Source organism: Bubalus bubalis, chromosome 11 (genome assembly GCF_019923935.1).
Source record: "Bubalus bubalis isolate 160015118507 breed Murrah chromosome 11, NDDB_SH_1, whole genome shotgun sequence".
NCBI lineage: Eukaryota > Metazoa > Chordata > Mammalia > Artiodactyla > Bovidae > Bubalus > Bubalus bubalis.
The window spans coordinates 89,185,217-89,328,482 of NC_059167.1; the positions used below are offsets into that span (position 1 = coordinate 89,185,217).

The window sequence follows — 143,266 nt, forward strand, 5'->3', positions numbered from 1 at the left end:
AAAAAAGAGGAAGGAAGGAAGAAAAAGAGAAAGGAAGAAGCAGGGGAGGGAGGGAGGGAAGGAGGAAAAAAACAAATAAAAAGTCCCCCAATTCATGAGAGTACAGATTAGAAAACAGGGGATCAGGAAATCTTGATACTGCACGGTTCAGATCGCATCTCAGGAACACAGAATGATGTGGGTTTCCTGCTCCACCACAGAATCTTTAAGAAAATGAAGTCCTCCAGGCACACAGCCCAGCCTAAAGGTAATTCTCTAAACCTTTGGTTATATATTTTAAAAATTTCCCCCATTATGCTTCTGAAACAAAATTAAAAATATTGGGAAAACTGGAAGTCAATGGCCCATATTCATACTATCCTAAGGCAATTAAACACACACACATATACTCAATCACACACACTCAATGCTCCCATACACAATCATACATGGGTAATTCTATGTATACCTTTTTTCACTTTGCTGAAAACTCACATTTAAATCCCGGCTCTGAACACATCACTTAAGCCCTCTGTGCTTCAGTTTCCTTATCTGTAAAAGAAGACTGGCAGTCCCACAAAGAGCATAGGAGACAATGTGTATGGAACATCTGGCGACGCATTGCCGATCACTGTTCATATTGCTGATGTCTGCAGGCCCCCTCAGGAGCTCTGGGATACCCAGAGAGCTCCCACACCCTTATTTATCCCACAGCCACTTAGAGGGTATGTGTGTTAGGCCGGGCCCTGTGACAAGGGCCCAGAAACAGACACGGCCAGGGCTTGCCCTCAGTCCAGAGCTCAGTCCAGGAAAATGGGCAGATACATAAACTGATGCAGGAAAACTTGGGTGGTGAGAGCGGTGCTCATCATCACCACACAGGCCGGAGCTGTGGGACTCTGCACAGAGGGTGCTAGAGCCGCCGGTTCAGGAGAGAAGAGGGAGTGTGTAAAACTGGCACGTGGGAGGGCACCACAGCAGAGGAAACAGAAAATACAAAGACCCCAAGGTCCCAGAGAGCACGGCCCATCCTGGGATTAGCCAGCCTTCAACTCCGGCTAGAGGAGCAGATGCTGACAAGAAACAGGATGCCAGGAGGCTGAGTCTTGAATGACATTTGAGGAGATCTGGGGTTCATCCTTCCACCAACAAGAATGCTTTCAGCTATAAGGAACAGAAAACAGTGATGCAACTGGCTTAGCAAATAGGAGATGTGAGCTCCCCTGTGTCAAGAAAATGGGAGGAAGCCCATCTTGGGTTAGTAAATTCAGCAGCTCATCCACATCTTCAGGGTCTCCATTAATTCCTGCCTTTGCTCTGCCATCTTCTGTGTCAGAATTGTCTCCTCATGGACCTAAAGTGCTTGCCATCATTCCAACATCACATGCAGACACCACAATGTTCAGAAGTGGAAGAGGGGCCACGGTATATTCCATGGGTCTCTCTCTCTCTTCTGTCTTTCTCTCCCTCCTTCTCTCCTTTTTACAATCAAGGAACTCCTTGCAGAATTCCCCAAACTTCCCTCCACCTCTAACAGGCCAGAAGACATCTTATGTGTAACCCTGAAACAATCTCTTGCAGGAGGGGCGGGCCATCATGGGTGGCTCCCCTGGAGCTGGCCTCTCCTGAAGCTGCAGTGGTGGAACAGGTGGACAGAGGAACAGGGCAGCTGCTGAGAGAGCAAGGGAGAAATGCCAGGGTGGATGTGGACGAGGCAGCGGGAGGTATCTGCTGAAGTCCTGAAAGCACTGAGGACTCATTAATGACCACTCTGTGCCTCAGTTTCCTCAACTCTAAAATGGAGATAATAGTTTCTAACTCACAGGTTTACTTGCGAAGATAAAATTGCATATCCCCTGTTAAGCCCGCACAGCAGTGCCTGACGCACATTCATCAATCAGTAAGAATCTGTCCCTTATCGTCGCTACATTATCCTTCTTTCTAATCAAAACTCTCATTCTCCAAGTTCAGTGAGGTCCCAGGATGGAAGTAAATCTAGCAGTGTGACAACTGGGAAGTTTCCTGGGCCTCAGTTTCCTCATCTCTATGTCAAGATGACTGGGCTAAGTAACCTCTGCTCCCTGACCATCTCTGGGGTCCATGATCCATTCCAGCCTGCTCACCATGCCTCAAGCACACTGCTTTAGCCACCCTCCAAGCCTCGCTCAGGCTGTGTTCTCAGCTTGGAACGGACCCCCATCTTTGGGACATCTCCAAACGCTCCATCTGGGGAAATCTTCCCACCCTGTGTTCCAGATTTCAGCTGAGCTGAATCAGCCTCACACTGTACCCCCACCAGCCAGAAGCCCACGCACCTGCTCCCTGAGGGGGTGTGGAATGAATTAGGAGATTGGGACTGACAAAAACACATAACTATGTATAAAAAGACAGCTAAGAAGAACCTATTGCATAGCACAGGGAACTCTACTCAATGCTCTCAGTTCCGTCAGTTCAGTCGCTCAGTCGTGTCCGACTCTTTGAGACCCCATGCGCTGCAGCACACCAGGCTTCCATGTCCACAAAAACTCCCAGAGCTTGCTCAAACTCATGTCCATCGAGTTGGTGATGCCATCCAACCATCTAATCCTCTGTCATCCCCTTCTCCTCCTGACTTCAATCTTGCCCAGCATCAGGGTCTCTTCCAGTGAGTCAGTCCTTCACATCAGGTGGCCAAAATATTGGAGCTTCAGCATCAGTCCTTCCAATGAATATTCAGGACTGATTTCCTTTAGGATTGACTGGTTTGATCTCCTTGCAGTCCAAGGGACTCTCAAGAGTCTTCTCCAACACCACAGCTCAAAAGCATCAATTCTTCGGTGCTCAGTTTTCTTTATGGTCCAACTCTCACATCCATACATGACCACTGGAAAAACCATAGCTTTAACTAGACTCACCTTTGTCAGCAAAGTAATGTCTCCGATTTTAATATGCTGTCTAGGTTGGTCACAGTGTTTCTTCCAAGAAGTAAGCATCTTTTAATTTCAAAGCTAGAGTCACCATCTGCAGTGATTTTGGAGCCCCCAAAAATAAAGTCTGTCACTGTTTCCATTGTTTCCCCATCTATTTGCCATGAAGTGATGCGATCAGATGCCATGATCTTAGTTTTTTGAATGTTGAGTTTTAAGCCAGGTTTTTCACTCTCTTTCACTTTCATCAAGAGGCTCTTTAGTTCTTCTTCACTTTCTGCCATAAGGGTGGTATCATCTGCATATCTGAGGCCATTGATATTTCTCCCAGCAATCTTGATTCCAGCTTGTACTTCTTCCAGCCCAGCGTTTCTCATGATGTACTCTGCATATAAGTTAAATAAGCAGTGTGACAATATACAGCCTTGACGCACTCCTTTTCTTATTTGGAACCAGTCTGTCATTCCATGTCCAGTTCTAACTGTTGCTTCTTGACATGCATACAGATTTCTCAGGGGCAGGTAAGGTGGTCTGGTATTCCCATCTCTTGAAGAATTTTCCACAGTTTGTTGTGATCCACACAGTCTCCTGAAAGATGAACTCCCCAGGTTGGTAGGTGCCCAATATGCTACTGGAGATCAGTGGAGAAATAACCCCAGAAAAAATGAAGAGACGGAGCCAAAACAAAAACAACCCCAGTTGTGGATGTGACTGGTGATGGAAGCAAAGTCCGATGCTGTAAAGAACAATATTGCATAGGAACCTGGAATGTTAGGTCCATGAATCAAGGTAAATTGGAAGTGGTCAAACAGGAGATGGCAAGAGTGAACATCAACATTTTAGGAATTAGTGAACTAAAATGGACTGGAATGGGAGAATTTAATTCAGATGACCATTATATCTACTACTGTGGGCAAGAATTCCTTAGAAGAAATGGAGTAGCCCTCCTAGTTAAGAGTCCAAAATGCAGTACTTGGGTGCAATTTCAAAAACAACAGAATGATCTCTGTTTCCAAGGCAAGAGCACAGTAATCCAAGCCTATGCCCCAACCAGTAATGCTGAGGAAGCTGAAGTTGAACGATTCTATGAAGATCTACAAGACCTTCTAGAACTAACACCCAAAAAAGATGTCCTTTTCATCATAGGGGACTGGAATGCAAAAGTAGGAAGTCAAGAGATACCTGGAGTAACAGGTAAATTTGGCCTTGGAGTACAGAATGAAGCAGGGCAAAGGCTAACAGAGTTTTGCCAAGAGAATGCACTGGTCAGAGAAAACACCCTCTTCCAACCACACAAGAAAAGACTCTACACATGGATATCACCAGATGGTCAATACCGAAATCAGATTGATTACATTCTTTGCAGCCAAAGATGGAGAAGCTCCATATAGTCAGCAAAAACAAGACCGGGAGTTGACTATGGCTCAGATCATGAACTCCTTATTGAAAATTCAGACTTATATTGAGGAAAGTAGGGAAAACCACTAGACCATTCAGGTATGACTTAAATCAAATCCCTTATGATATACAGTGGGAGTAACAAATATATTCAAGGGATTAGATCTGATAGACAGAGTGCCTGAAGAACTATGGACAGAGGTTCGTGACATTGTACAGGAGGCAGCGATCAAGACCATCCCCAAGAAAAAGAAGTGCAAAAAGGCAAAATGGTTGTCTGGGGAGGCCTTACAAATAGCTGAGAAAAGAGGAGAAGCTAAAGGCAAAAGAGAAAAGGAAAGACAGTCCCATTTGAATGCAGAGTTCCAAATCAAGGAGAGATAAGAAAGCCTTTCTCAGTGATCAACGCAAAGAAATAGAGGAAAACAACAGAATGAGAAAGATTAGAGATCTCCTCAAGAAAATTAGAGTTACCAAGGGAACATTTCATGCAAAGATGGGCACAATAAATGACAGAAATGGTATGGACCTAACAGAAGCAGAAGATATTAAGAAGAGGTGGCAAGAATACACAGAAGAACTGTACAAAAAAGATCTTCATGACCCAGATAATCACAATGGTGTGATCACTCACCTAGAGCCAGACATCCTGGAAAGTGAAGTCAGGTGGGCCTTAGGAAGCATCACTATGAACAATGCTAGTGGAGGTGATGGAATCCCAGTTGAGCTATTTCAAATCCTGAAAGATGATGCTGCAAAAGTGCTGTACTCAGTATGCCAGCAAATTTGGAAAACTCAGCAGTGGCCAAGGACTGGAAAAGGTCAGTTTTCATTCCAACCCCAAAGAAAGGCAATGCCAGAGAATGTTCAAACTCAATGCACTATGGTGACCTAAATAGGAAGGAAATCGAAAAAAGAGTGGATGTATGTACACCTATGACTGATTCACTTTGCTGTACAGCAAGAGACTAACACAGCACTCTAAAGTAATATACTCCAGTGGGAATTAATAAAAACAAAATGGGCTTCTTATAGACAACAGATAGTTGAGTCCCATTTAGTTATGCCTCTGATAGTCTCTGTGTTTTATTGGTATATTTATACCATTCATATTTAAGGTAATTACTAATGGAATTGGATTAATATGTACCATGTTTATAATTGTTTTCTATTTGTTACACTTGTTTATTTTTTTAATCTTCCTCTTCTTCTCTTGCTTCATCTGGTTTTGTATGGTTCCATTTCTCCCTGCTCTTAGCACATCAGTTAAAATTTCTTTTAAAAAACCCTTTTAGTTGTTGCCCTAGAGTTTACAATATACATTTACAACTAATCTATAGTTATAATCTATAGTCTATATAATCTATAGATTATAATTTATAGTCTACTTTCAATAACTATATTGCTTCATGATCCCTTATAGTAGGGTATTTCCAATTTTTTTCCCATCCCTTATAACATTGCTGGTATTTATTTCACTTATCCATATACTATAATCACCCAATACTTATATTGCTCGGTTTTTGCTATTATTTTTGCTATTTTTACTTTGAACAGTTGTCTATTAGATCAATTGAGAATAAGAAAATGAAAGATTTTTACCTTCATTATTCCTTCTCTGATATTCTTCCTTTGCTTATGCAGATCTGAGTTTCTTACCTACTTTCCTCCTCTCTGAAGAACTTCTTTTCACATACCTTGGAGGGCGGGCCTGTTGGTGACAAATTCCCTCAGTTTTTGTTTCTCTGAGAAATTTTACTTTCCTCTCTTGAAGTATAATTTTTCTGAATACCGAATTCCAGGTTGATGCCTTTTTTTCTCTCAATACTTTAAAATCTCCACTCCATTCCCTTCTTGTTTGCATGGTTTCCTGATGTAATTCTTACCTTTACCCACCTGTGGATAAAGTGTATTTTCCCTCTGGTTTCTTTTGGGATTTTATCTTTCTCTTTGGTTTTCTGCAGTTTGAACAAGATTTGCTTAGGTATAGATACTTTTATCGGAGAAGGCGATGGCACCCCACTCCAGTACTCTTGCCTGGAAAATCCCATGGATGGAGGAGCCTGGTGGGCTGCAGTCCATGGGGTCGCTAAGAGTCGGACACGACTGAATGACTTCACTTTCACTTTTCACTTTCATGCATTGGAGAAGGAAATGGAAACCCACTCCAGTATTCTTGCCTGGAGAATCCCAGGGACGGGGGAGCCTGGTGGGCTGCCGTCTATGGGGTCGCACAAAGTCAGACACGACTGAAGTGACTTAGCAGCAGATACTTTTATATTTTGCTTACTCGGTATTCACCAAGCTTCCTAGATCTATGATTTCATGTCTGACATTAATTTTGGAAAATTCCCAACCATTACTACTTCAAAAATTTCTCTTCTTTTCTTTCTTCTCCTTCTGGTATTCCCTTTATGCATAAGTGAGTGAGTGAAGTCGCTCAGTCGTGTCTGACTCTTTGCAAACCCATGGACTGTAGCCTACCAGGTTCCTCCCTCCATGGGATTCTCCAGGCAAGAGTACTGGAGTGGGTTGCCATTTCCTTCTCCAGGGGATCTTCCCGACCCAGGGATCGAACCCGGGTCTCCCACATTCCAGGCAGAGGCTTTAACCTCTGAGCCACCAGGGAAGTTATATGCATATGTTACACCTTTTGTAATTGTCCCACAGTTCTTGTATTTTTCCATTCTTTTTTCTGTTTGCATTTCAGTTTGGGGAGTTTATAAGGACATATCTTCATGTTCAGTGATTCTTGCCTTGGCCATGTCCAGTCTACTGATGAGCCCATTAAAGACTTTCTTTATTTTGGTACAATGGTTTTGATTTCTCAGATTTCCTTTGGATATTTTCTTAGAATTTCCACCTCTTTGTTTACATTCTCCATGTAGTCTTGCATGTTATTTACTTTTTTCCATTGGAATACTAACCAAAGTTATCAATATTTTAAAACCTCTATCTGATTACTTCCATAACTTTGTGATATCTGAGTCTGGTTCTAACACTTGCCTGTCTCTTTAGACTGTTTTCTCTTGTCTTCTTGTATGCCATTTAATTTTTTGTTGAAAACCAGATATGATATATCAGGTTATAGGAACTTAGGTAATGAGGCTTTTAGTGTGGGGCTTTATGTTAATTTGGTTAGGAGCTGACCTGTGTGTGTTTTCCTCCCCTGTTATCTTTGAGCTTCCCTAAGAACTCCTTCTTAAAAAGAAGCTGTGTCTTGCAGCTCTTTCAGTTGTAATCAATTATAATACTGATGATCTGTTATATTAGCAGTAAGATGTTGGGAAGGGGAAACAGACTATATTCTTATCACTAAATCTCTGATTTTCAGTCGATCTGAGTCCCTGGCTGCGACCTTTTTAAGTATATCTTAGCCTTTATTTCTTCTCTTAAATGAGACAGTATGGCTAAAGACGGCTGCAGTTATTTAACTGCCCTTCCTCTAGGTCAGACAAGGCTCTGGTAATGTATGTTTCTCCTGAGGGGTAGGCCTTTGTCATGGCATATTTTAAAGTGTTTATTTCTGCTGCCCAAAAGAGGGTACTTTTCTCTGATCTTTTCCACGTGAACCTGGAAGGGTGTGGGGTGGGACAAACTGGGAAACTAGGATAGGCACTATACATATACACTGCTGCTGCTGCTGAGTCGCTTCAGTCATGACCGACTCTGTGCGACCCAATGCACGGCAGCCCACCAGGCTCCCCCGTCCCTGGGATTCTCCAGGCAAGAACACTGGAGTGGGTTGCCATTTCCTTCTCCAATGCATGAAAGTGAAAAGTGAAAGTGAAGTCTCTCAGTCGTATCCAACTCTTTGTGACCCCATGGACTGCAGCCTACCAGGCTCCTCTGTCCATGGGATTTTCCAGGCAAGAGTACTGGAGTGGGGTGCCCTTGCCTTCTCCGTACATATACACTACTATGTATAAAATAGGTAACTAATGAGAACCTACTGGTTAGCACAGGGAACCCTGCTCAATGATCTGTGCTAACCTAAATGGGAAGGAAATCTGAAAAAGAATGGAGATAAGTATATGTATAACTGATTCACTTTGCTGTACAGCAGAAACTAACACAACACTGTAAACCAACTATATTCCAATAAAAATTTTAAAAAAGGAAAAAAATATGGCCAGATGATCTAAATAGACATTTCTCCAAAGAAGATGTATAGATGGTCAAACAATCATGAAAAGATACTCAACGTTGGTAATTATTAGAGAAATGCAAATGAAAACTTCAATGAGATACCCCTTCACACAGATGAGAAAGGCCATCATTAAAAAGTCTACAAATGGAGAAAAAGGGAACCCTCCTACACTGTTGGTGGGATGTAAGTTGGTGCCGCCACTGTGGGAAACAGTATGTAGGTTCCTCAGAAACTAAAAAAAAGAATCACCATATGACCCAGCAATCCCACACCTAGGCATATATCCAGACAAATTTATAATTCAGAAAGATATATGCATCCCAATGCTCAGAGCAGCACTATTCACAATAGCCAAGATATGGAACCAACCTAAAATGCCCATCAACCAATGAAGGGATAAAGAAGATGTGGCACATATACACAAATGGAATACTATTCAGCCACAAAAAGAAGGAAATAATGCCATTTGCAGCAACATGGATGAATCCAGAGATTATCATACTAAGTGAAGTAAGTTAGAGAAAGACAAATACCATATAATATCACTTAAGGTAGAATATAAAATACATGCAAATGCACTTATCTACAAAGAAACAGACTCACAAACAGAAAACAACGTATGGTTGCCGGGGGGAGGAGCTCGGGGAGGGGTGGAGTGGAAGGTTGGAGCTGGCAGATGCAGACCATTAAACATAGAATGGATAAACAGTAAGGTCCTACCGTAAGCACAGGGAACTGCAATATATTCAATATCTTGTGATAAACCATAAATGAGAAGGGTATTAAAAAGGATATACATATGTATATGTATGTATAACTGAATCACTTTGCTACACAGTAGAACTTAAACTTGTAAATTAGCTATATTTCAATAAAATTTTAAAAATAAAAAATCTTGAAAAAGGGATATGAAAAAGAATATATATACATATATACGTAACGGAATCACTTTGCCATATACTACCAACTAACACAACATTGTAAATCAACTATACTTCAATTTACATTTTTTTAATTAAAAAAAATTACCATTCACGTGTTCGTAATAGTTATTAGCTTTGGCGGCTTCTGCTTAGGTAAGCTGATCTTAGCTGTGATCCTCTATATTCACCTGTCTCTCCAGATTTTAAAGCCGCAGTCTGCCCTGGGACCTTAATTCTCTGATGGATCTAAAAGTTGTTGACTTTCAGTTTGTTCAGCTTTTTCCTGCTGTGAGGATGACAGGGACATCTTCCAACTCCTTTTATACATGGGTGTTGAAACCAGAAGTCCCCCTATTGGGGTCTTAACACATCTGCCAAAGGCCTGCCTTCCAGTCAAGGCACACAGGGACGGGCAACTGTGGTGGGATGGGGTGCAAAGCCAGGAGCAGCTAACCTCCGTGCAGGTCCACTCAGAAGACCCACTCTGGGACTTGCCTGGTGGTCTAGTGTTTAAGAATCCGCCTGCCAATGCAGGGGACACAGGCCCCATCCCTGGACTGAGAAGATTCCACATGCCACGGGGCAATTGGGCCCATGTGCCACAGCTACTGAGCCTGCACTCTAGAGCCTGTGCTCTGCAACAGGAGAAGCCACTGCAGTGGGAAGCCCGCACACGGCAGATAGAAAGTAGCCTTGGCTTGCCACTACTAGAGAAAGCTGGCATACAGCAACGAAGTCCCAGAGCAGTCAAAAATTCATTAATTTAAGAAAAAAAAAAAAGAAGACTCTCCCTGCTCCTTGCAAGAGTGAGGTACCACCAGGGAAACTGAGGTTCTCGTGAAAGAGCCTAGAACCACATCCCTAGGACCCATCTGCTTCCCAATCCTCTGCCAGTTCTGACCTTCTGGATCCCTCTATCTCCTCCAGGGACTGGCTTGAGCTGTAGTAGAGGCAGAAGCGTGGGGTTATGAGGGCAGGCTGGCCAAGAACACCCCCTCCAGCTCTAGCTCCATCCTTCACTAACTGTGGCCTTGGGTTGGTCACTGCACTTCTGCGGCCTCACAAGTCAGTCCTGCCTTCTCTACATCCCACCCCAGCCCAAGGGCCTGCCAAAGGAGGGAGGGAAGGCAGGCTGAAAGCAAGTAGCTAATGTTCCTGTAGTTATGTGCCAGGCACCGTTCCTAGTACCTGGTGTGTATTCATAGATTTAACCTGCACAACAAAAATGTATGATCCAGGAAATATTGTTAGCCTATTCCCTGGTGGCTCAGACGGTAAAAGCACCTGTTTGCAATGCAGGAGACCCAGGTTAGATTCCTGGGTCGGGAAGATCCCCTGGAGGAGGAAATGGCAACCCACTCCAGTACTCTTGCCTGGAAAATTCCACGGATGGAGGAACCTTGTAGGCTATAGTCCATGGGGTCGCAAAGAGTCGGACACGACTGAGTGATTTCACTTTCACTTTATTTCATGGAAAAGGAAAACCAAGGAACTAGAAGTTTGCAACAATAATCAGAGTAAGTGGTGAAGTCTGGGTTTGAACGCAGAGTGCATATTCTTCCTGGGTGGCTCAGCGGTAAAGAATCCACCAGCCAATACAGGAGACATGGGAGACGTGGGTTTGATTCCTGGGTCAGGAAGATCCCCCAGAAGAGGAAATGGCAACCCGCTTTAGTATTCTTGCCTGGAAAATTTCATGGACAGAGGAGCTTGGGGGTCTACAGTCCTTGGGGTTGCAAAGAGTCATACAGCGCTGACCACACACACATGCATGTTCTAGGAGGAAAGGGTGAAGGAGTTAAGACCCTCAACTCTGGGAAGAGGGCTCATCAGAGGGAGAGTCCCTCCCACTGTATTAGTTTGCCTGTGGGTTTTAAGGGCTGGAGGCTCCCTCCAGGGTCTTCTGGGGATGCTTGTGCTAACAGGGGAGCCAAGACAATGGGAGCTGGGCTGAGGCTGGTGCAGATCCCAGATCCTGTTATCCTGTCCCTCTATGTGGCAGGACAAGGCTGGGGGACACGTCTGTGTGCCTCACCCTGCTTCTCCAACCTGAATGTGCACACGAACCAGAGGATCTTATTAAAATGCAGATTTGGATTCAGCAGGTCTGGGGCAAGGCCCTAGATTTCGAATTTCTAACTGTCTCCTGGGTAATGTTGATCCCTGCTGGCCCAGGGACCACATTTGGAGAAACAAGACACTACAGGACCCTGCCTCTCAGGCTCCACCTGCCTGATCCCTCCCAGTCCTGGAATGAGAGCTCTCTCCACCACCACCTTTCAGGAGGCAGCATAGTCTCTGAAGGGCATTTAAGAAAAGTTACACAGGGAAAGGTCAGCCTCGTAAACCCACTCCAGTCTTCTTACCTGGAAAATCCCATGGACAGAGGAGCCTGGGGGGCTACATCCATGGGGTCACAAAGAGTTGGATACGACTCTGTAAACCAGTTAATCAATATGGGCCAAATCTGAGTTGAGCCCAGGATCTCCCATCACTTACAAGGTCCCAGAACACTGGCTTCTGGCTAAAAAGCAGTGCTTATGGCACCTGTAAGATGGAGAAATGATCACAGAAGATGATGTCACGGGGTTGACGTGGGGAGTGAATGAGCAAGCATGCATCAAGCGGTTAGCCTGGGGTCTGGCACACAGAAGGCGCTCCTTAAGCATTACCTCTTAATTTGGTCAATAAATAACCAGCAGATGTGGGTTTGAAGCTGACTTGGAGAAAATGAAGTGCAGCGGTCCTCAAACCTGAGCGCACATCGGAGTCGCCTGGGAGGGCTTGTTAAATCTCGGCTCTCTGGCCTCTACCCCCAGCGCTTCTGATCTACCAGGGCTGGGGTGGGGGCCTGAGACTCTGCATTTCTGACCAGTCCCCAGGTGATGCAGTGCCACTGATCCAGGGACCAATTTGGAAACCCTCTGACCTAGGGGAACTCCTGTCCCTACCCCAAAAGGAGGGGTTTGGAGGCCAGGCCTGAGCTGGCAGTGCCAGGGCACTCACACCAGGAGGGGGTACCTTTCCAGCAGCCTGGGCTCCAAGGACACCAGAGAGGGGCTCGTCAGGGGCCTGAGGCCCCTCCGCAGGCCTCTCCTCCAGGCCGGTTCCCTCCTGCCTGGCCCTGCGCCCTGGCCCTCAGAAGGCCCCTCCACCCAGCTTTGTTTGCATTCCTGGAGCCTGCGTCAGCTTGGGCAGTGGGCATGTCTATGCGGGCAGGCCTGGCGCAGTCCTGACGGCTGGCCCTGCTCCCCAGGCCTCCTGGGCAGGCGCTGCAGTGGCCACGCTGGGCTCACTTAGCAGGCCTGGTGACTCACGCTTCCTCCCGGATTCCGGGAAATGCTTTCCTCCTGTTGCTGCTGCTGCTTTTTTTCTTGTTTAATGAGAAGTTCTCTGCAGACTTCCATGGCAACCTCAGGATGGAGAGGCAGGGGGAGAAGGTGGACAAATCCATTCCCAAGAGGGGCCCCAAGAATTCCCATCACACACACACATACACCCTTGCCAGCCCTGGCCGGAGCCCCCAACCCACCATGGAGCTCTGGTCCAGGAGGGCTAGCCCCAGAAATGCTTGCTTTTATTAAAAAGGAATGGCCTCACAAAGGCACGACTGTAGGAAAGGTTGTAATTTGCCCAAATAAAACTTAATTTGATCCATGAAATAGCTGTGGTTTATTGTGTAATAGACATGCTATGTGTTTCAGTTTAATAGAAGCCAATATAATAGGGGGCCAGCCGGGGCCTCCAGAGGCCAGCCTCTTTCCCACCACGCACAGTAGGGCCACACAGCCCGCCCTGACGGCGAGACCCTCCACCAGGAGCCGATGGAGAAGGGCTGGCCACAGACTCCTGGCCCAGACCACAGAGGCCCACGGGAGAGACAGCCCAGGGACAGAGGAGCAAGAGCACTTGAAGGAAAAGAAAAAAAAAAGAAGAAACGAAAACCACCCTTTTTCCAAAGCAAGACTGTAAGTGTGAGTCTGAGGAGGGGGCTGTAGGGATTGAGTCACTTTCCTGTCCCCTGCTGGAGTGGGAGGGCCCCTTCCAGAGGCTGTGGGAGAAAGGATTGGTCTGTCAGCTGGCACGGGTAGGGAAGGGAGCCTTTAGGATGGTCCCTGGGGAGTAGGTAGCTGGCTCGGCCTCCAGAGCCTCCGTACGCAGGGGCAGGGCAGAGGAGGTACAGGCTGGGGGGGAAACCCAGTGTGGGGGCGCTGAGTGGCTCACGTGGGTATGGCGGGGCCCCGGAGATGGTTCAGGCAGCATTCCCTGCCCCCGCCAATCCTGAGAGCCCAGACTGACGGCCAGAGGGAGTAAATAAGCTGGGTGGTGGGTGCTCAGTCGCTCAGTCGTGTCTGACTCTTTGCAACCCCGTGGACTTCAGCCCACAAGGCTCCTCTGTCCATGGAACTTTCCAGGCAAGAATACTAGAGTGGGTTGCCATTTCCTCCTCTAGGGGATCTTCCCGACCCAGGGATCAAACCCGCCTCTCCTGTATCTCCTGCATTGGCAAGGAGATTCTTTACCTCTGAGCCACCTGGGGAGTATAGTAAATAAGCCACACAGGGTCAAATAGCCAGGGAGCAGCTCAGCTGGGTCTCAGTCCATAAACCCTGATGACATGCTGGAGCTGGGTCTGGGACAGGGACCAGTAGATGGTATGCCAAAGTGGTCTTCCAGATACCAGGAATATTGGCCAGCTGACAGAGACCAATAAAGAAGGGGAAGGGACGTGGGTAGAAGGAGCGGGGTCTCATTTTTCTGCCATTCTCTGTGAGCTCGGCATTGCTCTCAGCAAGTCATGTGCATTATCTCACTTAATCCTCTTGACAGTCCTATATAGTAGGTAATATGTGTGCTCAGTCGCTCAGTCATGTCCAACTCTTTGTTACCCCAAGGGCTGTAGCCCACCAGGCTCCTCTGTCCATGAGATTCTCCAGGCAAGAATATGGAGTGGGTTGCCAGGCTCTCCTCCAGGAAATCTTCCCGACCCAGGGATTGAACTCACATCTCTTGAGTCTCCTGTGTTGGCAGGCAAGTTCTTTACTTCTAGCGCCATCTAGGAAGCCCAGATATACTAGATATTGGTGGTTCCATTTTTCAGATGAAGAAATTGAGGCCAGGGTGGCTTGTCCTAAATCATAGTTACCCGTGGACCCTCTACTGCCTCCTGTGGATGAAGACAGCATCCAGTTACCAGCTCCCCCTGCCCCACCCCATTTCCTAGTTCTTTCTGGCCCCTGGGTCCAGGTTGATCCTGATTCATTCTCCCCACGAGTGCTTCCCTAACAAAGGCCTTTATTTGGCTCAGTTTGACCTTTGACAAACCTCTGAGCCTCAGTTTTCTCCAGCCAGTCCATTCTGAAGGAGATCAGCCCTGGGATTTCTTTGGAAGGAATGATGCTAAAGCTGAAACTTTGGCCACCTCATGCGAAGAGTTGACTCATTGAAAAAGACTCTGATGCTGGGAGGGATTGGGGGCAGGAGGAGAAGGGGACAACAGAAGATGAGATGGCTGGATGGCATCACTGACTCGATGGACGTGAGTCTGGGTGAACTCCGGGAGTTGTTTATGGACAGAGAGACCTGGTATGCTGTGATTCATGGGGTCGCAAAGAGTCGGACACGACTGAGCGACTGAACTGAACTGAACTGAACTGAACTGAACAATTACACATACCCCACAAAGGCTGTTGTGGAGATTAAATGAGATATCATGTAAAAAGCACCTGAGCCACGATTTCGCCTTCAGAAGATATTCCTTAAGTCCATCCATTTCAAACAACTCCATTGAGAATACTATATGCCAGGTAAATTCTGGAGAATACTATATGCCAGGTAAATTCATAGTTTAGGGGGACGAAACACCTAGATTTGAATTCCAGCTCTGCCATTTACTTGCTGAGTATCTGGAGGTTACTTTAGCTCCCTTAGTTTCACCATCTGTAAATTGGACATAACATTACCTATTTCACAGGGATGATGGGATAATTAAATGAGATTATAGATGGCACATAATAGATAGTGCTCAATAAATAACAGTTACTTCCTCCTCCTCATCCACATTATTATTCTCTTTCTAAACTCTCTTTTATGGCATGGCCTCCAGTGTGTAGCAACAACATGTCTAATGCAATGTTGCCCCATAACCCTGCTTGACCTGTGTCCCCTCTCCCTCAAAGGTGTCTCAGTCTATCTATGAACTAGGGTTTCGGTGCTGAGGCTCACAGAACCGTCTGTATCCCGAGCACCCCAGAAACCCATCACACATGAACCTAATGACTGAGAGAATGGAAAGCAGTTTCCCTGGAAGCATGGTCTTCTGTTCTTCCAAGGAAATGTCCTTTTTTTGCCAACCCCACTGTTGAGCTGAGAAGGGCGGGTCTGTGCGGCATCCAGAGGGACAGCAGCCTCATTGATCAGGGTGGGGTCTTCCAGGCAGAGCAGCCGAAAAGTCTCCTCTGAAAGCCAAGTGAGAGAGGAAATGCGCCCCATCACCTCTCTGGGAACTGTGGGCATGCGCCTCTCTTCCCCTCCTACCCTGCTAACTCCCACCTGGACCTGACAGATGGCAGCAAGGCCAGGGAGCCCAGTTAGAAAGCCGTGCTGTGGCCTGGCCACCTAAAGCCACAGTGTGGGGCTTATACGAGATTGGAGCCATCGAGACTGTGGTTTAGCTGTGTGTATGTGTGTGTGTGTGTGTGTGTACACTTTTCCCATTATGTCTTGTGAAGTTTTCCCAGGACTTTGCAGAGGTGCTATAGAGGTCCTGGGAGATAGTTGAGAGGTGAAGTACACTATACAAATGTAAGGTTCTGACTTTCCTGGCAGTCCAGTGAAGGGGGTGCCCTTCCATTGTAGGGGGTGCGGGTTCCAGCCCTGGTCTGGAAACTAAGATCTCACATGCCATGGGGCACCGCCAAAAAATGGGGGGAAAAATGTAAAATTCAATTTATTGTCATTTAATACAAACTTCAACTAAGCAGAATACTGGCAGATAGAAATGTTTAATTAAGACTTAACACCAAATCCCTTGTGGTTCAATGTTTATAGTGGAGAGTCTGGTTTTATAATTATAATTTATAATAAAGTTTAATATAATATAATAAAGATAATGCATGCTCATTGTAGAAAATTTAAAAAACATGGGAAAGTATTTTTTAAAAAACAAATGCTAAAACTACCCCTAACTCCACAACCCAGAAATATTCACTGGATATATTTTATATACATGTTTATGCATTAATATCACAATATTGATATATATGTGTCAGGGATGGAATTTCAGTGCTTACTATATTATCTATGTACATATGGAAATGAAGTACTTTACATATGTATAGATTTATCACTAGGTTTTTTTTTTTTTCCCATTTGTCATTATATCATAAATTTTCCAAATAATTGAAAAGATTCTAAAACATGATATTTTTCTTTATAACACATGCTGATGGTAGGATAAATAGTTCAGAAAAATAGAAATTGGAAAGAAAAAACTCCCCCAGCTCACTTTGATCTTCCCTCCCATTTTCTCAGGCACAATTGCCATAACAATTAAACATAAAAAAAAAAATTAAACATGATTTTTAAAAGCTGCATAAAATTTTGTCACATAGATGTTCCATCATTTCTGTAATTCCTTATATTAGACAGTTAGACTTTTAAATTTTTTACTGCCATACCAAATGAATATTTCTCAGGAAAAATCCCCAGAGGCAGAACTGCTGGCACAGAGGGCATAACATTTTTAAGGCTTTTGATCCATATTGAGAAACTGATTTCCTGTAAATTGCTCCCCCGCCCCATTTGTTGGCCCATCAGCATAGAAGTACATTCATCTTATTTACCTCACTCCATCTCAGCCCCGTTGAGGGCTATTTTTCTTATAGTCTGGCCAAGGTGATAAGTGAAAAATAACATCTTGCAGTTTCAATTGAAGTTTTGTTTTCTAAAGAAGTTAAACATATTTTTAGACACTTTCAAATATAAACTTAGTCACATTTTTTCCCTTCATTAATTTTCTTTTCATGTCCACTGTGCATTTTTTTTTTCCTATTGAGGTTCTTAATTTTTTTCTTTTTTATTTGCCAGGGCTCTTTACATATGTGTTGTTATTTTAATTCTATTTATGGGATGTTTTGATATACAGAAGTTTTTAATCTCAAGCACACAAACATATACATACATCTTTTTCTTTATAATTTCTTTATAATTTCTTCCATGACTGCTGGTGCTTAGGGACCCGTCCCATCCAGAGATTAAAATCATGAACATTTTATTATAGTTATTTCATGGTTTGTTTTCACATTTTGCAGTCTCAGCCACCTGGAATCTGTTCTGCTCTATAGTGTGAGCTGAAGGTGGAGCTATTCTCTCTCCTCCCCACTACACTCATCCATCTCCTTGGTTTCCTAGGCACCACTCATAAAGCAAAACCTCCTTTCTAGAAGTGAAAGTGTAAGTCGCTCAGTCATGTCTGACTCTGTGATCCTGTGGACTGTAGCCCACCAGGTTCCTCTGTCCATGGAAATCTCCACGCAAGAACACTGGAGTAGCCTTTCCCTTCTCCAGGGGATCTTCCTGACCCAAGGATCGAACTCATGTCTCCTGCAATGCAGGCAGATGGTTTACTGTCTGAGTCACCAGGGAAGTGCTTTCTAGGCGATTCCGCAAAGTGTAGCAGCCGCAGACACTGCCATCACCACCTGAAGACGGCCCAGCCCTCCAGTAATACCTTCTGTGCACAAAAGCACTCAACAAACGGGTGACCCAAGGGCGCCTGGATGGGAGAAGACAATCCTCACCATGCCATTTATAACACATGTGCTTATGTCCTACTGTGTTAAGTACTTATAAGATATTCTAAACTTTAAAGGAAAGGAGTTTGACAATGAAGCACCAGAGTGGGTGAAAGGCATCTAGAAGAGGGAATGGCATAAGCAGGGGCTTGGAGGGACCTCCCTGGTAACCCAGTGGCTAAGTCTCCACGCTTCCAATGCAGAGGGCTGGGGGGTTCAAGGTCTGGTCAGGGAACTAGATCCCACGCATGCCGCAACTAAAGATCCTGTGTGCCACAACTAAGACCCAGTGCAGCCAAATAATAAATAAAAAATATTTTTTCAAAAATTAGCAAAGGTTGGTTCAGACTTGGGAGGGTGAGGGGACTGAGAAGGGCCTAATACATCCCATAAGGGGCTTGGACTTTGATGGGCAGCCAAAGGATAGCTTTTTGCAGAGGAACAACTTACTAAGCTGCATTTTAGGAAGATCCATCTGGGCGCAGCATAGAGAGGGGAACAAAGGGAGTTCCTAGAGGCTGGTGGAGGGATCTGCTACAAGGGGGTGACGGCGATGCCACAGAAAGATCGTGTGACGGAGCCAAGGTGGTCTGGGGCTGCCCCTTCCAAGCCTGGAAGTCTGTCCTCGAACAAGTGAGCACTGGACTCCAGTCACTGTGAGATACCACCCACCAGGGACGATTCTGAGCCCCTTTGCCCTGGTCCCCGTCTCGGTGCGCTTGGCTTCTCTGGGGGTGAAAGTCTAGGATACAAAAACCTCGGAGCCCAAAGGCCAGCAGATTTTGAAGCAGGAGTGACCTCAGTCGAACCCTAGCTCTATGCCTTATTTCCTGTGAGACCTCAGGCAAAGCACTGAGCTCTTGCTAGCCTCATTCTTCCATATCTATAAAAGGGGACAGCCATATCTGTAGAAAGTGCTAGCATGAGAGTCCAGTGTGAGTATTCCATTAGTGGGAGGGGGACTCAGTTTATGTCAGTACCATACCACTGCCCTAAAGGTTAAGTCTCCCGCTTAACCCAAAGGGGTGGCCAGGTTTAAGGGCCAGGAAGGCAGGTGGTATCGGAGCGGATAAACAATAGTTTATAAAAGAACACTGGGCCAGTGTGTGTGTCTGACAAGCCCTTTCTGCTCTGCTTTCTTTCCCTCCCAGCGCTCTGTTGCTGATGCCGCTGCTGCTGCTGCTGCTTAGTCCCTTCAGTCAAGTCTGACTCTGTGCGACCCCGTGAACTGTGGCCCACCAGGCTCCTCTGTCCATGGAATTCTCCAGGCAAGAACACTGGAGTGGGTAGCCATTTCCTCCTCCAGGGGATCGTCCTGATCTAGGGATTGAATCCAGGTCTCCTGCATTGCAGGCGGATTCTTTACCACTGAGCCACCAGAGAAGTCCTCCCAGCCCTCTATCAAGCCCTTATTCTCTTCTAGGTCATGTCTCAGACCACGTCAGTGCTTGCAACAGTTCCCATCTTGTTTTCCAAAACACTTTCCTGCTTCCAAGTTCATTTATTCCTTGCAACCACTCTGGGAAAACAAGTATTAGACCCATTTCATAGATAAAGAAATTGAGACCACTCCCTTGTAGGGAGAAGGTGGTAGGAAGCCCTTTGGCTGCTTTATGCTTCCCCAGCCTTCTCAGCCTCCCAACCATGGTGTTCAGAGTCAGGGCACCGGCTGAGAGGCATGAAATTCTATAAGCCAGGGTCTTCGAGGTACATGAAAGAATCCCAGCACCTTAGGTGAGGGAAAGCTAATAAGCACTGGAATAAGAGTCAGGCAGACTCAGTCACAACCCAGCACCACCACGTGGCTGTGTGACCTTCAGGCAATCACTTGACCTCTCCAAGTTTTTGCTTCTCATCTATAAAACAGGCATCATCCCACAGATGCTAAAGCATTGCTGGGAGTGTGAAACAAGAGAGCTGATGGTGTATCAGTTATTTACTGCTGTGTAACAAACTACATTGTTTTTAGAAAGACTATCTCCCCAAACTAGTCAGTCCAACCTGTCCTATTGGTCAACACCATCGGTTCCACCAGATGCCTGAGTGATGGGAGCTGGGTGAGGCAGACATTCCAAGGCGCTGACAGGTGTTCTGCATAGGAGCTGCAGGAATAGGGGCTATCTCATGCTCTTTCCCATAACTTCTTGGTTTGGGAAGGTTAAGAGAAATAGTGATCAAATCGTGGTCAGTGCTATTTGGTGGTAGCTAGCTAATCCAGCAGTGCATTCTTAAATGCATGCGCACCAATGTGGCAGGCTGCACGGGGTGCTGCCCATTGTGAAGAAGGTCCTGATAGGCAAGGTGTTCCCTTCCCAGGTGCTGGGTTGCTGCTTTTCCTCCGCCACCACAAAAGCTGTGTGTTCTCTCCCAGTATCTATCTTTTCCACACTCACCCTCTACTTGTACCCAAACCTTTCACCCAGAAGGGCCAGGTATATTGAGTGACAAGGCACTTAAATAAAAACTAACGAGAATTCCATCTGAATCCCCTTTTGGTCAGACTACCAAGCACAGGGTGCATTCACTAGGCCGGCCATTTAGAGAAACTAAGAAGTCGTTGGCCCAGGAATGGTTAGGGCAGAATCTCCATAAATCCACTCCCCAACCCTTTTCATCCTGGTTATTACCCAGGAGGTGACCCAGAGTTGGGTGATCCCTTTCTGGGGACAGTCACAATCAACGACCAAGCTGCCTTATTCAGGTGTGTGGACCAAGAGGAGGGGAGGGAGAGAAAGTTGGGAATGTTGACCCAACCAAGGCCATCCCTGTGAACGGCAGGGAGCAGGGACGGTCATGAACACTTTGACCAGCAGCCCATTGTCAAGTGTCTTCTGCAGTAAGTTTGCACCATTGTTAAACTGTAAATGGCCCTGAATGCGAAAACATGACCCAGATCAGCTTCGGGGCCAAAATGTTGTGGCTGGAATTGGCTGATCTGACTGCCAGTGACAACATAACTTAAAAATGTGTCAACAGCATGGAAGCATACACCCACAGCCCCAAGACGGGGTCAGAGGTCTGAAGCAGTCAATCTCCCATAAGCAGCCAAGGTTCATGCTTACAGGTCAACTTTGGGCAGCAGTCTCAGGCCTCGTGGACTGTGTAGAAACATGCCATCCTTTTCTTGCTCAGGTCTCTGAAGGTAGTCATGTCTGGTAGGGGATAGGTTCAGGCAGCTACAGGGGCAGGCTGGTTAGGGCAGGTATGCCAGTCAGTCTCATCAGAGAACAGACCATTTCCAACAGGCGTCTGCAGGAATGACCCACAAAGTTCAATCAGCAGCCTCAATTAGTGGCAACAGTTTGTGACCCTATAGAGAGGTGTCTTTAATTTGCCAGTTTGTAATTCTCTTAGTGACAAATGAAACAGCCAGGTCATTGGTTAGATCTAAGAGACAGCAAAACTATAACAAGCTCCATCAAGAGGACTGTTGGCTGGAGCTATGAGAACAGTCATTCTGCCCACTGAGCACAGTGGCTGTGCCCATTCGCAGAGCTGGCACACTGATGCAGAGTAGATGCCACCACCCAGTGGACCCCATTGGGACAAACCCAAGCTGCAGTAGTAAGAGCCCCGATACCAGTCCATTCTCCATCTATGGTTTCCTCCCGGATTTTGTCTGAGGGAAATTTCCCCAAGAAGTCAAAATTACCTTAGAGCAGCCAGGACCCACTTATAGACTCCTGACTGTCACCTCTGCCTGGATCTAAAGTCGGTAGGATACACTGGATGAGGGGCCGAGTAATCATTCTTCCCTAAGGAGCGTGACTGTCCCACCCTCTTGTCTCAAGCGAACCAGCTGAAGTTCTAAGGATCCCTCTCTTTCCTGTCCATGTCAGTGGTGAATTTCTCTCCTTTCTCAGTGTAAGTACCCATCTCCATAACTGCTATCTAAAAGGCAAGAACAACCTCCATCCCCCAGGAGAAACTCTAGTGAGAAACTCTCTTCAATAAAAGGCAATAAAATATAGGGACATCTATTGCTCAGAGGGTAAAGCGTCTGCTTGCATTGCAGGAGACTTGGGTTCAATCCCTGGGTCAGGAAGATCCCCTGGAGAAGGAAACGGCACCCCACTCCAGTATTCTTGCCTGGAAAATCCCATGGATGGAGAAGCCTGGTAGGCTACAGTCCATGGGATTGCAGAGTCGGACAGGACTGAGCGACTTCACTTCACTTTATTGCCCGATTGGCCATACATCTTGATCAATATATTTGCTACTGAGTTCCATGGACTTCCTCAAAATTCCATTAACTGCTTGTAAGACCCTCCTCTTTGCTCATCCAGAAAGCCATGTCTCTCTCAAGATCCCTCCTGCATCACTGTCAAAGTCTATGAAAGGATCTGAGACTACCCAATTTGTAAGACAATAAGTTAGCTTGCCCTGTTTCCTGGATGCTGATGGAAGACACGAGACTCCTGGTTCAGAGACAACAGGTTTCCAGTGCTCAGGGCACTGCTGGCAGCCTGTCCGCACTGGTTTTCTTGTGGTGCAAAGAGGGACAAGTGACAACTTCACACCCAGTAGGGTGCTTCATAGGAGCAGAATCCTAAGCTTGGGAACCCAAATCTTTTATAAGGGTTAGTAAAATGCCTGTCCCTTGCACCAGAGGGAGACACTCTCTCTAAGGCTCTTGGTTGTCGTATATCCTTGAAGAAAGAGTCTGGAACACAAGCAGTCTGTGCCTTTGCTGCCAAGATTCTTAGAGAGTCCCATGGAGAATTATCTCCCCACACTACAAGCTTTCTCATTTGGTCCCTACGTGATAGAGGATATCATTCTCATTTTATGTATGAGAAAACCACAGCCCAGAGGAAACACATGAAAAGTTCAGAGAGAGTGGAAAATGGTGGAGCCAGGATTCAAACATCAAAGCTTTCCACTTCTCTGCAAAACCGGCCCAAATTCCTCAGCAACTGCAGTTCAGACAGAAGGCTTGACCGAGAAGGTGGCAAAATCTCTCATTCAGAGATGGTTTTCGTGGCTCTTCTCACCCTAACCATGACAAATTCCAGAACAGACTCACCTCAAAGGCCTTTGGCTTATCCTGGTCACTTGGGAGCCCACCCCTGAGGCTTAGAAACTGTCCCAGGGGATGTTTGATGACATCGCCTGCTTAAGCTAGGGCCAGGCCGGCCAGAGCCCTCCCTGAGTGGAAGACCCCTGGGACTCTACAGCCTCAGACTCATATAGAATGGGATCCCAAATATGCAGACTGATTCCTCAGTTTAAAAATCCTTGTGTGGCTCAAGCTGTTTCTTCCTCCCTTCAAGTCGTGGCAGGGACACCCCTCAGCACAGCCAGGGCCTGGCAGAGACCTGGGCTGTGCGCCCAGATGGGGCCAAGGGGCCTAAGGGTCAGACCTCAGCCCCGGAGCCCCAGAGTGCGGAGAGCTTGGGAGCCAGCCGAGGCCTGTCACCAAGGCGCCACTCGGCTTTCTGGGGATCCGATGTGGTTTTTGACGTGTATTGACATTATATGTTGGGCAGCACAAAGCTGGGGATTCTTAAAGAGTCAAAAGAGCTGTCATGAGGGCCAGAAACGGCAAGCATCGTTGCTCCACGGGTGGACTAGGAGAGCGAAGCGGGAACGGGGTGGGGGTGGGGTTGCCACTTCCGAAGGATCTGCTTCCAGTACACATGCTCAGAAAGCACCAAAATGCTGCCCGTTTTAGACAATTTAAGGAGCTTAGCCAACATTCTATGGACAACGGAGAAGATCTTTTTTTCCCCCTTCTCTACAAAAACTCATGAATAGATGTGTTTCGTTTGCAGTGTTAAGGAAAGCTGACTTGGACCGCATGCATGTATGCAGTGTTGTTTATACGCATGTTTTCCTAGGCATTCCTAAAGCTCCATTTTGTTCATTGCTCAAAGATGAGAACTAGAAAGTGAAACTATGATCAATAAACATTCCCAATTAATGTGCTGGTTCAAGCAAAACCAACCCCCAAAAGCTGGCAATAAATATAGTATTTTAAAAATTCAACAAATGCTAAATGGGACTATAAGCAGGTCCTATTCTAACCACTTCACAAATAGAAACCCATTTAATTTCATCTTCCTAACCATCCTAGAAGGTGTCCATGCTAACAAATGAGGAAACTGAGGCACAGAGTCCTTAAATAACTTATCCGAAGTCACTTAGCTGGAGGCAGAGCCCCAGGAGTTGCCTCCAAAGCTTGTGTGCTCAGTCAAGTTCAGAAGTGCACCATTCATTCGCAGGATGAGGGGGGTGGGGGTGGGTAGGTAGGAACACCAGCTCTGGAACCAGAGATCTTGGTGGGAATCTTCCATCTGATACTTACTAGCTGTGTGACCTTGCTTAACTTCCCTGAGCCTCATCTATAAATCAGGGATAAGGATTAAATGAGATAATACAAAGTGCCTAGTATATAACACTCAGATGGTAAAGAATCTGCCTGCAACGCGGAGATCCAGGTTTGACCCCTGGGTGGGGAAGATCCCCCAAAGAAGGGAATGGCAACCCACTCCAGTATTCTTGCCTGGAGAATTCCATGGACAGAGGAGCCTGGAAGGCTATAGTCCATGGTGTCACAAAGAGTCAGATATGACTGAGTGACTAACACTTTAGTATATATTAATAAGAAGTCCCTTAATAAATGAAAACTGTTATGGTTATTACTAAACAAAGTAAGGGTTCTATTACTAGCAAATGTCCCAGCTCCTCTCAGCAGATCCAATATGAAAGCACACCTTAGGGCTTCCCTGGGTGGCTCAGTGGTAAAGAATCCACCTGCCAAAGCAGGAGACAGGTTCGATCCCTTGTCCAGGAAGACCCCACGTGCTCTGGAGCAACCGAGCCCGTGTATTACAGCTACTGAGCCTGTGCTCTAGAGCCTGGGCTCCGCGAGAAGAGAAGCCTCTGCAATGAGAAGCCGGCACACCGCAAAGAGTAGCCCCTGCTTACTGCAACTAGAGAAAAGCTGGCACAGCAAAAAAGTCCCAGCACGGCCGAAGATCAACAAACATAAAGTCCACCTTAGGTTTGGGGTGGGCAGCAAGCGATCTCTAGAAGCCCTGGGCTCCTCCAGAAGGCATCATCAAGACATCTGGTTTAGACCTTTCATTTTTGAGGGGAAATTAAAGCCCAGGGAGGGGCCTTTCCTAGCACCATTCAGCCAGGTCTCCCACAGTGCCCCCAGGGAGTCAAGGAGGTCACATTAAAAACCATCTGTATCCTCTGCTCAGCCCATGAGCTCCTGGTCTCACACTCAGAAATTCTAGGTATTTCATCTACACTCCACTAGCCTCACTCTGACCTGCATTGAAAACAGCAAGGCTGAGAGGCTGTTTCAACTCATATTCCCAGTGACAGTCAGCCTTCACTGGACTCCCCTTTCCCCAATATCCTCCACTGAGCCCACCTGGGCCAAAGTGACACACAGCTTCCTCTGGGTTATCCAGGCTGCCGGAAGTCAGCAAAACCCTCAATCTCAGGGTGAAGAATTGTAAAACTTTGTCTTCATTTTCCTTTTATTAAAAAGCATAGGGAACACAACAAGGAGAATATTCTTAACGCCACAGAACCACACACTGAAAAATGGTTAAAATTGCAAAGTTTCTGCTATGTGTATTTTACCACAATAATGACACTAACCACAAAAACACAGAAAAGATGAAAAAGTTCTGGGGAGGGTTGGTGGTGCTGATTGGGCAACAGTGCAAATGTACTTAATGCCACTGCAAAATGGTTCAAGTGGTCACTTTTACACTATATATGTTCTTTTTTTTAACCACAATTAAAAACAAACACAACCAAAAAATGATTTCTACCACTAACCTTCTTGCCTCTCCTCTGCTTTGGTCAGACTAATGCAGGTTTCTCAGAAGCCTTTACAGCATCTCTGAGAGCTCAGCTCTGAAAGGAGCCCCAGGTCAAGGGTTTGGCCTCCACTGGCCATTGCCTTGCTGTGTGACCCTGGTTAGCAGCCTGACCTCTCTGAGCTTCAGTTCTATGACAGTAATATAACTAGATGCCCTCTAAGGGTCCTCCCACTCTGGACATTTTCTGATTCTGTGTTCTAAATCATTAAAGGGATGCCCCCTTCCAAATCAGGAATTCTTGCTACCACAGCCCCAAGAGGGTAAAATAAGACTATAGGACTGGGGCTTGAGGCTAGTGGAGGGCGTGAAGGTTCTTAGAGGCCTAGAAAAAGTCAGCTAGGGTTGTCATGGAGATGCATGGTACTAATAAACATGCCCCCCTCTGGATGCCTGCTCATTCCTGCAGAGTTTATAAAACACACCCACATCTAGTACTCCCATGACCCTTTCACTCCACAAACATCCAGAAAGCCCATCCTCTGTGTCCGGCACTGGGCTAGACCAAGGTCATAAGACATCTCTGGCTTCCAGGAGACTCCTAGGGAGGAGAGAGGGGACAGCAGCGTGGTCAGATCTTGCACTGGGCAGGCCAGGGCATGGTCAGGAGCAGGGGGCAGTTTGGGCAAAGGCCTAGCGGGGAGAGAGGGGTCTGGAGTGTGGCGTTTGAAGGTACTGGGCCAAGAAGACTCAGGGCAGGGCTAGGTCCTCTCAGAGGCAGTTCTATATCCTAAAAACACAGGCAGTCATCGGCGAGGTCACCATCACATGGAGGAGGTTCACTGTCAGATTTGGGTGCCGGGGCTTCCCTGGTGGCTCAGTGGTAAAGAATCTGCCTGCCGATGCAGAAGACATGGATCCAACCTCTAATCGGGGAAAACCCACATGCCGTGAAACAACGAAGCCCATGCACCACAGCTACTGAGCCTGTGCTCTAGAGCCCGGGAGCTGCCCCAGAAGCCCAGGCGCCCTAGAGCCCACACTCTGCTACAAGAGAAACTACTGAAACGAAAAGCCTGTGCACTGCAACCAGAGAGCAGCCCCTGCTCCCCGCAACTAGAAAAAAGCCTGAGCAGCAATGAAGATCCAGCACAGCCAAAAACAAATAAATTAATTGAATTATTGGTTAAAAAAAGATCTGGGTGCAGACCATGACTCTGGGTGAGGAGTGGATTGAAAGGGGCGGGAGAAGGAGGGAAGCCTATTCAAGAGGCCACAGCAGCTGTTGATGGAGGCCCGGGGATCCTGGACTATGGACGTCCAAGTGGGTCACTGACTATTCCTGCTGCGGAAAGTGAAGTTCTCCCAGGTCAGCTGACTGCCCCAAGCCAGGAGTGAGTTAGGAGATCTGAATTTGAGACCTCATACATGCTGAGACCCTAACCCGAGCTTTCCTCCACAACCTGAGCTACTTTCTAGGCCTCAAGGCACTTGCTGAGAGCTTAATACGTGCCAGTTGTGAGTGCCTGCTGCTGCTGCTAATTTGCTTCAGTCGTGTCCGACTCTGTGCGACCTCATAGACGGCAGCCCACCAGGCTCCCCTGTCCCTGCGATTCTCCAGGCAAGAACACTGGAGTGGGTTGCCATTTCCTTCTCCAATGCATGAAAGTGAAAAGTGAAAGTGAAGTCGCTCAGTTGTGTCTGACTCGTAGCGACCCCATGGACTGCAGCCTACCAGGCTCCTCCGTCCATAGGATTTGCCAGGCAAGAGTACTGGAGTGGGCTGCCATTGCCTAACAGGCATTAATTCATGTAATCCTCCTGACAACCCTAGGATGGAAATACTCTTGTAATTCTGATGAGGAAACTCAGGCACAGAGAGGTTAAATAACATGCCTCAGATCACTTTATGTGGTAAGTGGCAGAGTCTGGATTAGAACAAGGCAGTTACAGCCAAAGACAGCCAGAACAATGAAGCCCTCTGAAATGTGTGGGATGGAAGCTTCCGGAACAGATAGTGGGAAGGGATGGGGGGAGTTCCCAGAACTGAACAGAGGTGTGTGCACACCCTCTGGAGTAATGAGGGAATCTGTGTTCAGACATTGAGGAAGCAGCCAGATCAGGCGTTCTGAGATCTGGGGTTCAGGCTCAGTTCTGCCCTGAACTTGCTGTGTGACCTTGGGCTCCTCATAGCTCTCTCTGAGCCTTGCGTTTTCTCAGCTGAAGCCTGAACACAAGATTTCTAGGACTCCTCACCCCCCAAGCTGTACTTCTCTGGCTCATAGATCCATCCTTCCACACCCTCACCCCCAGACACTTACGGAGACTACGTCAGGGAAGGGACAGGACGTAGGGGTGGGCTGTGCAGTAGAGAGAGAGGGGCAAAGGAGGGACTAACCCCTCTCCACAAATCTAGCCAATAGCAGGAAATCCATTCCCCCTCTGTCCCCATCCTAGGCCTGGGCCTGGGGGCAGTAAACCCCACCCACTGCACTTCCCAGAGCCTGCAAGGACCCGGCTCCCACCATGCTCTCCAGAGACAGGGCCTTGTTTAGAAAGTGTCTTCTGGAGCCTGAGTCACCAATCCCTGGGTGGTCTGGGGAAACCACAAAGTTTCTGCCGGCACCACGACTGGGAAAGGGGGAGGATGGAGGTCCTGCTGCCACTTGTGACCTCAGCAACTCAGCCTGTCCTGTCTGGGACTCGGTTTCCCCCTGTGAACTGAGGGACCAGAATTGCAGCCTCAGACCCCCGCGAAGAAAGGCAGCCGTGAGGCCTCTCCGCAGCACTTGAGGCCATCCAAGGAGCTCAGGGAGGTTCTCAGCCTGCGCAGAGGGCAGCAAGACTGCTGCAAGGTTGAGGCCCCTGGGTCCCCAGAGTTCAGCCCTCCAGACTCAAGGGCGGTCCCCAGGGGGCAGGCCCACTCCAGCAAAGCCAGTCACAACCAGCACGAGAGGATGTTGGACAGGACGCCCAGCCCACATCTGAGACAGAGACATGTCCTGTCCCCCAGGGAGCTTGGGCACAGGACAGTATTCCCATAAGCTTCCATTTTTCCATCTGGAAAGTGGGACTGGCCAAGAACACCCTCGCAGAGGTTCTCGCTCCGCGGGTAGTAAGGACTCACAGACAGTTCACGTTGGTAATCACTGACTTGAAAAGGAGACAGATAGTGACTCCGAGCCCATCCTCCCAAAACAGCACAGCTCTGCTCACTACGCCCCAGGAGGACCAAGGCCTGGACAGCGGGGACAGCAGAGGAAGGGGGGACTCCTGGGAAGCTCGGGTCTGGGGTGGCAGAGTGGAGTGAAAGGGACTGGGCTGGCTGACCTGGGTCTGAGACAGAATTAGAGGGGTGGAAAGGAGTCCACTGGCATAGAACTTTGGGAAATGAAGTAAAAATAGTGTAGTTCTTGGAGGATGTGGTGGCCATGATTCCTCCGGGCATTCACACTCTTGTGTAGCAACACCTCCCCCTGCCCCCCACACACACCCGCCGCCAACACACACACACCCCGTAGCAAGAATGGTTTGTGTGACCAATAGAACATGACAGAGTGATGGAATGACGCTTCTGAGATAAGGTTAGAAAAGACAGCAGCCTCACACTTGGTCTCTCTCTTTTGGATCAGTTGCTCTCGGGCAAGCCACGTCATGAGTAGCCCAATGGAGAGGCCTACGTGGTGAGGAACTGAGGCCTCCAGCCAACAGCCACGTGAGCAGGCTTGGAAGTGGGTCCTCCAGGCCCAGTTAAGCCTCAGATGACTGCAGCCCTGGCCGACAGCTTGATTGCAGCCTCAAGAGACCCTGAATCAGAACCACCCAGCTAAGCTGCTCCCGCATTCCTGAGCACAGAAACTGTGTGATAATAAATGGTAGTTGTTTCAAGCTGCCAAGTTTTGGGATAATTTATTACGCAGCAATAGATAATACACAGGACTTCTCAGAGCATTTAATAGGCTAATGTAAATCTCCAAGAAAGAAGATATACAATGTAACATTCCCCTTAGTTATTTGGCCAAGAAGGCCTTCTTTTTTTGAGTTTTCTCAAGAGAGGAAACTGATTTAATATGGCTCTGGTCCTACAATTAGATGTAAGTTCTAACCTTGGTCAGTTTCATGAGCTAGTCATTTACCCTTCCAGAACCTTTAACTTTTTCCCTTTTATAGAGTAGAAAGAAACCACCTGCCTTTGCATCAATCATGAGGACAGCCCCAGACGGGCAGGTTCTGACCTCCTTGGTGAGGGATCAGAGGGTAGCTTATTTAGGTCCTAAAAGGGAGTTTCACCCTGGGGCTCAGGGAGCTTCCACAAGGCCATTAAGTGGGTCCAACACCCACCATCTCAGTCTTTCTTCCACAGATCATTTCCCCAAAGTGGTGAGAATTAGTCTTCTAGTTTGCAGACAGCTCAGAGATGGGAGATATGGACATCAGACTGAGAGCTGGCGTAAGCCAGAGCATGAGCCTCCCCATCAGATTGGAAGCGCTTACCCAGGATGGATGGGCCACAAACTCCCCCTCCTCCTCCTGAATCCTGTGGACACCCCACAGCCAAGGGAGGGAAGGAACAATAGAACCTTCTCTGGTCTTAAGAACAAACATGGGTCCTTCCTTCCTTTTCAATGTAATTCCCTCTATTCTTTAACCGCTAAAAGACTGAAATCAAGTTTCAAATGCCTGACTGGTCAGAAACCCACGGAAACCCTGCACATCTCTCTTTGTTAAAAAGAAGACAGTTTAAAAAAAAAAAAAAAAAAAAACTATAATGCGAATACTTTATTTTCAACGAGTGACTGGTATTAGCTTTTTGTCTGGGCATTAATATTTCAGAAACCAGACACCAAACCCAGGCTTTTCCACCTGGCTCTGCTGTATCATTTTCTTTAAAGAAAAAAAACATAAAGAGAAAGGAGGAAGAGAAAGAAAATATATCTGTATTATAAGCCAAAGTGCGTCTTTCTTGTTTTGTCCATATACACACATTGCACCATACATAAATAATTACATTGTAAAAATGACTCCATAATTACAAGTATAATATATATTTCCATATAATATATAAAACTTTATATTAAATCTAGGTAGATGATATCTGGGGGGGGGGGGTTCGTCCGTGGGGGCTGTGTCTCTGGGCACGGGGCCCCCCCGGCGGCGGGGCAGGTGGCGGGGGCGCTATCTGTGGTTGTTGAGAAGGATCTCGAGCCAGCAAGGGCAGGAGGTGATGAACTGCCGGGAGTAGCAGGGCCCCCAGCCCTTGGCGAAGCTGATGCGGACGCTGTTGGGGTCGTAGGGGCCGTCGGCGGCGTCGGGCTCGGGGCCGTGCTGGAGCAGGCCAGAGCGCTCGAAGTCGAACACCTTGATGGAGTAGCCAGGAGGCACCTTGCGGACCACCAGGGCGCGGCCGCCGGGCGCGTCCAGCGTCGGGGAGTTGACGAAGATGGGGTGCTCGCCGCGGTTGTAGGCCCACACGCCGTCAGGCTCCTTGCTGAGCAGGATGCCGAAGCCGATCTTGCTGCGCGTGCGCCGCACCGACTCGCTGCGCTGCTCCAGGTTGAGCTGGCCCAGGCAGAAGCCGCTGCCCTGAGGTAGGTCGTAGAAGATGCTGACGGCCTGGTCGTACACCGCGTAGAGGCGGCCCACCCGCGTCCGGTGCTCCCAGTAGGCCACGCTGCACCAGTGGCTCGGCTTGGTGGCGTCCGGAGACATGCTGGCGTCTGCGGGGCAAGCACAGGGCACGCAGCTGTTATTCCTGGGCAGCGGAGGTGGTATGGCTCCCTGGCCCGGGGAGAAGGGGGTGGTGCCTGGAGCTTCTAGCACCCCACAGACATGCGGAGCGTCTACTGCGGGCCAGGCTGTCCTCAAACTTAACCCGCAGGCCCCTCGCCCAGCCCCACCCACAAACACACACAAAGGCAGGGCACCTACTGTGCCAGGTGCCACGGGCACCCAAACACGAGCCACACCCGGCTCCTTCCCATAGAGTTTTACAAGCCGGCGGAAGAGGGACACACACCCACACACCCAAGGGAGGGGCTGAACGGTGAGCACCTACATTGTTCTGGGTGCTGTGCTCTGCACGCCTCATTCCACACGTGACTCTCTGCGTCCTCCTGAAATGGCGAGGAGGCCACCTTCTCATTTTACAGATGAGGATCTGAGACTTGGCAGCCCAAGGCCACCCGGCTGGCGGGTGGCACCACCAGGATTTGAACCCAGTTAGTCCAAGCCTCAACTTGAACAGAGTGGGGTGAAGTGCAAGTTAGTCGCTCAGTCATTTCCGACTCCTTGCGACCCTGTGGACTATAGCCCGCCAGGCTTCTGTGTCCATGTGATTCTCCAGGCAAGAATACTGGAGTAGGTTGCTATTCCCTTCTCCAAGGGATCTTCTGGACCCAGGACTTGAACCCAGGTCTCCTGCATTGTAGGTGGATTCTTTACTGTGTGAGCTACCAGGGTGAGGCAATGGAGGGGTATAAATCACCCCTTGGAGGGGACTCAGGCATCAGAAGGCAGGATAGGGTGGGGTGGGGGACGTGGCCCCCGGTATCTCTTGCAGCTAGGAATCACTGCTGCTCAATGCTGACGGCTCCCAGCCTCAGCCTTGAGCGTGATGCAGAGTCTCCCAGCAGCCCCCACCCCCAGCCCCTCAGGTTGGCTCTCTTGGCAGGAAGTGCAGGTCTTCACCAGAACTGCAGCCGCTTCTGTGAGACAGAGAAACGAAGGGTCTCTAAGTGGGAAAGGAGATCGCTCCTCAAGGGCTCCAGTTTCCCAGCTGCTCCTCTCCAGACCCCAGTTTCCCCAGTGACAGCAAAGATGTGGCCTGGATGAAGACTGGAATCCCTTTTCACTCCAGCTGGGAGCACCTCTATGCGTCTGTGTGAATTTAACAATTTCCAGGTATAGCAAGGGCCCCGTCTTGAAGGGCAGCCCCCTCCTCCCTGCCCTCAGGCATGGCCGGCCTCAGATTCTGAAGCATTTTGACGCCTGGGCTCTCCTTTGAGCTCACGGCTCTGAGAAGCAGACCGCCCGGTGGGGTGATGTGTTCCCACTCAGGCCCCCGGCTGGGGCTTTGGCAGAGGGAGAAGGTCTGCTGGAGGCCTGATGAGGACACAGTGAGGCCCTTTATGGCTCAGCTCCTCCCAGAGAAACAGAGCAAAGTCCAGTCACACCTGAGGGAGAAAGCACTGCCAACAACTTCATTCAGGAGCCTGGGTGAGGTCAGCTCTGTCGGCCTTCAGTCCAGTCCCGCCTAGACGTCCCAGAGCAGCAGGGTGACCGAGCTCCTGACATTCCCTTATGTTCTGGGAGGCGCCCCCAGCAGGGAACTGTGCACCTGAAGGGCTTCCTGTTGCTCTGCTGTGGCCTGGGGCTGGGCACAGTCTCAAAGGGTGGCATTAAGGTCCCACCACAGGGCCCCAGGCTAGCCCCTGAGGATGTATACTTTGTCTCATGGTCCCTACGCAGACCCCTCTAGCTGTGGTCAGAGTGGGAAAAGCAGGCCCTGCTCCCTGCTCTCAGCTGACCTGCGCCTCAGCCAGTGGGCACTAGGCCAGTCCCAGCAGGTGGGCAGCCAGGAGTACCCCCGCCCTTGTCCCTTTCTCCATCCATCCATCTGGCACTGGTCTGAGAGTTGTCAAGATGCAGAGAAGCAGCACCGTCCCAGCCTGGCTGTGCAACTCCGAAACCAGCCTCCTCGTTAGATGAGAACTCCATCAGTGCAGCCGGCACAGAGGTGCGGGGGCAAAGAAGCTGTGCCTGGAGAACGCTGCGCGACAGCACAGGCAGCGGGCACCTCTGAGTGCCCTCCGTAAGCCAGGTGACTTCCTCACGACGGCCTTGGTGCACCTGCTACCAGCCTTGTCCACAGGTGTGGAAACTGAGGCCCCGGGAGGTGCCATAACCGGCCAAGGGCACACGCTCAAGAGTGCTGGGGCTGGCATCAGTGCCAGGCCACACTCTCGAGGGGAGCTCTTCTCCATACTCCAGACAGGCCCCCCACCTTCTCAGAGCCTCAGTTTCCCTATCTGCAACCATGACAGCTCTCGTGGTCTGTGAGTCCTAGAAGTGCTTACCCACAAGCTGGTGAGTCACGAACGAAAGGCCTCCATCCCCTGAAGACTCACACAGTCCTCCTGAGGGAGGGAACACGGCTGTCCGCCTCCTCAGATAAGCACAGAGGGGCCACCCTAGTCATAAAGGGGCAGCTCTGCCCCAGGGTGTAGCCACTCATAAAAGCTTAAGAAGGAGTTTAACAGAGAGAAGAGTAATGGGACCCCAGGGGTGGGGCACTTCCTCCCTCGCAGCTCCTAAAAGGCTTTTAATTCAAGGCCAAGTGGGCCTTCCTGTCCCCCTCCTCTCAGCACCTCCAACCCCAGCCAAGCCAAACCAACTGTGCCCTCATCATCTAACCACCCCCCAACCCCGATCAACACCTGTGTCTCGGGTCTTGTCCCAGTCGGTGCTCCTCACGGGGGATGGAACCCTATGCATGGGGATAAACCACCCAGCCCCTGAGTTGCCCTGGGCCCCAGCCTGCCCCAGCTGTGGTGCTCAGGGACACCGCCTAGTCCAGGCCTCACCTCCTGTGGCCTCTGGATGAGCAGTAACACCTCATCAAGCCTGGGCTCTGGGCCAGGTCTTCCAAATTCCAAGGGATGGACTGCCGCCTCTGGGAAGCCCTCTCTGACCTCTCCCTCCTGTGCGCCTAGAGCCTCAAATGCAGCCTCGCTCTTGGCCTGAGCAGGTGTCTGTGCTGTTGGTCAGCGTCCCTGGCTGGCCTCGACTCTCAAGGAGGAAGGGGTGGGTCTTAGTCCTCTCTGCGTCTGTCGCAAGTCTGCGTGTATCCCCAGGGTGCTCTTGGAACACCCTGCAAGGGAAGGAGGAAGGAAACAGAATATATGCCAAGTGTGGGCACGCTGCCGTCACCCTGCCCCTCACTGGAATCCTTCCCAGTAGGCGGGGCTGATGGCCTCAGGCCTGAAAGGTGCTGGGCAAGGTCTAGGGTCTCAGGTCTGATCCTGAGACAGCAGCCCATCATGAGCCTGTCACCATGCCTGAGGCCTCCTCGTCTCCACCTAGCTCCAGGGTCTCTGGGCTCCAGAGCTTGAGGGTCCCGTGGCACTATTTCATCCAGGAAGCCCCAATACTCTGGAATTTCACAAAGCAATACACTGTTTAATGGGGGTGGGGTGGGAATATTACAAGGTCACTACAATTTTATTTTGTCACATACAGACTGATTAAAAACCCCAAGACCATCTACTGTCACTAGCGCAAAAGAAAGTATAACTTGATTCTCAAAAAATAGAGTATTTTAAAAATCAAATCAGAAAATCTAAAAATACATTTACATTGTAAGAAATTTTCTTGTTTCTTTCACCATAGACCAGTGAAAACTCAGTCCTGAGAGTGGCCTGTGGGAACCATCAATTGAGTCCAGTGTTCTTGTGACCCAAAGATGGTGCCCAGGGGTTGGGGGGGTACCAGGTGACTTGCCCAAGGACACACAGCAGTGGGTGGCAGAAGTGGGACCAGAACTAGAGACCCCAGAATTCTAACCTAATGCTTGTCCCATGATCCAAAAGGTTTCCGAGTGAGACAGACCTAACTCTCACCACTGACTAGTTTAGTGGCCATGAACAAGTCACCGAATGTCCCCAAGCCTCAATCTCCCCATCTGTAAAATGGACTTGTTCATAATGAGTACCTCAATTACACAGTCCCTCTTTGAACTTTCTGGCAACTCCAGCAGCAGATCAATTTGGAGCAGAAAGAAGCAGCTGTTTATCTGTCCCCATGCTGGCCTAACTCTTCAAAGGCCAGGGCTCCTTACGGGTGTTGGGGGTCATGACCCAGGATCACCACCATGGGGGGTTGCGACAGGACAATGGACAACAGTGGCCTTTGCAGATTGTCAAGCACTTCACCAGTGTTAAGGTTTAGCTCCCAGCCTGGTACCTGAAGTGCAAAGAGGTGCTCATTACGTGAAGAAATCAAAGTGAAGCGATGACTAGCTGAACATGAGGGACACAGATGAGCGCTCCTGCGGCTCTGTTTACACACACACGTGTATTCACATCTAATGCTGCGTGTTCACAAGCTGACAACACTCTCTGCAAGTGAGCAGGCAGGTACTCCCAAACCCAGGGTCCCCTCTCCACTCCCCTCAGACCCAGAGCTCCACTCCATCCACCATGCCTCTCCTCTGCAGCCTGGGCTGCCTCTCAGGATGCGAGGCGACAGCCTCTTGCAGAAGATCTTTTTCTTCTCATGGCTCCAAGGCTGTGGTCCCGCCATCAGCCTAATTAGGAACCAGCTCCTTAATTGCAAATAAATACCGGGGAGTCAGACCCGAGTGAACAACATCAAAGATGACCGCTCTCTGACCGAAACTCCTGCTCGCTACCCCCTGCTCAGGGCCTGGCCTAGTTCCCAGCCAGACTCTGGGTCCCGGCTGGAAGGGTTCCGGGGGGAGGGGGAGAGGAGAGGCACGGTCTGGCGTGATGTCTGGGGCGGACTTGGAGGAGCAGCACCAGACCGGGGGTCAGGAGTCCTGCAGCCAGGTGTCCTGTCTCCTGGCCCCGATCTGCAGGCGCGCTCTCTTCTCCCGGCCTCAGTCTTCCCCTCTGAACAGTGAGCTCTACGCATCTAAGACTTCATGAATGTTCACAGCAGCTCTACCTGTAATCACCCAAACCTGGAAAGCAGCTCAGATGTCCATCAGCAGGAGGATGGATGTTAATGGACTAAATGCTCATGTGTGTCCCTCCCCAAGTTCAGGTTGAAAATGCTAATCCCTGACGTGACAGTATTAGAAGGTAGGGTCCTTGGGACGTGAGGAGCTCATGAACAGATCAGAAAAGAGACCCCAGAAAGCCCCCTCACTCTACTATGTGAGACTATAGCAAGAATACAACCATTTATGAACCAGGAAATGGCTCTCACTAGACACCAGATCCACCAGCAAGCATCTTGACCTTGGATTTCCCAGACTCCAGAACTGTGAGAAATAAATATGTATTATTTAGGCCACCTAATTCAGGGTATCATTGTGATCACAGCCCAAACAGACTATGATAATGGATCAACAAAAATAAGGCACATCCATTCAGTACAAGAGGGCTTCCCAGGTGGTACAGTGGTAAATTCCCACCTGCCAATGCAGGAGACGCAAGAGACTCAGGTTGGATCTGTGGGTTAGGAAGATCCCCCGGAGGAGGAAATAGCAACCCACTCCAGTATTCTCGATGAGAAAATCCTGTGGACAGCGGAGCCTGGCGGGCTACAATCCATAGGGTTTCAAAGAGTCAGATACAACTGAGCATGCACGCAATATAGTGGAACACAATTCACCAGTAAAAAGTAATAAACTGCTGAAACACGCCCCAACGTGGGTGAATCTCAGATGCATCTGGCTGAGTGAAAGAAGCCAGACCCAAAAGATGTGCTGTTTCCACTGATACGAAATTCTTAAGTAGACAAAATGAAGTAAAGTGACAGAAATCAGAACAGGGATTACCTCTGGGGAGTAATCCCTGGGGATGAGGAAACTTTCTGGGGTGCTGGAAACATTTGCTATCTTGAACAGCAGGAACTCGGGTATACACACTGTCAAAAATCATGACCTATGCACTAAAGAGCTGTGCAATTCATCGTAGGTATGACGCCTTGAAAGAAAGACAACAAAGGCCAGCCCTCTGTGGCCTGTCCTAAAAGTGGTCTCACCAGGGCTCCCAGGGGGCCCAGGGGACAGGCCGGACAAGGGTGGCCTGGCCTCTGGGTGGCGCCCACATTCCTGCCACCAGAGGGTGGTGGATGCCTGTCGTGGGCAGGAGGAGACTGGCCCAGTGGTAGGTCCTCTCCCCTGCACTGCAGCCAGCCCCTCCGATGGCTGGCATTCCTTCCTCTGGGCCTCTTGACCAAGTGAGGGTCCTGTGAGCCCAATGTGTAATTTTGTGGGGATGCTGAGGCACCTATGGGGCCAACTGTAGTCTGGGGAAGGCGAGGAAAGCTGAAATCCCAAAGAAAGCCTTTAGCTTCTTTGAATCAGCAGCTTTCTGTCAAAACAAAGGGAGGAACGTTCCTGTGTGCTCCCCCATGGGCCGCACACTCCAAAAGCCTGAACACACGCAATGCAGCCTGTTTCCCTCGTGACTTCCCCTTTCCACCGCGCCAGACTGCCTTGGACTTGCCCACCCTGGGAGGCGAACCACAGAAGTGCCCAGATTAAAGTCTCCGGATGGCTTAGACTCCAAGGAAGGGAAATGTGAAGGCTCAGGGCATTCGCAGGAAGCTGGCCCCGAGTCCCCCAGTCTCCAGGGCCTAGCTGGGCTGCTCAGGCTCCTCCACGTTCAAAGCTTTGGCTGCTGCTTCACACCCCCTTGGGCCACAGCAGCCTCACTGCCTTTCCGGGGGCTGGCCCAGCCACACCTTAAATGAACAATGAAACCAGGGCAGACCCCACCGAGAGCTGGGAAGGGAGGCTCAGAGAAGCTAAGTGACTTGCCCAGGGTCACCTAGCAAGTTGGTGGCAGAGCCAAGGAGGAGCCTAGGGCTGGCTTTTCCAATCCCCTTTGCACAGAGCCCTGTTGGGGCCGCCTGCCCTCCTGGAAAACTCCTTTCTTCTGTCCCATGTTATGCCCTCAGCTTTTAAGTTCCCATCCAACCAGGAGCTTTTTCATCTGAGGCTCCCAGGCCTGGGAGTAATTACGTGGCCCTGCATCTGGTTAACCTAACACCCCTTTAAAAGCCTTGTTTGCCCATTAGATAAGTAGTTTTTGTTATCAAACTAAAGGGGGAAAAAGAAGTTTCCACTTAACCTTCCTTTGTCATTTTAAGCTGCAGAAATGGCTTCAGGTTTTGCAGCAAGTCTAAAGATGCAGCATTAATTAGAGACTCTTTTTTTTTTCTTCGTTAAGGGAGGGGGAGACCCGTCCTTTATTCACTGGGATCCGGCAGTAAAAGCAGAGAAGGAATGTGCACAGGGCCATGTTAATGGTCAACAGCTTAGAACGAGCCTCTCCGCTGAAAGCTTTCCAAAAGCAGGGCCCAGCTGACAGGAGTTTCCTCTTATTCGCTCCCACCCGCCCCTCCCCGCCCCCACCTCAACTCCAGCACCTTTGGCCCCTGGAGGAAGCCAGGCTTCCAAGAGGAAGTTCCTAATCGGTCATTACATCACGGGCGGTCTGGCCACCACCGCCGCCTTCACGGGGTCCACCTTGGGCGCTCATTCAGCCGCTGGTCTCTGGGCCAAGGACTGTTTGGCCACCACTTTCCAGACAGTTGACTAGCCGCTCTGCTGGGGGCAGGAGGGCGGGGGGTTACCCCCTGGATAGCGGTGAAGCAGGCAAAGGGAAAACGACAACAGGAGGAGGGAGTCCCGGAAATTCGTGGTCCGTGTGGCCACAATTCAGGATTCTGCAGATGCAAAACTGAGGCCCCAAGAGGGAAAGGAACTGGCTAGGGTTACAGGAGAAACTCACAATAGACTGGCAGCTAGGACCAGTTGGGTGTCTCCTGCACAGGGTCCAGGAGCAAAGCTGCCTATGTGTGTGAATCTCAGCCCTGCCACTCACCAGCAGTGAAATCTTGGGTAAGTGATTTCACTACCTGGGCCTCAGTTTCCTAATCTGTAAAACGGGGATGCAATCAGCACTTACTGCCTTGGGCTGCTGGGATTAATTTCAAGTACATAAAATAATGCCTGGTTCAAAATAAGCACTCTGTAAGTAACAGCTATTCTTTTTCACTAATATTATTACCACTGTATATCTTATCTCTATATTGTATAAATTATTTAATAGATTGATTCAGTCTGTATAGTTCATAAGGGTATTCATATTAGGTTAGGTAATGCGCCAGTGGAGTTGAGAATCAAGGGGAAATGCTAAGAGGAGGAGCACAAGTAGTAATAACAATAAACCAGCCAGTAGTAATAATGATGATGATATACCAGCCAACATCTAATGAACTTTTACCCAATGCTAAGCAGAGTATGAAGCACTTTAAATGCACTGTCTCATCATACTGTTCATTCTCTTAGTAATTCCCATTTTTAGATGCAGCTGAGGTCTAACAGTCAGGTAGTGAGTCCAGAGTCCTCAGCTAGGAAGCTGCCAATCTGGGATCCAAGCTCACGTCCATCTGGAGACTGGAGACTTTGCATTACTCTCTCGTTGTTACAACCTATGAGCTGCAAAACCCCAGAGGCCTGCAGGGTAATGGCACAGAGTCTGTGTTGTAACAGCCCATCCATGTCCACTCCAAGCCGGCACTTGCCGGCTCTATAAAGACTAGATGTTCAAAGTGGTCTTTAGATGTGGCAATATGGAGGCCCCAATAGACACTGCCCACCTTTTGGGGGTTTTCAAAAACCATGCCTTCTAACAACTATCTATAGACCCCTATGCAGCCCTGCGAACATGTATTTTTCCAGTGTTTCAGTACAGCTTCTCCCATGGGCTCCCATCTCCTCTCCTTGACACAAGGAGCGTGTTCTACATACACTGCAGTAATGGAGGGTGACCTCAGCAAAGGGCTGCTGACCCTGGCTGAGTAATTGGAGGGTGTGGGGGGTGCCGGGTGCTCTCTGCTCTGCACCCAGTTCAGGAGGCAGGATCACCCCCATTCTCTGAGGACAGACCCCACGTCACAGAGACCACAGAGCAAGGCCGCGTGGGAATCCTGACCGGATGGCCTGACCCCGAGCCCGCTTCTCTCTGCTGGGCCCTGCGCGCTGCCTCTGATCTTCTGGGAGGCCCAGGTAGCCGCCACCCTGAGGGGTTTAGAGAGAGTAAGAGCTGTCAGTGGTCAGCCTGCCGAGTCGTCGCTGGTCTTCTCTAAGAACAGTCTTGCTGGACCCAGCGGGATTCTTTCATCCTTGGCACCCTGACCCCTGCCTGCTCGGTCCCATGTCTCCAGCAGAACCAGGTGGCGGCCTGGGCTGAGGTGGGTAAGGTTTCCGTTATTTAATCTCCTGCAGTATGTGAATGGATCCTGAAAAGATGAGCTCCTCTTGCAACCTTGGCATAAAACAAGCTCTCCTCTGGGCCCTACTACACAGGCCTGCTGAGGGTCTCCTCCACACGTAGTATCCCCGGAGCCCACCAGGACCTATCACTTCCATCAGCATCCTTCTCGCCCTGCTGCCCTGTAAGCTTTTCTCAGGTTCGCTGGGCCCGGGGGCTGTGGCTTTTCTCCCCAGGCCTTGGTGCTTTGTGGTCCAAGCTTCCTTCTTAAAAACATTCTGCAGGCAGGCTCAGCTCTGAGAGCCACATTGAGGCTGCGATCAGATCACTCTCTATCAGAGCTGAGCATCAGACTGTACCCCAGAAACACCGGCAGGGCTACCTGGCCCAGCCTGATGTTCCTAAACGAAGCCCCAACACCCTACGCCGGAAAAGACAAGACGCCAAAGAGGCAGCAAGGAGATCAAACCAGTCAACCCTAAAGGAAATCAACCCTGAATATTCACTGGAAGGACTGATGCTGAAGCTGAAGCTCCAATACTCTGACCACCTGATGCAAAGAGCCAACTCATTGGAAAAGACCCTGGTGCTGGGAAAGATTGAGGGCAAGACGAGAAGAGGGCAACAGAGGATGAGATGGTTGGATGCCATCACTGACTAAATGGACATGAATTTGAGTAAACTCCAGGAGATAGTGAAAGACAAGGAAGTCTGGTGGGCTGCAGTCCACGGGGTGGCAAAGAGTTGGGTGCGACTTAGTGACTGAAAAACAACAGCAAGGAGGCTGGGCGGGAGAACCTCTCCAACTTCAGGCAGAAATTCGAGTCTAGGTGAGAGAATTCTGGTTCCCTGTGTCCTGGAGGGAAGGACGGTGAAAAGCGTCAGTCTCCAAGGGGAGGAGAGAGCCAGTGATAAGCAGCTTATAAAATCAACCCCATGTTTTTCAGAAGGAACCAGTTTCTGCAACGAAAGGCTCTGAACTTTGCTCCCATTCCAGGTTGTCTTTTGTTTTATCACAAAGTTAGGACTCTGAGTAAGTTTGTTTGTTTCCTTAGCCAGAGACCCCCTGGGGTGGGAAAGCCTGGCTCTTCATCTTAACCCTGGAAAGATTCTAAAAAAGCACTGTGTGTGCACAATGTCGAAGCTGGGTACCTGGATCCCCAGGAGAGAGGCAGCAGTTGTGAGAGGGAAGGGGCCCCCCGTCCTCCCTGCCTGCGAGTCAGCCTTGCTGATGGCTGAACTCCTGGATTCTCACAGGAGCCAGGTCCCTGGCTGCTCTTCGGGGTTCCTGTCTTGGGGGAGAGTGGGTTTTCACCTGAGCCTTCAGGTGCCAAAGTTCACTGACTCAACCCCACCTTGACTTCCCTGTTGAATCCGAGAACACAGAGAACAAAGTCGGCCCTTTGGGGGTTCAGATGGGGACAGCCTGCGCAGGTGTCAGAAGTGGGGGAAAGCGGTCTCTGGTAATTGGTGATGTGCTTCAAGGAAGCCCATTTGGGGACACGCTCCTGCCCTGTCAGGGGAATTCAGGGCACCTCCATTTCTCTTTTATTTCCCAAATACAATATGAGTTTTATTGGCAAACCTCCTGCCTCAGACTTCTACCTGGACCTAATGTAAAGCCATAAAAGCAAAGTACCTTAAAATTGCCCTCAATCAACTTGTCTCTGAGGCAGGAACCTACGCTGCTGCAGAAACATCCCAGGGGGTAATCAGGGGAGGCCCCGACAACCCAGGCCCCTCAAATCCCTGGCTCCACCGTCCCCTGTGAGGGGGATCCTTTAGCTCCCTGTGCCTTGAACACCTCCCCCGCCACTTCCCCCCCACCCCGCCCCTGTGTGCAGTTTGTCTACTCTCTCTTGATCTGGAAAATTCCGTGAGACCACAGGCAGCAGAGAGGTGAACGAGTGCAGATCCTAACGACTGTGTTACGGTAAGCAGGTGACTACACCTCTGAGTGTCGAGGCCAGCTACAGAACTGGGGGGCCCAGTTCAAAATGAAAAGGCAGGGTTCCTTGTTCAAAATGTATCCAGAATTCCAGTAGTGAAAGCGGAGCCTTAAACTGAGCAGAGGCCCCTTCTCTGCACAAGGCCCTGAGTGGGGCACACAGCCCTGAACACGCATGAAGCCGGTGTAACTCACTCCAAGGGGTCAAGGTTGGGGGGCGGGTTCATGACAGCCCTAACGACAGTAACTGGCACTTGATGAAAGTGAGATTCTTCCTCCATCAGACTCTTACTCAACCACCAAGGCCCCAGTGTCACCTCCTTTGAAAAGCCTTCCTGAGTCCCTGGGTCTGAACCGCTCAGCCCCTCTTCCGTGATGCTCTTTGATGCCCGCATCAGGAGGGCGTGTGTCTCCACCTCACCCACCTGCAAGCAGGCTGGCCGGGGATGCGGCTTCACCTGGCCTCTGCCCTTCCCACCCTGGGACCAGGCACCCTGCCTCCTGACCAAGACACTGTCAATAACAGGAGATGACCGGAATTTCGCATCTGAGGGCTGGGCGGGCACTTGGGAAATCATCGGATTTTCCCCAGGTTGGAAAAAATGCAGCAGCCATGCCATTCCCATTGAACAGATGACACCACGGAGGCCTAGAAGCCAGGGCATGGAGCCGGGGAGGGAGAAGCAACATCCCTATTTGCTGATCTTCATGATGCAACCCAGCCAGTGGAACACCAGATGAGCTTACTATGTGTCATGCTTGTTTCAATAAAATAAAATCACCTAAAGCCTACAGTCATCTTGTTTGGCAAAAGGGGCAGACTTAATTTCTCAGGCTTGCTAGGTCTGCGAGGGTGAATGGAACAGGGAGCATGGCTCTCCATGGAAATGCCAAAGAACAGGATGGGAGCTGATTTTCTTATTTGCAAAGCTCTCAAAGATATGCCTCATCTAACACCAGCTTGTTGTTATTTACCCATGAGCCAGTATCACGTGACCTCTGCAAGTCAAATATGCCTTATTTACATTAAAGAAACGCTTTGGGATGCGTTTTGGGTGGCTCAGATGGTAAAGAATCTGCCTGCAATGCAGGAGACCCAGGTTAGATTCCTGGGTTAGAAAGCCTTCCTGGAGAAGGGAATGGCTACCCACTCCAGTATTCTTGCCTGGAGAATTCCATGGACAGAGAAGCCTGGCAGCCTACAGTCATGGGGTTGAAAGGAGTTGGACATGACTAACCAACTAACACTTTGGGATAAACACCCCCAAATTAAAGTCCCAGGGGCAGAGGCATTCAATTTACAAATAATCCTTGCATTGAAACCTTCTCTTTAAACACAAAGGTACCTAATCCATACCTCTTTAGTGAAGGCAGGGTCCTACATACTGGATTTTCTGAAAGTGAGGCTTGCCTGGATCATTCTTACACATTTCTGGAGCAAACAAGGATGCTTTATAATAAGCAAAAAGCGAATATTGACTGGAGAGATCATTAAGCCACAATTAAATATTAATATTTGCTGTAAAGAACACAGTAACATGAGATTTAAAGGTTCCTTACAAAAATGTTGCAAAATGACCTAGGACTTGGCAGAAGCTCATCCCTGCTAGTTGGTCTCCTGTTTGCAGTCGCGCTACTGTGCGCAGCTGGAGCTGCTGGGCGCCGTCCCTGCCCAAGCTCCAAGCTGCCTGGAAAGGCATGGCTTGTTTGATATGGGGCTAGAGGTGCAGAGGAGGAGCAAGTCAGGCAACTGTCCATCACAGCAGGTCTGCAGGTGGACACAGACCCATAGACTTGCATCCCATGCCTCAACCCCAAGTCCAGGGTCAGTTTCCAAAGCAGAAGGAGGCAGCCAAGCTTACAGCCCCTATAGCCCAAGTCAGGAAGTTGGGTCTCCCCCAATCAGTGGTGATGGTAGGATGCTGTTTCTAACTGTGGCTGCTGCTGCTGTCGCTTCAGTCGTGTCCGACTCTGTGCGACCCCATAGAGGCAGCCCACCAGGCTCCCCTATCCCTGGGATTCTCCAGGCAAGAACACTGGAGTGGGTTGCCATTTCCTTCTCCAATGTAGGAAAGTGAAAAGTGAAAGTGAAGCCGCTCAGTCGTGTCCGACTCTTCGCGACCCCAAGGACTGCAGCCCACCAGGCTCTTCCATCCATGGGATTTTCCAGGCAAGAGTACTGGAGTGGGGTGCCATCGCCTTCTCCATCTAACTGTGGAGGGTTTTCCAATTCTCCAAGTCCATTCATAAAGGACCCCTTTTTAGGTTATGGCATATAAAGTTCAGAGAGGCTGGATGACTGCCCACAGGGTTAATGAGGAAGGAGGATCAGGGTTCATCCCTGTCTCTGGAGGCCAAAGGTGCTCCTCCCACTGTCAGCCAAGCATCTTGGGAAAGTGAGCCATCGGCTCAGTAAGTCCCTCAGAGTAATTCTTTACTGTGTCCAGATACACATAGGCGCATGAGCTGCACGACTCCAGTCAATGCAGCAAAATGCGGGAGCCATGTCACAACACTCACCTGTGCTTCTGTTTGGTGTCCTATTCCCAAGGCTAACTTTTCAGGAGAGAGGGGTACAAGGCTTGTTTGCCATGATCCAATTCCTAATCCTTTTTAAAATACTTATCTTTACTTATTTGCCTGCGCCTGCTCTTGTTGCGGCACACAGGATCTTCAGTGTCTGTTGACATGTGGACCTTTAGCTGCAGCATGTAAACTCTTGGTTTCAGGATGTGGGATCTAGCTCCCTGACCATGGACTGAACCTGGGTCCCAACACTGGGAGCTTGGAGTCTTAGCCACTGAACCACCAGGGAAGTTTCCAGTTCATAATTCTTAACGTCATCTATGAAAGGCAAAGAGCCCAGGTAGATACCTGGGCTGAACCCAACAGATGGCAACACCCAAGTGCCTTCTAGAACTACTTCCCCCTCCTCCATAGGGCTGTTTGCAGCCACAGGGACCCGCCAGACAAGGGCGGGGAAGGAGTGCCTTTCCTGAATCTGAAGTCTGAAGCAACTCTAGTGGGGGAAGGAGGTTGGATAATCGTGTCTGCTTTACCAAGTGGCACACACCTGACATGCACGGGCCCAGCAAACATTAGCAGAACTTTGCTAAATAATGACCCTGCCATTGCTGGGTCAATACTGAGGCCTCCATTCATCCCATGGGAATTCAGGGGCTCTTAGTGACCATCTGTCCCCACACCCCATCTCATTTAACCCCGAGAACAACTCTAGGAGGTGGGCAGAATCTTACAGTGAAGGCAATGGAGGGTCCCTGAAGTTAAGCCCTGGGCTCAAGGTCACAAAGCCAATCAGCCAGATTTTGAACCCAGGAGAACCAGACTCCATACCCACTTTTCCTCCCATCCTTCTTGCAGAGGGTCACCTGATGGGCACTCAGCTTCTAGCCTACACACTGTCCAACAGGCGGTTAGCCAGCCTCTCTCCTGGTCCTCTCCTAGGGGTTTGACCCACACCTCCTCCACCGAGGCTGGCGCCTGTCCCCCCACTCCTCCCACCTCCCTTCCCCGTGGGCACAACTGGCTCTGCATTCCTGGAGTGCAGGCCCGAGTTGGGCCCACAAAGGAGGATCCAAAGTAATTCAGCTCATAAATCACGGCCATTGTGAATTTCCCTTTTAGCCACAGGCAAAGTCAAACTTTTCCTTCCCCCACTGCAGTTAACCACTCTCGGTTCTCTGTATCTCTCCTGGCTCCTTCTGGCCAGGGGCCAGCGCTCAATTATTAATTAATCTGGGAGGTGCAGGTTGCATTCTTGGCCACCTAACCACTTCCTCCCTGGTCAGGAACTCACAGGCCAGGCCCTTTCAGATACATCAAGAGTCTCACAACATCCCAGCCCTGTGTCGTGGCCATAACTGCAAGAAAGGATGCTTCATACCAGAGTTAAAAATAACAGCAGAAAACCCAAACACTCAGAAGTCTCCTTTTCCAACTCCATCCCAGAGTGTCTACCCTACCTGTGTGCAAAAGCACAGCGTGCCTCAGTTTCCCATCTGTAAAACGGGGCTACAACATCTCCCTCAACGTGTGTGTGTGCGTGCGTGCATGCGTGCACGCGTGTGTGTGTGTATGTGTAGGTAGGGGGAAGGTGGTGCTTCTAACTTCACCTGTTCGCTTTAGCCTCAGGAAAAGGTTAAACGATGAAGAAAAATGATGGGAGCTGGGTGAGCAGAGGGCAGGAGAGGCTACAGCTGTGTTCAGGTTTATTCAAGTGGTTCAGGTGAGTTCAGGCGTGAGGAAGAGGATAGAAGTGTGAGCCCCTCTTTGGGTCAAGTCTTTGGGAGGTCTTTATACAGACAAACACCCCAAGAAAAGTGGGGATCAACAGAACAAGGTGACCAACCTCAGTGTGAAATGTAGTCCCCTGTAACAGTGAGGTTCAATTGTGAAATCAGAGCAAAGCTCTCCTGAGATCAGTGCCAAAGCCTTCGGCTAAGTGGCACCATTAATTCCTGATTAGAAGTCACGCTGAAGGGTTGATGCCAATGCTAGTGGGTGAATGTCAAAGGTAAGCTGTAAGACCAGTGAAGGACAAAAAGGATAGAGAGTACATATCAGGTTAGCCATGAAATTAAAAGATGCTTTCTCCTTGAAAGGAAAGCTATGACAAACCTAGACAGCGTATTAAAAAAGTAAGGACATCACTATGCCAACAAAGGTCCGTCTAGTCAAAGCTATGGTTTTTCCAGTAGTCATGTATGGACCTGAGAGTTGGACTATAAAGAAAGCTGAGCACTTAAGAATTGATGCTTTTGAACTGTGGTGTTGGAGAAGGCACGTGAGAGTCCCTTGGATTGCAAGGAGATCCAACCAGTCCATCATAAAGGAAATCAGTCCTGAATATTCATTGGAAGGACTGATGCTAAAGCTGAAGCTCCAATACTTTGGTCACCTGATGCGAAAAGCTAACTCATTGGAAAAGACCCTGATGCTGGGAAAGATTGAAGGCAAAAGGAAAAGAGTGTGGCAGAGGATGAGATGGCTAGATAGCATCACTGACTCCATAGACGTGAGTCTGAGCAAACCCCAGGAGATAGTGAAGGACAGGGAAGCCTGGTGTTCGGCAGGCCACTGGGTCACAAAGGGTTGGATGTGACAGCAACTGAACAATGACAAGATATCAGGTCATAAATAAAGGAGAAATATCTGTTGTTGCTGGAAATTGCTGCCAAGTATCCTTTGGTCACCTCGTCTCCTCCATCCTCCACTGGCCACATACACATCCCCCAGGAGTCAGCCTCACCCACAGTGTCCCAGTTAAGCTCTGCGAACTCAAGCCCTCAGGGTTTAGTCTAGGAAGGCACTTTGAAATCTCATGCTTTATCTACTCCATGATTTTGATCAGATAAGACAAACATTTGTCTCCCAAGCCTTCTTACAGCATTGACGTTCTGGGGAGGAAGGGACACTTTTGGCTTCCCTTACCCTATGCACTGAGGCTCTTGGATAAAACGTGCATGCTGCCAAAATAAATTATCATACACATACATAAAGTATCACTAATCAGGACCCATAAATCCAGAGTTGGTAATAATTCCGAAAGCAGCTGGGTTGAAGTTAAAAAAAAAGTTTTGATAAACAAATGCAAAATATAAATAAGGTTCAGGAGAACTGTTTATTCTACTAGCGCTGTATAAACAACGGGCATACCAATCACAAATCACTCTTATCTGTGCACTAAAGCACATCTCCAAATGACCTCTAACGGGAAACATTATCCAGTTAGCATCACCGTCTGTGGTACTAGAACATCACAAAGTTTGGTTCCCAGACGCTAACCTTTCCAATCACCCACCCCTCAATGGCCTGAACTGGTGAGCCCCTGGGTTTTCAGTGCTCCCCTTCTGTGCATCTGGAAAAGAAGCCACTTGGGGGGGCTACACTTCCAGCGCCCCCAGGTCGCTCAGCGGCCGCCCAGGAAGGAGAGGGAGCCCTTGGCTCCCGCAAGCCAACGTGCCACCCAATTATCTCCGTGCCCATCTGAAAGAAGCAGCTCTTCCTAGGGCGTGTGGCCAGGGGACGCAGCCAACTGGGGCGTTTCCACGTGAGAGCGGGTGGGCAGGGGCCCCACCCCAAGTGGAAACCCCTCAGGCGTCAACTGCAGCAGGGGAACCCGGGATGTTTATGGCTTCCTCGGTGATTTCTAAATGAGCCAGGCCCCACATTTCTCCCTGGGAGGAAGTGCATTTCACCTCCGGGGGATGGGGGTAGAGGGTGGCCACTGATGGTTTCTGAGAGGCAGGCTAGGTGAGGGGACCGAAGATTCGGCTCAGGGAGTCGGGGGTGGCAGGAAGAGGCCCGGGCACGGCTGGGAAGCCGTCAAGCTGAGAGGGTGTGTTGGTCCTGGCCCGGGAGGACAGACTGCGAGGCCCCAGCGAGGCGGGCAGAGGGCCAAGCTGGAAATACCGAGGGCTGCTCCAGCGCGAGGAGATGGCCCTGCCAAGTCAGGGAGGCGGCACTGACGGGGGAATGGCAGGTTCCGGCCGGGCGGGTCCCCAAGGCCACCGAGTCAGGAGCAACCGCCTGTGTCTCTGGGCACGTGGGGGCTGGAGCCGTGCCAGGGAGACCTGGAGCCGCCAGCCTCCCCGGGGTGCCCCTGTCCTGGCGCTACCCCACAGCCTGCCTGCCTAGGGACCCCAGAGAAAGGCAGAGCCTCCCCCCAGCCCGCCCCCCAAGGGGCACTGACCTCAGGCTCAACTTTGAAGCTGAAAGACTGTTCTCCCTCCACCCCCCACCTCCTAGATCCAGAGCTGCCGCCCCCCATCCTAAGACCACCACCCCACGGCTCCAGTCCTCTGCACGTTCCTGACATCTTCTGGATCACCAAGACTCTGGAGCACCCACTGGGTGATGAAGCCAGCCTCAGAAGTGCCCCTTAGGCTAGCAGGGCCTCTCGCCCGTGTCCCATGGGGAAGATGCATCCTGTGTCTTGCAGGGTGGGGAAGCCAGGTGCACTGGGGGATGCTTTTCTCCCTGTCCCTACCAATCCCTTTGCACTCCTGCACCCCTTCCTTGGGCTTCACATATTGCTATCAGGTAAGACCAACAAAACAATGAAGGCTGGGGCTTGCCATATGCCTACATCTGCCCCCAGATGGACGTCCTGCCATGGTCACCATGGGTTCTATAGTTGACCCACAGTTTGGCCAGAAGGATCTTCACCCACATGTTTGGAATCTGGGCATCCTCTAGGTTTGACCCTCTCCCTCCTCGTGGTCTTTACCATCAAACAGGCAGACCGACTCACTTACTTACAGAGACCCACCAAGAACCGGATCCTAGCAGGTCACTCATGCCAGAGTCTGACCATCTCTACCTTCCCAAGGCACCCCCGCTCCTGATTGCTCCCACCCAGCCACGAGAGCTGCCCTGCCCAGGCCTGGAATATGCAGGGCCCCACCCTGAAACCCTGAAAGCAATTCCCTGAGGGGAAAGAGTGGGAAGGATGTTTTCAAGAACCACTCATTGTGGGTTTGGGGTCCAGCCAACATAAGTGCCACGGAGAGGCAAGAACAGCATTTGCCCAGGAGGTGGGGCTCCTCTCTCACGCTCACGTCATGCCTACTGTGTGCAAGGGTGCACCAACCCGGACTCCCTGAAAGCAGGAATCATCAGTCCTGTGGCAAGGAGTGTGTGTCAAAGGAAATCAGAGAGGCTCTTGTTTCTGTAAACATCAGTCCTTCTGGTCAGTTCCAAGTTATTTAGTGGGCTACACACACACATTTTTTTCCCTCAAACCAAGAGTCCTCCTTAAGACTTCCAGTCTGAGGGGAATAAAAGAAACTGCATAAACATTCTCTGCAGCTGGCCCATAGGAAGTGAGCTCTGGACCGGGCGTGTAACTAACTGCAAGCCTGCAGAAAGTCTGCTCCCCAGAAAGTCCTCAGTTCCGAGGGGCATTTCCCTGCTCCCAGTTCAAAATGGAACCTGTCACTCGGGAAATCCACCCACCACCCCAATGGGTCATGTGAATGTCTCCGAGTTGAGGGTGAGGAGGGGCATGCCTGTCTTCGATTGGTGGAAACTCGGAAAATTACAGGGTACTCCAGAACACACTGTCTAACAGCAAAAGCATGCTGATTTCAAAGAGAAACTCGGAGGAAGTAGAAGAATCAAAAGGATACCTGGGGAGCTGTTCACTGTTAGCGCCAGAGCTTATCCAGCCCAACCTCCTCCCTTTACAGAAGAGGAAACTGAGGCTCAGAGAGCAGAAATCACTTGCCAGAGGTTAGGCAGCAGAGCTGGGCCTCGTGGCTAGGGAGCCTGTCTCTAAGGAACGACTTGCTCCTCAGTATCACTGGGCTCAAGGAACAAATCTCCTGATGAGCCTGGCCAACAGGAATTATTTTTGCAAAAGGGTCTGTTTGTTTGTTCTTGTGGGTAGCAGGCAAAGAGGTCTTCCTCGCATGGCTGTCAGAACGACTCCCCGCCTCTGCCTGAGAAGTGACCCGCCCCGGGCTGGCCGGCACCAACACAGACTCTCAGGCAAAGGATGTGCGTTGCAAAAATGGGGCAAAGTTTCCTATTCTGAAGATAACATTGTAAGACACAGGAAGTCTCCAAGCAGAGCCTGAGTTTCCAGAAGGTCTCTGCACACCCATTCGCAACCACTTCCATAGCGCAGGGTTCCTAGAGGTCCGAGGCTAAGGGCTGGGGCTGGGGCCAGGGGAGGGGAGGGCTGTGGAGGGCGCCAGTGCTGGGAAGGGGCAGCAGCTGTGGCCCAGGTAAGGGTCCAGAGAAGGCTTTTCAGGCCCCAGGCTCTCTGACCCTCCCTGCAACACAGACTCCTCTCTGAAGCCCAGCTTCTTTAACTGAAAGATAAAAGGGTTAAAAGAACCAGTGTTTCCCCTGCTTTGGGCCCTTCTGTCCAGATTCCCAGGCCCCACCCCTGGAGATTCTGATTCATGGGTCCTGGGTGGAGCCCAGGAATCTATGTTTTTCACAAGATTTAAGAGGCCCCTTTCTGGCTGATATGTCACGATCCCATGAGGAGAGGGTTCAGCAGCCTGGCATGGTAGTGACAGAGCTGGCCTCCCCAGGGGATGGATGACAGGGGCAGGAAGGAGACCAAACCGAATCGACTTCCTAGCATTAGACAGACGTGGCGGCCCCAGCGCCAGGCCGGGAGACCAGCCGGGAAGGCGACACTCTGGAGCCACCGCGGATGGTCCTGACTCAGTGCATCTGGGCGTGTTTGAGCACAGGCCCTGGGGACAGCATGCACCTCCTCGTGGGATCCTGCGTCAGGGGCCTCAGCTCGAATCCCAGTTCTGCCACTTGCTAGCTGTGTGTCAGGGATGAATGGCCTTAGCCTCTCTGGGCCTCAGGCTCCCTATCTGTGAAATGGGATCAAGAGCATCCAGGACAAAGAATCGTGGGATAGGGAACAACTGTGCCAGGAGCTGACATGTCCTGCTAGCTCACCCCATGGCAGGCATCTAGTTCCCACAACAACTCTGGGGGGGGGGGGGGTGGTGGAGGCGGGGGTAGGGGGGAATATTATTAATCGCCCGTTCACTGGACACTGAGGAAATTGAGGCCTCCTGACTCATCCAAGGTCACCCATTGGTAAAGGGGTGTTGGTGGGACTCACAAGCACGCAGTCTAACCTCCGCTTCCAGGGGGCGTGCGAGAGGCAGGGAGGCTCTCTCTCCATGGACGCCCCTTTCCATATCCAGTCACTGCTCAGAGCCCCCACAGGGCACAAGGCGGGTCTCCCGGGGGTCAGGGGACCGGGTGCACCTCTGCCCTCAGAACTCCAAGCCTGGGGAAGAGAGGACATGACCACCAAGAACCTAAGTGAGGGGCAGCGAGGCAAAGAAGGCTGGGCCACCAAATTCATTCAGAAGGATGCTGAGGGGGACCACGGAGGGGTGGAAGGGGTGGGGAGTGGAGCTTCGGGGCTGAGGGCTGGGCTGGGAAAGGCACATGGGCAAAAGTCAAGGCAAGAGCAGCCTTCTGAGGCCAGATCACAGAATACGGAAGGGCTCATGGAGAAAAGAGAGTCTGTGGGCATCGGTGAGGGCTGTGCCCGTGGGTGTTGGGGGCACAAGGAGCCACAGGAAGGTGGTGGGCAAGGAGAGTCAGGGCATACATCCCTCCATCCCACTGACTATTAGCTCATTCAGGGTGGGGACCCTGCCTACAACTGGGTGTGTTTAACACTGGGAGACAGGTGGATTTTGTAGGTGGGGCTTCCACAACTGTGGAAGCACATAATGCTGAAGAGGCAGAGCTTTTTCAACCTTATCTTGACCCATCAAGTCCATTTCGAGACAAGACAGACCACTCTAAACAACCTGGAGGAGGAACAGGGTCCTGGCATAGGACAATGGGACAAGCACCAGGAAATACACAGACACACACAGTGCAAAATGTTTGCAGTGGTCTTCATAAAATCCTCTTTCTCTCTCTCGTCTCCTAGATCTGTCAACTTCGGAAAGCACCATGTTACAAACTCCCATTCTTCTGGAGGTTTGTCAAATTCCCTTTTTATTTCTGTCTATCTTTTGTGTTGCTGTTCTTGTTTAGCCGCTAAGTCATGTCCAACTCTTTGTGACCCCACGGATTGTAGTCCCCCAGGCTCCTCTGTCCATGGAATTCTCCAGGCAAGAATGCTGGAGTGGGTTGCCATTTCCTCCTCCAGGGGATCGAACCCAGGGACTGAACCCTCATCTTCTGCTTGGCAGGTGGATTCTTTACCACTGAGCCATCAGGGGAGCTCTATCCATCTTCTGATTTATTAGAGATTTCAAAACTATGTTGCTAAGTGTATAAAGATTCTTGATTATTATATCTTTCTGGCCGTTTTAGCTTTGACCGATGTCAGGGGTCAGCAAACGCCAAATGTGGCCTGCCACTTGTTTGGGGTACTGAAGTTTTACTGGAACATAATCACGAGCATTGTGGTGTGTGTGTGTGTGTGTGTCTGTGAGAGTGTGTGTGTGTCTGTGCGTGCGTGTGTGTGTGTGTGTGTGTGTGTATGCCATGAGCATTGTGGTATGTGTGTGTAGGTGTGTGTGTGTGTGTGTGTGTGTGTGTGTGAGGGTGTGTGTGTGTGTGTCTGTGAGTGTGTGTCTGTGTGTGTGTGTGTGTGAGTATGCCACAACAGCAGAGCTCGGCAGTGGGACAGAAACAGAACAGCCTGCAAAGCCGACAATGTTTATCTAGCCCTTTACGGCAAAGTCTGCCAACCCTTGATCTTTGTAAAGTTTACCTCTTTGTTCCTTCTAATGCTCTTTTGCCTGGAATTATATTACCTTGTGTTAATACTGCTGCACTTGCTTTCTCTCTGTTTAGCACTGACTTAGATTATCTTCCCTATCCCACCAGCCTCCACCAATTCTCTTCAGTTTCAACCTCCCTATATGCTTTTGTTTAGCTATGTCTCTCCTGGAAACTGAGCGTGTAGCTGGATTTATGGAAATAGTCTGAACGCGTCCGTGATGCTTTCGTGATGGTCACTAGTGTCCGGATTTGCCGTGCTGTTATTTTTTAATCTACCTCGTCTCGTTGCTGTTTTCACCCTGCTGCGGTTAACCCTCAGAAGGAAAGTCGCAGGGAAAGAGAGGGAGACTTCTGCTTTGCCAGTATATTTTCAGTGTTATAAAAAGAGGCTATAACTACATTGCTTGTGTGATGACATGCTACTTTATATTTAGTAATAAAAAGGAGAGTGTTAAGGAACCAAGGGTCATGAATATACAAGGATCCATGTGATGAATTCTTCAGGCAACACAAGTTCCAGTCACCCTTCCCTTCCCACCACCTCCACCCGCAGACATACACAAAGACAACAACCACTTTATATAAATGGGGTTTGCATAATGTGGACTTGGCTTCAAGGAGGGTCCCTGGTCCTCTCTGTCAGCCTCACCAGAAACCAGTCCCTCGAGGCCACGGGAAACTGCTCCCTGAGGTCACCTAGCCTGCCAAGGAGGCCGTCCCTCCATCCCTGGCCCTAGCCCGGCCATCTCCACGTCTGCAGCGGGCCCGATCCCCAGTGCCCGAGCCCATCGCGTTCCGCCCGCCCGCGGCTCTGTTGTCCTGCCAGCACTTCCTTCGCAGCTCAGTGGACATTCCAGCATCTAGGGCGTGTGTGCGGAATGCGGCGATCCGGGCAGGCCCAGCCAGGCGCCTTCCAGCACTGAATCGCTGCCCCCACGCTCCCAGCTGGCCCCACCTCCAGAATCTCCTTTAGCCCACTCCAGAAGGCTAGAGCCAGGCGAGCCCTCCAAGAGACAGGGGGGCGAGGCCCTGAAAGGGGCCAGGGTCAAGATGTACCAGCCCCCAACCCAGGGACTCAGAGAGAGACCCATCCTCAGGGCCTGACCCCCCCAACCCCATCACCAAAGGAGCCAGCAAGAGTGATGCCCTGGGTTTGAGCTCTGCCCCTGGCAAGTCCCCTGCCAGTCTGGGCCTCTGCCCCCACTCAGTAAAATAATCTGCCCACTCTCTCCTGACACCACGGGAGTCCTTGTCATTCTGGGTGAGTCCTCATTAAAGAAAGGGTGGCTGGGGGCGGCGGGGGTGGGGGCGGTTCCCACACTGAAGAGAAGCGGTGTGTCCTACTATATCTGACCCAGATCCTGGTACCCACAGACCCCAGGTTCACTCGCATGTCACACCTCTCTTCCTGTGTCCTCCCGTGGGGACCCAAGTTGGCAGTGTGTGAGGATGTTGTAAAAGCATTCCCTGAACACCTGCTGGGCTTCAGGCCAGAGCTTCTCACACTGGCCTCCTCCATTAGATCCTGACAGAGGAGATGCGGACTCTCACCTACACTGTACACATGGGGAAACTGAGGCTTAGGGAGAAGAAACAATTTACCCAGGTCACAGAAGACAGCCAAGCAGCAGAAGCCCTTCCCCACAGCTCCAAGTCTCAGAACTCTCAGGGTATGTCTATATTAGCTATAGCCGCCTCAGGTAAATATGAAGCCGAACTTCCCTTGGCACATGAGAGTCAAGCCCAAACCACCCCCGCCCCAGCAGTGGGGGGGAGGGGGCAGATCTCTTCCTAGAGAGAAGAACCAGCCAAAATAGCCACAAGGCAAAAACACCCTGAACCTCCCACTCTCACCTCTGTCCAGAGGACCCAGCTTATGCCTCAAGCCACCATGCTCCTAATTTGCTGTGTGACTTTAGGCAAGTCACCTCCCCACTCTGAGCATCCATTCCCTCAAAACAAGGGGGCTGAACTGTAAGAAACTCTGGTGTCCCTTCAGTCCAGTTCCACCCATGACTGAAACTGACTGAGTCGCCTCTGGAAGAATTTGCTGTGTATGGGACCCCTCCCCTCTGTGGGCATGTGGGATGGAGGGGAGGGCAGCCAGCGCAATGGAAAACAAATATTTTCAAGGGCTGGGAGTAAACACCATGGTTGGCATGGCAGAGCCAGCGGAGTTGCTGAACTAGAATCCTGAAACCGTTAAAAATAGGAAAAGAAACGGTACAGTTCACATATTTTGCAAAGCTAAGTTAAATCAACATCTGCAAAAAATATCCCCGTTAAACGGAATAGCAGGATTTCATTAAGTAAATTGCAAGTTGGCAAAAATTCTGAAAGAAAGGGGAAAAGCCACGGGCTGGCCTGTAATTTAAACCTTATTTTAACTGTGACAGCATGACTGCAAAGGGCTCCATTTCCAAACGAAAGGAAAAAAATAAAGCCTAAAAAAAAAAAAATTTTTTTTTTTTTTTTAAAAAGGGCCTCCTGCACTCCCAGGCATGGGGCCCCTCCCCCTAGCTTCCACGGACCCACAGTATTTTCAGTAATTATAACGTTACCTAGTTTTCCCATGGATGTAACAAATGAGGGACAGAGAAGGGGGAGGTGTGGGGAAGAGGGAGGAAAACGTGAGCACACAGACAAAGTCACCATTGTCGCCGCTAATTAGGTTTTTTTTAACCAAAATGGCTTGAAGCACAGAACTCTGGGAATCTTTTCCTTCCTCCAGGAGGCCTTTCTGTTTAACCCCACTGTGGGTTCTGCTGGCTGGAAGCCCCATGCAGAGGTGGGGGCCAAGCCCAGCCTGGCCCTTGAGCGGGACATTACCACCCGGCCCCCACTGTGATGGCCCAGCCTCTCACCTCGGGCAGGCTCTTCCTGCCCCGAGCCTCAGTTCCTCATCCCTAAAATGGAGGTGGCAACAGCAGCTGCCTCACCCGGGCTAGTGCTAGGAGGTCAGCGCTGAGCACCCTGTCAGCCACAGAGTACCCACAAAGTCCGGGGACATGCTGCGGGTTCTTCCACCTGGAGCCCAGGTAGGGCCATTTCTGCAGGTGAGCAGAAGGCTCCAGTGGCGATCACAGCGCCCTGGGGTCATCCAAGGATGACCTTAGCAAAATAATATTCTCCTCACAATGGACTTGAGCCAGAAGGTATCATCTACTCGGTTCTTAACGCTTGTATCCTTCTTTAGCAATGGAACATTCACTGCCCTTTGTCTCCCATATAGAATCTTACTGTTAATCTCAGGATCTAAAACAGGCAAAAGGACAGCTACTCCTTCCCTCATGCTTTAGAGCAGCACCTGAAAAAGTGTGAAAAATACGGATCCACGCTGTCCCCTCTCCTGGTACAAAAGGGGGAAACTGAGTAACAGTCATAGACCATGATTTGTTAATTTCAGGGCAGGCGGGGACTCTGGGAAGTGTGGTCCTGCACGCTGCAGGGGCCTGGGGATCCACGCGGGCATGTTTGGGACCATCCTGTGAGCAAACAGGAACTTTCTGACAGCTTCCCAGCCTGATGATGACTCCTCAACATGAAGGTCACCCTCAGAGCTGGGCCATGACCCCCCCACAGTCCTAAGGAGTTTTTGAAAAGTAAGGACGGCACTAGAACCAACACATTTGATTAGCTGCCCGAGTTTCCAGAAAATTCAAAAATAGAGTGAATGAGCGAGCAGTCCTTATAGACCCAGAAAGGGAAAGACACTTGCCTAAGGTCACACAGCAAGCAAACAGCAGAGGAGGGCCTAGGCACAAGGACAAAGCAGCCTATCCCGAGCTCCAACGGAAGCCTTCTCTTCTGGACGAGGTGAGACACACGGCACCCCCAGACCACAGGGCTCCCCCTTCCCTCCCCCAGCACCTCACTGCTGCCTCTGCAGGCAGCCATAAGGCTCACCCTGTCCTTTGTGCCCTCTTGTCTTAAATGGACTTTATTTTATGAGATCATCTTTTTAACACGAGTTTCTTATTTTTTAAATTGAAGTACAGTTGATTTACAATGTTTCAGGCATATAGCAAAGGGATTCATACACACACACGTTTTCAGATCCTTTTCCATTATAGGTTATTACAAGATCCCTGTGCTATACATCAGATCCTTGTTTTTGTCTATTTTACATATAGCAGTATGTATCTGTTTATCCCCAATTCTTAATTTATCCTCCCCCCTCTTTCTCCTTCGGTAACAGTAAGTTTGCTTTGTATGTCTGTGAGACTGTTGCTATTTTGTAAATAAGTGCATCTGTATCATTAAATGGACTTTTAACTCCTGCACTACTGCCTTAAGTGGACATGTGCCTTTTCTCTGAGCCTTAGTGAACCCGCCTCTAAAATGGGGGTTGATGAACTATACTGCCCCCACTCCCAGTGCTTACAAGAATCATGGGAAAACACTTTATTAAAAATGCCCAACTCTGTGCTGAACAGCTGCTGCTGCTGCTAAGTCGCTTCAGTCGTGTCCGACTCTGTGTGACCCCATAGACGGCAGCCCACCAGGCTCCCCCGTCCCTGGGATTCTCCAGGCAAGAACAGCTAGTAGGCACTTATTCTGCTCAACCCTCTAATGCTTAGCACCGAGTGTGCGCCTGGTACCACCACCACCAAGGGGCAGAAAATAAAACGGGCACATGCATTACCTGAGCTCCTACCACGTGCCACCGGTGGTGTTTCGTGAGGATTTGCATGAACTGTGTGTGTGTGTTCCTGTGCTAGGGGAGCACAGCCAGGGAAGACGTGGGGGTGAACCCCTGCATACTGCAAACTGCAGCCAACTCTCTGAGCAGTGCAATGAGGCAACACCTCAGGCAGGGTCACCTGGAGCCTGGCAAACTCCGACCTTTTTGCAAGTATGACTCTGAACTTGACCCTGCCTTGATTTAAAGACAGCACAAGCAAGAGGCCAGTCAGTAAGAGTGAGCGAGTTCAGAGAACACAAGAGAGTCAAATGGAGACAGAGGAGGGATGAGAAGTGCCCTCCTTGTCTCCAAGGACCAGATAACAATATGACCCATTCATGGAGCTCTTCCTAGAGGCCTGTTATTAAATCAGGCCCCTGAGGTAGGGCTCCCATTATCCCCACTATTATAGAGGAGGACAAATGAGCCCGTGACCACCCACGGTGACTGTGACATTTGACCCCAGAGCTTGAATCCCTAAGCACCCTGCATGCTGCCTTTCGGGCCCTCTGATGGTGAAGGCAGGCAGTGCCAGGAAGCATCACCTGGCTGGGGCTTTTTCCCTCAGCAACACCCTGTCCCCACAAATCTCCACAAGACCAATGAAGCCCTTGCAGCAAGAGGAGGAAAATGTTCTAAGTTTCCATCTCAAGTTCACGAGGCTGTTTAGGGTGAGGCACCAGAGTCATAAAAGGTGGGCAGTGTGTACTGAATCCCGTGAGCCATCCTACCATGGCGGAGGGCTGCAGAGTCCCCAGCAGTCACTCCGGCCAGACCTCGCCAGGAGTTCTGGCCCAGCCCCTAATGCAGTGTGACTTTGAGCGAGTCACTTCCCTTCTGAGAGCTGGGGCTACCCCATCTGTGCAAAAATATCTTGAGCTGAGTGACCCCGATGTTTTACACCCATAACACAGGACCCTTTAAAAAAAGGCCACCCAGAGAGCTGAGAGGTGAGCAGGCATGCAGAGGCAACATGCTCACCCCTGGTGTATGCTGGAGGCACCTCGAGGGAGCCAAGGCAGCAGGACGGCAGAGGTGGAGAGAAGGCACCCGAGGGGCAGTGCTGAGGGGTCTGGGGGCAGGGAGGAGCCCCAGGGGCTCCTTGTAGATAGATGCCTGACTCACAGAGGGTTCAACTCTGCCCAGATCCCACAGCTGGGATGACACATGGGCAGGCTGGGGAGGCTGCTGGCACTGCGGTGGACACTGGATTGCCACTCCCCACCTGGGCACACCATCTGAACCTCAGCACCTTCTGCAGACCTCAGATCCTGAAAATGCTGAGAACGTCTAATCGGGGCCTCAGGGCCTTTGTGGCAATGGTGTGGGAGGCTTCAGAGAGGTAGAAAGAAGACAAAGGGGCTTTACAACCTGCTTCATGTGGCCCCCAACTAGCTCCCCGCCCTCTCTGGGGCTCCATGACCTCATCTGCCAAATGGCAATGATTAAACAACCTTCCCAGGGCAGTGTGTTGTAAGAATTCAACAAGACAATACATGAAAACACAGTGCATGTGGTATGCCTTTGGCAAAGGCCACTGGCATCCCCCTGTACTCCTCCCTGGAGTGTCCCTCACTATCCCCAGCCAGGGCGAAAGGTCACCTCCTCCAGGAAGCCCTCCTGCACTCGCCTAGGTGACCCCCACTGGGGTCCCAGAGCAATCCATTCAGATCTTTATAATAAAGAGTTCTGTATGTGGCTTTTAAATTACATGCCTGCTACCATCAAACTGTGAGTACTAAGGGTGATGTGACCACCTAGCCAAGTGTAAAGAATTCCAAGCACAGAGGTGAGGGGACTCCCTATAGTGACACAGCAAGCCAGGCCAGAGGTGGCCTTGAACCCCTTCTGGACACCAGCCCGGGGTTTCCTCCCCAAATCCCTCCACCCCAAAATGTCTATAGTCTGTCAGAAAGTGGGGAGAGCACCTCCCAGCCAAGACTTCCAACACTGACCCACTAAAATCCATGTACGGCTCAAAGATCACTGCCCTGGGGGACTCAAGACCCTGGCAGGCTTGCTGAGCCTCAGTTATTACAGCTTGCAAACGGGCGATGCCTGTTTGGCCCTCAATGGGTTTCCTAAGAAGCAAGTGAAAAGCTGGGTTGTAAACTGCTTTTTTTTTTCAAAGGCACCACTAAATGTAAAGGATTTCTATTATGTTTATAAGCAACTATAATAAAACGGACTTTACACAGCCGCTTCCTACGGAAGGCGTAGGAAGAAAGCACGCCAGCCATCCGGGGCCTGGCCGCGGTTCTGGTCGTCAATAAGTCACTGTGTCTCGGGGAAGTCACTGGTGTCTCTGGGACCGTTTCCTCTTCCCAACAAAACAAAGGTTTGGTTGGCTGACCGCCATAGCCCCTCTGGCACTAAAAACCTGCTCCATGCCCAGCACGGTCAAGGCACTGAGAAGGCAGCGTGCACAGATCAGGGGCTCAAGTCCCAGGGAGCCTAAATGTTGGGTTGACCAAAAAGCTCATTTGGGGTTTTCCATATGATGTTACAAAAAACCCAAATGAACTTTTTGGCCGATGAAATATGTTGATGCCAGGACCTGCCTGAGACAGGTGAGCGCAGCGGCCAGAGCGCGTGGCCAGCCCATCGCCTCCCCGCTCCCAGGTCGGCTTTGACCTTGACGCACACCTGTCATGTCAGGAAAACACTGTGACCCAGGGGGCTCGGTGACCAAGTTCAGTCTCAGTTCTTGCGAGCCTCAGTTTCCTATTGTGAAAGAGGCAGTGACAGAACCCTTCCCACTGGCCATGGTCCAGCACGCTGGAAAGGCTGCACAAGCTCTCAGTCTGTGAGGGATGGGCATGGGAGTGGCCTTTTCTTGAGCATCTTTATCCTGGGCAACAGGCTGAGCGCTGTACTGGCTCCCACTTCAGGCTCATGGTAAGTGGGCAAGGTGGGTTCAGTAGCTTCCCCAAGGCCATAGGGTACCGACTGGCCCTGTCTTCTGATTTTGGAGTAAGGTGGTCTGAGCCCTCTATGCAGAGCTATGATCACCTGATCACCTGATCCACCATCATCCTCCAACCCCTGCTCCCCCAGCCTCCCACCCTCCCCCACAGAACAGAACTCAACAGTGTGCAAAGCACTTTCACCCAGAGAACTTCAAACCCAGGGCCTGTCTCAGTGTTGGCCCTGCAAAGGGTAGGGGCTTGTCAGGCTCTCCTTTGCTGAGAACACACTTCGGCCAAGGGCGGGGTCCCGGGGCCACCAGTGGCCTGATACATGGAGGCTGCCCATGAACACTGCTGGTGTTCTGTCCATGTCCCCCTCAGCCTGCACCACTTCAGTGCACAGCTCAACTTCTAAACGCCAGGACCTGCTTTTGTCCCAGGACACTCCTGAGAGGTTGCTGTGGGCTTCCTCTGCTTGAGAGCTCGAAGTAGCAGGAATGAACACCCCAGGAGTGATGGACTGGTCCCCCTGCTCAGATGGGATAACCCTGAGGTGAACTACATGTTGTTTCCCAAAGTCCCCAGGAGGATTCCACTCCGAGCGTCCACAGAGCTAACTGGCTTCATATAATACTCCCTGCCCTGGCTTCTCCCACCCCATCCCTTCCCCACTCTCCACTGCTATTTCCTGGGTCAACCCCCTGTTCCAATAAACCATGCACTCAAATTCCTATCTCACGGTCTGCTTTCGGAACCCCTCAAAAGAAGAAAACCTTGCCTTAGCACCAAACAAATCACAGCTACAGTAGCTGTTCCCAGGCCCAAGGTCCTAGAGAGACAAGAAGTGCTGTGGGAACCAGGGTTGGGTCTTCTCTGTTCTGCATCCCGACATCAGGCACAGGCCGGGCTGCAGGGAGGTGCCCGTAAATGGACCAGAATGAACGCGAGAGATGGCTCGTTCACGGGGTGGCAGTCACGTGGGACGCTCATCCTTGTCCTGACAAGGCCCCAGTCTAGATGGGAGATAAGATATAAAACAGTCCGAGAAGATGCTCACACAAAAACAAGTATTTGGTACTAGGGGCTTTCCTAGGTGTCAAGATAAAGGTCACAAGTCTTACTGAGAGCTGACTTACCTAAGGTCACACGGCTCTTCTGTCTTAGCGTGAAAAAGATTACGAGCTCACCAAGGGCAGGGGTGAGCAAAGCCAGCCTCCCTCGACCCTGTGTCCCACACAGCGGCTCAGAGCATGGTCTGAACATGGCAAGCCATCAGTAAAGAGCCACTGGTGAATCTTTAAGGAGAGCCCGGGAGCCCCAGCCACGCTGAATGTTTGAGGCAGTGATCGCCGGCGTGCATGGTGTGTACACACTAAAACCTTGACTGACAGCCCCCGGCCAGGTCTGCAAAATGTGCTGCAGACCCAGGGTCTCCCCTCGCTCTCCCGGATGCCAAACCCAGTCTGTCAGCAGGCCCCGGCCGGCTCCGCTGACCCGGCACCTCGGAACCACTGTCCACACACAAAGACTTGACTCCAAGACGTCACCCGGGTCCAGGCCTCCCAGCATCGGCCCAGCCTACCCCGAAATTCAAACCACAAAGTCTCTAGACCTGAGGATCCAGGGAGGCTGCGTGCAGCAGGCCTGGCCCCAGGAGGAGGCCTGTCGTCACTGCGTCCCTGCCCTCGGGCTTCCTACACCTGGAAGGGCTTTCAGGCGCGCCTACTCCAGAAAGTCTTAATCAGGAAGGCACAACGTGGGCAGGCGGGGAAGCTGCTGAGTCAGACTGGGCACCAGGCACAGTACTGGTGTACCATGCACCATGCGTACCATGACAAAGCCTCGAATCAGAGGCTCGGATCCAAGCCCCTCATTAGACAGAGGGGGAAACAGCCTCTGGGGAGAGGCACTGACGGACAGGGCTCCAAAGCTAAGACCTCCTTCTTATTGTCGCTGTTTCAGTTGCTCGGTCGTGTCCGGCTCTTTGTGACCCCATGGACTGTAGCCCACCAGGCTCTTCTGCCCACAGGATTTTCCAGGCAAGAACACTGGAGTGGGTTGCCATGCCGTCCTCAGGGGATCTTCCAGACCCAGGGATGGAACCCTCATCTCCTGCATTGCAGGCAGATTCTATACCACTTTGCCATCTGGGGAGCCCAAAGCTAAGACCAAGTCCTCGCAAATAAAGCTTGTGAAAAAGCACATCCCACACACAGGCCTCTCTCTATAGCTTTAGAGGAAACTCCCAACCCGTCGCCTTTTCCTGATGATCTCGGGCAAAAGCGAGTTAGGGCGCAGCAGGGAAGGGAAAAACCTGTGAAGGGGCTGGAGCGCGACCCCTCCCCCAGGAGCCTTGCCATCTAATGAAGCGAAGAGAGAGATTCAGGTGGCGGTTCAAACGCTGGCGTTTTAAAGATGAAAGTATGCGATTCAATTAAATGTTTAAGTAGTGTTTTCTCATACTAAATCACTGAATCGTTGGTGCATTCCTTGAATTTCTCAGGGCACTGTTCATTTTTATTTATTGTTGTAACCCAATGCCCTTAGCTGCGTGAATGGTGCTATTCGAAGGAAACTTGTTTTGCAACGGGGAAAGTTGTCCCAGGTCTCTTAAAAGGTTCATTATGTGCCTGGTAACTCCGTTCTATTAATAATTCCGGACTATATAGGCAGGGCTTACTTTCCATTTAGCATTATATTTTCCAAAATTCTGTAAACAGCTCCTCTACACAAACCCTTTTGATATTCAATTCCTCCCTGTTTTTTTTTTTCCTTAACCACTCTTTTTCTCTGGACCTACTCCTTATGAAAAAAGAAAAAAAAAAGATGGAAAGAAAGAAATCACCAAGTCCACATATTTTTTCAATTAAGCCATGCTTGGTGCCAAAATATATGGATCGCACTAATAGCCATAAGTAATCTTAAGGTCTTTCCCCCAAATATTTTGATTATTTTACAAATCCCCCAAGGAATGTGCTCTTCGGGTGATTTATGTAGCTCAGGCAGGATTCAGGGAGGGGGCTGGCTGCAGTGGGGCAACTTGGGAGACGGGGGCAGCTGTGTGATCCTGCAGAACCCAAAGGACTCTCAGGGGAAACTCTAGGCCATCTCTGCAGGGGTGAGAAGGGTGAGTTAGTGGTTCCTACACAGAACAAGTGGCTGCACTCAGCCCCCTGAGGAAAAGGTGGCTGGAGCCTCCACCGATAACTCCAGCGTCTGATGATCCCCAAGCCACCTGCATTCGCCTTGCATCCTAAGGTTGGGTGTTTCATTTGACCTCTATCAAGTTTACGCTGCTCACTTTTCAACTTTTACTAAGTATATATGAGTAGGGGGGAACCCCAGTGCCAAGGGAAAGTAATCTGGACTTAACCATCTATGAATATACTCTTCAGGTGAAGAAGCAATGTGGGCAGATGAGGCGGTATCGTTGGCCCAGTGGGCTCTGTCAACAGCATCCCCAGTCCCGACCATGAAACTCTCCCACTCCCAAGGAACAAGAAGATGAGGACAGGGTTCCTCAAAGAGCAGCTGGCATGGGCAGGCTGGCTTCCCCACAGGGGAGCTGAGGCATCTGGCCAGAACTTTCCACTGACCAAAGGGACCCTAATCAAGGACGAGCTGGCTTAGAGGGGCAGAAGAAGCTCTCAAGGGAAGGGCAGGTGTGGCGGCAAGGGCCAGCCTTGGCAGCCAGAGGCCCAAGGCCCGTCCACACCCCACTGGCTGGATACATGCCCTCAGCAAACTGCAACTCCTGCCAAGCCTCAGTATCCCTACCTGCCAAGTGGAGCTAAGAATTTCTGTCTTCCTGGCTGGATTTTCTCACGGAAGATCAAGTGGATCAACTGGGTTGTTCTTTGTAAATTGAAAATCAGGCCAGAAGGAATTTTGTATTAGTACTGTCGTACCAATAACTGACGTAACAAACGCCCAATTGCATAGCGTTCACTGAAAGTGACTTAAAGACGCCTTTCCTTTCCTTATGTGTTAAAACAAAACTAAACCTACAGAACCAAGGTCTCTGCATTTTGAGATCCTCCTCCCAACGCTGGAGAACGCAGCTCTTCACAATGAACTCGGACTTGAATGACGCCGCACTGGGGGGACACGCTGGGACTCGAATGACGCCGCACTGGGGGGACACGCTGGGACTCGAATGACGCCGCACTGGGGGGACACGCTGGGACTCGAATGACGCCGCACTGGGGGGACACGCTGGGTTTGCTAGTGGGCCGTCATCACTGTTCACATCCAGAAGTGAGTCCTCTCCACAATGCCGCCATCAGCTACTGTCACACTGAACCTCGTCCTTGACTGGCCACCCGAGCAGTTTAATTATCATGCCCACCAACGGCGCGGAATCAGCCGCAGCCACAAGTCACCAAGCCTCAGTTTGACAAAACTCAAAAGACACAAAAGCCTGGCAGTTGCTGTCTCAGCCTCCCACACAGCAAGAGGGTGTCCCCAAATGAGGTTTTCCCTGAATGAGAGGATGCCTTTTCACAAGCAGGTAAGCACAGATCCCAACCCCCAGGCCCCCACCGCCAACACCAGGAACCCCCCACCCCAGCCCAAGTCCAGAGAGGAACTCGGAGCCTCTGTGTCAGCAGCAGGAACAATAGGCTGAAGTCAGGGTCCTTGAGGATGTGGAACAAAGAGCTGGCTCGCCGGGAAGGGAGACCTTTAACTTCCAGAAACCACACACGTCCCATCCCACACATTGTCCCACGACCAGGAGAGAGCCTCAGGGTCACGTGGCCGTTTGAAGCTCCCAGGTTTGTTGGGGCCAGAAAATCCCAGGCTTGCAAACATTAAACAGGACAAGAGTCAGCACAGAGGCACCGCTGCCGGGGTCCCTTTCTGTCTGCCTGTGCCCTGAAACCTCTCACCTGAACGAGGCCCCAGAGGGTGCCAGCCTGCCCTATCTCCCCCACCCCCAGCACCTCCAGCTGATTCATGGGGAGCCTCGGCCTCTTATCAGAGCCCGCCAGCCAGGCACCAGCACACATCCCTACTGGCCGCACCTTCCGCCCAGAGTACGCTTTTGTCTCTGGCTCCAAACTGGCTGCGGGAAGTGGGGCGCAAGGGAGGGGCTGGGGTGCCACAGGCCTCCGGAGGCACTCTAAGGCGCCTCCCCACCTGATGTCACGTGACTCTCACTTAGAGAAGCAGGGGTGGAAAGGAACTCAAGAGACCATCCATTCACACTGTGTAGGAGCAAGCTGAGGCCCAGAGAGGGAATGAGACTTGTCCATGGTCACACAGGAAGCTGGAGGCAGAGGCTGCACTGGAGTTCCAGCTTTCCCAGCCCAATTCTCTGTCCTGCGCTAGGCTGCTGATGGGCCATGTGCCCTGAGCAAAGGGCTTTGCTTAAGTCCTCACCAACAAAATGATCTTGTACTCAGAACTTGAAGACACAAATCTAAGATGGGAAAGTCTTTTGCTAAAATAATTACAGTCCCTCCTAGAGTAGGAAGCCCTTCTTTTAGCCTGAGCAAAGGGGAAGTTTAGGGAAAGGAGTGGAAGGGAACAGAGCAGGAGGGAAAAGAGAGCCCCCCAAAAGCTGTTTTACTGTGGGCCCCAGGTAGGCAGAAGAGAGGTGGGGAGGGGATGGGGGAGTCAAGCTGAAGGGCAGAAGGCATGCCAGTCGGGTGGGTGCTGCAAAAGCAGGGCCTCTTGGGTGGTAGGGTGGGGCTGAATGGCCTGGGGCTGGAGCTCCAGACTTTAAAAGCAGGATGTTTGGCTGGGGCCTCTCTTCTCTCAAATAAACAATCCACAACCTTATTCAAAATGGAGGTGCTGGGGAAGGGCCTGATCACCTCATTTCCATATCCCCTCCCCTGAGGACCAGTGGGTAGGAAGCAGTGGCAGGGACCAGGCTGGGACAGGAGGTACCCTCCATCCTGAGGTCACTGGGGGACCCAATCTGGCTGGATATGTGGGGCCAGTCTTGCGGACTGACAAGACTCTTCACCCACATCCTGACCACAGAAGGGTGCCCCTGAGAACAAAGTCTAGTCCCTTAAGAAACAGGCTAAGGGACTTCCCTGGTGGTCCAGTGGTTAAGACTCCAAGCTTCCACTGCAGGGGGCACAGGTTCGATACCGGGTTAGGGAGCTAAGATCCCACATGCCACTGAGTGCTGGTGCTGGTGGGTGCGGGCACTGAGGCTCAGTCAGCGAGGCAACTGCCCCTGCTCACACAGGAGGGGAGCATGAAACTGGCATCCAGACTCCCTGTCCGGCCCTTTCCAGCACCCAGGAGCGGGGCAGGGGATGCATGGGGCACACAATGGGTCATCAGTTCCCTTGTGGAGATCTGGACCATTCCTCTGCCAAGTTCTTGGATGCATTTGTCCCTGGGAACCTTCGTTCACCCAGCCAGAGTTTATGGAGAAGGGACATGGTTCTAGGCTCGGGGCGTAGCCAGCAGTGAACAAGACTCAAACCCTACTTCAAAGAGCTCACACCAGCTTCCGCCAGTAGCAAGCTGCTTTCTGTTATTCAACAAACATTCACCATAGGTCTGGTCCACGCGCCTGCATCAGACACCAGGGTCGGCCCAGGCACACGTCCTGCGCTCACGCTCCTGTGGCCTTTCAGGTGGTCAGCATCCGCCCCATCCAGGGGGAGGAGAAGCCACCTGAGACATGGACAGGTCTCAGCTCTTTCCTCTGCTCCCAAGGCAGGCCGCAGAGCATCCACTCAAACACTGGGAGTGGACTATTTACCAAGTGCCTCCCTTCCTCTGGCAGGAAGTTGCTCCCAGCACCGTGGTTTTTTTTTCTCCCCCCCTCAACTCTTTCTGGGCTCGTGGTTTGGAAAGAGCAAAGGGTTGTGAGTTACAAGATCCGGGCCCTCTCATTCACGGCTGCTGGGAGAGAAAATGGGTACAGCCTTTCCGGAGAGCACTCTGACCTTAAAAGTGCGTGGCCTTTGACCTAGCAGTCCCACTTCTAGGAATTTATTCTAAGGAAATAGCCAGTGATGTGCACATGTGCACGAGGGCCCTTACCAGGAGGCCATGCTTCTGAGTTAAAAAAAAAAAAGAATCACTGCAACAACCAGGATACTAGTAAGGAAATACGGTACATCCATGACACGAAACGCTAAGCAGACATTAGAAAGCCTATAGAATATATGTTGAATTAAGCAAATGTTCTCAATATTGCTAAGAGCAAAACAGAGCACTACAAATGGCTATATATACTTTTAATTCAGTTCAGCTGCTAATAATAACTCCCTTCTTTTCATTTGGCAGTATGTACATATACCTATATAGTAGATTTCTATAATACTTCCCATTTTTTGCTAAGAAAGAGGATGACAAGAAAAATACTATTGCAAGCTAGTTAGATGATAATAATTTCCTTTCAGATGGTAGAGCTAAGGGTAACCTATTTTTCCTCTGTGCTTCTCTTGTTTTCTAAATGCTCAAAAAGGAAGAAAGAGGACATGCTACTGGGGCGGGGCTTGGGCCGGCTCCTTCACTAACAAGCCGTCTAATGTCTGTAGGCGTCTTCGCCTAAGGAGGACGTCAGTGACACCGATAGCTAGATGGACAGTCCCTGCACAGCCACTGTACATCACTCCCATGCCACACAAAGCCCTTCCAGGAAGACACCCACTTTGCAGACACGAAAACTGACTCCATGCTAGACCCCCTGCTCACTGTCTAAGCCCCACCACCAGCCACCCCAAGAGAACACAGCCCATGTCAACCCTGCAGCATTGGCTGGGAGTAGGGGGTGGGGTGGGAGGCTGGGAAAACCTGCCCCACTGCAGAGCCACCAACCCTTCTGAGAAAGGGCACTCTCAGCTGCTACATTCTCACTGCAGGGGACGCTCAGAATGCCATGGGAGTAGGCCCTGCAGGGTCTCTGGCTGGTGCATGCGTCCACCCATTCGCTCAGCCTTCCCTGGGCAGCTGCCACAGCCAGGGTGACTCATGGAAGAGCAGAGCATGGTTACATCCCGAGGTGGAAACTGAGGCCCACAGAGGGAAAAGTCACGCTGCCAGGGCATGGCCTCCCGTGTGCTGACCGTCAAGGGGCAGCAGCTCTGGAATGCAGGATCTCCAGGTTGGGGGGCTCCAAGAAAACAAATCTCAGGGCTGAGGATTCAGGCAAGAACTCAGTAAATGCACCCCCACCCCAAGGCCAGAAGCAGAGGCAGGTCTCGGGACAGAGGGCTGAGTGGGCAGCTCAGAGGATACCATGCCCAATGACCCACTGGGCTTCCCTAAGTAAGGCCGGGGTTCCAGAGGGGGCACCGACTGTGGAGAGGGTCAGAAATGCCAGGCATGACCTGAGACCCACCAGCTGCATGGCGGGGATGGGGGGGGGCGTGCCACAGAGTCTTCCACTAGGGAAGGGACAACCAGTGAGAGCATCATGGCTGAGTCCCATTCTTGGGATTAAAGTTACTGCCCAGGGGGCTGGCTAGACATGCTGTGTAGGCCCCTGAGACTCCAGGCATTGGGGCTGCAGAGGACCCTTTCCTGTCTTGACTGCCCCACACAGAGTTCACAGGGAAAAGGCATCTACCATCTCCCCACCTGGACCCAAAAGAACCAGAAGGCCCCAGGAGATGGAGATCCATTTTTTTATTATTGTTATTTTTTAAATACAAATTCTTTCCAGCCGGAAGGCAGAAGGGTGAGGGCCATTGGAGGCCTCCGGCCGCCGGCACCCAGCCAGCCTCATAAATGTCTGGCAGCTGGAGGGAGACTCAGCTCATTGCTATCGAAATGAGCTCGTTACTGCTAATTTCCCTGGCTCACCAACTGATGCATCCAGCGTGTTCCTGAATCTCCAAAGCCGTTTCCGAAGCCACCCTCATGGGATCCGCCAAGAGACACCGAGTGTAGGCGGAACTTCAGGGTGGCCTCAGTTTCCCCAACCAGAGTGTGGGCAGGAGAAAAGGGAACAGGGGTGTAGTTCATTCAACTGCGGCTGAGTCAACCACAGGCGAGGCCAACCATTCCACCAGGGCTGCTCATTCCTGCGGGCAAATGGGGAGACGGCAGGACAGCACAATTTCTCGGGGTCACTCAGAACAACCTCCTCCACTTACCAAACACCCAGCAGGCCCCCGGACGATACTAGGCACCTGACATATATTATCTCTCTTCATTTACACCACAACCAGGCAAACAGGACCTTAGTAACCACTCTCGTTTCCAAAGAAACCAAGACTCAGAAACGTTCAGGAACCCACCCTGAAGTACACAGCTCGGGAATACTAAGGCCTTCCCCTAAAGTCAGCAAGAAAAGCGGCTAAACGTGGCAGGGTCGATGCCCACTCTGGAAGCACACACAATCTAGGCAGGGTGTGCAAAGGCTCCTCCTTCCTGGGAGTTGACAGAGGAGGGCAAGCACCCATTGGCCACCCCAAGGTGGGGTTACCTGAGAAAGCTTCCAATAAGATGACCTGAGACAGGCACTGAAAAGGAGTGTGTCAAGGCTATATATTGTCACCCTGTTTGCTTAACTTATATGCAGAGTACATCATGAGAAACACTGGGCTGGAGGAAGCACAAGCTGGAATCAAGATTGCTGGGAGAAATATCAACAACCTCAGATATGCAGATGACACCACCCTTATGGCAGAAAGTGAAGAGGAACTAAAGAGCCTCTTGATGAAAGTGAAAGAGGAGAGTGAAAAAGTTGGCTTAAAGCTCAACATTCAGAAAACGAAGATCATGGCATCTGGTCCCATCACTTCATGGGAAATAGATGGGGAAACAGTGGAAACAGTGTCAGACTTTATTTTTGGGGGGCTCCAAAATCACTGCAGATGGTGACTGCAGCCGTGAAATTAAAAGACGCTTACTCCTTGGAAAGAAAGTTATAACCAACCTAGATAGCATATTCAAAAGCAGAGACATTACTTTGCCAACAAAGGTCCGTCTAGTCAAGGCTATGGTTTTTCCTGTGGTCATGTATGGATGTGAGAGTTGGACTGTGAAGAAAGTTGAGAGCCGAAGAATTGATGCTTTTGAACTGTGGTGTTGGAGAAGACCCTTGAGAGTCCCTTGGACTGCAAGGAGATCCAACCAGTCCATTCTGAAGGAGATCAGCCCTGGGATTTCTTTGGAAGGAATGATGCTAAAGCTGAAACTCCAGTACTTTGGCCACCTCATGCGAAGAGTCGACTCATTGGAAAAGACCCTGATGCTGGGAGGGACTGGGGGCAAGAGGAGAAGAGGACGACAGAGGATGAGATGGCTGGATGGCATCACTGACTCAATGGACGTGAGTCTCAGTGAACTCCGGGAGTTGGTGATGGACAGGGAGGCCTGGTCTGCTGCTATTCATGGGGTCACAAAGAGTCAGACACGACTGAGCAACTAAACTGAACTGAGACAGGCATGCCATCCATATCTGGGGCTGCCCAAGCACAAAGGAGGGAGTGGTTAGCACCACCCACTCAGGGTGACCACCTCCCTGGGCCAGGCCCAGTTAGGGAGCAACAGAGCCCAGAGGAGCAGTAGAGGAAGAAGCAAGAACCACTGCCTGCCCTGTAGGCAGAGCCCTCCGCACACCTGGGTTCATCTTCCCCCCTGAGAGGCCGGGTGTCCTGCTGAGGAGCGAGAGAAGCAGCCTTGGGAGATCCATAGGCTGGAATAGAAGCAGCCATCAAAAACAATGTTTAGGAAAAGTGCTGAGGGGGGGGAAGGCAGAACACAAAGTTGCATTTTTTAACAGAAAAACAATTTAAACAGAATAAGCCAAAACCTTTCCCAGTAGTTATTTCTGAGAGGGGGAGGATTACCTCTTTGAGCTTTTCTATGCTTTCCACATTTTCCATTAATGAGCTATATGCTTCTCTGAAAAACAAAAGCGAATGGCTGTGTTTTAAGTGAACCCAAATGATGCCACTGCGGACCCCTAACCCCCGACCCTCATCCCTCTGTGCAGAGGAGGAAGGCGCTGCACTGGGAAACAACCTGGCTGAGGCCCTCTTCTCCTGGAGGCCCTGGAGTGACAATCCGAAGCCCCAGAAAGACGGACACATCAAGCTGCACATTTCTCAGCCGTCTCTAGTGTCCTGGAAGGCTGCTGGGTTGAGCAATCCACACCTGGGTTCTGTGTGCAGCTAGGTAGGGGCCGTAGCTCCCCACAGGTGATACAGGACTGAGAGAGGGGTGCCTGAGAGTGCAATGCAAGGGCCCAAAGATGCTGCATCAATAGTCCCAGCATCCACCGTCCATAAGCTTGCTCAGAAAAGGTGCCCCACAAGCTGCCAAAGCACCTGGGCTGCTCCTTCTACAGTTCAGCCCCTCCATTCGAGCTTGTCCTCTGGCCCCAAATGGAGCAGCACCCCACTCCCACCCCACCCCTCAGAGGGGGAACAGTAGAACTGCCCCCTGGAGAAAGCAGGGTTATTCATAAGCATTCCAAAGCCTGGGGTGGGAGGGGGTGCGACACTGGAGAAGCGATTCTAAGATGCCAGTAGGTGGAGGAGGGCAGAAAATGTTCTCTTCTTTGCCACTGCACTGCAACAGTGTGAAAATACACCCATGAGACAAGCTCCTGAAGGCCAGGGGGAAACAGGCATGGCAATTGTGGCTAAGAGTCATTTCTCTCCTTATTTCTGAGCTTCGTGGGTCATCACGACGCTCGTTTCATGCAGCACCACCCGCCGTTTTCATGGGAAGACATGAACAGGTGTATCCACGAGTAGCCCACGTACACCATCACCCAGGGTCCAGTTCAGAGTCCAAGACCAGCAACGTCCGCCCCACCACACACATCCAGCCGTGCCTCACCACGCGTTGGAGCCCACCTCCCTTGGCTCCTTGGTCCTAGCTGTCCCACAAGAAAGAGAGCTCCCTAAGGGCCAGCAGCTGTTTTATTCATGTCCCCAGTCAGTGATGTGAAAACAGCATCTAGGTGTGCATTTTCAACAAAATTTAACACAAGACTTTAAAACAGCCATTCTCCTTTTGTGAGACAGTCTATGGATGGATGGAGATGCATAGCGTAACAACGTGAATGTATCTGATGCTACTGAAGAAGACACTTAAAAATGGTTAAAATGGTAAATTGTATATTCTGTGTATTTTGCAACAATTTTTTTCAGAGCCATTCTTCTCATGCTCAAAGAGCAAGTGCCTTAGGGCTCCCTCGTCTAAGAGGGGTCCTGGCTCCCCGTCCTCCTCCCCAGCTCCTCTGCCCCCTTCTGGGCCATAGCCCATCTCAAAAGCGGGGAGGCCATGCGCCTCACTTCCGTGTTTATCCAGAGGGGAGTTCTGGGCAGCGGAGGCTCAGCCCAGGCTGGCTGGGGCCTGGCTCCAAGGCTCCAGGTTTGCCATCGGGGCCTTTTTCCACCTACCCAGGTCCAGAGCTGGCACTACTCAACTTCCTGGCTCACTTGCATGTTTTTTTTTTTTTTTTTTTACCTCCCTCAAGTCATTTAAACCTATTTACCTTTAGGCTACAAGGAGCCTAGGCTCCAGGCACATGAACTCAGGTACCAGCCAAGACAAGGAGGGTCAGGAGAGGGGGGCCTTTCTGGGGACAATGGGACGGGGAGGAAAGATGGAACTCCACTCCCTCATCAAAATCCTTCCTTCTGCCTTCAATTCAGTACCCACTTACCAAGTTCCTCCCCACGCCAGGCACGACCTGCAGACATGGAGAAGTACCGAGCTAGCAGTGGAGGGGCTAGAAGACCCCTCGCTCATTCCTGCTAAGACGTGAACTGCTATCACTGAGTCTGCACCATGAGTCAATGAAGGATAGGATGACCAGCTCTGCCCTGAGGGCCAGGGCAAGTGCCGGAGAGGAAGTGACATGAGTTGAACCTTTGGAAGGAATAGGAGGAGCTGGCCCAATGGACAGAAACAGCCTGGCAGTGCAGTCCAAGTGAAGGGCGCAGCAAAGGCTCGGGGGCCGAGAAAGAGCCTAGCATGCTGGCAGTCTGGGCCAGGGTCCGTGTGCCAGGCTGAACTTCCGCCTGCTGGTGGCAGGGAGCCGTGGGAGGATGCTGAATTGGGGAGGTGATGAACGGGGGCCCCAACTCCCTGCCTCACCCCAGCACATTCCTGGGTCCAAGCCAGGGCAGGGACCCTGGGTACTTTCCAGGTACCAGACCACAGTTCCCTCTCGGTCTTTGTGTCTTCCTTTCCACACTCATGAATAATGAAAGCAGCCTAGGCATCATCAAGATTATTCAAAGCTGCCCAGATTGATTCTAACTGGGCTCTGCTGTCGGGCAAGACTTCTCTCTTTTTTAAAAATCTCTTGGCCATGCTTCGTGGCATTTGGAATCTTAGTTCCCCAACCCAGGATCGAACCCAAGCCCCCTGCATTGGCAGCACGAGTCTGAACCACTGGACCACCAGGGAGGTCCCAGGGAAGACCTTTTTGACACCCTAGCTAGATACTGCCTCCGAAAACCTTTTGTTAGTGCTATACCCATCCAGGCTGAAACACATAAGCTTTGGTGTCTGTCCCATATGAGTATGAATCTTAGCTCCACCACTTACAAGATATGTGCTCTAGGTAGGGCTGTCAGGTAAAATACAAGAGGCCTGCTTAAAATTTGAATTACGAATAACTTCTAGTGTAAGTATGTCCCAAGTCAACTTCTCAAAGTGCATCAGGAAAATAACCCAGGTGAAAGAAGGCAGTGATATGCTTGGCATAAAGCCAGTACTCACTGGGGGAACGTTACCCTTTTCTTCCTTTCTTCTCAGAACCTTGTCCCAGAAGAGATTTTTTTTTTTTTAATGTTCACTATGAAAAATTTCAAGCACACAGCTAAAGTAGCAAGAATAGTAACAATAAACTCCTCTATACCTATGGAGAGGATGCTGTTACACGCCCAGCCCAGATTCCCTTAGTCCCCAGCTATTGGGAGGTTTGGGCTGCTAATGGTTCACAGATGCCCCTTACTGGAAGCACTGTCCTGGTCAGGCAATTATAGTCCCTCCCAGTGTGTGTGCATGCATGTCTGTGTGCACACCTACCCGCAGCCAATGAGATGGGAACAAAAAGCTGACCCCTTGCCTCAGGTGTGCCCAACTCTGAGGTGCAGTGCCTGTCCCAGAGCTCCCCGTGGAACAGGCTGAGGCTAAACCCCAGTTGAGCCCACACCCTTGCTGCCCCATCCCACTTCCCTCCCTCGCTTCTCCCAAGGACACGCCACCTCGTAAGCTGAGCGTGTCCAAATCCCTATCTCAGGCTCTGCTTCTCAGAAGCCAACCTGAGCTAACTCTCACTCGTGCAACAATGATTAAGATTGCTTCATTTAGCCCCTTTTATTTATTCGTGTGTTTGTTTTGGCTAAAGTACCTCCCATCATTTCCCCTTACATCCTTCATTATGTGTGTCTAAAAAAAATGTCAGCCTCTAAGGTTTTGACTTCCTTCCCTAATTTTCCTCCCAAAGGAGAAGGCTCTTGTGGGGGAAAGAGTCATAACTTTCAGCAGTGCCAAGGGACAGAGATCAGAGGCCAACCAGGCAGGCACCAGGCCATCTACTCTGGCTCCGGCCCAGCCCTGGACTATGGCGTGGCTTTGGTGGCCGGCAAGCCATGGTCACCCAGGTCCCACCTCTTTTGTGTGGATCAAGAGCTCTGGGACAGTGTCCCAGCACCTTCTCGGGGATGCCGCCAGGGTTTAAGTGTCTCTCTATTCTTAAAGAAGGGGATGGCATGGAAAGGCCAGCCCAGTCACGGCGAGCCACTGGCCAAAGCCCCCACCTGCCCTCCTGCCTGGACTCCGGGCAGTCCTACCAGCCAGAAAGCACAGCAGCAAAAGTCCACACTCTCCGACACACCAAGGAGTCTGCTATGCGGGAGGCAGCATGGATGGGGGAAAGATCACAAATACACATAATCAACGTTAACTGTTATAACCGTTTTAAACATACAATTCAGTGCCATTAAGAACATTCACAACGTTATGCAGCCATCACCACTATCTGGTTCCAGGACTTCTCCATCACCCCAGCAGAAACCTTGTGCCCATTAGTGGCCTTTCCCCTCACACCAGCTTCTGACTTCAGAGAAAACTTGGGTCTGAGTCACAACTTCTTTACTCTGTGACCCTGGCAGGTTAAGTGAAACCTCTCTGAGCCTCAGTTTCCTCATCTGTACAATGGGATGAGAACTCAGAGAGGTGCCATGAAAATCAAAGCTGTTGGGGATAAAGTGCTTAACTGCTCCTGGGGCTGTTAGATTCAGGCCAGGCAGGGGCCTCTGTGGCAGAGGATGCCCATGCCCTCCACTGCCCATCCCTCCCCGCTGGTACTCTTTAGAATCTGGGGCTGCCTGCAGTGATGAAGGCGAGAGGAAGCTGCTTCTGTCTCCCACAGGCAGAGCGACTGGAACGAACACTCATGGGTTCCAGCGTTTTCCCTTTTCTGTGCCCAGACCCGGTTCCAAACCAAAGAGTTACAAAGGCCTTTAAACTCCACACTCGAGGCGAGGTCAGCCAAAACCCGCATTTCCAAGCACGGCGCTTTTATACTCTGAAAACAGCCAAACGTGAACTGGCTACTTCTGAGGGTCACAGCTCCTGGCGGCCTCTTGGCTGCTGGCAGCGAGGGCCGCCTCGCCAGCCTCTCCCTCCCTCCCCATATCCGTGCTGGGCTGTCTTTCCCCGTCCAAGTCTGAGAAGAGGAGCCCTGTCCACTCATCAACTACTGTGCAACCCCAGGCAAGTTCCCTGCCCACTCCGTTCTGTGAAGTCAGGGCAGGATTCCCTGAAGCAAGGACTCAGTCCTCTTCCAAAGCTCCCAGCCTGTGGCTTCAGTGAGCAGCAGGCTCAGAACTGCAAGGGATCTCTCCAGGTCGCCTGATTCAGTCCTCTCCACTGCCTTCCATGTCATAGACAGAACCCTGACGCCCAAAGTTTGAGGCAACTCGCTCAGTGTCACATGCGTCTTGGTAGGATAAATTCACACTCGACTATCTCAGGGAAAATCATGGGGCACAGGCGATGCTCCGAAGAGCCCAGGAGAAAATAATTCTCCACTTTGCAACTCTCCCTCTGCAACATGGCACCAAGCACCAAAGCCATTAAAATTCTCTGCATACCAGGTCAATGCATAAACTCAATACTAGTAATAAGTAATAGGAAAATGCTTTACAATTTATAATAGTAACGAGAAATGTGAACAAAACTGGCATAAATTTAATAATAAAGTGTATGATCCATATTTTGAAAGCTACAAAACACCAATGAGACAAATCAAAGACCCAAATATATGGAGAGATATACCCTACTCATTGACTGGAAGACTCAATAATATCAAGCCGTCAATTCTGCCCAAACTGATGTATAGATTCAATGCAATTCCAACCAAAATCCCAGCAGGATTTTGTAGAAAATCAACAACTGATTCTAAAATTAATATAGAAATGCAATTGTTTGTAATAGCCAAAACAACACTGAAAAAGAAGAAAGTGGGAGGACGCATGCTACCCAATTTCAGAACTTACTATGGGGCTTCCTTGGTGGCTCAGTGGTAAAGAACCTGCCTGCCAATGCAGGAGACGTGGGTTCGAGCCCTGATCCGGGAAGATCCCGTGTGCCACAACTACTGAGCTTGTGCTCCGGAGCCGGGGAGCGGCAACTACTGAAGCCCGCGTCCCAGAGCCCATGCGTCACAACAAGAGAAGCCCCTGCACCAAGAGGCCCGGGCACCACACTGAAGAGTAAGCCCCTGCTTTCTGCAACCAGAGAAAGCCGACACGCAACAACAAAGATCCAGCACAGCCAAAAACAAACAAAAATTTTTAAAAACTCACAATGAAGCTACAATAATCCGGACAGTATGGCATTGGTAAAAGGATAGACACATAGACAGTGAAATAGAATGGAGTCCAGAAAGAGAACAGACATAAATGATCAACTGATTTTTCACGAAAAGGCCAACATAATTCAAAAGAGAAAGGGTAAGTCTTCTCAACAAATGGTACTAGAATAATCGCACCTCCATAGGCAAAAAAAAAAAAAAAGAAGAAAAAAGAAACTAGACGCTTATCTCTCACAATTTGTACAAAAGTTAATCCAACATTGATTACAAACCTAAATGTAAAACTTTTAGAAGAATACATAGGAGAAAATCTTTGTGACCTTAGGTCTGGCAGAGCTCTTCATACAGCACAAAAACATGAAAAGAAACAATTAATCAACTGGACGTCAGCAAAAATTAAAAACTTCTGTTCTTTAAAAGACTCCATTATGAAAAGGAAACGATAAGCCACAGACTGGGAGAAAACATTTACAAAATACTTATCTTTTAAAGGACTGATAATATATAAAAGAACTCTCAAAACTCAATAATAAAGTGATCAACCCAATATTAAAAAAATGTGCAAAGACCTGAACAGACACTATATCACAGACATAGATGGCAAATAAGCACATGAAAAGAAGTTCAACATCACTCATCAATAGGAAAAATGTGAATTAAGACTCTCTGCGACCCCATGGACTGTATGCCACCAGGCTCCTCCCTCCATGGGATTCTCCAGGCAAGAGTATTGGAGTGGGTTGCCATTTCCTTCTCCAGGGGATCTTCCTGACCCAGGGATCGAACCCGGGTCTCCTGCATTCCAGGCAGATGCTTTAACCTCTGAGCCACCAGGGAAGCCCACATATATCTATTAGCATAACTCAAAAATAAACTGCCCATACTAAGAGCTGGTGAGGATGAAGAGTAACTGGAACTCTCTTATGCTGCTAGTGAGATGGCAAAATGGTACAAACTTTGGAAAACCATTTGGCAATTCTTTATAAAGTTAAACATACCTTTAGCCATATACCCAATAATCTCCTAGGTATTTACCAAACTTATGTTCATACAAAAACCTGAGTACAAAATGTTTATAGCCAAAAACATTGGAAATAATCCAAATATCCATCCATGCAACACCACAAATGAATCTCAAAGCAGTATTCTGAGCTAAAGAAACAGTTACAAAAGGCCACTTCCAATGTGATTACATCTGTAGGATGTTCTGGAAAAGGCAAAACTAGAAAGACAGAAGACATATGAGTTGTTGCCAGCAGCTGGGGAGAGAAGTAAGAGTTGACCATAAGAAATACCAAGTAACTTCTGGGGGTGATGAAAATGTTCTGTCTCTTGATTATGATAATGTTACATGACTGTCAAATTTCACAGGACAGTACACTTTGAAACAGTTTTACTACATAGATTGCATCTTATTAAATCAAACCAAACAAACCCTATTCAGCCTCAGGAGGGCTTGTCTTGTTTCTCCAACCGGTTTGATCAATGTGGGGGTTACTCTGACCCAGAGAGGTCAAGTGACTTGCCCGAGAACACAAGCTCTGAAGTCAGGTGGATTTGTGTTCAAACCTCAGTGCTGCCGCTTATTAGCTTGTTTGCCACCCCTGGGCAAACTGCTTCTCCCATCTGAGCCTCCGTTTTCTCATCTGAAAAATGAGAGCAAAGTCATAACAGAAACCCCCTTACTGGGACCAAATGAGCTTAAGGAAGAACAAACATGTTTTGCTATCCTCAAAGTTTAGCCATTATTATTACTTCTCATATGGCTACTGTCATTATTACTGCCAGAGAGCTAAAACTGAGTTGCAGGAAATGACTTCAATCCATATCTTCCTGCACGAGGTGGGCAATGACAAGCACCAGCACCATCAGTTTCCCTTGAGAGGCAGGCCTAGGCCCTACCCAGAAGGCATTCACAGTGTGGCTGGAAACAGCAGACAAAATCAGTGCAAAATCAACCCAGAGCAACAGAGTGCTGTAGGGATGAAAGCTACAGGAAGTTCAGAAAAGAGAGAAGCCACTCAGAACTACACAATCCTGAAGTCTTCCTGGGAAAGGCAGGCTTCCACTGAGCCACAAAGGACAAATCAGATGCAGTTAAACCAAAGGAGAGGCACCATCGGGAAGGGGGAGAATGAGAAAACTCTCTCCACCCCTCTCACCCTTACTCCTGGTAAAAGGCAACAGGAAGCCCACAGCCTCAGCAGGTCCTACCAAGGACCAGCCCTGGGCCAACGGGAGGTGCAGGCACGACAGCAGTCAGTCCGGGTACCATGCGTCATCTGGGCACTCACATGTGTCCCCACATCTGAGCAGGAGGGTCCCACGGACGGTTGCCCAGGGATGCTAGGCTTTCACTCCAGCCCCCTCTTTTTTTCCAGGGACTTGAATTTGGGTTTGTCTGGGGAGTATTTGCTTAAGTCCAAGTGTTTTTCCCGCAGCCCAGGCCAGCCCCTTCCCTGCCCCTCCTGGCCCTCGTCTGGAGCTCCCGGCCAGGGAGGGCTGCCTGGCGGGGCCGCGGGTGCCTTTGATGCACACACCCCTCTCCAGACTTCAATGTCGCTGTGTGCACCTCCCCTTTAATAAGTTATTTCCGTGGAAAACCCTGGTAACTCGGTCATGAATCAAGCCTATAAACACCTCCAACCCATCAAAGCACCCAAGCAAGAGAGGGGGCGGGCAGGCGAGGAAAATCTTTTACGGTAACTCTCACACTGCTCCCTCAGAAGGGCCCGGCTGCCCGGCCCGTGGGGGCCAAGCCAACCCAATGAAAATGTGACATGTCCCCCCACCAAGCCCAGGGATCCAAAGCCCCCAAGGACACTGTCCATCTGTGTCCCCAGACAAGGCGAGAGTCCCAGCCCAGTGCCTGCAAAATTTACAGCCCGGAGAGGCAGAGCCGACCGGCTGCTCCCGGGGTACAGGAATGTAATGTTTTGGCTACCGGTGAAAGGCCCAGTTTATTGGAAACACACTTCTTTTCCAATGTTTGGTTTCCTTTCACTCTTTTCTCCTTTTTGTTTTTCCCAGAGTGCACTGCCCAGGGCCTTCAGAAAGGATATGGAGCCAGAATCCTGCCTGAGGGGAAGCAGGGAGCTGGGGAAGGGGCCCTGAAGTCAGATTATCTGAGTGGTGGGCTGAGTACCCTCTCTCCCTATGTGGGCAGAGGCCTGGGCACAGAGTGGGGAGACCCCAGGTCTGGACCGGGCTCTGTCACCTGGGAGCTGTGGGGCCCAGAACGGGCACTGGCCCTCTCTCTGGTCTCATCTGTAAAGTGGATGGGACAAACGAAAACCCCCTTAGAAGTGACTGACTGAATGTCCTGGTCTTGGACGGCAGTCGGGCACAGTGTGGACTACAGCTGACAGTGTATTTGATGGAGAGTTCAGCAAGGCCACTCCCAGGTATATACCCCAGAGAAGCATGTCCTTATGTCCCCAGAAAGGCCTGTCCAAGAATATTTATTCGTAACATCACAGGTAAGAGCCAGAAACTGGGAACTGCCGTAGTACCCATCAGGAGTAAAATGGATACATTAGCCTGGGAGAACCCTGGCTGTGCCCAGAGTATTTATTACCCAAAACGAATGAGTGACCATCGATGTTCCCAACAGTATGGGTGAGCCTCATAAACATTCCATTTTTGGAATAAGGAAAAGCCCACAGGTCTAGAGGCTACCAAAGGCATGGGTCGGGGAGTGTGGATAAAGGAGGTCAAAAGGTCCAAACTCACAGCTATTAGATAAATAAGTCCTGGAGATGTAAGGTACAGCATGGTGACTACAGTTAATAATACAGTATTATATATTTGAAAGTTCCTAAGAGTAATCTTAAAAGTTCTCATCATGAGAAAAAGTAAAAATCATTTGTCACTATGAGGCGATGGACGTTAACTGAATTTATGTGGTAATCATTTCATAATATATACACATATATATCAAATCACTACCTTGCACACCTAAAACTAAAACAATGTTTCGTGTGTTTGGCCCTGCCATGCGGCATGCAGGATCTTAGTTCCCTGACCAGGGATTGAGCCCATGCCCCCATGCAGTGGAAGCCTGGAGCCTTAACCACCGGACCACCAGGGAAGTTTCACAATGTTATAGGACGATTATATCCCGATTAAAAACGAAAAAGGAAGATCCTTCGGTGTTTGCTTCCATTTGCAACAATTTCAAAAATAGGAAAACTAGTCAATGATGTTCCAAGTCAAGACAGAGCCATACAAACCTTTCCTCTAAAGCAATGGTCAATCTACCCATCAATCAAAAGTATTTCTGGGATTGGCAACCATGGCCCACCCTAGAGACAACTGTGGACTTCCCTGATTGGCATTCAAGGCCCTCCCCGTGGGCCTCACTTCTTACTGCCCCTCCAGGACTGCTCCCTTCCCAGAACAAGCATCTTCCCATGGCCCTGTGGTTGTGCAGCACGCCCCTGGGCCCGGGCTGCCCCTCCCCACCCCCAGCCCGGCGACACACCCCCAGCAGCCACCCTGGGCAGCGGCTGTCTCTCACCTCACACTGCGCACTTGGAAAACAGCATTTTCCCCGCCTCTCTAGGAAGTGATTTTCCCCCCAATCTTTCCAATTAGATTCTAGGTTTCCTGGGAGGGTCCTACCTTGGGTATGTGCTTCACACAGTCCTATCCCTCATGCTAATATGTGGTTACCAATTCATTTAATTACCCTTTACAAAAAGCTAAATGTGCTCCAGCTGCCTCACTACCTATGGTATAGGTGGGGTCTCCGTGGCATCCATGAGGGGCTGCAAAGCCCACCTATCAAGTGGAGTCAAGTGAGCCTGTAAAAGGGAGGCTAAGTGATTTAAATCGCAGGTCTGTTCTGGCTCCAAGGCCTGGGCTTTGCACCTCTGCCCTCTTGTGTCTACGAGCATCCAGTCATTCATACCTCCCACTCCACATCCCTACTCCAAGGTCTAGAAGCAGGACAGGGCAGTACTAAGAGGCTTATTTTATTTTTTAGTGAAGCTGTTCAGACCCAAGGGAGGCATGAGGGCAACAAGGAGAGGGACTCAGGGCTCAGGTGGGGCTGCCTCCAGCTTTCCTGAGCAACCACATAGAGCTCACTTTCCTGCAGAAGATGCAACAGGCAACCTCCTCATGGAGGTGCTGCTCAGACACTCGCCGTTAGCTAAGTGTCTTTAAGCATCGAATTAACCATCTCCCAGACTTGTTTATCTCCCCTGAAAACTGGAGGTCACAATGCCCACTTCACCAGGCTGTGTGGAGATTCCAACGTGCAGGCACCTGGCGACTTTCAGAGGGAGGGTCAGACGTGACGCACTGGCACTCTCCCACTGCCAGCCCCCAGATCACATGTGGCAGCTGATGGGATGAGAGCTGAGCAGCCAACGAATGGATCCAGCTGCTCAAAGCTGCCAGGCACGCCCATCCCAGGAGTGATCAAGTGATCGAGGCTCCTGACTTGAGGGGAAGATGGCCCAGGCACTTCAGATCCCTTCTAGGTCTGTCGAGCTCTGGGATCTTAGCCCTGGTTGCATATTAGAATCACCTGTGGAATTTTTAAAACCCCTGTTGCATAGTCCCTCCCCAATCATTTCTAGAGTGAGCTCTGAGCTTTTCAAAATCTCTTCAGAAGACTAATGTGCAAAAGAGGGTTGAGAACCAATGTGGGAGACCAACTGACCCATCTTACAGATAGAGAAGTCAAGTAGAAGCAGGTTGAGACTACCAGGAGATGTTGGACAGAGTCAGGACTGGGACCCGGATCTCCTGGCCCTCGGGTGAAATTTGACATTAACTTTTGACTCAAAGAAAGCCCTGGGGGCTCTGCCTGACCTTTGCCCTGCGAGGAAGAGGGCAAGGAGCTAAAGACACAGCTGGGCAGCCAGATCAGAGGAGGCAGGTCTGTCTCTGCAAGTACCTGGACTCTCTCTGCCCTCCTTGGCTCCTCTCCCAGGTCAAACAACAGCAGAAGTCCCAGAAACAAGGCTCCCCTCAACCCAAGTAGGGTCTCCTTGGACCTGAGACAGACAACATGAGCTGAGGGTCCCAGGACGTGAAGCCAGAGCCTCTCTGTGGAATCTGTTCCACCTCAGGGGACAGCGGGGGAGGGGGGAGGGAGCGCTCCCGTGAATCACAAAACAATCCCAACACCTTTTGCATGCCAGGCCCTGAGCTGGGTGCCAGGTGGGGTCGACCCAGGCACAGCCCTCACAGCCAAGGCCCCCAAACCCCATTCCCAACCTCTGCCCTCTGAAAGCAGCCTTGTTTTGCAAACACTGTCCCCTCTTTTCCTGTGACCCTGCAGATGGCCCTGGGAGGACCCTGCATACGCCTCGGCTCAGGAGGGCAGAATCTGAGGCCCAGAGCAGACGAGCAGTCTGTGGAAGACCACACAGCAGCTGAGGGGAAAGAAGGCCGGGATGTAACAAAGGGCTGGGGAGCCTGTGGGCAGAGATGGGTGGAGGGGGAAGACCCCATCTAGGGCTCGTCAGGTGCCCCATTTCACCTCCAAGAGATTGCAGACTGGAGCTGGAGCCAGACCGGCCACACTCTGCCCCCATCCCTCTCCCATCACCCCCACTCACCGTGCCTGCCCCCAGCAAAGCCTCCTCCCCACTCAGCTGCTTCCCAGGGCTGCACTCCTGGCTCGGCCTCACCCACCCGCCCCTTCTCCTCCGGATTTCATGCTGTGTGACTGTGTGACCGAGTCCACTCTCCACCGTCTCCCCTAACCTGGCCCAGAAGGCCAGGCAGCCCAGGCCCTTCCTGCTCTGTCCAGAGCTGGCACTACTCTGGATGACTCTGAGATGAAAACGGCTTCCAGGCTATCTCTGAGCCTACCCCTTGCCTTTTAAAGATCAATTAAAGCCTTGGCGATGATTCACCTTGCAGTCTGGGACAGTGCCTTTGATGTCTGCTCCAGACCTGAGACCTCTGTTTTTCCAGAGACTTCTACCACGGGGTGAAGGTAGCGTCCCTCCCTCGGGCCAGGGCAGCCACGGCTTTGCAGAGGTGCCAGCCCCTTCCGGGCTTTACCTTCTCAAGCTGGGGGTGCCAGGCCTTGATTGCGGGGTGGGGGAAAGGCACAGGGAAAGGGCCCGTGAACACCAGGAATTCTTTCCACAGAGGACAACTGGAAAAGCGATGAATCTCTGCTTCCCATGGCGGCCAAGGGCCACGGACGGAGAATGTTTAATATAAAAACATCTGACAAAGTACCTTCAGGATATATTTTCTGCATCAAAGAAGGAGCTCTTGGCAACAGGCGCTCTACCCTGACAAGGAAACTTTCGAGCACGGCTCCCGATTGTTACAGACACCGGAGGAAAGCGTGCCAGCGGGGACAGGAGGGCGAGCGGTGCGGCCCGGCAGACAGATGGTTGTGATTAGGCTGGATGCAACCAAGTGCGTTTTCTAGAATTTCAGGTCTCCTCAGAAAACCTGCCGGTTCCCCCGGTGACACAGGCCACCAGAGGCGGAGTGAGGGGCAGGGGCCATCTGCCTCCAGCTCAGAGGCACACAGCGCTGGACAGATGGGCACAGGGCTCCCCCTCGGCCCAGCGGCCTCCACTCACAAGCTCAACTACTCGCCATCTCTCTGATGTACTCAGATACTCATCCAGCAACCACTGACGAGCAGAGGCTCTCTAAAACCCGTTGACAGCTGTTCATGTTGAACCTCGGAGACCCAGGAACACAGAAGCCCCAGAAGAGCAACAACCGGAGAGTCCTATATCTTTCAGGGGGCAGAGAGGGCACCATGCCAGACTCCAAGGAACCCAAAAGGGGCTGGACCGCCTGGGTCTGATCCCAGGTCCACTGCTTTCTAGCTGGGTAACCTTCGGAAGTTGGTTAACCTCTCTGAGCCACAGTTACTTGTCCTTTAATTTGGCTCATAAGTAGCTACTTCATAGACCTGTTGGGATGCATAAATGTGATTATTAAATGTGTTATGATCTGTCTTTATTTTTATGTGTTCTCTCACTTTTCTCTTTGTCCCAGGCAAAAATCCATTCATTCATTTATGCCATGACCATTCATGTCAATTCATTCATGTCATTAAGCCAATGACCTCTGGCTATTGGCTAGGACCTGTGCTGGATGCTAGGCAAGGTCCAGAGCCCCTTCAGTTCCAAGTATACGCCAGAGGTCCCCCAGCCCCAGTAACTACTACCCCTCTGTTCCAGCCATTCTTCCAGATTCAGGACATCTTTGGATTCAACTTACCCTATTCCCCATTTCTCATGTATTAACCTTCCGCCACAAATAAACTCAGAACACACAATGCTATTTGCATATCCCTCTGCTTCTGCACAAGCTCTTCATTCCTTCTGACAGGCTGTCTCCATCCTATCGTCCTCCTGGCGAACACTGAGTCATCCTACAAAGCCCAGCTCAGAATCACTCTCTCCTTGAAGCTTTCCCTGAACACCTCATTTCCACCCCAAGGGAGTCCCCCGTTCTTGTTTCTGTGCTGGTACAAAGGCTTGTCCACATCTCCACAGTGCTTAGCACAACCACTCACCATTCTCTGCTTGCTATCTGCCTCTCCTTCTAGACCATCAGCTCCTAAGGGAAAAGTCCTGGCTTTCTTCACTTAGAGCACCTGCACCGGAATGCTGCTGCTGCTGCTGCTGCTGCTAAGTCACTTCAGTCGTGTCCAACTCTGCGCGACCCCACAGATGGCAGCTCACCAGGCTCCGCTGTCCCTGGGATTCTCCAGGCAAGAACACTGGAGTGGGTTGCCATTTCCTTCTCCAATGCATGAAAGTGAAAAGTGAAAGTGAAGTTGCTCAGTTGTATCCAACTCTTCGCGACCCCATGGACTGCAGCCCACCAGACTCCTCCGTCCATGGGATTCTCCAGGCAAGAGTACTGGAGTGGGGTGCCATTGCCTTCTCCGGCACCGGCATTCAGCAGGCTCTTAATATGCATTCAATACACTGACTCGTCATCCCAAAGCCTACAGTCAGGAAACACGCCAGCCCTGGGGTCCTTTGTCAGGGACCCTAGAGGGTGTAAAAGCTGTGTGATTTCTGGTGAATCAGTTGCCTTCTCTGGGCCTTGGATTCATCGTGGATTAAGTGTACCCCCAACTCTAGTTCCCAAGTTTTCATACTCTGGGACTAGGATTGCCAGGGTGGTGAGTGGTGGGGAGTCCAGGACACCAACCATCTCCTTCTGTGTGGCCTTGTTCCAGGCCGTAGTTTTACTCTGATGAGACAATGATGAGAAGCTAAGATGCTGCAGGCCAGAAGTCCCAGCTCTGCACAACCCCTCAAGGTCCAGGAGCTGGTACCAGGGAGCCCTTGAGATCAGTGGTCCAATGGGCCCAATGTATAGGGAGAAAACTGAGACTAGGCAGTGAGGAGCTTACCAGAGCTCATACCACAGGGCAAAGGGTAAAGGGCAAGGCCAAGCCTGGGACCCACAGAGGCGCACTGCTCACCACCCCCACGTACTTCTTGGCAAATGATGCTGGCCAGGCCTCCTCACACGGCCTGGTCCTCCCAGGACTGCTGACATCATCTCTGTTGCTCCAGCCCTCGACCCCCTCACTGCTTCTCTTCTAACCCCAAACCACCAGCCCAGGAAGAATGGGCTCCTCTGTGAGATACCTGGGAAGCTTTAGGGAGGAAACAAGGCCTTTTTTTTTTTCTTTTGTAGGTCAAAGCTATAACAGGAAGAAAACATGGCAGACAGACCTCCCTGGTGGTCTAGCGGTTAAGAGTCCACCTTCCAGTACTGGGGACACAGCTTCGATCCCTGGTCCAGGAAGATTCCACGTGCTGTGGGGCACATAAGCCCGTGCACACAACTCCTGAAGCCTGTGCGCCCCAGAGCCTGTGCACCACAACAGAAGCAGCCACTGCAAGGAGAAGCCTGCTCCCCGCAACTAGGGAGTAGCCCCCGTTCGTCACAACCAGAGAAAGCCTCAGCACAGCCATAAATCAAAGTTTCTAGAACCTTTAAAAAAAATAAAATTATAAAAAAGAACCCATGGCAGAGATATGATGTTAAGATCCAAATGCAGCTTATTTTGGAACCAGAGGGGAGTACATCCCACCCCCGCCCCAAGAGGAGGCAAGGAGTCTGGGGCCATTTCGGAACTGGAAACGGCAAGCTGGTCCTGGCCCAGAAGCTCAGCGCCAGCCCCCATCCACAAATGTCCAAGCTGGTGCCTGACCTGGGGGGCAGGCAGAGCAGGAGTGGGCCACACCCAAGAGCACCTCCGATCTAGGTTCAAGGCAAACTAGTCAGGTCACCATCTGCCCCAAACTCTAGTAACACATCCTTCCTGCTCTCCAAAGCCAAAGGAAACCCTCTTTTCAACTAAAAGTAGATCCCCTTGCCCTCCTGCTCTCTCTTCTTAAACCACTCACTCAACACACGGCCCCCGAGACCCACAGGCCCTGAGCGCTGTCACATGTGAAGGCTGAGCACAGTCATGTACAACGATGCTATCCAGGCCCTGCCTGTCACCAAGGTGCCATCGGTTGGTAAAAATCCACCAAGTTGGACACCGATCTGTATACTCGGTATACTACAGAGGAAAGTCTTTTAAAAATATATATATATTACCCAGGCCCTGACTCCTCACACCTCATCTCCCACTAACATCAGGTACTTTCCTTTCCAACCCTCTACCCTCCTTAGGCTTCTCAATATCAGACTGTTTTTCACACCTCCAGGACCTTGCACTTGATATTTCTTCTACTTGGACTGTATCCCTCAATCCTAAACCTTGTTTCTTTGGTAAACTCCTATTTATCCTGCAAAACCCAGCTTAGATATCACCTCCTCCAGAGAGTCTTCCTGGGCCACTTGGCACACCAAGAGTGAGTCACCACGCCCTTCTCCCTCTTGACTGCCTCTGACACCACTTTCCATGGCTACTAGTTGTGTCTTCACCAGTTTGTGAGCACCTTGAGGGCAGAGATGATGTAATTTTTATGTCTGTGTCTCCAGCTCAAGCACAGTGCCTGGTACATTGTAACAGCCATACCTACCACATGTATGCCAAGCCTTGGCTGACTCACTTGGCATCACCTCATTTCACCCTCACTGTAGATGATACGTTGTCATTTCCACCCTGATTTTATAGGTGAGAAAATCGAGGGTCAGAGTGGTTAAATGGCTGCCCCCAGTCCTACAGCTAGGAAATGGCAGAGCCGGGACTTGAACCCAGGGCCTGCTGGTGTGCAGCCCATGCTCTTCAGCCCGCCTTGCTGTAGAGGCTCAGCACACACTGACGGAGCTGAGCTGAGGACCTTGGAGAACGAGGAAGTCCAGGGTCTGTGCTGGACCAGGGCCTCTGAGGCGAGCATGCTCGAGCCCAGAAACAGCAGAGGACGCGATATTGCGTTAACTCACTCCCCTACTGACTTCTGTAGGCACTGACACATATCAGACAGCACGGACCCCAGAGGGGAACCTCCTCGGGGACCAGTGACAGGAAAGGAGGCAGGTGGGCGGGCAGCATGGACCCATCTGAGTTGTCACCTGGCTCCACCTGCTATATGCTTGCTGTGTGGCCCTCAGCCACTCTCCTGACCTTTCTGAGCCTTTGAGTCCAGAACAGGCAGCCTCTGTTCTGCCAATCTGCAGAATGCACAAGTCCTAGAGAATGATCTGTGCCCTCGAGGCGCTTACAGTCTGACTGGTGGAGGAAAGACATCCACATCCAGCTAAACCTCCAGTCTCCACATTGTCCTACATAGCTCTCTTCCTTCCCGGGCCTTCTCTGCAAAATGAGAGGCTCAGCCTCACCGACGCAGCTCTGAAGAAACCAGCATGCTCCAAGAGATGAGATGCTGGTACACAGGGTCAGGTACCAGACAAAGGACTGCCTGGTGCCCATGACAGGCAGCTCACACCTGACTCACGTATAGTGGGTGCTTAATAGAGCACCTGAACAGTTATCCAGTAGGCACTGGAATGGGATATTCTATCCTAGAGGGGAGTCACTGGTTCCTGCAGAACCAGTGCTCCACACCCCCGCCCCCAAGCACTGGAGTCAGGCAGGCCTGGCTTCTAAGCAGCGCATCACTGCAAGCCTTGGTCAACGCCCAGAGCTCACTCAGCACCCAACACCGAGTCTGGCCTGGCCGCCCCTCCTCATCCAGGGCAAAAAAGCTCCTTATGTCTTGCTCATTCTGTGCTTCTAACCTAGAGCCCAGAGAACCCAGCCCTCAGAATGGTCATTCCCGTGCGGCCCTTTATCTTACAATTTCTTTGAATTATCACATATCTTGCCTTTCAGTTGCCAAAAAGAGTTGCCTACCAGCCACTCACACTTTAGTATGAATTTAACTAGAGCAAATCTTGCTTTCCTCCCCAAACTAAATCAAAATCAAGGGAATGGGAAAGGGGTGGAGATGTTGTAGAAAGGAAGAGGATGACCTGAGGGGGCTTTAGGCAGTCAAGGGGCAGCAGTCAGGCAAGGAAGCCAGAGTGTCAAGGACCTAAAGGCACGCCAGAAGGGACGTCTAGGCTTTCAGTGTTTCCTAAATCTCACTGAAGACTCTAGGTGTAAGGGTCCTTTACTCAGTGGCAGCTCCACATTCTGGCCCCTTACTGGGTGATCTTGGTGAAGTCACCTGCCCCCATGAGCTTCAGTTGTCGATGGTGTGGATCACGTATCAACATGGGGAGGTGATGTACAGATCAGACGAGAGAGCGTCAAGCATTCAGCAGAAGGCTGAACCAAGACAGACGTGTGTCCTGCTGCTCCCACGACACCCACCGATGTGTCCTCAACTGCCCCAGCTATGACTGCGCCTCAAAACCCCCACCCTGTTCCCCCTAATGCGGCCTCAACAACAGGACAGGAAAGTGAAGCAGAGAGACCTTGGAGCTGGATAAAAATAGCCAGGCTCGGGCCGGGTGCTGGCGTTGTCACTGTGCAAACAAGGGCGGTCTCCAGCCCGGGCTGCCGACACCCCGCTCCAGAGGCACTGGTCCCAGGATGCTGAGAGGGGCCAGGCTCTCAGGGGCAGCGGCGCCCCCTGGGATGCAGAGAGACACAGGGGACTGGGGTGGTGGCTGAGCTGGTCTCTGGGTGGTTGGCAAGGTTCACCCATTAGGGAGCTGCCTCTTGCCAGGCCCCAGCCCTGTCCCTGGTGCTTCAATCAGCACAGGCTGACCCCAGGTGGCTCAGTCTACCTGGCCAGGTGTGGCTGGGGGAGGAGGCTGGGATCGCTGCCGTGGGAAGCTGGGTGGGCCCTACACGATGGGTGAGCTGGGCAGTCACACGGCTCAGGCTCCCATCCCAAGCCTGCCACCTCCAGTTTGGGAATTTGGGGCAGTGGCCTGGCAACGAGCCTCAGTGTTCTCACCTGTGAAACGGGGGGAATCACATCTGTGTCACTGGGTTGTGGTAATGAGTCAACGAGATAGAGAACAACCAGCAGTTAGCAAAGTGCTAACTGTGAACATCACACGTTAAATAAATGAAGGTCAGCATCAGCATCCTTATCATCTGTCCTCGAGCGTCACGGGCCTGGCCCAGCGCATTCTGCCCACTTGGAGCCCTCACCTTTCCCACCTCACCTCCCGCCCTGCCCTTTACATCCATCTTTACAGGATGAGTCTTGTTTTACCATCCACTGAGACCTCTCTGGCCATTCTTCTCATCCTGCAGGGCCTCCCTGCCTGAGCCTGTCCTCCAGGGTGACAGCCACCCAAAGCCCCAACTCTGTGTGCTCCCAGCATGCAGGGGCAGTGCCAACCCCATTGGTCCTGGGGTCCCCACGGCACGAGTAAGCTAGGAAAGCTGAACCGTGAGTCCCCCAAGCGGGAAGAGACCTGTGCCATCCCTGAGGCAGGCTTGGATGATCACACTGGAGGGGATGCTCTACTCACCTACTGAGACCACCCGCAACTCAGACCAATCACCCCCCAACAGGAAATCCCAAACGTCCTCCCCAGTTCCTTCAGCCCCTAAGAATCCCAAGGCGCTGGGTGCCAGACTTGCTCACGAGAGCCACGTGACCCTCATCCACAGTAAAGGGCATCAGTGCTACCCCACCAGTCAGAACCAAAGACCGCGCTGGGGTAACTGGGTGGGAACCCCAAACACGGGCCCACTGGGCCCCAGGGCAGCCAGATCTAACGGCCTCAGGGTCTCCAGAGACCTCCCAGCCTCTAGAGGGTGCTCCCTCCCGGGAAACAGGTAAAGGAGGGGCCTCCAGCAGGTTCTCTGGGCTCTGCTCCTTCCAGCCTGAGCCGCACACCAGGCCAGCTCTGGGATGACAGCGATCAAGAGAGACGACGTCTGCGAACATGCCATGAACCCATAAGGCACCTCCATACACGCAGTTTCCACCATTAACAAGGGGAAGAGATGCTGAAAAACTATCCATCCGACCATGCAACTGACGCCAGTGTGATCCATCCAAATTAAATACACTCTGACGGTTGGCACAGACATGGAATCATGCATTCAGGAATACTTTTAAGCCTCTTGCTTCAAAATATATGTGGCTTCCATCCACACAGGCAGAGAGGGAAAAGAAGGGATTAAAACAACAACTGCTTGTGCTGCTCTAGTTAGGTTTTTCAGGGCAAGACATTTTAAGAAGTAGGGTCAAAAGGCAGGGGTGAAGACAAAGCGGCCCAGTCAGAGGGGCCACCAGAGACCAGAAGGCAAGTGGGGCCCAGAAGACCCGGGCCGCAGTACCAGCTGTGTCATGAGCCCCTCTGTGCCCATGGGCAAGTCACTTCCTGCTCTGGCTTCCAGTTTCCCTGCCTTCCAAATAGACACACTCGTGTGCTCTCCCGCGGTTGTGACAGAACATGGAATGGATGCGGAAGGGCTCTGGACATAGGAACTGAGCAAGCAGCCCTGAGCAGCCAACATCAAGACACCCTTCAGTCAAGGACAGAGTACATGAGCAATGACAGAAGTCCGTGGAATATGTTCATTGGAGGTACATCCAGTCTTTACAGAGAAGTGGGGGACAGAGCCGTGGTCAGGAGCACAGAGGCACGGTGGCAGATAGCTCTGCTCCTGTGTGACCTGGACAAGTCACTTTCCTACTGTTGTGAGTTGATGATCATAAAAGGGCCTGAGTACAGGATGTGGCCCAAAGTAAACACTCAATAAATAGCTACGATGGCTGTTGTTGCCATTATGACATGGGGGTGGGGTCAGGGAAGGATGGTTCAGATGCAGACAGAGGCCTTCTTGCAGAGATCCAGCCATGCCCGCTCTGGAAGCATCTCCAGCCCAATGGGCTGTCACTCAACGCAGCAGACAGCTGTCCTCACAGTGCCCCCTACACACCCTGCTCCCAAAGGGCCCCACAGACCTCGACACCTGAGTCCCTCCTGGGCCTTGAAACCCCTGGCTCACCACTAACCTGTCATTTCTCAAGGAAAGCTTGATCTACGTCTTCCCCAGAATGGGAAAGACCCTATGGCCAACACTTAAATGCTGGGGGTGGGAGGAGGCTCTACAGCAGAGTTCTCCCTACTTCCTAGCCCAGCATCCACTGCCCAGAGATAGACATGGAAACCACAACCTCTGGAAAACTCCTCACTGCTCAGACTTCATGAATGTTCTACCCACTCCACTTTCCCCCCTTCTGACCCTTCACATCAGTCCTTCCCTAGAGGTGGGGATAAGAGAAACCTACAAAGACAATGAAAACAAACACATCCATTTTGCTGCCTCTCGGCAGCTGGGGGAAAGGATCCCTTCAAAATCGGGATGGAGAGGTGGGCTGGGTTTTTATCATTTCCACAAGAGACAACTGGTTAAAGCATGGATTGCCAGACACTGGACAGGTTCTCACCCGTAGGCCCCATTCATACAGACTGTTCTTCACCCCAAGAACACCAGTGATGAACACATTGGCAGTCTTCTCCTTGAGGGGTAGGAGGCCCAGGGAAAAGAAAAGGCGGAGGGACAACAACAAGACCTCCATCAGGCCCCTGCCACCGGACCCCCTCCTGTAAATTCAACATAACAGTAACATGCAAGGAAAAAAGAAATGCCAACCTGAGAATTCACCCGGAGCTGTGATGAGGGAGTTGGTGGCCTCTGTTTCAGTGTAAGACAATGTGGAATCAGATAGATCTGCAGGAGGGAAGAGAAAGAACTTAGTTGGCTGTGGGGTGTTCCTCTTATTTCTCAAGCATGCATGTGTGTGTGTGTGCGTGCGTGCGTGCACATGTGGGCATGCGGGTGCTTGCAAAGGGCAGCCTGTGCCTCACAACTTTCTGCTGCCACTCCCCGTCCCACGATCGCACGAGACCAGGCCAGCCAACCCTGGAACTCTTGTGGAAAATGCTGACTGCTGCAGCCCTGGCACCTGAAAAAGTTTCAATTGCTCTGACCACAGAAATAACCCAAGTTCAGGGGACCAAGCAAGTAGGAACTTGGAGCCTCCTTGGGTAAGGTTAAATTAAGCCCCTAAACAATTCATAGCTGCTGTACTTAATTACAACCATTAAAATTCTTGAAGCTGTTCCTTCTTGCTTCCTTCCTTCCTTCCTTCCTTCCTTCCTCCCGCTGGAGCTGGGGAAACTCTGTTTTAACAAGTTACCAGCCATCCTCACTCTGTCCCGCTTACACCCCTCTAATTAAGGGCTCAAGCATTTGTCCCAGATTAACTGTTTTCTCTCTCCCTTCCCCCACTCTCTCACATCCAAACCTGCTTGCTCCTAGAGGAACTTTCAACGTCTGGACTGTTTTTTTTTTCTTTTTTCAAGGCATTCATTTGTTGTTTAAGTAGTTTTAAGGACCTCATACGGCGCACACTATTTGTTTTCCCTTATCTGCAGTGCAATTTAGATTGGAGATGGGAAATTCTTTTGCATGTTTTCTCCTGAACACTGAGCTGCTAGTGGGACAAGCCGGTGCCTTTCGGGACAGGCTGACTTGGGAAGTTTTTCCTGGGCCTGCGCCTCTGCCACCAGCAATGGGGTGTTGTCTCTGTTAAGGGACAGGTCTGTCCAGGAGTCAGAAAGCATGCTCCTCCTGGAAGGCCTGAGCATCTTTTATCTTCTCACCCAGCACAGTGTGGCTCAGCTGGTCCCACTGGCTCAGGAGAGCCACTCCAAGCTGGGGAAACCCTGAGACAAAAACCGTTAGCCTAGGCCCTCGCGAGCTAGAATTCCATTCGATCCTGTAGGAATTTTTTTCCTTTTACCACATGGCTTGGGGAGCGGGAAGATGAAACATTAACCAATTTGGCTTTTCTCTATTTTTTTTTTTTCCCTTTTTCTTTTCCCACTTGCCAGATGCTGACTGGGTGTTCTGGGTTTTATTTTGTTTTTTGGTTTCATGTGATCACAGCAGCTTAGAAGTGAACTGACTTTTTGTTTATGAAAAACTAACAATGCAAGGAAAAGAAAATAATACAAAAAATAACTCAGACTATTTACCAGGGCCTGAGAAAGTTATCTGCTGGTCAAACAGGTTTGGAGGAAAATAGGGACAGATGGAAAATCTCTTTTAAAAAAAGATAATAACCTTAATGCCTAAGTAGGAACCTCGTAAAACAATTTTGCTTTTCATACCTAATCTTCCCAAAGTGTTCAGTCCCCAAGTCTCGTTGCCACTTCTTGTCTGAAGCAGTAACATCCCAGGCTGTAACCCTGTTTCTTCGTGGAGCGCTGTGGAGCCAACACAGCCAGCTTTGTGAACTTGCCAGGGGTTGGGTGATGGGTGTTTTCCATCCCTTGCAGCTACAAGTCCTTGCCATGCACTCTCCAACCCCTCGCATCTGGTGCTTCTAGTGAGGCCCTCCAAGGCCGCCATAGGAAAAGAACACTCCCCGCCTCGGTCACTGCTCAAGTCCCAGGGAAGAACCCCATTTGGAAGCTGGAGCCCAGGGTTCGAGTCCCACCTCCACTCTTAGTCAAATCAGGGGTCACCAGCTTTGCTTGCCAGGGGCCCAAAGTGAGTATTTTCAGCTTTGTGAGCCATACAGTCTCCACTGAAACTCTCCACCTCTGCTGTGGTCCTGAGGCAGCAGCCACAGACAACACGGCCGGCTTCCAGCAGAACACCGTTAGGGATGCTGAAATGTGAATTTCATATAGCTTTCACATGCCACAGAGTCTTCTGCTTTGGGTGGGTTTTTGTTTTTTTGGTTTTTTTTGTATTTTTTTTAAACCATTTTAAAAAGTAAAAACCATTCTCAGCTCATGAGCCACACACAAATGGTGGACTGTCGTCTTCTGACTCCTGAGCACCAGCAAACGTCACTTCCTCTTTCTCCATCTCAGTGGTCCCATTTGTAAATTAACAGGGACACCTGTTCATCTTCAAATGGTCACTCTACCTTGCTGGACAGGGTCCTGATTTTTTGTGGCTTTATCACCAGCTGACCCACGATTCCTCAGAGAAATGATCCTCGACACTCAAACTCAGGTGCTACATTTACTAAGAACATTTGAGGGTTTTGGTTTTTCTTTCCCCCCATCTTTTGAATTAGGGATCTTCTAAGCAACTAGTACAGTTATGTTAACTCAGAAAATGCTGAGACAGGCCCGGGAGGGAAGGGTGGGGTACCGCTGAGCTGAACAGGGGCTACTGTGGGTTTGTGCCTCAGCCCCACTGCTTATCAGCTGGGCAGCCTTTCCAGCCCCTCAGCCTGATTAGCTATTTGTCAAGTGACAGGCTACCCCCAGATGACCTTTCCAGTTCCTCAGAGAACTAAATCAAGCTCCTCCATCCACGAGATGACCATACTTCAGGAAAAGCAATGAGGAAGTTGCCACCGTTAAGGCACTGACTCATACCCGATCCTGGGACAGCCTCTGTCGTCCTAAACGGAGGAGGACCAACTCCCAAAGGGAACCAGTGGGCACTTCTGTCTCCACAGTGGGGGGGCCTGGAAGGAAAACTGGACTGGATGCCTGCAAGTTTATGACACTCAGAAGTGACCTCCCAGATGGTGCTGACACACGCTACCGGGAAGAGGCCTTTACCAAAAACAAAACAAAACCCACTTTTTGTGGTCACTGGTGGAATGTGTTAGCAACACTGCCACGCCATCTGACTTTTAAAGCTCAGGTCTCATGGAGCTGCCTGGGTCACCAAGTCGCTCTCCCGGTGCTACTAAGGCCATACTCACTCACCCCACACAAGGATTCTCCACTGGAGGAACCAGGAGGGCCAGAAAACAAGCCATCTCTACTTTTAAAACCATATGCATCTTCCCCAGCATACGGGCTAAGCATTCAGCCCCAAGGCTTTACAGAAAACATGTCCTACCTCTGAATGGGACCTGCCAACAATGACATTACCACTGAGGGGTACCCTCCATGCTTGAGTGTACCAAGACACTTGCTTTCTAAACTTTTCAACTGTTCTTTCTCCCCAGGTGAATTTCTTGGCTTAATAAAGCTGGGGGGTGGGGGTGGGGAATGACACATACAGCTCCTTTCGACAGTGACTTCATGCTCAGCCTATCTGTCATGGTGCTAATTAATACACATCAAAGGAGAACCACCTAAGGCTGGGAGAGAAGGAGAGGAAAAGAGACAGAAACCCTAAGCCACCTCCAATGAGATGCTGAAGTCAAAACCCATTCATCTCCCACAGGCTCATGTTTAAAGGTCACAGAGAGGTTAATGATGAGCGAGGAATTTCTAGATGTAAATAGCCCGCTGCAGAGGCTGGGTCGGCTCTGGCCCAACTGGGAGTGTTTGTAAAACTTCACCCACCCCATTTCAAAGGCAACCAGGCTGGGGATCCCTTCCTCCCCTTGCACTGAGGCAGGGGAGCCTGGGATGGACACACCTCCCCCAGGGTCGGAAGGAAGACACACTTACCCAGTGGCTTGTACTCGTCGCGAGGAGACAGCCGAGAGTAGGGCGGTGGCGGTGATTCTGGAAGACAGGAGTCAATGTGTCATTGCTGGGAGGAGAAAGCTCACACAGAGGGGTTCTACGTGTTTTTGATGATTGATTTCCTCAAATAATAAACCCAGCTCCCAGGAAATCAGCACCTCTGCTGCCCAAATCCCCTGGAACAGCACAGGGAAAGCCACAGTCTTAGGCCACAAACCTGGGCTCAATGCCCACTCTATCACCTTTGGCTGTGTGACAGCTGGCAAGCCACCTTCCCTCTCTGAGCCTGTTTCCTCAGCTCTAAAATGGGGAAAATAATCAGAGAGACTCCCTAGGTTTGCCAGGAGGACAAAAGCAAATACAGTACGTAAAATGCTCAAGACAGTTCTTGGAACTGCAGAAAAATATGTAGACAAACAGCAGCTATTATTATTATAATGAGAGAAACACGGGTACAGGTAAAATCAGAGCTAGGCTGCTCAGTTAAATCTGAATTTTGGATACACATGGCATACACTTTTAGTATAAGTATGCCCCCTGCAATATCTGGGACATACTTATGCTAAAATAGTACGTGTTGTTTACCTGAAACTCAAATTTAACTGGGCATTCTGTGTTTTCCTTTGCTAAGTGTGGTAACTCTAGCCAAAACTGGGTGAGTGCAGAGGCCCACAGAGACACGGAAGCTCACTCACAAACAAGCTACACGAGAGCAAACGTCCTTCAGGGCGAGGCGGGCACGACTGGCTAGGACCCAAAAAGCCAAACCCAGCTCCCCAGATGGGAGACCATACCCCAGTCACCGCTAGCTCTCGGCCTCAGTCTCCCCCTCTGTAAAGAGAAGGGGCAGAGCACAGCCTCCACGGCTGCCCACCTCAGCCTCTGTGTGATTCCTTATTGTCTATGGCATTTTTCTTTGGGTTTCCTTTCATTTGCCTAAAATACTTGTCCTTAAAAACATATACTTTGTCTTCAGAAGAATTCCTTAGCCTCTTGCTTTCTGGGAAGTAACAATTTGCTAAACTAAGTAACAATTTGCATGAATGAAATGACCCTTCATTTTCTGTAAATGAAACTAAACACCATCAAATCGCAAACTAAAACAAACTCTCAGTGGTAGTAAAGCAGTAATAACTATTATTAGGCAGGTATCAGGAATGACACAGGGGTAATAAGTGTTTTTCGCAATTATAATAAGGCACAATTAGTTGTAGGAGCAGGCAGCTTCACCTCTTCCCCAACCCGGCTTTTCCAGCTAGAAATGACTTCAACAAAGTCCAGAAACAGGGAATCTTTTGTGGACTGGATTGGGGAGAAGGAAACTGAATCATGGATTAGCCACTGGGAGCGAAGCAAACATTCGCTGAATGCCTACCCTGTGTCTCTCTCTGTGCTGGCGCCTCTCCGTTTCATTCACTGTATTTCATTCCTTTGGACCTTAGGTACAGAGTGGTTACTCATGCTCATTGGGTGCCTACTTTCATTTCATCCTTTCTCAAAAATAAAGATGACCATTATCATCCCCATTTCACAGATGAGAAAACTGACTTTTCCAGTGCCTCCCCAGCCAATCATGGTGGAGCTGGGATCAGAGCCCAGGCCTGCCTCTATTCTACACTCCAATGAGACAGGCAATCAAGAAGCACCCTGTTGGGACTTCCTTGGCAGTCCAGTAGTTAAGACTTTGCCTTCCAATGCAGGGGGGCGTAGGGTCAGTTCTTGGTTGGGTAGCCAAGATCCCACATGCTTCGTGGCCAAAAAACCAAAACACAAGAGAGAAACAATAGTGTAACAAATTCATAAAAGATTTAAAATGGTCCATGTTAAAAAAAAAAAAAAAAGCAGCACTCAGTCTTCCACTCCTTCATCCCAGCTGGGTCTGGTACATCCCATGCACAGAAAGCATTCAGGATAATGTGGACAGAGACAACAGTGATAAGGTTAATGGTAAAGCTGGAGGGAGAAAGAGGACATACAGGGCCAAAAGGGTCACCCAAGGGAGACCTCACACAAGACTCAGGGAGAGGAACTGCTTCCATCAGTAGGAGCCCCCTTATCCACCAACCTTGGAAGAGCTAAAGACCAGACTCAAGTGAGGACTAGACTCTCAGAACAAGAAGCAAAACACAGGAAGGGCTAGAGACCCATGGGGAAAGAGAACTGAAGCCAGTGCTCCACTGTACAGAGGAGAAGGCTGAGGTCTGAATAGAAGTGACTCCCTCAGAGTCTGACAGGGAGCTGGTGCAGAGGCAGAACCAGAGGCCAGGTTTCCTGACCCCCAGCCTCATGCCCTTCCCACCACTCCCCACTAACTTATCAGGAGGCCTCCGACTCCTGTGTCAGGGTTCCTCTTGCAAACACCTGATTGGCTGAGGCCCAGGCTGCACATGGTCAGGAAGTCTGGACATCTGCCCCGAGATCTGTCCCCAAAAGTGAAATCTGGCAGCAATGGGCTGTGCTGGCTGGAGTCAAGCCACTGTAATCAACCCCAGCATCTCTTCCAGTGGCTGTAACCTGGGACCTGGAAAGGGGAAGAGGGATTCAAGAAGATCCCCCCTCACGGAAGCCACTTAGGCCTTGAGTTACGATACCACCCACAGACACACCTGGGCTGGGGGCATCTAACACATGGGTGAAGCAGAAAGCAAGTCCACAGACCTGGGAATTGCAAAGCTTTCAGGAGGGACTTTACCAGCACCCCCATCCTCCTCCGTTCTAGCAAAACCATCTGCACAGAGACTGGAAGCACATCACTAACTTCCATCCTAGGCAAGTAAAAAAGAGACTCCACCCCCAAGACACCGGGATTCAGAATATCAGAGGTTCCTCCCAACTCAACTTCTTAACTGATGGGGCAAGTGGGGTAGAGGCAGGTAAAGGGCCCATCCAAGGCCACACAGGAAGGCCGACGTTATTCTACTTCAACTAAACAAAGGCAAAGGCCAGTTCAGGACCAACACCAAGCTACTTAAAAAAAAAAAAACAGTTATCATTCACACACCCTAAGATCCACTCTTTTAAAATAAACAATTCAGTGGTTCTTAGTACATTCAGAGTTGTAAGACCAATACCACCACCTAATTACAGAACACTTTCATCACCCCAAAAGGAACCCTGCCCCATTCGCAGTCATTCATTCCTCCCAATCCCTAAACCTCAGGCAACCACAAATCTACTTTTTATTCTCATGGGTTTGCCTATTCTGGATATTTCACACCAAAGGCTTCCTATAACATGAGGACTTTTGTATCTGGCTTCCTTCATCTAACATACTGGTTTCCAGGCTCAACCATGCTGTCCTCTCATACTTCACTCTTATTTATGGCTGAATACTATTCCACTAGATGGCTATACCACAATTTGTTTATCCATCTGTGAGCCAATGGACATTAGGTTGTTTCCACTTTTTGGCTCTTAGGGAATAAATGCTGCTATACACAAATCTCTCACTGGCACCTCCAACACATCGACCCTCCCAGCATGGATCTGGGAGGATGGAGCCCCAGGTCAAGAACTCAGGTGGGACAGAAGGTCCGAAGAGGAAGTATAAGGTGCCTCCAGGCCCTCTGTCCACACTCCCCTCTTAGAAGCTACCTTAGCACTTAGAAAATTTGTGCTGATTTCCGAATAATAACTTTTGTGCTCTAAACTTTAAGGGGAGCGCTCTTAGGGCTCTACAGGCCCCTTGGAAAGAAATGATCATGGGCGGGAGGGAGGGAGGAAGTGGAGGAGGGGAGAGAGCGAAAGAGATCAGAAACTCCAGCCTCTGCAGACAGCCAGCCTCAGACATTAACTTCAGGAATCTCCTCCAACTTCCTTCAGAAGTGAGAGCAGTCAGCCAGGGGCCGAGTGTATCAGAAGGCTAACACTCAGCCCAGTTCAGGTCAGCTCGGCTCAGCCCAGACAAGCCTCTGGTTAGCCCCCAGGGGGTACTGAGCCTTTGGGATCTAGACCCCAATTGCAAAGCCAGAAGAGTTCACAGCCTCTCCCACTGCCTGGTAAGGTTTCAACTGGAGACGTTACCTTCCACCCCATCTGTGCAGCCTAGCATCTTCTTAGGAAAGGTTCATGTGCCTCCCTTGGCCTCCCAGTTTTCACCCTCCGGAGGAGTGGCCTCCCGGGTGCCTGTCCCCTCCACCCCCAGAACCTGAGGGATCAACCCCAAGCCCTGGGGTGGGAGATGCCGAAAAGAAGCTCTTGGCGCTTTAAGGCCGGCAGAGCCTAATTGCCCAGATTCCCCCGGCAGCCAGATAAACAGCGCAGCCGGCTGGCGCCAGCAAGAGGCAAACTGCACATTATCACCCCTTCCTCACCTCCAAGGAGGAGCTCCGAGGAGCAGGGCGGGCAGGCCGAGGGGCCGCCAGAGGGGCGGGGCGGGGGCTTGGAAGCCCAACTTGAAATTGATCTCATTTCAAAGGGATAATGCCAGGCCAAATAAAAGGAAAACTTTCTAGCCCATTCTAATTCCTATAGTCCTGGCCTGGGAACCCTGTGTTTTCCTAGGCGGCCTCCTCCAGTTGTTCAGAAGTTCTCTCCCTAACTCTGTCTCTTTCCCTGGCGCAATTTGGATAATAGTAATTTACTGAATATAATTACAGAAAAAAAAAAGTGGTGAAGCAAAGAGCAGGAGATTTATTCCAAAGTTAATGGATACTTTCGGGAGAAAGGAGCTCTATAAACACAGGTTAGAACTGTGATTAAAGTATTTCTCCACATTTCCGTCCACATAGGCACCAAGCTCAGCGAACTGGCTTTTCCTGGGACAGAAAGATACACCAGAAGGAGGGAAAGCCAGGGCTTGAGTCCCATGGGAACAGGAAGCCCAGGGCACAGCTAGGTATGGGGGACCCCACTTTCTGAGACAAGCATGAGGGAGAGGGCAGGCCTGTGTAAACTGGAATCCGCCCATCGACCTTAGGGATGCTGTTCGCCCCCTGGCTTTACAGATGAGAAAAGAGGCCCAAAGAAAACTGGTCCCAATGCCCCAAAGCAAGCTGAAGGATGGAGCAGCAGGGAGCCACACTGCCCAGAGAGGGACCGCCTGTCACTAGGGATCCCTCTGCTAGGGGGCACTGGGGTGCGGGTGGGTGTCCCTCAGTTGGCCTGCTGCGTATTCCAGCCTACTTTCTGTGTGTCTGCTGTGTGTGTGGATCTGTCAGTCTGTCTGCCTGCGCCGGTGCCCCAGCCTTCTCCCCCAGGGGCCTGGAAGGAGCAGTCTCCTTATCAGGACGCGCACGGCTGAGCTCCAGCTATGCACCCGCCCAGCTCAGGGAGTCAGGCTGGCGGCCAGGAGGCGGGGGTGGGGTGGGCAGCAAAGAGCACGGTACCGCCCCCCCGCGCCCCACCCCCCGCCAGACCCCCAGTTCTCAGTCCTGGTGGCCTAAGCCATCAGGCAGAGGATGAAGCAAAAGGGTCAATCTGGTGCCTATAGGACACTCTTCCCAGACCACCAGTGCTCTCAAATGCCCCTGGAGTGGCTTGAATGGGGGTGGGGGGTGGGCCGGGTGCAGTGCTGAGCTAGTGAAGAAGCCGGAGAACAGGCACAGCTCCTGCAACAGCGCCTCCTTCTGGGACAAGGAGAGGAGTCCAGTGCCAATGCTGAGTCTGGAACTTGATGTTGAGAATTTTCTAAAGCCAACCCCACTGACCCACAGGGAGACAGAGAGGGGAGATTACTCCCCCTCCAAGGTCAAGTTGTCATACTGGCAGGACAGAGCCTAGGACCAGGTCTGTGGGTCAGAACCATTCCACTGCAGTTTGCCCTTTAACTTAAAACTGCTCAAGTTCAACAGATTCAAACCAAGACCCAAGTTGACTTATCCAAAAAGTATGGGCAGGGTGGGTCCTGCCTGTCTCCAATCTCTTCATCCCATCTCTTCCCACCCACGCACTTGAACTTGCTTGGCACCTTAACTCTCAGCAGGCCCCCTCCTCCTTCCCTTCAACACTCATCTCCCTTTACCACCCATCCTGCAAGGCTCCTAGAGGTGCTCCTGTTACATGCACACCCCAGACGCCCGGCCTGGCCCTACTTCCCCCATCTCTGTCCCATCTCTCCTCCGACCCCTACCCAAAGATTCTGTTTCTTGAGGGCATGGATCCTACTCATATTTCCACTCTCCCCACTACATCACCCAACGTGGTCCCTGGCACAGAGTAAGTGCTCAACAAATATCCCCTAGCAGACTGACATGGTGAGAAAGAAAATGCCCAGCGGGGCCTTCTGAAAGAGCAGAGGGAACCCCACATATTCTCTCCCACTGAAAAAAAAGGGACCAGGAACAGGGCAACCACAATTAGGTCCTACTCCTCAGGGGCAGGGAGGAGTCAGAGAGGAAGAGTGGGAAAATCCACTTCCAGGGGAAGCAGTCAGAGAGGAACAAGGAACACAAAGGCCCGCAGTGGGCCACAGATAAGGGACTGACCAAGCCCCTGACAATCCGGCCTGGAATGACCATACGGGGAGCAGGCAATCAGATCAACGCTGCCTCTCCCCAGCCCGCTTCAGGGCTCTCTCTTCAGGAACCACCGCTGAAGCACCGTCCTTCCCCTCCAGCCACCACCCCAGACATAAACAAGACACCTGGGACACATCCATGCTTCTAGCCCCGCCCTTCCCTTCCACACTGGGAGTCAGGAGACCTGTGTGATCTGACCCTGTTAAATGCCCCCAGGCTGGGTGTTGTCTCTGCCCAGAAGGGCCAGACTGGAAGAACTCAGGGCCTGCCCAGACCCAACACCCCTGCAGAGCACCCCTCTCCCCCCCACCCCGAGCCCCCCGCCATGCCACCTAAGATGCATACACCCAGACGATGCTACAGGCTAAAATGTGTGATCCCTGTAGTGCAAGGGGAAGGGGGTGAGGATGCAGGAGTCTCCATCTGTCCTCCCCTCTGCTCCAGCATCCAGAGCCTGCTCAGGTAAGCAGGACTGGGTAGATCACGTGTACAGAAAACCCCAGGAACAGAACAAAGAAGGGGAGCGGTTCTCAAAGGTACTAAAATAGCCCGCTTCCTTCCCTACCTACACACCTCCAGGACTCCTGATTGTCTAGAAAAGCTGGACACAGAACTGAGAATGATGATGACGGAAGGCCCTGGTATTTGACACCCAAGGGATGCTGGCAACAATCAGAAGAAGACGGTAGTCTTCACTCTGAGAAAGGCTACCCTGCAAAAGCTTTGCTCCAAAGTATAGACAGGAACAAGTGGGACAATTTACGAACACCTTTGACTCCAGCCATGAAGGGTCTACACCAGAATTTACAACTTGCATTTACTTGGATCCGACAAGTATACCATAGGTATAGGCATATGCACACAATGCCTCAGGCCGCGGCTCGGACTAGGGGTAAATGAATTGGGGGGTGGGAGGGTGTCTTTGGCCTCTCCTAGACCTGCCCTTCTCTCCCACTGTCTACAAAGTTGGGGTCTGCCTTAAGTCCCTGAGGCCGCACAGAGAAAAGTGCAACGTGCACCTTTCTGAGTTTGTTTAGTCGCCGAGTCGTGTCCGACTCTTCGCTACCCCATGGACGGCAGCGCGCCCGTCTGAGTTTGCTGAAGCCTTGATGAAGTTGCCATTTGATGTATGCGCCCACATACCCACTACCCGGTTTTGCTGCCAGGGTGAGGCGCCTCCACTGGGAACTCCCACGCCCCGGGGCACCCAGGGGAACACCCGCAGCTTCGCCCTCCCTCCCGAGTGTCAAGGGGAGAGAGAAGGCCACGGAAGGTGGCTGGAGGGGAACCGCGAGGACCCGCCGGGCGCGGCGTGCTCACCTGGCCCGCAGAGCCGGCTGAAGTGGTAGGGATTGCAGCACACGGTGGGGCCGTCGGCGGCGGCGGCGAAGCTGTGGCAGCCGCACAGGGGCTTGAGCTCCACTGCGTGCTGCAGGTCGGGCCAGCGGAAGAGGCGTCCGAGCAGCAGCTGCGGCGGCGCGGGCTGGCCGCCCAGGCGGAGGTCGGCGCGCGGCACCAGCACGCAGCCGCCCGGCACGCCGCCGCGGGACTCCACCGCCTCCAGCAGCGTGTCCAGCGAGCGCTCCTTGAGCCGCTTCAGCAGAGAGTACGTGACCGTCTTGAGTTCCTGCTCCAGCAGCAGCAGCCGCGAGCGGGCTTCGCGACTCCGCCCGCCGCCCTCTGGCTCCTGGGCCGCCCCGACCAGGGGTTCGCCGGCTTCTCGGGGAGCTCCGGCGGCGTCCCGCTCCGAGAAGAGGCAGCAGGTCACCGTCTCGCAGTCACTTTCGGGCAGCCAGCCCTGGCCTCCCAGCTCCCCCACGTCCAGCGAGGAGCCTCCAGAGCCGGCCCCCGGCTCGGACATGGGCCTCGGGGGGCCCCCTGAGCGCCGGCGTCTCCCAGCGCCTTGGGCGCCTCGCTGTCCCACCGCGTCCCGCGGCCGCCGCAGGGCTACCGGGCGGACCTCGGGGCGGCCGCAGCCTCCGCCTTCTCGTGCCCGCGCGGCCGGCTCAGCTCGGCTGCCCACGCTCCCATCCTCGTCGCCACCGCCGCCGCCGCTGCCGCCGCCTTCCTCCCGGTCGGGGACCACACGACTTCGCCAAAGTCGCCGCACCAGCCCCGAGCGTTTGGACCTGAACATACGATATCCTTTGGCGCCGGGGGAGGGGGGCGAGGCGGTCTCCGGTTACCGGGGGTCCGTTTCCTCAGCGAGGCGCCGGCTGCGCGGGCCGCAGCCCCACATGAAGCTCTGCCGCCGGGCGCCGTGCAAACCGCGCACAGCTTGTCGTCGAAGGGGCACCGCAGGGCTGCAACATGAGGGAGCTCGCCGGGGCTGGACGGCGTGGAACGCGCGCACGCCGATCCGCAGTCCGCGCCCGGCCCGCGGCTACATGGACCCCGGCGGCCGGGAGGCTCAGCAACTCCAGCCCCGGCGCTTTAGAGGGACTGCAGGCGGCGCGCCGCCAGAAAGACCCCGCATGGGCCGGCGAGCCTTCAAAAGTTGCGCGGCTGGTCCATGAGCACAAAGCGCTGGAGCTGAACTCCCCAAATGTGTCTGGAAAGCCCTGCCTTTAAAACCCAAGCGCTTCACTACATGGGTTTTTCCTGCAGGATCCGAAAGGCAGGCTTGTTGATGATACCCTCGGCTTCCTTCTTACTCCCTGCAAAAAGAAAAGAAAAAAAAAGGGGGGGAAAGAAAAAGAACCCCAAACAAAACCAAAATCCCTGGAATTGCATGCACGAAAGGCCAACTCTGTCTCAGGTCCCAGGCGCTAGATGCACTTGGAGCGAATTTCTCCTGAACGCGGTGTCAACACATGAGTGGAAACTGTAAAAATCCCAAAGAGCTGCTGGGAATCCTTAATTAAAATGCAATCCACCGAGGCAGAGGTCATAGCCCGCCCCACGCTGCACTCGGGCGCCCAGGACGCTGCGGCTGCAGAGGTCGCCCCCCTCCCCCTCCACAAAAAGTGCCTCCCGGTGGCCCCGCGGTCCCGGCGAGGTCTGGCGAGGCAGCGCCCGGCGGCTCTTTCTCTCGGCTCGACTCCCTCGCTCGCTCCCCGACTCGGCTCTCTCTCTCTCTTTTTTGTTCTCCTCAAACGCACACTGAGGGCCCCCGGAGGAGCGCCGCGGAGTCATTGGCTGCCTCCCATCATATGCCAGTCTAGACACTTTGGCGGCTCCGCGGCGCTGATTGTTGCGCAAACAAGGTTTCAAGTTTCTTAACTCTTAAAGGAGAACACGTCCCATTGCAGGGCCCGAGGCTCCAAGGGGCCGGCTCCCGGGGCGGGCCGAGCCCCGGCCCCCGCCCCACGCTTGCCCCAGCACCACCCCCCTCCCCCGCCCAGGGCCTGACAGCGCCCACGGCCGGCTCTCTGGCTCGCGTGCGCCGCGGGCACGGATGCGAGCGCGCGCGCGCGCACACACTCACACACACGGTTGCACAAACCACGGGCAGGCTGGCTGCGCGAGAGTTTGGTGGACCCACTGAGACTCGGACGCAAACGGGGCGCTTTGCCTCTCCTTGGCTTGTGCACAAACTTCAAACACACGTTGCACTTTAGAATTGGTACAAACCCCCATCCCAGGGAAGGCTAATAAAAACGGGTGTGCGTGTGTGCTTTCCTGGCTTACGTTTTTTGGCAGTAGGGGGCGGCTGATTTGTTGGGGTGGTGGGATCTAACGTGGTAGCACGAGGTTTCCACACCCCCTGCTCAAAGTCGGGGGTAGTCTGCTGGGCCAGCCGGGGGGCGTGGGATACCTCACGCAGAGGGACTCTAGGCTTGCTCGAGGTAGGGAGTTACGGAGGGTGGGGTGGAGGCTGGGAACGTCTTCTCTCGGGCTCCTCTCGGTCGCCAAGTCTTTCCCTCAGAGCTAGGCGGGCCGCCAGCCGTCCGGGCCCCCTCGAGGCTGGGTGACTCCTCCACCCCCTTTCCTTCCCCAGTTTATTCTCTGCACCACAAAGAGGGATGTGGGTAGGGCTCGTGATTTCCCCAGCGACGTTTCACCATGGAAATGGGGGTGAGTTGAGGGCCCAGATCCCTTCTGATCCTGGGCAAGCTGGTGGGGGCGCGGTGGCAGCAGCGGACCGCCTGGCGCGGGAAGGGTTAAGGCCGCTCTTGCCCCTGGAGCCGGCGCGGCGGGGTACCTCCTCGGGCGCGCTCTCTCGTCCGAGGGTGGCAAAAGTTCAAGCTTGTAAAGTCGGGATTGGCCCCGCGCGGAGGGAAAAAAGGCCTGGTCCCCCCTCCCTCTCCGGGCGCGGCGCCGATTGGCCCGGCCACGGGGCGGGCGCCGCCCTCTCCCGGGCGCGCGGCGGCACCGCCCCCGGCGTGGCGTCCCGCCCCTTTCCGGGCAAGAGCCCGGCCCCGCACTGAATGAAATAAATTCCGCTACTCTCATTGGCCCGGGGCTGGGCGCCATTCCCCCGCAGGGGCGAAGGGGGCGCCGGCGCGCGGGTCTCGCTTAGGGGTTCCCACGTGTGGGGCTGGTCTTGTGAGGTAGCCGCAGTGCGAGTCCCCGGGGCCGCCCCGACTTAAGTGTGCGCTGGGGGAAGGGCAGTGTTTGCTGGACGGGCTCAGCCTTTGCTAAGCTTTACCTGGACCAGGTACTGTTCAATCTGCGCCCTCTGGGAGAGGCGGTTACTCTGGCGAATGGAGGGCCGGGCTTAGAAGCTTCCTCACCCGCATCCCCTTCTGCGTTAGCCAAGACAGAATAGCTGTCTTGGCTTCCTTTTCTGGTTTGAAAAACGGAGATGATGATGCCTGTCCTGCGTTCTGCACGGGACCATGAAGCCCCTATGAGATAAGTGCATGTAAAGTGTACAAATCGCAAGCAAACAGTGAATTTTCACAAGTGAACAAAACACCAGTGTAAGCAACACGGAGAGGACAACGGACCTTGAGGCCTCTTTTCAGTCACTTCTGGCCCCTGGGGAAACTAGTGCGTCTTAAAATAGGAGAAGAAATTTGATGTAAAGTGTTTTATCAGGGTATCCTGGTTTGACTTGGATTACAATAATAGCTTGCGCTTACTGTGGGCAAGGCCATGTTTCAAGCATTACAGAGATTTTAGTCATTCGCACAACAGCCCTGATAGATACTATTACCTCCATTTCACAGGTAAGTAAACTGAGGAGCAGGAATTAATCATTGACATGAAAATAGTCTTCAAAGTGCTAAAATGCTACCGCAGAAGCATCAGCCGGTATGTGTGCTCACCCTAATAGCAAGGAAGTGATGTGGGTCTGTGTTGCCAGAGCATATGCTTGAGGACAGTGCTTTTCACACTGTGGCCCATTGGACCTGCTGAATCAAAGCATTGTGGGGTAAGGCCCCAGACTGCATTTAACAACGCTTTGGGGGTAGGCATAGTTATTAACCATTAACTTATAGTTAAGGACACTGAGGCACAAAGACCTAAAGTAACTTGTACAAGCTCGTATGTAGTGGCAGAGGCTGGATTTCAACCCAGCCAGTTTGGGGGAAGGGGTGTATGTGACTGGAAGCTGAAGGGAAAGGACAGCAAGCAGACAGATTACCCCTCAGGGCTTCCACAAATGCTCAGCACCTACCCCTGGAGTCAAACCATGTCTCCTTCCCTCTCGTTCCCCAATTCCTCCCTGAGGTACCAGGACATTCCTTTCTGAAGGGTTCCTGGGGGAGCACCCTGAGGGACGTCAGGTCTGTGTTTGGGGCCTCAGACTAAGGAAAGACTGAAGCAGTAACCTCCCTGGGGAGGGCTGCCTTCTTCCCTGGGCAGTAATTTGGACAGAGTTTGCCTTCTGCTCACCCAGAGATGAGGCATTGGGGGTGGGGTGCCTTCAGGTGCCAGCTAGATGACACCTAAAGAGCACGGAAACCGGAGTGTGCCAGGCCTGAGTTCAGTACTGATCCTGCTTAACCTCCCTTGGCTCTATAAGCCTTGGGCTTCTCAACTGTAAGATGGGAATAGGAATCATGCAACAGATGGTAACCAAAGTTCGGTGACATGAGGTCCCAGAGTCATGCCTCATTCCAGGAAGACCACGTCTCAATAGCGATACTATCAGGAAGGGAAGGATGGTGACAGTCAGTGCCCTTGTCCTTGGATTTCCAGGGCCTATCCAGCCTGGCCTGCGCCTGCCTGCGTTGTGACCACTAGAGGGTGCGTGTGGCAGTGCCCAGAGGGCAGGGCTTCCGAGCTTCAGCCTTAGGTGGTGGTGGTTCGGTTGCTGAGTCGTGTCCAACTCTGCGACCCCGTGGACTGTTGCAGCACCAGGCTCCTCTGTCCTCCACTTGTCTCCAGAATTCGCTCAAATTCATGTCCATTGAGTTGGTGAAGCTATCTAACTGTCTTGTCCTCTGTCACCCCCTTCTACTTTTGCCTTCGAGCTTTCCCAGCATCAAGGTCGTCTTCAATGAGCCGGCTCCTCCCATCAGGTGGCCAAAGTATTGGAGCTTCAGCATCAGTCCTCCCAATGAATCTTCAGGGTTGATTTCCTTTAGGATTGACCGGTTTGATCTTGCCTTCTCAAGAGTCTTCTGCAGCAGCCTAAGGACACCTTTCTAAACCGCCCCTCTGGAGAACAAGCTCAAATTTCCTTGGGGTGCGGGAGGGGAGAAATGTAGGGTCCTAGCTGCCGCTCCTCAGGTTTCCACAGTCATGTTACTCACAAAGTAACTCACAAAGAAGTAACTCTGACCCCTCAGATTCAAATCTGCTCCTTCCCTGTTGTTCTAACATTCCCCCAAGTACCCTGTGTTTTCTCACGGTTAATAAACCCATACAACCTGATGGCAATTCTCCTCTGTCTCTGGAATGTAAGTGCCGCATGGTTAGAGATGGGGAAACTGTCAGGCACAGGCCACCCACAGCCCCACTGGGCGAGTTAGAAACAGGCCATTTGATGCCCCTCTGTCTGTACCATCGGGCTTCCCTGGTGGCTCAGACGGTAAAGCATCTGCCTGCAATGTGGGAGACCCAGGTTCGATTGCTGGGTCGGGAAGATCGCCTGGAGAAGGAAATGGCAACCCACTCCAGTACTTTTGCTTGGAAAATTCCATGCATGGAGGAGCCTGGTAGGCCACGGGGTCACAAAGAGTCAGACACGACTGAACAGCTTCACTCTCACTCTATCTGTACCATCAGAGAAGCTAATTCACACAGGACAGCACTTACCCCATTTCTTCTCCCCAGTCCTTAGCATAACACCTGTCGCATAGTGGGCATTTTTTATCTGTGACATGCTTGGTTTAAAACCCCTTGCTTCACCAAGCTCCATGCTCAGGATCATCTGGACCAAACACTTATTTGCACTATCATCAAATCCCCCCAGATTTTGTTCTTGTTCTTACAAAATCATTTTTAAAGCAAACAGAGAGGTTAAGTAATTTGTCTTTGGTCACACAACCAACAAGTGACAGAAATGGGACTTAAACCCAGGGCTGCTTGAGTTGAGTGTTCTTCTTCTTAGTATCTGGCCCTAAAAAAGGAAACACGGTCTTTTGCCTTTGGGATGTTTCCATGCCTCTGCATGCTAAGTCACTTCTGTTGTGTCTGACTCTTTGCGACCCTATAACCATAGCCCACCAGGCTCCTCTGTCCAAGGGATTCTCCAGGCAAGAATACTGGAGTGGGTTGCCATGCCTCCTCCAGGGGATCTTCCCAACCCAGGGATCGAACCTGCAACTTTTATGTCTCGTGCATTGGCAAGCGGGTTCTTTACCACTAGTGCCACCTGGGAAGCCCGGATGTTTCCACATTAGCTAGGAATTCACAAGGCATGAAACAGCAAAAAGAATACAAGGCAGAGCTTGGTGGTGGGAAGTGCCAGGCTCTAGAGGCTACTGCTTATGAACAGAGGCGTCAGAGACAGAGTCTGGCTGCCTCTTGCTATGGTGAGATGGACTGGCAGGGAGACTGAGTCATCCTAGTCCACTTCACAGAAAACTAATGGATAAATCAGGGCTTCCCTTATTAATTCCCAGGAAAACAACTATAGGCCCAACAACAACTGGCTAAGTGGTATCATCTGCCCCTTTAGAAGGTTAAATCTCATTGGTCAATGTGGTCCCAAGTGGGAGAGCATGGGTACCCTTTGGGGATGGATAACCCTTCTGAGACTTTGATGAATGCTGCAGACCCTTTCTGTCTTGAAGAATGCACACAGGCACGTATTCACCCACATGACACATACTCATCTAGTTCCTACTGGGTGCCAGGCCATGTTCCTGGTGCTGGGGATACTGCAGTAAGCAAAACACAAAAATTCCTGAGCTCAAGGAGTCCAGTGGGAGGACAGATAGACCATAAACAAAATAATCGTATCCAGCATCTTGGAAGATAAACGTGCCAGTGTTAAAAATAAGAAGAGACAAATGCCAGGAGAAAGTGGATGTGGTTCAGAGAAAGTGGTCAGGGGATACTTCTCTGGGAAGGTGACATTTGAGCAAGGTCTCAATGGTGACACTGTCTGACACTATCTGGGAGATGAATGTTGCTCAGAAAACAGCAAATGCGAAGGTCCTGAGGTGGGAGCGTGCCTTGCATATCCCAGGACCACCAAAGAGGTCATGAGATGAGACAAATACTGTGGGGGGTGGGGGGATGCAGATTATAGGGTACCCGGGCCATTGGTGGGTCTTTGGCTTGTCCTGTGAGCTGGGAGCCCCTGGAGGTTCTGAGAGGAAGGCCATGATCTGCCTTCTGTTTGACTGGCTCCCCCTAGTTACATGGAGAACAGATGGCAGGGCAGAGATTGCAGCCTGGTGGGAGATCGTGGCCCAGGAGAGGCCATGCTGGCATGGGGAGAAGAGGTCAGATCCTGGACATATCTGAAGATAGAACCAGTGTGACATGCTGTTACACAGACTTGAGAGTGTGAGAGAACATCTGAACAGTGTAGACCCCTTACTGACGTTTATTTACTTAATTTTAAAAATCAGTTCACCACTTTTATTTAGCCTTGTCACAAGCAGTAATAGCCATGGAGTCACAAATGTGCTAGTTAAATTTATGACTTTAAAATAAATACATAAAGGGACTTCCCTGGTGGTTCAGTGGCTAAGACGCCACGCTCCCAATGCAGAGGGCCTAGGTTTGATCCCTGGTCAGGGAACTAGGTCCCACATCCCACAACTGAGATTTCACATGCCACAACTAAAAACTGGGTCAGCCAAATTTAAATATAAATATATATAATGATAGGGGCTTCCCTGGTGGCTCAGTAGTAAAGAATCTACCTGCCAATGCAAGAGACAGGTTCAATTCGTGGTCCGGGAAGATTCCACATGCCACAAAGCAACTAAGTCCATGTACTACAACTACCCAGCCTGTGCTCCAGAGCCTGGGAGGTGCAACTGCTGAGCCCATGTATCCTAGAGCCTGTGGCTCCCAATAAGAGAAGCCACTGGAAGTCCATGCACCTCAACTAGAGAAAAGCATGCACAGCCAAAAATAAATAAAAATTTTAAATAATAATAATGAAACAAATATATAAAATCAGGAATCCCTGGGAATCCAGTGGTAAGGGCTCCATGCTCTCATTGCCGAGGGCCCAGGTTCATTCCCTGGTTGGGGAACTAAGATCCCACAAGCTGTGCGGTGTGACCAAAAAAATTTTAAACATAAAGCATTTCTTACAAAATAAATACATATATACATAATGCATTAAAAAATAGGTAGTTTATCTGTGTATCACCTGAATCATCCTAATAACCATCTGAATACATGCAATGTTGGGAATGCCGGTTTAACGAATTCCTAATATCACCTACTTCTAGGCTTTTTTGTTTGTTCACATCTTACTTTCTCTCAGAAGGACTTTTCCCGGTCCTGTCTACAATTATGGAACCTATTATTACCACAGCCTTTACAGGGTAATGCCGTGCCGGCAGCACGGGGTAATGGTTCTTAACCATCATTTTGTTGAACCGAACAGACCTGGGTTCAAATCCTGTTCAGTTACCTCTCAGCTGTGTGACCATGGGCAACCTCCTTAACTTCCTAAAACAAAACCCAATTGGGTGCTATTATTATTCCCAGATTAGAGACTACAGATGGGGGGCCTGACACTTAACTGGTAATAATAATATTGGGAGGTTGTTTTGAAGATGCAAAGGTTTAGTCCAGTGTCTGGCACCTAATAGGTGCTCAGCACATGGGAGATGTTGTCTTCCCAGGTAGCGCGGTGGTAAAGAATCGCCTGCCAATGCAGAAGACGCAAGAGATGCAGGTTTGATCCCTGGGTTGGAAGTATTCCGTGAAGAAGGAAACAGCAACCCACTCCAGTAAGCTTGCCTGGGAAATCCCATGGACAGAGCCTGGCAGGCTGCAGTCCATGGGGTCGCAAAGAGTCAGACATAATCTGGCGACTGAGCACGCACGTTAGCTAAATAAGCAAGGAGTTAGTTGTTTTATTTAACCTCTGGGAGACTCAATTTCCTCATCGATAAAATGGGCCTGCTTGACTGCGGCAGGAATAAAGTCTTGGCACCCTGTGGGGCTCAGCAGCTCCTGGGAACCTAGAGAAACTGCCCTTCCCAATGCTGCTGGTCACACCCCTTGTGCTGCCCTTAACCCTCCACTATCTAAATAGTCTAAACAGCTCAGAACAGGACAGGGAGGGGAGCCAGAGGAGATTCTAGAACCAGAAAAAGAGAGTGATTTGTCCAAGATCACAGGGCTGCTTGGAGGGAGTCAGAGGTTGACCTGAGGTTTTCTAGCTCCCAGGGCTCTTTGCCCCTTATCCCGGTGCCTAAGGCTTCTCACCCTAACTGTGCAGTGTATGCAGAACAGGAGATAAAAGGGCAGCCTTGGGGTCAGACTGCCTGGTTTTAATCTTGGCTCTGGTGCTTACAGGGTGGCCTCGGTCACTTTACCTATCCTCTCCAAGTTTCAGTTTCTTCATCTGTAATATGGATTTAATAATAATAGTACCTGCCCTGTAGGGTCATTGTATTGATTGATATATATGCAAAGCATTTAGAGCTGCTACTGTTATTTTGCTCCTCCTGAGTGTCATAGGAGAGGGCAATGCCCTGAACTTTATCAGGCTTCAGAAATACCAGGTGAATGAATGAACAGAGGCGTGAATAAGTGAAGTCTTATTCAGCAACAAGTCTGGTTGTTAAGAGGACCAGAGGTAGTGACACAGAGAGCTGGGTGAGGACTGTAGCTTCGCTGCAGGGAAACTGGATTGCCTTCATCCATCCTTCTCAAACTAGCTGAATCCCTCGAAGTCAAAGGATTTTTCTGAAGGGCTAATTTGACTCAAAGAGGTTGGAGAAATTTACTTTTACATTATATTTGCAATGTATCCCATTTTACTATTAAAGCTAACCTAGATGTATCAGGGAAGAGTATGCAAAATGAAGGGGCTTTTTTTATCTTTGAACAGAGATGAGAGATTCCTAAAGAATGTCACAATCGCTGTGAGCAGCACCGGACTGTGACCCCAGACCTGACCCCCGGCCTGAGCCCAGGCCTCGTGGTGGAGGAAGCTCACTCTCCTTAGCCTTCAGCCAAATACAGGAGCCCTCATCTCAGAGACAACGCCCGCGAGCAGGGCTCATTTGAGTTCTTGACTATAATTCAGCTGCTTGTTTCTATAGGGCCCTTGCTATGGGTCGAAGGCCTTTAGTGCAAGGAGCCTGCCCCTCAGGGACTGGGAGATTACTGGATAGTCCTTGTTATTCAATCATTCCTCCACACCACAGCCAGAAAAAGGTTTCAAGCGTTTCTCTCTCATCTTGAGGCTCCCAGACTGAGAACCCTTCAAGCCCCATGACCCAGGAGGGCAAAGAGTCACTTCCCAGCCCGATTAGGTGTAGGTCCCCTCTCATCTCCCCTCCCATCACGTGGACCCTGAACAAGAGAAGGCCTGCACCCCAGAACACCCCTAAAGTTCTCCTGTTTCCTGCCAACTGACACCCAGCCTTTGTACAGGCTGGTTCACCTGCCTGCAATGCTCTTCCTGCTTTTCTGCCAGTTTTTTCCTCTCTCTCCTGAGAGACAGGCCTGTGGCTGCCTCCCTTTTGCTATCTGTACAGCCCTCCTTCCCAGGAACGCAAGTGATTGTCCCAATCTGAGAGGCCCCCAAGAGCAAAGCGTGAATGCTCCTCCCCTCTGCACCCCTAGCCCAGCACCCAGGAGGTGCTCCCAAAATTGGGGAGAAGGAATTTAACGTAGATAAATATGGCCACTTTCACCTCCCCATGGAAGTTGTCCCAACTTCCCCTCCCTCACAGGCTTCCCTGGTGGCTCAGTGGTAAAGCATCTGCCTGCCAGTGCAGGGGACACAGGTTTGATCCCTGGGTTGGGTCCATCCCCTGGAGAAGGAAATGGCAACCCACTCCAGTATTCTTGCCTGGAAAACCCCACAGACAGAGGAGCCGGGCGGGCTACAGTCCATGGGGATGCAATGAGTTGAGTACGACTTAGCAACTAAACAACAACCCCTCCCTCACAGTGCCCGCACCTCTTGATGCTGTGATTCCATTTTATATGCAGACACACACATGTGCTTCCACAAAGGGAAATAATGTATATATACAGTTATTTAATGCACAATTGGAAGAGTGGGAGTTATGCTCCATAAGGTGACTTTATAACAAAGAGATTGGAAACAAGGTTATCAATAAAGGATCTAGTTAAATCAATTACTGTATATCATCCAGCTATTGAAAAAGAATGAGGCAGCCCTCAGTAAGAAAAGATCAAGATATTAAGTAACTAAAAACAAACAACTCAATGAAAAAATAGTCAGAAGACCTAAATATACATTTCACTGAAGAAATCATCCAGATGGCCAACTGGCACAGGTAAAAAATGCTCAACATTGTAAATTATTAGAGAAATGCAAATCACAATCACAAAGTCTGTATCAAAGAACCAATATCAATCAAATGGCTTTCATCAAAAAATCTATGAATAATAAATGTTTGGGAGAGTGTGGAGAAAAGGAAGTCCTTCACTGTTGGTGGGAATGTAAATGGGTACAGACACTATAGAGAACAGTATGGAGGTTCCTTAAAAAACTAAAAGTAGAACTACTGTATAATCCAGCAATCCCATTCCTGGGCATATATTTGGAAAAGATGAAAACTCTAATTGGAAAAAATACATGCACCCCAGTGTTGATAGCAGTACTATTTACAATAGCCAAGACATGGAGGCAATCCAACTAGAGAGTAGCCTCTGCTTGCCGTAACTAGAGAAGAGCCCCTGCAGCAACAAAGACCCAAATAAATAACATTAAAAAAAAATAAGAAGAGATAGAAGTAAGAACTGACCACAGTGGGAGACAGCATCCTGTCCTGTCCTGCTCTTGGCTTCCTGTTGGCACATCATCTCTTCCCAGCCAGACCGGGACACACTTGTTGCTTTTGTTTACTTCCCAGAGCAGCGTACAGAGGGTGTGTAATAAACATTTCTTGCCTCAGTCCCCACTAGCACTCGCTGTGCTCTGGGAAGGGCTGGGGGACACAATGGTCAGCAACTTCCAGGACCCAGGACTCTGCACAGGGCTGCATTGTGACTTCCACAGTCCCTAGACACTTTTGTCTTCATGGGTACCTTCTTCCATAAAAAAAAATTTATTTTACAAGTGCTTTGGCATATGTAATTGACATTACATTTGACAAATGTAATCCAGGCTGGATTCATTGTTGTATGTTTATCGTTATTATTTCTTTTCTTCTGATTTCAAACAAAATGAAAACTAAAACATTTTCTAGGCCCCTTAAAATTACCATGGGCCCTAGGCAGTATGTCTGCCATGCCTGATGGGTAAGTGGGCCCCAGGCCTGTGCCCTGGGCATGGCTGGTGTTCAGTAAACAGGCACTGCTTCCAGGAGCAGCCTGGCCAGGGAAATGCACGTGGCCTTTGGAACCCTAAAGGCTTGGGTGTGATCCCAGCTCCAGTCCCTACCCACTGAGGCTCTGAAGGCAATCACTAAGGTTTCCTGAGTTCAGTTTCCTTCCTGCTGAAATGCAATGTTGCCATGAGGATTAGAAATATAACAGAAGATGCTTCACAAATGCCCAATATTATTAGTTGATTTGTCTCCAGGAGGGAGTGGGTGCTCTGAAGGTAGCCCAGGGACAAGGTTGGCTTGGATGACACCAACCACAGTCAGAAGTCCTGGCCCCTTCAGGAGAGGCAGAAGGGAGGTGGTGGGAGGACATGCATTTACCTGGTTTTAATTATACTCCTAGTATATAAACTCTTATATATTGATATAATCTTTTATATAAGTATATACATAGACTTTTAGACATAAAAGATTATATATAAGTATATATACTGAGTATAAATATATAAGACTATAAATATATATATCAAGTATATATACATTATATACTTATATACAGTATCTATGAAGCTATGTACTCAGTATATATCTGGAGCAGATAAAGATTAAAATTCAGAGCCAGGCCTTTGCTCAGGGGTTCTCAGCCTTGACTGTGCATTGGAATCACCGGAGAGCTTAAAAAATACTAAAGCTCAACCCCTACCCCAGACCAATCAAATCAGAATATCTAATGGGGGGGCTTGGTATGTGGGTTTTTTTAAGCTCCCCCAGGTGATTCTAATTTGAAGCAAGGCTGAGCATCCCAGGGGCCATTCCTGTGGATGGAAGGAGAAAGCTGTCTTATCCAGCAGACAACTTCTCATCCCCACAACATCTAAGACCATGAACTCTTAAGTGGCTGCCAGAGGTAGACTGAAAATGGGGTAAAAGTAACTTGTAGGAGGCCCTTCCGAGGCCCTGCACCCATCAGAGTATTCTTTTTCTCTGGGCCAGCCTCCCAAATTGCATAGATTCAGGCAGCACCCAGCCTAGATCCACCCCTGTGGATGCCTCTTTCAGCTCAGAACCTTGCTGGGTCCTGAGACAAGGGACCAGAACATGCCCCCATCTGACAGGGCGGGTAACAAAGAAGACGGGGGACCTACCCCCACAAGCACTAAGTAGGTTTCTCCAGGGTGGGCTGCAGACCTGCTCCACTTGAGGCTCCTGCTGCTTAGTCAGTTCAGTCGTGTCCGACTCTGTGCAACCCCATGGACTGCAGCCCACAAGGCTCCTCTGTCCATGGAATTCTCCAGGCAAGATAGTGGATGGGTTAGCCATGCCTTCCTCCAGGGGATCTTCTCAACCCAGGGATTGAACCCGGGTCTCCTGCATTGCAGGCAGATTCTTTGCCACTGAGCCACCACGGAAGTCCCCTTTACTTGAAGACCTGAGTGCTATTCATCTGCACTCCTGAGCCACTCAAGATCTACTGAATTGGCATCTCTGGATTAGGCCAGAGGCTGCATCTGTCACTCTACAGAGGGAATTCTCATGCACAGGTACATTTCTGAGTCAAGAGAGGACCATAGTCTATGTCTTGATTCAGGAGGAGGCTACACAGTGTACACATAGGTAAAAAAACTTCAAGGTTTACATTTACTATGTGTACTTTATGTGCTCAACCTAAAAGCAAAAACAAAAAGAACCAACCAACCATGTGCCTGGAGCTTTAGGAAGGAGAATCAGGGGAGGCTGTCTGGAGAGGGGCTCTTTGAGCTAGGTCTAGAACAGGGAAAGAACAGGCAGCAGAGCAGAGGGAGTTGGGAGGTTCACTGGGGAATAGACTCTTGCAGCCATAGCAGTGGGGGAGGCAGGTAAGAACAGGAAAATGGTTGTTTTTGAGGCTTTTTCAGGTAGCTGCCTCATCCCCACCCAGCAACAGGGTGTCCTCAGAGGCCCACAGGCTGCTGTGGTCAGCATAGGTAGCCCATGTAAACTCCCAACTTGCTTCCAAGAGCATCCAGGTCATTCTCCTACAAGACGGCATTGTTTGGGGTTCCAATGCAGGGCAAAAAAAACAGAGAGCTCAATTGTCCCTGTCATAATGGGTATATAATTTATAATAATGTCAGCTATTAAAGGATTTTTAGTAATTAACTGACAGTGGTGTGCTATTTCACTGCATTTTTGCCTGCCATAATGATCTTGAACTTTACAAGACAGTTTTGAACTTGCTCGAAATAAGTCCCAAATACAAAGAAGGGCAGGGTCATCCCAAATAAGGGGTAAAAGATGTTGGACAAAATGGAGCTGTTCTCCTCCCAAAAAGAAGGTGAGCTGTGCAAAATCAGGAGGATCGCAGGCCCACTGTCTTCCCAGAGAGCTATACAACCAGTCAAATGCCTGGCCGGAGCAGCAAACAAAGCAAGTCAGCTGTTTCAGAACAGTGTATTAAGTTGCATTCTTTTTGATACACTTTGTTTGCATGATACACAGCTAAGAATATTTTTCGCAGGACTCCCATGGTCGTCCAGTGGTTAAGACTCCACAGTCCCAATGCAAGGGGCACAGATTCAATCCCTGGTCAGGAAACAAAAATACTGCATACTGCAGCCAATAAAAAATGTTTTTAATGTTTTTTTTTTTAGTTTTTTTAAAAAGAATATTTTTCTCTTCGCCAGAGAAATATACTTTTGCTCTCATGATTCTCTTGGTATATTTTTTGCTCTTTCTGATTTTTAACAAAATAAAAGAGAGATTTCTTTCTCCTCTTAATAACACAAGCCCAGTGATAAATAGTAACAGAGAGCTGGAGAGGCATCAGGGAGTGGTGGGGTCTGTGGGAAACTGATGCACTCAGGCCCAGTGTAAATGAGGATCTGCTATTCCACTCCAGACAATCAAGACTGCAGGCTCCTGGCAGAGACTGTTAAGTGCCAATGGCAACCCCAAGTCTTCCTCTTTGTTTTTAACAGCAGAAAGATGATTTATTTTCAGCTGGGAAAATTTCATCCTGGGAGAGAAGGACTACTTTGGCTTGAGCACAGTCACATGACCATCTGTATCCTCCCTTGCCCTTGGTATAGCCATGCAACTATCTGGACAATAAGTTGTAATTATATGCGTTGTGCAGGAGTTCTGGGAAGGCTGCATAAGCAGAGTTGGCTCATCTGGAGGCCCCCTATGTGACTTCAACTTGTTCTTCTCTGGCCTAGAATGTAAGTGTGATGGCTGGAACCCTGGAAGCCATCATGGACTATGAAGCAACCTTTGCAAATGGGAGCTATACACTGAAGACAACAGAACAGGGAAGCCTAAGCCCCGATGGCTTTTTGAATCTGCCTACCCAGGCCTGAGCTGCCAATTTCTCTCCTGGCTCCTTTTATATGAGAAAGAAACATGTATCTTATTTAAACTACTGTTATTTTGACATTTTCTGTTATAATCTGCCCAACCTAGTTCTAATTAATACAGCTGGGCTCACTATCACAAGAGTTCAACTTTTCAAATTTAGCCAGATTATATGAACTTGTATGTGACATAGTTTGATGTCATACATGTTGGAAACTTTATATAATTATTTAAAATTATGAACATGCCAAACAAATTATGTCTGAACTGCATTCAACCCAAGCCCCACTGTGGACTATACCATTGATGATAGGTATTAAGACTTGATAAACAGTCATTTCTCTCTTTTCTGGGAAGATAGTTGGATTGTGTGTCTCCACCCAGTTGAACGCAAATGTGTCCATGTGACTTGCTTTGGCCAATAAAACATGAGCAGAAGTGATGTGCGATACTTCTGGGCAGGTGATTTAAGAGCCAGTGTGTGATTTGCCATATTCTCTTTTCCCTGCTGCTGTCGTTATGGAAACATATCAACGCAGAACTTCCTACAGCTGGACGGTTGAGTGACTTTGAAGAACAGAGCATCCTGATAACTCATCGGGTACTACCTAAACACGGTTATAGTAAAGCCATTGGGATTGGGGGGATATTTGTTGCCGCAGCATTGTCTAACTTATCCTGACTCATCTGCCCTGCAATGACACTGGGCCCACACTGCTAACCCAGGATAATTCCCCATCTCAAGGTCATCTGATTAGCAACCTTAATTCTACCAGCAACCTGAATTCCCCTCTGCCACGTGACCTAACACAGTCACAGGTTCCAGCGATTAGGATACACAGTTGAGGGTTCCAGAGGTTAGGACACAGACATCGTTGGTGAGGGGAGCGTTGCTCTGTCTACCACCCCCTGTCCCACGCCAGGAGCAGTAATGGCAGCAGTATTTATCGAGCACTTACCACGCTCCTGCCAGCGCGCCCAGTGCTTCTTTTCCTGAACAATCTCATTCGTTCGTCACAACCCTAGGAGGATAGTTCTCCTGGTGTTCTCATTTCACAAAGAAGTTAAGCAATTCCCCAAGTCTACCCAGAGAGTAAGGGCTGGATGTCGGAATTTGAACTCAAGGCTGTCCAACTGAAGCCAGGGTCCCCCCCACCTGCTGCATCCTGCGAAGCCACCAGGTCTGTTCAACTAGATGTCACTCCTCCTCTGTGCTTCCATGGCTGAGTGGCGGGTCTCTCTTGTTTAAATGATACTCTTCTGAAGTTTCAGTTTTGGGCAGGCCACCTCCCTACATCAGCTGTCAAAGTAATAAGAGCAGTTACTTAATGAAAATCTACCCTGTCCCAGACCCTTTGCATACAACGACTCTGACACCCTGGTCAGAGTTAAGGCTGCTAAGGCTGGTCTTGTTTCCACTTTCCAGAGAAGGAAACTGAGACTCAGACAGGCGAGGGTCAGCCTCCGAGGTCATTCGTGTTAGCACTGGAAGTTGAACACAGGCCCAACTCCAAGGCCAGTGCCTGCTTCTGTGGTTGTAAACACTTGCTGCCTTTGTAAGCATGGGAGAGATATAACATCTTATGGAAAAACCTGAATGAACTTGTCGACCAACCCAATAACTATCATGAGCTGAGTTTAAGCTGGCAGTGTAGTCCAGTGGTTAAATTGGGGGTGCTGGAGTCGTGCTGCTGGGGTTCAAATCCCAGCCCGCTCACTTTCTTCCTGTGTGACTTATGCCTTGATTTCCTCAACCGTAAAGTGTATAATGACAGCACCTATCTCACGAGGGCTGTTGTGAAGATTAAATGACTTAATGCATCTCAAGTGCTTTTGACAGTCATTGTCCCATAGCAAGCAGTATGTAAGTGTAGCTTTAATTGTGGGGTGGCCTGGTCAGCTGAGCGTCATGCAGGACCCCCTGCCCCAATGTCCAGTCATGTCACCGGTCCTCTGCTCCAGTCTGGTTAGAAAGAAAGGCATCTTTTTCTGTGATATGTTATGACCCCAAACTAATTAAATAGAAGGTTCTCTGGAAGACCAAAAAAAGATAAATGTTGAGAAAATATTTTATAAACTGTAGAGAGAAGTGCCTGTGTTGGGTATCACTGACCATAATGAAGTGCTTAACAATCAGGCTGGGAAACCATAGACCCACCAGAGGACCCAGTGTCGGCCGTCTCAACGTGGGGCCCCAGGGAACAGAGAGAGAGCAGGCAGCTGTCATATTTCCTCCTCCCCTCCCATCTCCGCACCCCAGCCCGCCCCCATCCATCCTGGGGCTGCAGGAATGCGATGGTATCTCAGCAAACAGACAGTCTGTTCCCACAGGAGATGAGGCCGCCCCCAGGAGGCCCCACTCTCCCAGCCACTGTAAACATAAGGGTCTGTCCTCTTTATCAGCTTGGCTCAGCAGCAGTGGAGACAGTCTGCCCGCTGGAGAGTCCCTGTGCAGCGATAAGCTGCTGGGCCCCTTGTTGGCGGCCCTCCTGGGGCTGTAGCTGGGCTGCCCCAGCATAGGAATCTTGGGGCTGGCCTGGCTTGGGGCCTAAACACCTCATCCAGGGGCTGGGAGACTGGATGCCTGAGCTCTGAGGACGTTAGCCACTCAGATGAAGGAAGCAAAGGCCCAGAGTTGTCAAGGGGCCAGGCCACAGAGTCTGCAAAGCCCCCAGGAGCTGGCCAAGACTTCTGAACCTGTTAATTACATGGCTTTAAAAGATATCTTTATCCTCCTCCTCCCTCATCATCATCATATTTACAGACCATACATATTGATGATCGTTTTACCCACAGTATTTTCCCATCCACACTCCATTCAGTGAATTAATACACAGCAAGTGCTCAGCACTGGGCTTGGTAAGGACTCAGGGAAACTCACCCTGCAGAGGCATAATGTAGCAGTGTTCCTGTCATCATTCTTGTGGTGCAGACAACCCCCAGTCCCTTAAGATAAAAACAGCCAGCTTTTATCTGGTCATACCTATTGTGTCCTCGGTTTCTCCACTGACTGGACGTGGGGAATACTAGAGAGAACAGCATTCTCATTTGACGGAGGCAGGAACTGAAGGGCCCAGAGAAGTGAGGTGATTTGCCTAAGCTGCACAGCCAGCATGTGGCGCGGCTGGGACCAAGCCCTCAGACTCAAAGTCCGACAAATCCCTTTCCATCCTAGCCATCGCCTGTGCTGTGCTGCTGCTCTCAGTTGCTCAGTCGTGCCCAACTCTGTGGGACCCCATGGACTGTAGCCCGTCAGGATCCTCTGTCCATGGGGGATTCTCCAGGCAGGAATAATGGAGTGGGTTGCCATGCCCTCCTCCAGGGGATCTTCCCAACCAAGGAATCTAACCTGAACCTGAGTCTGCTGCATTGCAGGCGGATTCTTTACCTTCTGAGCCACCAGGGCCCACAGCCAACCACGGAGGAGCCTGCACTGGGTCTTGGATCCCTGTCCTGGATCCTTTCTGGGGTCAGGCAGAGGCAGATCAAGATCCTGGGGGTGGGGACGGACTGACAGTTCTCTACAGCACGCATAGCACTAGCGAGCAGCCGTGAATCCAACTCCAAAACAACCAGTACGGCTGTGAACCCACAGGATGGGCACCTGGGTGGGAGCCCAACACCCTGGGGTCCAGTCCCAACTCTGCGGTTTTCAGGGTGCTGACCTGGGTGGGGCTGGGCACTTCCCCTCTCTGGGCTTGGTCCCCAGATCTTTACTTCCTTATCTATAATATATCACCTCCTCTGCCCTGGCTACCTCCTCCAAGAATTGCTGGATGAACTAAATGAAACAATATGCATTAAAAGCTCTGGTTTGGATCTCCTGATTAAAATGCTTTCTCTTCCTGATCAGATGAATTTCAAACCCCTGACCATCCTTTAGTACCCAGTTCAGATGCCTCCTGTTCCTAGAATCCCTCTCTCTGGTCTCCCAGTTGGGCACAACCATAGCCTCCTTGGAGCTGTCCCTTCTCTCCTGGGGTATTCTCTCCCTTACATGGGGTCAAAGTTTGGGACTGATTTCTCATGGGATCCCCAAATCCTAGTATGGAGTCCAGCACACATTAAGTGCTTGATAAAGTGAGTGAGTCAATGAGTGGACTACCAGAGAGTGGAACTGTCTCCCTTCTCTGTCTATGAGGCTCAGAGAGCATGTCTCCTCCTCCTCTTTGGGCAGCTCACAGTGGTAGAGACCCCTGAGAGGCAAATCTTCTTGAAAATTGTTTCCTTCTTTTGCCATCTCCTAGTCTCAGTTCCAGATCCTCGTGTGTTCCCTGGGGCTCCCAGGATTCTATCCTGACTCCTTCCCCTGGCTTTGAGGCCCTTTCCAACCTGTCCTCAGTCCCTGCTCAAGCTCTTCTCTAGCTCATGGTCCCAGGAGTGCCCTCTGCCTGGACCTTGCTCTCTGTTACCAACACTCACAAAAACATCTCCACTTTCACTGAGTCTACAATGCAACCACCAGCATCACCATCTGGGGACTTCTGTTGCCTTCTCTCTTCTAAATGCACCTCCCCCCATCTCCCCACAGGTGCCTTCTCATAGCCAAGGGACCTCCAGGTTTGCCTTTGATTCTCATGAATGGGTCCACCATCACCTCCCCCACACACCAGCTGGGCCCTGCAATCTCCCCTCACCCATAACACAGACTGTGATTCTCAGGGTGGCAGAGGGATAAGATGGACACTGAACTGGAATTTGGGACATACAGAATGGCTCCCAAAATGTCTTAAGTTTTCTCCAGGCCCTGTCTTCTCCCTGTGCCCACTGGAGTATCCTACCCCCAGCATCCACAGGGCCCTCAGATCCCACATCACGAGGCACCCCTTTAGTCCACAGAGGCTATGGCCTCTCTGCCGCCCACCCCTGAACACCTGCCCTGTTACCACCCTTACTCATGAATGCTCACTGAGCGTCTTTGCACCAAGCATACCATTCCAGGTCCTGGGCAGGGACACACCAGGAACTTTGATTCTGATGAAGAAAAGGATGGAAACAGACAATTAAACAAAAATGAGTAAAGTATAAGACTACTTTAAGTAAGTTTTGTTATAGATAAATTTACTGCCATTGAAAATAAGGGCCTAGGTTTAAAAGAAAAAAAAATGCCAGGATGGATTTTGGGAGTGTAGGGTGGAGTTGCTATTTAGTGGGATTATCAGGTAGACCTCCTTGAGAAGGTAACACTTGCTCAAAGAGTCAAAGGAGGCATGGCGGTGGACCTTAAGGATTCTGAGGAAGAACAGTCCAAGCAGAAGGAACAGCAGGACAAAGGCCCCTGTTTGAGTCCATGTTGCCTCTTCTGTGCACCTGCATTTTCATCTCTTTATTTGGCCCTGAGCAGAATTCAGGAGGGGCTTCCCTGGTGGCTCAGTGGTATAGATTCCACCGGCCAATACAGGAGATGCAGGTTCGATCCCTGGGTCAGGAAGATCCCCTGGAGTAGAAAATGGCAAGCCACTCTAGTATTCTTGCCTAAAAAATCCCATGGGCAGAGGAGCCTGTCAGACTGCAGTCCTTGGGGTCACTAAGAGCTGGACACAACTTAGAGAGTAAACAACGACAGAGTTCAGGTGTGTTAGAGGAAGCTGCTCACCTGGTCACCTGTCCTGCTGTACCAGGGGCTCCCTGGGGCAGAAACCCTGTAACGGTCAAGTTCATAGTCACCTCAGACCCCACCCTGACATGTCCAGACACACACACACCCAGACCCACACCCTCATGGCCAGACATACACACCCAAACTTGTATATAGAGATCCACACACTATGGTCAATAGAGAGGCCTCAGTGATTGTCTATTGAGATGAACTGAGTGCAGAGTAAATAATAATTAAGTGCACCCAGCCCCATCTAGTTTACAAAGGTCTCCCTTATGTCTGCTCTTTGAGCTTGAGAACTGGGTGGTTATTAAAGTGAGGCTCAGAGAGACCAAGGTGAACAGGCTGGTCACTGGTATTTGCAGTACTGGAACCCAGCTCTTCTGATTACCATCCAATATGTTTTCATTAAAAAAAAAAATAGATCAGACATGAACGTAGAACAAAATGTCTACAGAAGCAAGTGTCCCTCTTCTCCCCACGCTCCCCACCCTCCTGCGAGGCACTCAGCTTCCTCCGTAGAGGCAGAGTGCATGTCTCCGTTTACTTTCAATGGATACTCAGGCTTTCCTCTCTCGGTGAAGAGAATGTGCATTGCAGATACACCTGATGTTATGAAAACAGGCCAGGAGCCCCCGCTCTGGAAGCAGCCTCTGCTCCTAGGTTGTCTGGAGCCAGACTTGGCATCCACTTGGTTTCCCTAAACCTACAAGTATCTTGGATCCATGACACGGTCACTAAATGTCTCACATCTTCAGTCTTAGGGATGATCCACTCACCATGAGGAGCTCAAAGAGAGGAAATGGGGAACCAAGAAGAAGATGAAAGGAGTAGGGGAAACCAGGCACTGCAGGAAATCACACTGTGCTGGAGTTTCTTTAAAATGAGGCCCCCATTTAATGACCTCTGGATTCTTCCCCAGGGCTTTCAAAGCTGATGGACTGTGAATTCCCAGTGAAAAGCATGGGCTGGAGTCACTGGATGACCATCCATACTGCACCTTAGCAAGTTGCCCCAAACACACTCAACTACAACTGTGGAGTCCAGTATATGGGTCTCCTTTACCAGGAGCAGAGGAAAATGAGTCAGTCATGGGCCTGCTGCAAGGACCCTACAGATGAGGGGAGACACACACATGCATCCCAGTTAGACAGTGCTCGGGGAGTCTTGAGAGATCAAAGGATGCTGCTTCTCCTGGAGGCGGAGAAGGAAAGAGAAGGATTACACAGAACCCCCCAGCAGAGGAGCCGACATATGCAAAGAGCAGGGACACTTAAGAAATGCTAACAGGGGGCTTTCCAAGTGGTCCAGTGATTAAGAATCTGCCTTGCAATGCAAGGGACACCAGCTGTATCCCTGGTCTGGGAAGATCCCACATGCCTCGGAGCAACTAAGCCTGTAAGCTACAACTGCTGAGCCCGTGCCCCTCAGCCACCGAAGCTCATACTCCTGAGCCCGTGCCCCTCAGCCACTGAAGCTCATACTCCTGAGCCTGTGCCCCCTCAGCCACTGAAGCTCATACTCCTGAGCCTGTGCCCCTCAGCCACCGAAGCTCATGGGCCTGGTGTCTATGCTCTGCAACAAGAGAAGCCACCCCAATGAGAAGCCTGCACACTGCATCGAAGAGGAGCCCCTGTTTGCCACAACTAGAGAAAGCCCATGTACGAATGAAGTTCTAGCACAGCCAAAAAATAAAAGAAATAAATCTTTTTTAAAAAAAGAAAAGAAATGCCAAGGGGAATTTTGACTTTGGGCGGCAGAGATCAAACAGGAAGGGTCAGTGGGGGGTCAGAAGCAAAGGGCCTGGATGTTAAGGGGATGTGTTTGATTTTTATCTAACTAAGTGGAGGTTTTCAAGAGGGTTATGGAAGGATCTGATTGTGTATTATCTGGATCTCTCACAGACCATGAGCAGCATAGAGGAGGGAGTGGAGGCCTCCAGGGCATGGGATATGAAGTTCTGACTTTAGTTGAGCAGAGAGAATGTATTTATGATGCTTTATTTCTTAAATAGGGTGATGGGGACACTGTTTCTACTTTTTTTTTTTTTAATATGTCTCAAATAATTCCTAATGAAAAAGGAAATTTTAAATAAAAAAGATAAAGTCGTGGACTTCACTTGTGGTCCAGTGGTTAATAACCCACCTACCAATGCAAGGGACACAGGTTTGATAACTGGTCTGGGAAGATTCCACATGACATGGAGCAACTAAGCTCCTGTGCCACAACTACTGAGCCCACATGCCCCAAGTACTGAAAGCCTGCATGCTCCTGAGCCTGTGTTTTGGAACAAAAGAAGCCACTGGAATGAGAGGCCTGAGCATCAAAACCAAGAGTAGCCTCTGCTCACTGCAACTAGAGAAGGCCCCAGCACAGCAATCAAGACCCGCTGCAGCCAAAAATAAAATATTAATTTTTTTAAATGTCCTGAATTATAAAAAAATATGACAAAGTCAGTGAATATAAGCTCCAAGAAGGTGCAGATAACAATAGCTAGTAATGAAGCTTGTTATGCACTTAATCAGAAAGCTTAATAGGCACTATTCCTAGAACTTTATAAGTACGCAGTCATATAATCGTCACAACCCCATGAGATGGGTGTTTTACTCCCAAATTACACATCAGGATAAGAAGTATAGAGAAGCTCAGTCTCTTGTGCAAAGTCACCTGGTCAGTAGGATAGAAAGCAGGGCTTCAGGGATCACATTTCACCAAGGCTTGTACTGCCACATGGCTCCTGCTCACTACCACGTCCCCAGCACCTGGCACAGACCAGGTCTATAGTAAACTTTCACTGAATGAATGCACCCCAGAGAGGCTCAGCAAGTTCCCATAGGCAACACGGCCCAGCCTTTTAAGAGTATGCCCCCGTGGGGAGCCCGGTGGACCGGCTGCGACCTGGCCACATGCCTTCCTACCTCTCCTGCTCATTCTACCTCCAGGCCCAGCCGTCCTGGGTTAGTATGCCTACAGTAGTCTAAGCCTAACTCAGGCCAGCGGAGACAGGCGGTCACACTCGCCAGATCGCGGTGCAGAGAGGGATGCAAGGCCGGCAAGGGGCGAGGCTAGATGGAGCAGGACCTGGGTGGGGCGGGGCTAGGGCGGGGCCGACGCCAGGTGGAACATCTCCGGGAAAGCGCCGCCCTCCTGCTTTCTGCAGGGCCTCGCGGTCACTCCCTCGCTCCCTCGGAGAGATCCCCCTTTTGGGTGGGCCAGTTTTCAAACCCAAAATGGCTGTGCAAAGTTCTAGGCCGGGTGGACCAACAGGAGGTACCCAAGAAACCTGTGCAGAGCGCCGGGTGCCCTGGTGACGGAGGCCCAAGTGGGGAGCCATGATAGGCTTCTGAGCAGTAAAGGGGTCAACAAACCTGAACCTGGATGATGAAAGACCATGCACGTGCAGCAGGAAGCTGCCTCCGCCGACCCACACCCCCGCCTTCCTAACCGTCCCTTGCCACACTGCCCTTGTCTACTCCTGACCTACTTGCTCATCTTGGAACATTTCATGCCCTTTCCCACCTCACAGCTTTTACCCTCGATGTTTCCTTCTCTGGAAAAGTAGGAGGAGAAGCAGCAAATGCTTGCAGCCCTTACTAAGGTGCCAGGCACTGTCTAAGCACTTCACATGTATTAACTCATTCAATCCTCTCCACAACCCTATAGATATTAATAGATACTTTTTTTTTTTTTTTTGCTGCTCTGGGTCCTCCTCGCAGGGTTCCAGCTTCTCTAGCTGTGGCACACTGGCTCAGTAATTGTGGTTTAGTTGCCCCATAGCTTGTGGGATCTTAGTTCCCCCTCCAGGGATTGAATCAGGGCCCCCTGCATTGGAAGGCGGATTTTTAACCACTGGACCACCAGGGAAGCCCCAATAAATACTATTATTATCCCAAGTGTGTCTTCCCACTGGATTGTTCACTACGTAAAGACATCAACTATGTCATGGTCATTGTAACAAAAATAATACTAATAATAACTCACGTTTTTTGGAGCATTTATTAGGTGTCGGGCACTGTTCTGGAGAAGACAATGGCAACCCACTCCAGTACTCTTGCCTGGAAAGTCCCATGGACGGAGGAGCCTGCAGTCCATGGGGTCGCGAAGAGTCGGACATGACTGAGCAACTTCACTTTCACTTTTCACTTTAATGCATTGGAGAAGGAAATGGCAACCCACTCCAGTGTTCTTGCCTGGAGAATCCCAGGGATGGGGGAGCCTGGTGAGCTGCCGTCTAGGGGTCACACAGAGTCGGACACAACTGAAGTGACTTAGCAGCAGCAGCAGGCACTGTTCTAAGCACTTTAGCTGTGTGAACTTATTTAATCCAACAATCTTCTAAGGCATGTACCACCCTCCCCGTTTTACACAGAAGGAAACTAAGGCAGCAAAAGGCTAAGTGTCTTGTCCACAGTTATGCACTTTGTATAAATTCAGGATTTGGATTCAGGTCCTTCAGACTCCAAAGTAAGTGCTCTTTTCCACATGCAGCAGCTGGCAGGCCTGTTCCCCACTGGGGCCCGGGGTAGAACTCTGGCCTCCCCATGGGCTGACTGGAATCTCTTCCCAATTACCCCTAGGCCTGCAGGGCCTCAGAGTCAGCACAGAGAGCACTGGTGGTCGTGAAGCCTGGCATATGGAGCCTGTACCTCTGAATCTGCTGGGGTTTCCAGTACAGGGGAGAGAGCTGGCAGGGCAGCAGTTTCCTGTTGCTACCATCACAAATTGCTGCAAACTTAGTGGCTTTAAATGACGCAAATTCTTATGCTGCAGTTCTGCAGGTTGGAAGTCTGACATGGGTCTCTAAAATCAAGGTGTCATCAAGGCTGTGTTCCTCCTTAGCATGCTGGGGAAGAATTCACTTCCTCACCTTTCCTAGTTCCTAGAGGCCTCCTGTTTTCCTTGGCTGGTGGCCTCTTCATCTTCAAAGACAGCCACAGCAGATCCTGACATTCTGGTGTCGCTCCACTCTGACTCTGCTTCCTTCATTGTTTCTCTTCCTCTGACTGTCTTCTGCCTCCCTCCTCCCCTTATAAGGACTCTTGTGGCTACACTGCTGCTGCTGCTGCTGCTGAGTCGCTTCAGTCGTGTCCGACTCTGTGCGACCCCATAGACGGCAGCCCACCAGGCTCCCCCGTCCCTGGGAGTCTCCAGGCAAGAACACTGGAGTGGGTTGCCATGTCCTTCTCCAATGCAGGAAAGTGAAAAGTGAAAGTGAAGTCGCTCAGTCGAGTCTGACTCTCATCGACTCCATGGACTGCAACCCACCAGGCTCCTCCATCCCTGGGATTTTCCAGGCAAAAGTACTGGAGTGGGGGGCCATTGCCTTCCCATAAAATTATTGGAGCAGCCCTCAAAGCCTGCACAGTGGAACAGCCTGCCCCCAACCGCAGAGAAGTCCCTCACAGCTCACAAAGAGGAGAACACATGCGGGTCGGCTGAGGACTTGCAGTCGACTGGTTGACAAGAAGAGAGCAGCCCCTCAGAGCATTTCCACCTGTTATCACAGCTCGCTAATCCCCAGTGGGAGGCCATGAGGCGATTCGCATCCCCACTGTAAAGTGTGGGAGAGTGCGGTCGCCAGCCCAGAGTCTCACATGCATCTCCCAGCTCACGCTCTGAATTTGCGCTCATTCTCCAGCAACCTTGCTGCTCACAGTTGGGTATCAGCCTCATCCTCGTGGCCAGGGTGCTGGCAATCACATAAATAAGACCTTTCTCCTCCATTGCGATGCTTTGTTGAGCGTAAATTACCTAGCATATGCCTTCTTTATTAAAATAACACAAATATTATTAGGTAAAATCATAAATAAAATTAAGGGAAAAAACCATCTGAATTTTTTTTAAAAGAGACAGACCTAAGAGAAACTGTGGGGTTTGCACGGGTCATGTCTGTGAAATCTTTTCTGCTCCCCTATCTCAAGGGGTATTTCAGAGAAGCAAGGTGCTAGATGTGCCAACGCAACACTGTTTGCACATATATGTGCATGCATGTGCACACACACGCATACATTGCCACCTCCCCAGAGACCAGGAAACGCCTGTCGTCCTGCAGTCAGCTGGATTCTTCCTTTCTAATATGGATGCTTTTTATTTCTTTTTCTTGCCTGACAATACTAGTTAGAACCTCTAGGACGATAGTGAATAGAAATGGTGAGAGCAGACAAACTCATCCTGTTTTAGGGACCTTAGTGAGGAAGCATCCCATCTTTCACTATTAAGATGTTAGCTATATTTTTCATAGATGCCCTTTATCAGGACAAGAAGTTCCCATCTATTCCTAATTTATTTAGAGTTTTTATCAGGAATGGATGTCAGATTTAGCTAAATTATTTTTCTGCACTTCCTAAAATGAGCATGTGATTCTTCACTTTTAGTTTGTTAATGTGACGAATTACATTGATTTCTTAAGAGTACACTAACCTTGCATTCCTGGGATAACCCCCGCCTCCCCGCCACGACATAATGTATTATCCTTTTCATATACTGCTACATTCTATTGCTAAAATTTTGCTATTAATTTTTACATCTATGTTCATGAGGAATATTTTTCTGTAATTTTCTTGTAATGTCTTTGGTTTTTGTAAGAGAGTAATAATAGTAGCCTAATAGAATGGGATAGGAAGTAAGCCCTCCTCTTCAGTTTTCTAGAATTTGTGTATAATTAAATGCTTTCTTCCTGAAATGTCTGGTAGAATTCTTTAGTGAAACCATCTGGGCCTAGAATTTTCTTTGTAAGATGCTTTTTCACTACAAATTGTGTCTTTAATAGATCCTGGGTTATTAAGGTTGTCTATTTCTTCTTGAGTGAGTTTTGGAAGTTTGTGTCTTTCAAAAAAATTGTCCACTTCATCTAAGTTGTCAAGTGTATTGTCACATGTTGTACACATTAATAACATTCCCTATTGTCCCTGTAATATCTGTAGAATTTGTGATGCTTGTTTTTAGTATTGGTCATTTTTAATCTATTGCTTTTCTGTTTTTATTTCATTGGTTTTTGTTCTAATCATTATTTTCCTTCTTCTACTTACTTTGAGTTTCATTTGCTCTTCTCTTCTGATTCTTTAAGGTAAACACTGAAATAATAGATTGAGGACATTTTCTTCCTACTAGAGGCATTCTAGTGCTATAAAATGTCCTCTACATACTGCCTTAGATACACCCCACAAATCTGGATACACTGTGCTTTCATTTACATTCCGTTCAAAATAGTTTTTAATTTACCTTCGCTTTCTTCTTTGATCCACGGTTCATTTAGAAGTATGTTACTTAGCTTCCAATACTTGGGGATTTCCCAGAGATCTTTCTTTGTTGATTTCTAATTACAGTTAACCCTTGAACAATGCAAGGGTTAGGGAGTGACAATCCTCTACATAGTCAAAAATCTACATATTACTTTATAGTCAGCCCTCTGTATCCACAATTCTGCATCCGCAGATTCAACCAACCACAGACGGTGTAGCACCTTAGCACTGACCATTGAAAAAAATCCACTTATAAGTGGACCCGCACAATTTAAATCCCTGTCTTTCAAGGGTCAACTGTACTTCCACTGTAACCAGAGAACATACTTGGTATGACAAGTCATTTTAAATTCATTGAGACTTGTTTAAATGAGTAGTGTGTCTGGATAAATGTCCTGTATGGACTTCAAAAGAATGTATATTCTGCAGCTGCTGGGTATATTGTTTTAGAAATTTCAATTAGGGCAAGTTAGTTGGTGTGTGTGTGCTGAGTGGCTAAGTCATGTCGGAATCTTTTTGCCCACATGGGCCGTGGCTGCCAAGCTCCTCTATCCATGGGCTTTCCAGGCAGAAACACTGGAGTGGGTTGCCATTTCCTTCTCCAGGGGATCTTCCCAACCCAGGGATTGAACCTGTGTCTCCCGCATCTCCTGCATTGGCAGGTGGGCTCTTAACCACGGAGCCACCTAGGAAGCCCATTCAAGTTAGCTGGCAGTGCTATTGAAAACTTCTATATCATTCTATATCACTGATTTTCTGTCAACTTGTTCTATGAATTATTGAAAGAGGAGTGTTGACATCTGCCTATAATTGTGGATTGTCTATATCTTCTTGCAGTTCTGCTCTTTGCTTCGTGTATTTTGCAATGTGGTTATTAGATGGATAAACATTTAAGACTGTTACATTACTGTGATGAATTGTTCTCTTTATGAAGTGAACTTCTTTATCCCTGGTATTTGTTTTGCTCTGATTTCTACTTTATTTGATATTAACATAGCCACTTCAATATTCTTTTGATTAATATTAGTATGGGATATATATATGTTATTTCTTATTTTGTGGGGGGCCACAGGACATGTAGGATCTTAGTTCCCTGACCAGGGATCAAATCCATGTCGCCTGCAGCAGAAGCTCAGAGTCTTAACCACTGGACCACCAGGGAAGTCCCAGTATATATTTTTCTATCCTTTTACTTTTAAGCTATTTTTTTCTTCATATTTAAAATGGGTTTCTTATAGGCAGCAGATGGTTGGGTCTTTCTTCTGTTATTTTTAAACAGTGATATTTTATGTTAAAGTTAAATAAAAAGAGTAATTTAGATAACAAACATAGGTTGGGGGTTCTTTCTCTTTTATCCAATCTGACATTCTGGGTTTATTTGGGGTGTTCACATTTAATCACATTTAATGTGACTCTTGATAGGATTGGGTTTCAATCTATCATTTAGCACTTGCTTTCTAATTGTTCCGACTCTTATTTGTTCCCCCTTTCCTGTTTTTTTTGTTGTTGTTGTTGTTATTAAATAGCTTTTTATGATCCCATCTTATTGCCTTTGCTAGCTTATTATCTATAACTCTTTGTGTGATGTTTTAGTGGTTTCTTTGGTGTGTAACTCTTTAATTTATCACAGTCTACCTTCAAATAATACCATACCACTTTTAGAGTGTACAAATCTTGTAACAGTATAATTACATCTGTCTCCTCTAAGCCTTTGTGCTATTGTTGCTAGATATTTTTTATTTAAATTTGCTACAAATTCAATAATACATTATAATTATTTTTCCTCTTAATATTCAATTATGGTTTAAATATATTAAATATTAATAATTGTAGTTACCATTTCCAGTGTTATGTATCCTTTATGATGATCTAGGTTTCCATCAGGTATCATTTTCCTTCTCTTGAAAGACTTTCTTTAAAAATTCTTATAGGACAGATATACTGGTGATAAATTCTTTTTATTTTTATATATCTTTAAAAGTACTCATAAAGACTTTTGTGAAAAGTCTTTCTACCACTGTTTTTGAAAGATGTTTTTGCTAGGTAGAGGTTTTATTCTGTTGATACTTTGAAGATGTTCTACTGTTTTCTATCTTGTATTGTTTATAATTAAATATTTGCTGTTATCCTTAGCTTTGTTTCTCTGTATGTAATATGTCTTTTTCTCCTCTGGCTGCTTATAAATTTTTCCCTTAATCACTAGTTTTAAGCAGTTTGGTTCTCATGTGCTTTGGTTTAGTTTTTTTTATGTTTCAATTGCTGGACTTTCTGGAACTTCTTGGATCTGTGGGTTTATGATTTTCATCATATTTGGAAATTCTTCAGGCATTATTTTTAAAAATCTTTTATCAGTCTCATTCTCTCTTTTCCTTCAGAAATTTCAGTTGCACATGTATCTGGCTTCTTGAAATTGCCCCACAGTTCACTGATGTTCCATTCATTGTTCTTAATTCTTCTTCTTGCTGTGTTTCAGTTTGGATAGTTTCCTTGACTATGTCTTCAAACTCACTATTCTTTTCCTCTATAACCTCCAGTCTCTCCTTAATCTTACCCAGTACTTTTCTCATTTCACACTTTGTGATTTTCATCTTTAGAAAGTTGATTTTTATGTCTCATATATCTCTAATTAACACGTTCAATCCTTAGCTTCTTGAACTTATGGTATACGGGTATAATACCTGTTTTTATACCTTTTCTCAATTATGCATTAATGACCCTCTCTTCATTGAGTTTTTTATTTTCCTTCTTTGTATGCCTGGTAATTTTGATGAAATGTTAAGGATTGTGACTTTTACCTTTTGGGGTAAAATCCTTTTATATTCCTAAAATTATTCTTGAAATTAGTTCTGGAACATGGTTAAGTTACTTGGAAAGAGTTTGATCCTTCTAGGTCTTGATTATAAGTTTCATTAGGCAGGACAAAAGGAGCATTTAGTCCAGGGTTAAGTGTCCCCACTACTGAGATAAGAACTTTCATAGCACTCTAGCAGATGCCAAGTTATGGACACCTTATGAGCTTTTGGCTTCCCTGGTGGCTCAGATAGTAAAGCATCTGCCTGCAATTCGGGAGACCCGGGTTCAATCACTGGGTTGGGAAGATCTCCTGGAGAAGGAAATGGCAACCCACTCCAGTACTCTTGCCTGGGAAATCCCATAGACAGACGAGCCTGGTAGGTTACGGTCCATGGAGTCACAAAGAGTCGGACACGACTGAGCGACTTCACTTTCCTTTCCTTTCCTTATGATCTTTTGCACTCTGGCTTTTGGAAGCAAGCACTATCCTGAGCCCTGTGGAGCTCCAGGTACTGCTCTCTAACCCTTGGGGATTCTTTGATGGCCTTGGGTAGCTTTCTCACACTGAATACTAGAGGAAACAGTGACTGTCTCTCCCTATGAAGCTCTCTCCTCTCTAATATTCTTCCCTGAGAATTCTAGCTACCTTGGCTTCTCTGGACTCTTAGTTGCATCTTCTCAAGATGACTGCTGGGCTCTGCATGAATCACTCTCCCTTTGCCGTGGATGGAACTGCTCTCCAGGAGTAAGCTGAGGCCATGATAGCTCATCTCGTTTGGTCTCCATCACTGTCCTCTACTGCCTTATAGCCAACATCTTGAGGATCACTGTTTTTGATATTTTGTCTGGTTCTTTGATTGTTTTAGATGGCAGGGTAAATTAAGCTCCTGGATTTTTTTTTCAAGTGAAAGTGTCAATAACTGGAATTAGAAGTTGAGGACAAAAATATTACTATTTAAAATAGCATTTAAGGGAATTCCCTGGCAATCCAATGGTTAGGACTCAGCACTCTCAGTGCTGAGGGTCCAGATTCAATTCTTGGTTGGGGAACTAAAATCCCACAGGCCACATAGAGCAGCCAATAAATTAATAAAATGGGGTTTAAACATTCTCTGACATAAATCATACCAATGTTTTCTTAGGTTTGTGTCCCACAGCAATAGAAATAAAAACAAAAATAAATGAGACCTAATCAAACTTACAAGCTTTTGCACGGCAAAGAAAACCATAAACAAAATGAAAATACAACCACCAGAATGGGAGAAAATATTTGCAAATGATGCAACAGAAAAGCACTTAATCTCCAAAATATACAAACAGGTCATACAACTTAACAACAGAAAACCAAACAGCTCAACTGAAAAACGGGCATAAGACCTTAATAGACATTTCTCCAAAGGAGAAATACAGATGGCAATAGGCACATGAAAAGATGCTCAACATCGCTAATTATTAGAGAAATGCAAATCAAAACTATGAGGTATCACCTCATACTAGGCAGAATGGCCATCGTTAAAAAGTCTACAAATAACAAATGCTGGAGAAGATGTGGAGAAAAGGGAATCCTCCTATAGCGTTTGTGGGAATGTAAGCTATGACAAACCTAGACAGGGCATTAAAAAGCAGAGATATTACTATGTTGACAAACATCTGTATAGTCAAAACTGCTGGTTTTTCCAGTAACCATGTACAGATGTGAGAGTTGGACCATAAAGAAGGCTGAACACTGAAGAATTGATGCTTTTGAACTGTGGTGCTGGAGAAGGCTCTTGAGAGTCCCTTGGACTGCAAGGAGATCCAACCAGTCAATCCTAAAGAAAATCAACCCTGAATATACACTGGAAGGACTGATGCTAAAGCTGATGCTCCAATCTTTTGGCCACCTGATGCAAAGAGCCTACTCATTGGAAAAGACCCCGATGCTGGGAAAGACTGAGGGCAAGAGGAGAAGGGGATGACAGAGGATGAGATGGTTGGATGGCATCACTGACTCAATGGACATGAGTTTGAGCAAGCCCTGGGAGACAGTGAAGGACAGGGAAGCATGGCATGCTGTAGTTCACAGGGTCGCAAAGAGTCAGACACAACTTAGCAACTGAACAACAAGTTAGTGCAGGCACTTTGGAAAACAGTATGGAGGTTTCTCAGAAAATTAAAAATAGAATTACCATATAATCCAGCAATTCTACTCCTTGGCATATATCCAGACAAAACTATAATTCAAAAAGATACATGCACCCCTATGTTCATGCTAAGTCACTTCAGTCACGTCTAACCCTTTGCAACCCCATGGACTTTAGCCCACCAGATTCCTCTGTCCATAGGATTCTCCAGGCAAGAATACTGGAGTGTGTTGCCATTTCCTTCTCCAGGAGATCTCCCCAACCCAGGGATTGAACCCAGGTCTCTTAAGTCTCCTGCACTGGCAGGTGAGTTCTCTCTCACTAGCACCACATGGGTACCCATAACCCAGCTCATAGCAGTACTATTCACAATAGCCAAAACATGGAAGCAACCTAAATGTCCATCAGCAGATGAATGGATAAAGCAGATGTGGTGCCTATATACAGTGGAATACTACTCAGCCATAAAAAAGAGCAAAATAATGCCATTTGCTGCAACATGGATACAACTAGAGATTATCATACTAAGTAAAATTAGAGAGACAAAGACAAATACCACATGACATCACTTAAATGTGGAATCTAAAATATGGCACAAATGAACCTATCTACAAAGCAGAAACTGACACAGAGAACAGACTGGCAGCTGCCAAGGGGCAGGGGTGTTGGGGGAGGGGAAGACTGGGAGTTTGGCATTCCTGATGTAAACTATTATAAATAGGATGGATAAACAAGGTCCTACTGTATAGCATAGGGAACTATATTTAATATCCTATGATAAACCATAATGGAAAATAATATTTTAAAAATTATGTCTATATGTGTACAACTGAGTCAATATGCTATACAGAGAGATTGGCACAATATTATAAATCAATTATTTCAATAAAAATTTCTAATTAAATATGAAATACCATTTTAAAATATGAAAAATAGATAACTGACCAAAGCTGTGCAAGATCTGTACAGTGAAAAGTACAAAACGTTGCTAAGAGGAAATTAAATAGAGTCCAGAAATATACCTACACATAAACAATTGGTTTTTGACAATTGTTTCAAGACAATTCAATGGGGAAACAAGAGTCTTTTCAACAAGTGTTACTTGAATAATTAGATGGTGGTGGTTTAGTCACTAAGTTGTGTCCGACTCTTGCCACCCATAGCTGTACCCCGCCGGGCTCCTCTGTCCATGGGATTTTCCAGGCAAGAATACTGGAGTGGGTTGCCATTTCCTTCTCCAGGGGATCTTCCTGACCCAAGGATTGAACCAGTGTCTCCTGAACTGCAGATGTACTCTTTACCACTGAGCCACCAGGTAAACCTGAATAATTGGTTATCTATATGCAAAAACAAAAACAGAACTTTAATCCATACCTTGCATCATATATAAAAACAAACTCAAGATGGACCTAAATGAGAAACTTAATACTATAAAACTTAAGAAGAAAACACAGGAGAAAATCTTTGTGACCTTAGATTAGGCAAAGATTTCTTAATACTTGTCAAAAACACAATTGATACAAGAATAAATGGTAAGTTGAGCTTCATCAACATAAGAAGTCCTGCTCTTTAAACTTCTGGAAAAGGCACTGGTAAGAGAATGAAAAGATAAGCCACAGCCTGGGAGAAAATACCTGCAAATCAGATATTTGATAAAGGACATATACCCAGAACATATATAGAACTCTCAAAAGTCAATAATGAGAACATAAACAACCCAATTTAAAAACAGGCAAACGTAGACTTCCCTGGTGGTACAGTAGTTTAGAATCCACCTGCCAATGCAGGGGACATGGGTTCAACCCCTGATCTGGGAAGATTCCACATACTGAGGAGCAACTAAAGAGCTCTCGAGCCACAACTCCTGAAGCCCTCATGCCCTACAGCTTATGCTCCAAAACCAGAGAAGCCACAGCAATGAGAAGCCCACGCACTGCAATCAAGATCCAGTGCAACCAAAAATAAATAATTTTTTAAAAGGAAAAATAAATAAAACTAGGCAAATGATTTGAACTGACACTTCACCAAAGAAGACCTACAGATAGCAAATAAGCAAATGAAAAGATACTCTATATTAGTCAGTGGAGAAATATAAATTATAACCACAGTGAGACATCACTACACAGCTATTAGAAAGTCTAAAACAAAAAAGACCAATCATACCAAGTGTTGGCAAGGATATGGATTCTCCTACACTGCTGCTTGCAGTAAAAATAGTACAGCCTCAGTGGAAAACAGTTTAGCAGTTACTTTAAAAAGTTAAACATACATCTACTATATGACTTAGCCTTCCATTCCTTGGGTATTTACCCAAGAGTAATGAAAGCTTCAGATCAGATCAGTCGCTCAGTCATGTCCAACTCTTTGCGACCCCATGAATCGCAGCACGCCAGGCCTCCCTGTCCATCATCAACTCCCGGAGTTCACTCAGACTCACGTCCATCGAGTCAGTGATGCCATCCAGCCATCTCATCCTCTGTTGTCCCCTTCTCCTCCTGCCCCAATCCCTCCCAGCATCAGAGTCTTTTCCAATGAGTCATCTCTTCGCATGAGGTGGCCAAAGTACTGGAGTTTCAGCTTTAGCATCATTCCTTCCAAAGAAATCCCAGGGCTGATCTCCTTCAGAATGGACTGGTTGGATCTCCTTGCAGTCCAAGGGACTCTCAAGAGTCTTCTCCAACACCACAGTTCAAAGGCATCAATTCTTCGGTGCTCAGCCTTCTTCACAGTCCAACTCTCACATCCATACATGACCACAGGAAAAACCATAGCCTTGACTAGACGGACCTTTGTTGGCAAAGTAATGTCTCTGCTTTTGAATATGCTATCTAGGTTGGTCATAACTTTCCTTCCAAGGAGTAAGCATCTTTTAATTTCATGGCTGCAGTCACAATCTGTAGTGATTTTGGAGCCCAGAAAAATAAAGTCTGACACTGTTTCCACTGTTTCCCCATCTATTTCCCATGAAGTGGTGGGACCAGATGCCATGATCTTCGTTTTCTGAATGTTGAGCTTTAAGCCAACTTTTTCACTCTCCACTTTCACTTTCATCAAGAGGCTTTTGAGTTCCTCTTCACTTTCTGCCATAAGGGTGGTGTCATCTGCATATCTGAGGTTATTGATATTTCTCCCTGCAATCTTGATTCCAGCTTGTGTTTCTTCCAGTCCAGCGTTTATCATGATGTACTCTGCATATAGGTTAAATAAACAGGGTGACAATATACAGCCTTGATGAACTCCTTTTCCTATTTGGAACCAGTCTGTTGTTCCATGTCCAGTTCTAACTGTTGCTTCCTGACCTGCATACAAATTTCTCAAGAGGCAGGTCAGGTGGTCTGGTATTCCCATCTCTTTCAGAATTTTCCACAGTTTGTTGTGATCCACACAGTCAAAGGCTTTGGCATAGTCAATAAAGCAGAAATAGATGTTTTTCTGGAACTGTCTTGCTTTTTCCATGATCCAGCGGATGTTGGCAATTTGATCTCTGGTTCCTCTGCCTTTTCTAAAACCAGCTTGAACATCAGGAAGTTCACGGTTCACATATTGCTGAAGCCTGGCTTGGAGAATTTTGAGCATTACTTTACTAGCGTGTGAGATGAGTGCAATTGTGTGGTAGTTTGAGCATTCTTTGGCATTGCCTTTCTTTGGGATTGGAATGAAAACTGA

The 143,266-nt window shown here is 49.8% G+C and overlaps 1 protein-coding gene, 2 long non-coding RNA genes and 1 other non-coding gene across 6 annotated transcripts; 1 reads left to right on the forward strand and 3 right to left on the reverse strand.

Annotated features, from left to right (window-relative positions):
• Window positions 1-5,113: 5,113 nt before the first annotated feature.
• Window positions 5,114-12,942, reverse strand: LOC123464708. The gene is made up of 3 exons (XR_006639752.1): window positions 11,723-12,942; window positions 5,886-5,994; window positions 5,114-5,174 (listed from the first exon to the last, which is right to left on the reverse strand). It is a non-coding gene; the product is annotated as an uncharacterized LOC123464708 (long non-coding RNA).
• A 250-nt stretch (window positions 12,943-13,192) lies between these two features.
• On the forward strand, window positions 13,193-29,828 carry LOC123328220. The gene is made up of 2 exons (XR_006543023.2): window positions 13,193-13,324; window positions 29,568-29,828. It is a non-coding gene; the product is annotated as an uncharacterized LOC123328220 (long non-coding RNA).
• An 871-nt stretch (window positions 29,829-30,699) lies between these two features.
• On the reverse strand, window positions 30,700-107,980 carry SMAD6 (SMAD family member 6). Of its 3 annotated transcripts, XM_006050227.4 has the most exons (5): window positions 106,045-107,980; window positions 98,249-98,305; window positions 95,987-96,082; window positions 94,464-94,541; window positions 30,700-31,652 (listed from the first exon to the last, which is right to left on the reverse strand). In XM_006050227.4, exons 1-5 carry the CDS (start codon window positions 106,859-106,861, stop codon window positions 31,111-31,113), a joined length of 1,590 nt encoding a protein of 529 aa, XP_006050289.1. In that variant the 5' UTR covers window positions 106,862-107,980; the 3' UTR covers window positions 30,700-31,110. The 3 variants fall into 3 exon arrangements, with proteins under 3 accessions (XP_006050289.1, XP_006050290.1, XP_025152061.1); XM_006050228.4 differs by lacking the exon at window positions 95,987-96,082 and having other exon boundaries at window positions 106,045-107,961; XM_025296276.3 differs by lacking the exons at window positions 94,464-94,541; window positions 95,987-96,082 and having other exon boundaries at window positions 106,045-107,977.
• Window positions 79,234-79,306, reverse strand: TRNAS-GGA. Its single transcript has one exon. It is a non-coding gene; the product is annotated as a tRNA-Ser (tRNA).
• Window positions 107,981-143,266: the final 35,286 nt, after the last annotated feature.

Coding starts and splice junctions, on each gene's coding strand:
- SMAD6 (XM_006050227.4), bottom strand. CDS start 106,861: ATGTTCAGGTCCAAACGCTCGGGGCTGGTGCGGCGACTTTGGCGAAGT. Junction 96,083..98,248: donor CGACGAGTACAAGCCACTGG/GTAAGTGTGTCT, acceptor TTGGCTCCACAG/CGCTCCACGAAGAAACAGGG. Junction 31,653..94,463: donor AGCTCCGGGTGAATTCTCAG/GTTGGCATTTCT, acceptor CTTGCCCCGCAG/ACGCCAGCATGTCTCCGGAC.